General features: G+C 41.7%; 1 protein-coding gene across 1 annotated transcript; it reads right to left on the bottom strand.

Moving 5' to 3' along the window:
* Window positions 1-29,375: 29,375 nt before the first annotated feature.
* On the bottom strand, window positions 29,376-95,322 carry DCUN1D4 (defective in cullin neddylation 1 domain containing 4). The gene is made up of 12 exons (XM_032466343.1): window positions 95,073-95,322; window positions 94,426-94,884; window positions 75,668-75,738; window positions 75,451-75,490; window positions 67,711-67,825; window positions 64,834-64,925; window positions 57,484-57,554; window positions 53,099-53,190; window positions 46,774-46,882; window positions 35,033-35,137; window positions 32,830-32,932; window positions 29,376-32,724 (listed from the first exon to the last, which is right to left on the bottom strand). The coding sequence occupies exons 1-12, from the start codon at window positions 95,320-95,322 to the stop codon at window positions 32,669-32,671; spliced, it is 1,563 nt and encodes a 520-aa protein (XP_032322234.1). The 3' UTR covers window positions 29,376-32,668.
* Window positions 95,323-119,874: the final 24,552 nt, after the last annotated feature.

Raw genomic sequence — 119,874 nt, 5'->3', positions numbered from 1 at the left:
TGGTTACACTGAGACGTGCCCACAAGATGCCAAAAGCCACTGAGCCTGACTTTATACAAAAAAACTAACTCCTCCCTGAACTCACCAGCTATGTACTTGGTTTGCTGGCTTCAGAAAATCTGCTTTGTGATTTGCTCCAAGATCCAACAAAATAGTGGGAGGAAAATGAACTATTACTGTCCTTACTTTCAGAATTTGCAAGGTTAATTATGGATGCCATGGTTCTGCACACTCCCTTGAAAAGCAGGAGGGGAGAAATGTTTTTCCACTTACTCTTTCCAACTTCTCCTTTCTGCCCACATCCTTACCACAGTTTACCTGGCTCTTCCCTGATTTTCCAGTTGGCCAGCTGTTACCATCCCTCCTCCCTGACTCCCCCCAAACCCATACACCTGATCTAAGCCACTTTGTTTTCCCTAGCTAACTTGTTCCAGATATAGACAAATCTCCTCCCTCTTCAGTTCAGCGTGGCAGAGTTCAGAAAGTTTTAAAAAGACATTTATTAAGAACCTAACTGGGAAGCTAGTATTGAGCTGGCATTCACCAGTGTGACCCTACTGTTTGTAAAGATATTGAAATGTTGCAAATGACATGATCTTACATATAAAAAACCCTAAAGACTCTATACTGAAAGATTGTTATAAGTGGTAAGCAAATTCAGTAAAGTTGCAGGATACAAAATTAACATACAAAAATCATTAGCATTTCTATACACTAACAACAGAGTATCTGAGAAGGAAATTTTTTAAAAATCCAATTTACAATATCATCAAGACCAATAAAATATTTAGAAATAAATTTAACCAAAGAGTTTTAAAATATCTGTACACTAAAAAAACTATAAAACATTGATGAACGAAATTGAAGAAGACACAGGTAAATGGAAAGATATCCCATGTTCATGAATTGGAATAATTACTTAAATTATTAAAATGGCCATACTATCCAAAGCAATCTACATATTCAGTGCAATCCCTATCAAAATTCCAATAGCATTTTTCAGAGTAGAAAAAACAATCCTAAAATTTATATGGAACTATGAAAGACCCCGAATAGCCAAATCAATCTTGAACAAAAAGAACAAAACTGAAGGCATCACACTTCCTGATTACAAAATACATTGCAAAGCTCTCGTAATGAAAACAGTATGGTAGTGGTATAAAAATAGACTTATAGACCAATAGAACAGAATAGAGATTCTAGAAATAAATTCATGCATTTGCAATCAGTTGATCTCTGGCAAAGTTCCAAGATCACACAATGAGAAAAGAATAATCTCTCCAATAAACAGTGTTGGGGAAACTTGGTATCTACATGCAGGAGAATGAAACTAGACCCTTACCTCACACCATATAAAAAGTCAACTCAAAATGGATTAAAGACTTTAATATAAGACCTGAAACTGTGAAACTATTAGAAGAAAACATAAGGGAGATGCTTCTTGACATTGGTCTGGACAATTATTTTTTGAATATGACCCCAAAATCACAGGCAACAAACCCAAAAATAGACAAATGGGATTGCATCAAGCTAAAAAGCTTCTGCATAGCAAAGGAAACAATCAACAGAGTAAACAGACAATCCATGGAACAGAATAAAAGGTTTACAAACTAAACATCTGGTAAGGAGCTAATATTCAAATTATATAAGGAATTTAAACTCAATAACAAGAAAACAAATAACTCTATTAAAAAATAGGCAAAGGATCTAAATAGATATTTCACAAAAGAAGACCTATATGAAAAAAATAGAACATCACTAATCATTAGAAAAATACAAACCAAAACCACAATAAGATATCACCTTCACCTGTTAGAATGGTATTATCAAAAAGACAAAAGAGAAGTTTTGGACGTAGAGAAGAGGGAACACATATACACTGTTGGTGGGAATGTAAATTGGTACAGCCATCATGGACAACAGTATGGAGATTCCTCAAAAAATGAAAAATTGAACTACATTGTGATCCAGAAATCCCACTTCTGAGTATATATCCAAAGGAAATGGAACCAGGATCTTGAAGAGGTATCTACAGTCCCATGTTCACTGCTGTGCTATTCACAATAGCCAAGATAGGGAATCAACCTAAGTGTCCACGAATGGATGAATGAATAAAGAAAATGTGCTGTATATATACACAATGGAATATTATTCAGCTTTAAAAAAGAAGGAAATTTGTCATTTGTGACAACATGGATGAACCTAGAGGACATTCTGCTAGTGGAAATAAGCAAGGCACAGAAAGACAAATGCTGCATGATCTCACTTGTATGTGGAATCTAAAAAAGTCAAACTCAGAAGCAGAGAGTAGAATGGTGGTTGCCAGGGAGTTGAGGGAAGGGAAAATGAGGTGATGTTGGTCAAAGGGTACAAAGTTTCAGTTATGCAGTATACATAAATTGTGGGGCTCTAATGTATAGCATGGTGACTAAAGGTAGTAATACTGTGTTGTGTACTTGAAATTTGCTAAGGCAGTAAATCTTCACGTATTCTCATCTGACACACACCCAAAGGATAACTATGTGAGGTGATGGATATGTTGAATTAATTATGGTTATCACGTCACAATGTATCCATATATCAAAACATCACGTTGTACACTGTATATATTTATAATCTTTATTTGTCAATTATACCTTCATAAAGCTGGAGGTGTGGGTAGATACTGAAACATGAATTCAGCAGCCTCCCTGGCCTCCTGAAACCCACCAGCAAAGGCAGAGCACCTGGTAAAGCAGCAGGAGGGGCTCCAGATCTTTGCCCCAGCACTGAGCCAGCATCCATTCTATTGATTAATGCATGTCCTTAAAATAGTTGAATGTTACCCCTGTGCTAAAGGAAATAAATAAGATTATGCATTTCAGAGCTCAGATTCCTCATCTGAAATTAAGAGCGGCCAGAGACTGGCCGGCTTCCACTGCCTGGGGAACACAGCCAGACTCCTTCCACAGAGCCGCCCTGTCCCAGGTAAACTCTCTTGTTGGCTGAGGTCAAGGACACTTAACTTCTGTTTCTAGCCTAGAACCTGAGGTTAGTTCCAGAAACATGAGGCCTCCTTGTCTGTTGATTCCCCGACAGTCACAGGGGATCAGAGCCCATCTCTGATGAAGTTTTAGAAGCCTGTCGAGATGTGGAGGAAGCAAGAAATACACTCATGGAGGAAGGGTTCTGTTTTGTTTTGAAGAGAATGATGGCTTTATTTATTTTAATGCTTAATTGTGATGAAATTCATAAAACACAAAATTTTCCATCTTAACATTTTTAAGTGTACTGTTGAGTAGTGTTAAGTATATTCACATCATTGCGCCACAAATCTCCAGAAGTTTTCAGCATGCAAAACTGAAACTCTGTAACTATTAAACAGTAACTCCCATATCCCTCCTCCACAGCCCCTGGAAACCACCACTCCACTTTCTGTCTCTATGCGTTTGACTACTCTAGGTCCCTCATATAAGTGGCATCATACAGTATTTGTCCTTTTGTGACTGGCTTATTTCTCTTTGCATAAGGTCCTCAAGGTTCATTTATGTGGTAGCATGTGTCAGAATTTTATTCTTTTTTAATATGTACAGTATTTGATATGTACATACCACATTTTGTTCATCCATTCATCTGTCAGTGGACAATTTGGTTGCTTCTACTTTTGGCCATTGTGAATAGTGCTGCTGTGAATCTGGAATACAAATATCTGTTCAAGACCTTGCTTTCAATTCTTATGGGTATATATCTAGAAGTAGAATAGCTGGATCATGTGAAAATTTGAATTTTAATTTTTTAAAGAACCACTGTATTGTTTTCTACAGCAGCTGCATCATTTTACATTCCCACCAACAGAGCACAGAGGTTCCAATATCTCCATATTCTCACCAACATTTGTTATTTTCCCTTGAAGAACTGGTGTGATCCTGTAGGATGTGAAAATATAAATTTATTTCATCATCCTTTATTCTAGGATTATGTCTTTTCATACTTTTTTAAAGGTTAAAATCTCCTTCCTTTCATCAAATGGTGGCAATGATAGTAGTTTTTTTTTTTAATATCCTTAGATGGAAAAATTTAAAATTGTCACTGCTATGTCAATCTGTGCCCTTAGAAGAAAAATTTCAGGTCACAAAATCCAAGTCTAGAAACTATTGGACAGGAAAGAGCAATGAAGGCACTAACACTTGCTTGGGGTAAGAAGAGAATGTGTTTTAAAAACAAAAAGAGAGAAAAATAAATGGATTCTACCACAGATGCAATAGAGACAGAATAGTATCACTTAGCTGGAAGCCAACCCTACTCACTCTAATCTAGCGGAATTAGCAAATGGTATCAGAGGCTGTAGAATAGAGCCCTGTACCCGCCCCCTACTCTGACTTCTGGGGAATCCCTGAGTTGAGGATGGATGCAACAGAAACAGAATGACCTGTGCAACTGGTCATCGCTGATACTCTTCTTTACTGTTGTATTATTTTTTAATTATTTTTTTATTTTGGGGGCAGGAGGTAATTAGGTTTATTTATTTTTGGAGAAGGTGCTGGGGATCGAACCCAGGACCTTGTGCTTGCTAAGCATGTGCTCTACTACTTGAGCTATCCCCTCCCCCGCTGATACTCTTCTTTATTTCATTTTCCTCTTTAGTTTTTTCCCACTTAAATGCCTCACTTAAATGGCGTTCTTTATGCAGCTAGTAGCTGCATTGGAATTTGTTTCAGAGGAACTAAGGGGAAACTGCACATAACAGGTGCATTTAGAAATGCCATGCTATACAGAGCCACCTTGCACACAGCAAAAAGTCTAGAAAAAGTAATCTAATGCACACTACTCAGCTTTTCAAGATTTCAGATATCATCCCATTGTAGACCTAAAACCATTTAAATTTCTGTACCTTGTCATAATTCCAGCACCAAAGAGAGAGAGATGATTGAATTTATATGGCAGCATCAACCAGGGATAATATCACATCATTGCTCAGAATATCCAACCCGGCTAATATATAAATGAGATGAAGCCTGATATTAGGGGCTGGTTTTTTTAACCAATAAGAACATGAAGAGATGAATTGGTGTGTCCTTTTAAATGTTGTTATCTTGAAGGCTATCAGCGTATTTTAATGATTTTTGAAACACATTCTTTTGAATGATTCCTGGGGCAGTAAATTGCCATCCACTCAGAATGGATGTGATTTTGGGAAATAACTAAGTGATTCAGAGCCACATCTGGTGAAGATGATTGGAATCACGCAGGGAAATGCTAGTTTCATCAAAAAAAAAAAGGAGATATGGCTACAAAATAATTAGCTGGTTTGTAAACTTTTCTGAAGGCAATTCCAAAAGAAGAATTTCCAGAAATACATTGAGCAATGGAAATTTTGCCAGTAAAAATGTGTAGGGGTGCAATTTGACTACTCTGAAGGAAAACCCACAAGTTTAAACTCTGCTATGAATATTTGGGGGAGGAAAACATAAACAAAAACACTGCTTTCCAAGGATACCTTCTAACTTAACCCTCTTGGAACACCAAACACATGCTGGCAACCCACAGGCCATATCTTGGCCCATATTTTGGTATTCTTTGGCTTGCAGAATATTTTTTTTAACTCTGAATATTTAAATTGGGAGATTAAAATTTTTTTATTTAAGTATATTTTTATTTAAGTAGTTAGTTTCTGGCATACAGCATAGTGATTCAGTTTTATAAATACATATATTCTTTTTCATTATAGGCTATTAAAAGATACTGAATATAGTTCCCCATGCTATATACATTTTTTTTAATCTCAATTTCTGACTAATCATGGAAAATCGGCAGAATTGTGCCATCATGGCCGGACAGGTTCTGGAGCAGACTGCTTGAGTCCGAAGCCCAGCTCTGCACTTTTCTACTTGCTTGGCCTTCAGGTTACTTAAGCTTTCTGTGCCTCAGGATTCAAAGTAACTCAAGTTCATTGTCCTCCTCTGAAAAATAGGGATAGTAATGGTAGCTCCCACATAGGGTTATTGTGAGCTTAAAATGAGATCATCTCTTTGCCTCAGTAAACGTAAGCTATTTCCTGGGAACACTACACCCTCTTTTCTGCAGCAGTCAAGCGGTGGCTGTCCTGATCATACAGGGCAAACATACTCTGGATCGACACAGTTGCCAGCAAGTCCACTCCACCCATTTCGTTACCTGCCCAGCCCACGTGGGCATCTGCCGTCTGCAGCCCCTGACTTGGAACCATGTATCTGGCCAAATAGCCACATTTCAAGACAAAGAAAGAATTACCTCCCAATCACAAAGTTGGTTAACAGTAGTGCTCGCCCGGCTGGCTGCCCGCCCAGGGCCATATGTTGTTCCTGAGACCAATACTCTTGGCTCTCACCCAAAACTCCAGTAAATTATAGCAGGGCCACAAAACCGTTCAAAAGGCACGCAGACTTGCAGAGCAAATGCAATTTCTTTCTTTCATCTGTAACTGATACTCTTCCTGGGATAGCAGGAATAACAGACTTGCCAATAAAAAGTCTTTCTATCTCTTCCAATCTAAATGCCTTCTTTTTGTGTAAAATTTTAGTCTGTTGAGAAGTAATTGAACTCTCCATCAGAACTGGTTTCAGCAGCCTCGTCAGAATGACTTCTCCATTCTTCTCCGCTGGTTGGCGTCTGGGGTGTATGAGGGACATGCTCTGTCTCTGAGGCTTTGGGGACAAAGGAGTCTCAAATTAGGCTTTGCAGGAGGTGTCCCCGGACCGCCAAGTGGCTGTGCATCTTCCTGTCATTCTCCGGCTGTCACTTTCCTTGACTTCCTCAAGGCCTGTCCCTTAATGGCCCACCCCACCCAGGCTCTCACCAACACTGAGACTCCCCTGCACTGTTAGCTCTAAAGCCCTTCACCGAGGACCCCCTAACCCTATCTCTATGATCTTCTTTGGCACGAGGTCCCCAGGCAAAACCTTAACCAACCTCCATGTACCCTGCCTGAGTCTGATGTCACTAGAAAAGAATCTGCAGCAAAACTTAAAAGCCAGTGTATTATTGTCAGGGAGAGATGGGGATGGGGAACAGTCCTGGGGAAGCCAGAGTGAGAGGAAAAAGTCACTGAAGCAGAGGACAAGGGATGCAAGCACAAGACGATGCTCAGGGGAACGCAGCTGGTTGCCCAGGCACATGGATATCTCTGGAGTGGCTGCATGGATCGTGGAGTCTTGAGATAGTCAAAGAGTGTGGGGAGGGTGGAGGGAGGGGAGAGGGAGAGGGCGAAGAATGCATCCGCTGGCTCCTTCCCACTTCCTGTCTCTCCCAGTTCACACTTCACCCCACAAGTCAGAATTCTTCTGCGATTCTGGGTTGTGTTCCCTGCCGCTCCACACAGCACTCAGAGATGCCGCATCCCTGTCAAGTCAGGCTGCATCTGAACTTGAAAATGGTGGCGTCTGGTTTCAGCCACAATGGCTCCCATGGGGCCCACCTTTCAACAGTTAGGGGGTGAGGTCAATAGCAGGCCAGGGGCAGTGGCACACTCAGGCTGGGCATTACTGTACTTTGCTGCCTACAATGAGAAGAGAGCGGCAGAGGATGGGAAGGGTCCAGCCCGGCTGGCAGCAGCCCCAGAACTGGGCCCAGGAGCACAGGGCCAAAGGAATCCCCGGAGGCACCTAAGTTAGGTCCAGTGCACCCCCTTCTGGGTCATTTAGGGGTTGCCTGGGTCTGAGCCGCACCACAGTGGGACAGAGAGCAGCTCTGGAAAGCTAACTTCCAGCCCCCATCTCCTGGCCTCGCTGAGGCTGAGCAGCTTGGCTCTGGTGGCCCCAGGTCGGTGCAGGGGGATATCGTCTGAGGCGACCCCCTCCCAGAGTCCCGCCTGACGCCCTCAGCATTCTCCTGGTCTCCTCTCACCCAGGCCCTCCCTCCTCATCTCTCTCCCTCCTGCTTCCTCTCTCTTCACCTCCTACAATCCCTCAAGGCCAGAGGGGCAGGTCTGACCTTTTACTTCCACTGTCTCACATCCTCCTGTGCTCAGCGAGCAGCCCGTGGTCTAGACCTGGTGGGCAGGAAAGGGCTCTTCCTACTCGGTGGAAAGGCTCTGGGCCAGGTCCTCTGAGACTGGTTCTTGACCTTGCTGGGAGAGGTGATCTGCCATGTGGGTCCCTGCAAGTTCCTACTGGGTGTGCTGAGAATGCGAGCTCTCACCCTTCCTGGGCCACTTCTCAGGGTTGTGTGTGCAGGGGGCAGCCTGAGGGATGAGGTGGCATCTCCCCGAAGACAAAGAGCAGGCTTGCTACAAAGAGGTAACTCCCTAAACTCAGTGTTCCTTGGCCAGGACACAAACCATGCTCCCCACCCTGTCCCCAGGCTTTCTGTGAACCCCTGGTGAGCACCAGTGAAGAACCTGCAAGTTGGTGTAGATTCTGTCGCTCCGAGAGGTTTTCTATTCTTCTGCTGGTCACGTTCAGCAGTTAGCAATTTATTAAAAATCTTAGCTGGATTCTTCTTACTAACTTGTATGCATCTAGAAGCAGTGCCCATGGCTCATTCCTTCTCGGAGGTGCCTGTCTTTCCTTAGATTTCAAGTTAGTTGGTTGACCTGCAACCTCAGCTCTCCAATAGGTTCAAGAAAAGTTGTGGATTTGCAGATTTTCTGGCAGATCATCAGGTACTTGATTAAGGCCTAAAACATTAAAGAGAAAGAGATGAAAAGCCAACTGAATGACACGACTCAGTAGTAAACAGAGAAATTGGAGAACAAACCATCAAACAGCAAGAGAAAACTCTTGTACATTAAGTATATTAATTTGTTAAGAAAATTTTGCATTTCCAAAGTTTCACATTTTAGCTTGAACTGAGCTGGGAATGAATACGCGATGCAGGTGACTGTTGGTTTTCATTGACATCCTCTCTGAATTATATAATTCATAACCACACTCATTTGTTATTTTAACAAAAATATTATTATGAGCTTAGGGCAGGGACACAACATCTTACCACTGTCACGAGCAATAAGCAAAGCATCCCAGTTGTATGTTGTTGGTTGCTGCTGAGATTTGGAGACACATCATCAAAACAACAGAATCCATATCTGTCCCACGGAGAACACTGGTATCAGCGCCTATCCAAGAAACAGAAAGTAGAAGTCTGAGAAGGGCTGGCTCATTGTGATCTTGGCATTTCTTTTTCTTTTTCTTTTCCTTTTTCTTTGCCTTTGCCTTTGCCTTCCTTGCCTTCCCTTCCCTTCCTCTTTCTTTCTTTTCTTTCCTTCTTTCTTTCTTCCTTCCTTTCTTTCTCTTGGGGGGAGTTGTTTTTTAGGGGGGGAGGCGGTTCGGGGGAGGGTCGTATTCTCGTTCTCTTCATTCCGGAAGGGCTTGACTCTTCCTTCCTTCTTTCTTCTTTTCCCTTTCAGGAGTCTTTTCGTTTCTTTTCTTTTTCTTTCTTCTTTCTTTCTTATTTCTTTTATTTCTTTCTTTCTTTCTTCTTCTTTTCTTTCTTTCTTTCTTTCTTTCTTCCTTCCTTCCTTCCTTCCTTCCTTCGTCCTTCCTCCTTCCTTCCTTCCTCCTCCTTCTCTTGTCAGTCTATGCCTCTCATAACCTATTAGAATAACAAAAAACTTGAGTTGCTCTTGGCACCAAGTCCGCATCCAAGAGCATCTTAAAATTAGTATTCATATAATTAAGTTGGGTGAGATGAGCCATGCTAGTAGGTCTCACATGTTGAGGTTGCTGCCCGGACAAGTAGAAACGTGGCAGCAGTTACAATCCACACTGGCTTCAGTCAAGCTTCATTCCAGTAAGCACTTTGCCATCTCCTGACACCCAACAGTTACCTGGGTTGGAATCAGAGTTCCCAGACAGCCCAGCACCCCTACGCAATCTGAGCCATGTCAGGGTTTCCTTGTCTTCTCTTAAGTCACTTTCTTTAATCAAGCACTTCCAGAAATACATTTATAGAAAGAAAGGAGTCATAAGGATACCATGTGTAATATTTTAGCTGTGAGTGAATTCCTTAGACACTTAGTTGCTTAGAACTTCATTTGAAGAAATAACTAGCTTTTAGTTACTCTAAGATGAAGTCAGATCAAGCCAAAAGGTGAAACTCTGGAAATGCAAATGTTCTTACCAGCTTAAAGGAGGCAGGAAAGTGTCAAAATCTGGATTGCTGGTTCCCACACTGGCCCAGTTGCTTATCAGAGCAACAAAAACCAAATTCATAAAAATTTCATGTATCTTCAAATAAAGAGATAAATAAAAACCAGAAGCTCTGACCAAAACAAAAAAAAAACAAAGAAACAAAAAACTGAACGGTGACCCACTGAGGAAAGTCTGATGTTACAAAATGATACATAGTCTATAATCTCCCCTCTTCCTGAAGAATTAGGGGTTGAACCTGACAGGGTCCTGAACAGAACAGGGCTTTGCAAAGAAAGGGTTCCTACTGCTTCTGGAGATGGGGAGAGAGCACAGCCAAGTTCTCCTGAGGTCAGAAGTTTCTAGTTGGTCAGCAGCCTCCCCGAATTCCAAGCCTCCCCCTTTACTAGGCGGGAGGAAGAGTTTTCTCTTGCAAAGCTGCCAAAGCAAGGGTTTTCCATGCAGATGAGCTCCTAACCACAGCCAACGGAGAAAAAAATTTAGTATTTTCTTTGGGCAGGAAAAACATTCTTCCAGCACATAAAAAAATTGTGTTCCCTCCATCCCATTACTGAGGATGTGTGTGAGAGCAGCTTGTAAATCTGCTGATTAGCCTGGAGGAGCTGCGTGGATGGAAATTAGGAGGAAGGGCTCTTTGCAGGGAGGGTACAGCTCAGGGGTAGAGCACATGCTTAGCATGCATGAGGTCCTGGGTTCAATCCCCAGTACCTCCTGTAAAAGAAAGTAAGTAAACCTAATTACTTACCCCCCTACCAAAAAAAAATAATAATAATAACAGTAAAGTTTCTTAAGAAAAGAGGCCAGATCATCTGGGTTCAAATCCTGCCTCTTTACTCTTAAGTGGAAAATCGTTACCCAGTGTGCCTCTGATATGTTCACGTGTTTAATGAGAATAATAAAGTTACAGTGAGGACTAAGCAAATCACTGCCTGCAGAGTGGGGCCTGGGTCATAGAAAGCAGTCCCCAGACACTCCGAGCTATCACTTCAGCGGCAGACTTTCCACACCTGAATGGCTGGCTCGCGACTCCCAGTCAGCAGAGCTGGAGAGTCCCTGCAGGATGTTTGTTAGCTGAGCCTCTTCAAAGCCTCTGCCTCATAAAGGACTTTCCTCAATCGTATCATCTTCTGGTCTTTGAGGTTCCTGGCTGCTCTGTGGCCCCACTGTGAGGGCCTAGGGAATCTAATTGGATGCTTCACGTACCACATACACTGTGATTCATTTTCCCCCAACGTGAGTATCTAGGCAAATATAAAGGAGGCCCAGCACTGCGGGACATGATCTAAACCTGGGGCAGGAGCACCACCCCAGCTTCAAGGGACAAAGATTTTGATCATTAAGTGCTTTCTGCTGAAAGATTTACAATCAAAAGGGGAAATGATGGAAAAACCTGCACATATTGAGTTGTGGGGAAGTCACTCTGGCTCATACATGGTTTAACTTAAACTTTACTGACCAAAGTGGCCTGTTTTGTGGTCTTTTGGACATGCATTGTACATCTGCTTTGGCCTAGAGAAGGAGAATGCATTCAGAAGTCAAAATGGGGTAGCTGTGGTTCAGACATCCAAGGGAAAAGTAGGTGGCCATTTTGGACGTGATATCAAGCACATTCCTGTATTGCTGAGAACTCGAATTTCATGAGCCGTGTCATCCTCAGAACACCACCAGCCATTCTGAAAGCAGCGTCTGCTGGCTGATGGCAGCTGCAACCTTATGACCTCAAGGCCTCCTCTTGTAGCTATTAAATTTTTAAACAATAAAGTTGCTTTAGTTCCTATGTTAGCAGAAAAAGGAAACATGCAGTAGCCATCAGCTCCTGTTATGTATATGTTTAATACCACATCAAAAGTTAAAACCTACTTGGATAAAAGTGGACAACTGGCTACCTGGCTATAAGTCTCCCCCAGAGTGCCAGGTACAGACTGATTTTCAGGCTTACTCTCCTGAATTCCTCAGGGAATGAGATCTTAATCATATGAGACTCTGATCCAGGACTTGGACTATTTCTGACTCGGTGTCCATTCCCCAAGTTGAGGTAGGACTATGGCCTGTTTCAGTAGGAAGCAGCCAGAGTGGTTGTCACCCCGTTCCCTGAAAGATATTGGGAGGGGTGAAATAGGATTGGAGATTGAAACCAAGTTCCCCTGCCAAGTTTATGATTAACCTCTCTATCCAAAACATCATCCTCCTTCTTGTCCAACACCTGTTCTGCTCAAGATTGAGGAATAGCAAAGAAAAGTGGGGAATCGAAACCCAGCAGGACCTGGGACAAACTCCTCCCCCGTATCCTCTGCTGCAGCTCCTCTCTGAAGTACCCAGATAATAGTATCTCATGCATAGTTCCTGTGCTTTTCAGATACTAAAAACCACCACCAAATGGAAGAAATTAACCACTTGATGATCATGAGGATGTAGCCCCCAGACCTTCTGGTGCCTAAGGATTGATCACCATCAACCGCAATCCATCAACCAATCAGAGAATGATGCACGTCCCTCCCTCAGCTGACCTTTAAAGATGCTCAGCTGAAACCCTTCCGGGAGTCTGGGGTTTTTTGGGGGGCATGTGCCACACGTTCTCTTCGTTTGGCCCAGCAATAAAACTTTCTCTGCTCCAAACTCCGACGTTTCAGTTTGTCTGGCCTCACTCTGCGTTGGGCACACGAACTTGCGTTGATAACGTCTCCAAATGATGAATCTTTCCCTCTTCCTCACAGGTAACCACTGTCCTGACTTCTAACGCTACAAATTCTGGTTTTGGTTTTGAACCTCATGTAAGGGGAATTACAGACAGTGACTTACGTCTTGTTTCATTCATTTAGTGTTAGAATTGTAATGATCACCTATGCTGTTGCATGGAGGCATGTTTTACTCTGAATTTTTGTTTCAGCGTCATTTGGCACACATATGTGAGTGTTTCTGATGAGTATATAGCTGGGCGGAAATGATGAATCACAGGGAATGTGTACATTCAAACTTAGTAGATAAAAGTAAATGATTTTCCGTGGTATTTGTACCACAGTGTACTGACTCAGCCATGGATAAGAATTTCGGTTGTTCCGTATCCTCACTAAAACTGGGTATTGCCAGTTATTTTATTTTTCATTTCAGTCACTCTAGAGTTTGAGTAAAATTCTCTCACTGGGATTCTAATTTGTATTTCTCAGATGATTAATTGTATAAACCATCAGATGCTTAATTAATGAATCTCAGATGCTTGTGAGAAATCTTTTTAAAATTTATTTTCTATTGAAGTATAGTTGATTTACAATGATGTGTTAGTTTCAACAAAGTGATTCAGTTATACATTAGCTATTCTTTTTCAGATTCTTTTCCATTACAGGTTATTACAAGATACTGAATATAGTTCCCTGTGCTATACAGTAGGTCCTTGTGAAATCTTTTTTTAAACTATTAAGATGACTATGATTTTTCCTTTTATATTGTAAATACAATAGACTGGATTGATTTTTCAGAAGTTTAACTTTTCACTCCTGGAATAAACCCAATTTGATAATCTTATCAAATTCAAGTTAGTATTTTGTTTAAGATTTGGCACATGTGCCACAAAAATTGACCAACAGTATTCTTCCCAGTAGTGTTCTTAGGTTACACTTATACTGACGTTCTAAAACAAGATTCAAAAGGTTAATGTTATCTTTTCCTTAAATGTTTGGAAGAATTCACTGGTGGGGTCATCCAGGCTTGAAGTTTTCCTTCATTTTGTTTTGTAGGAAGATTTTTCTGTTATTCACTTATTAAGCAGAACACACAGGTACCTTATTAGACATCTGTTGAGATTTGCTTTTTGAACCAGTATATGGTTTGGGTATTGTTTTGTGTACACTTGAAAAAATTGCCTGTTCTGACGTTGTTGAAAGCAGTGTGCTATGTAAGTCAATTAAGTCAAGGTTGATTGTTGTGTTTTTCAAACACTGAATATCCTTAATATCTATTTTGTCTGCTTGTTCTGTCAGTGAGAGAGATGTGATAAAACCTTAGAACTGTCGTATTTTCTTGATGGACTGAACATTTTACCGTTTAGAAATGTCCCTCCTTATCTTTAATTACCTGGAAATCTACTTTGTTTCATGTTAGAATTGCTTTACCGGCCTTTTCTTTGTTAATGTTTACAGTGACCTATCTTTTTGGTTTTGTTTTTTGGTTGGTTTTTTTGGGGGGGAGGTGGTTAGGTTTGTTTATTTACTTATTTTAAGGAGGTACTGGGGATTGAACCCAGGATCTCGTGCATGCTAAGCACACGCTCTACCACTGAGCTAAACCCTCCCCCCTGCAGTGACCTGTGTTATCTACCCTATCATTTAAATATTTTGCTATTTTTAAAGATTTGTCTTTCACAGGCAGCCTATATTGTTGTTGTTGTCCTGAAGATCCTTGTCTTTTAAGTGGGGTAATTCAGCCATTTGCGATGACTCTAATTATTGATATATCTGGATTTACATGTACCATCTTACTATTTGTATTATACTTGCATTACATGTTTGGTGTTCATTTTATATCTCTTATTCTCATTTTAATTATTTTGGCTTACTCCATTGCCTCCCTTTTATTAACTTGTCCTATATTCTTAACTATTTGTAGCTAATAAGATTTCAATTCAGCCTGAAGAATTTCCTTGAACATTTCTTGTACTGCAAAACTGCTCGGAATATATTCTCTTGATTTTTCAGTTATCTAAAATTGTCTTTATTTTGTCTTTATTCTTGAAGGATATTTTCACTGGATGTAAAAATTCTGGGTTAACAAGCTCATTTTCAGTTTTAGCACATCAAAGGTTTGTGTTCAAGCGCGTGGTGTTTGAGAAGCGGTGGTTACTGAAGTGGCTGTTCCCATATAGATAACAGATTGTCTTTTACCCTGGGTGCTTTTGTAATTTTTTCTTTATCTTTGGTTTTCGGCAGTTTGGCTGTGATGTGCCTAGACGTGGTTTTATTCATATTTATCTTATTTTGGGTTTCCTGAGCTTCTCAAATCTATATAAGTATGTGTTTCACCAAATTTGGGGAAATTCTAGCCTTGAGTTCTATTATTTTCCCCTCGTTCTTCCTCTTCTTCACTTCTGAAACTCGTTATATGTAGGTGAAATCTTTGCCATTGTCCTGTAGATGCCTGAGCTTCTATTTGTTTTTCAATCTTTTCCCCCTTGTTCTTCATATTGGATTAATGTCCATTGATTTAGCATCATTTATATTGAATCTTTTTCCTGTGAACTTTTTATTTTGGTATTGTATTTGTTAGTCCTGGAATTCCCATTTGGTCATATTTATAAGATACTCCAATTTCTCAAAGACTTCTTATCCTTTCCCTTATTATGATCATATTTTGTTTTATGTTGAGTGAGTTATAGTATCCAATTTAAATTTCTGGCCTACTAATTCTAATCCGGATCATCTCAGGACCAGTCTCTGCTTATAGTCTTTTCTTTTGAGATTCAGTTATATTTTCCTGATTATTCATAAGTAATTTGGGGTTGTGTCCTGGATATTGTGACAGTTTTGTTGTGGAAACTCTGAGTTCTGTTAAGTGCCTCCAAAAATTGTTGATTAACTTGCTTCCATTCAAATGGCACTCTGTTGACTGTGTGGCAACTCAAAATTCATTTCAGCAGTTTTATCTTGCAGACTGCCCTGTGCACGCATGGTTCAGGGATTTGTTGAAGAGTTAGGGAGAGTTTAGACTTAGAATTAGAGCCTTCTCTCTGGCTCAGTTTCTGGGATTCCTCCCTCACTTTCCAGGGGTCGTCATTGCCCTGAAGTCTGTCCTCTGGTTATTTGGAAGACTCCTGCAGGGTTTCTATCAAAGTTTTACTCACCCCATGTGGTACAGACTGGGGCATACCCTAGGTTAAATGCTATAATAAATTGATAACTTTTTCTGTGCCACTATCTTAACCCAGGTGTCAGTTTCCCTTCAGGCTCCGCCTATTTCTGCTTACTCTCCAGTGCCTTTTGGTTGTCGTTTATTTTTAATTTCTCTGTAGTAATTTATAGCTGCTACCCGTAGGTGTGGTTGCTTTTTAAGATTTTCTGTCTTTGTTTTTTCAGAAGTTTTATTTGTATGTTTTACTCGTTTGGTTTCTTTCTATTTGTCCTGCTTGGGTGTTCGTGAACTCTTTAGTTGGGGCTTGTTGCCTTTCATTAGTTTTGGGAAGTTCTTGAACATTATTTCTTTAAATAATGTTCTTTAAACTTTCTCTCTCCTCTTTTTCCAGGACTTAAATTATGTGTATTTTAGACCTTCTTACTGTGCCATAAATCTCTTGACTTGTCTCTATATTTTCTGCATTTTTTCAAAGTTTCTCTGTGCTTTCAATTTTTTCTGCCGTATCTTCCAGTCACTAATTCTATGTAGTGATTAATCTTCTGTTAAATCCAATCCTCTGAGTTGTTAATTTCATCTAATTGAGTTTGCCAGTTCTAGAGTTTCCTTTTGATTCTTTTTTATAGTTTCCAGTTCTCTGTTGAAATTCTGTGTCATAAATATTCATTTATAGTTGTTTAGATTCCATGTCAGATAACCCTAATATCTGAATTTCCTGTGAGTTTTTTTTCTATTGATTTTCTTCCCCTTAAAAAAAACTTGTCATTTTGTAGGCCTGTTTTTTTTTTTTTTAATGATTGCTAACACTATGTACAAGAAATTTAGATATAGCATGAGGTTCTGTATACTATTTTTTAACTAATAAAAGAAAGTTTTATTTCAAGGCTTCAATAGTCTTATAGATATCCAAAAATGGACATCAAAAGGCAGAACAAAGAGCTGGGAAAATGGTTTGTGGACCTGGAACTGTGGGGACCAAAACTGCCCCATCCATCTCTCTGGGAACTACACATCTCATATCTGCTTCTTATTGCTACTCTCTGCTCATCAGCTTTTACTTCTGACTTGCTGACATGTAAACGATGTAAGATGTCAACTTACACCAAATCTGTGTGACATTATAGATCTCATACTCACCTATATTCACCTATTTCCTCCTATTTCCATATATCTTAGTTCAAATTCCTGAGGAAGAGACTATGAAAGACTCAGCCAAGTCTGTGGATAGGTACCTGTCAGGACAGGTGTGTACCCCAGGTCCACTCTGCCATGGCTGGAGATGTGTGATCTCACATGTTCAAAAAAGACAGCAAGATCATGCTTAGAAGTAAGACTCAGCAGAAACCAAAGATTCTCATACCTTGTAGGAAAACATTCATGTCAGCATCACTAGATTTTGTGTTATTTTCTTCGTCTGTTAGCTTAAGGTAAATCACATCTCTTTGCTTTAAATTTGAATTCTTTTTTTTTCATGAGTGAATAGAATTTGAATAGAATTTTACTTCATGAAGCATATCACTCACAGATGATATATATTTCCAGAGATAATTTAATTCTAGTTCCGTCAGGCAGTTAGACTCAGGCAATTACCCTAATCCCCTGAGGGACTGAACTGATTTGGAATTGAGCTTTAATCCTGTGAGTACTAGTCTACTTCAAGCTCATTCTTACTCACAGACCCCGTCACTTCTCAGGGTCCTGACCAGAAGTCTGGGGGTTTACCAGAGCCCATCCTCCTTGGCAGACTCTGAACTCTAATGTTGTCACCCCCATCCCAGTGAGACCTTGAAAAGGTCTTCTGAGTCCCTCAACCTCTGCTTTCACTTTCAGAATTGACAATGGCCAGAAGGGAAAAAGATGTGTCTCGAGTACGAGGCTTATCTCCCTGGATGAGCAGGAGGTTGTCCAGGACACCTTAGCCACTGTAGGAAGCCCAAGTTCACACGTTATCCACATACTTCCCAAGAATGTTCTCATTTTAGAATAAATTAGTCTTACTTCCCAGGACCTTTGGTCCCTCCATAGTATGAAAGATCTTACAGCTAACTTTTACATTAGCTGTTGCACCTGATGGTTTTTCTCAAGAGCTTTTCAAAAACATAAGCCAATAGGGTACACTCTATGCTCTTGCCCCATTGTCTCGAAAAGAGACCCCCAGTTGAGGCTGAGCAACTCATGAATAAGGAAAAGTGTTATCTAGCATGATATATACATCCTCCTCTACCCCAACCACCACTTTTGTTTTTGATGAGGGCTGTGATTTACTCCACTCTGCCTGGCATATGGGTAATGACAAAGCATTAAACTAATGGGAGAGTTGGGGTAAAGGGAGAAGTTTTGAGTCAGTCCTATCCACCATTATGACATGGGTCTTCACAGAAGAGAAGAGACTGTCACCCCTCCCCTTGTTTCCTAATATGTCCACAGTGCATGCTGGCTGGTCTCCCACAATCACAACGACCCAGTGGGTCCCAGACAATCTGGCTCTTATGCAATGTATCTTTTCAGCTTTCTCACCAAATAGGATACACATTTTGAAAGTGATGGGGGTTACCCAGCTATCATTTGACTTCTCATATTGAAAAAAACCCTCAGAAAAGGTTTTCCAACCCCTCCACTTTTCTAACACCTTGAGAGAGGTATAGTTTTCTGATGGACCTGATATTAGGATCACTTGGGTCCAAGCTTTGGAGACCAGCTGGATGAGCTGTTTGGATAGTGTAGGGTTGGATAATGATGAACAAGGTCAACCTCTGCTTCCTCTTTTCTCTATTAAATATGCTGACATGCCAATGATGGTGTCATAGTCCTGGGGTAAGGCCACCAGACCCATTCTTCAGTTTCCTCCCACTCACCATCAGTTCCCTTTTTAGATTGCTCCCCACTGGAGTGTCTCCTGCCTAGTTAGATTCTATTCTTGGTCTATACTTCCATCCTCCAGAACACCCTTCAAGATCTCCTATATGCCAGGCAGGCAATGACCCACTGGAACATCCCTGGGTGAATCCTCTTTACCTAAGTGATCATTAATTGTCCTTCTACCTTAATATCTCACTCTCTATCTTGGAAAAATTTGACCTCCTCTGATGTTTGTTCTAAATTAGTCAGGACTAATCTGGTATTCCTGGTGTCGTAATTCTGAGGCACAACACGCCTCTTTGCCACACCTTCCCTTTTTAATCCACCAGCTGATCCCCTCCAATGCCCCGAGATAATCACACAGATGGCACCCTCCATGGTGCCTGCAGCTCAAAAGCCACAGAAAGCCACTGGCTGGACGACCCCACTCCAGTAATTTAGGAAGTTTCTCATGCTTGCCTTGGTCTTTCCCTGCTACGTTCTTACACATGAGATCATTGTGCCCAAGTCTGTTGATCATTCGACAGGGACAGGGCTGACCACAGGGCTGGTCTGGGTGTGAAGACTGGAAGGAATGGCAGCTCAGCTCAGCTAGGGAAACTTCCACTTTGGTTCGCCACCCCTTCACCTAGAAAACAATGCAAAGTACATGCAAGCATTCAAAGATATGTGATAAGTCAAGCCAGGGGACATGGCTTTACTAGGTCTCCCTTAGTTCTCAAAAGGCACGTCTGGAGGTGGGTGGTCTCAGCAGTTGGCAGAGGGAGACGAGCCCAAAGCTCAAATCCTGCTTTTTATACCAATTTAGGCTGGGGCTGGAGCTGGCCAGCCACATCACCTGAATCTAATGTTGAGGTCCTGGATCCATCACTTCTGACTGTGCCACAGTTACGTAGCCAGGTCTTATTTTTATGTTTTATTTCTCTCAGGGCAATGAGATCTATTCCTTAATCATCTGTTCCCATTCTCCTCAGGGGCTGTTCCAAACTTTCACCTCTCCTTGAACCTCCCACCTTTTCTTTCCCTCTCTCTCAGCAGAAATCTTTGAATCAGTCTCAAGAAAATCAAGGTCATAAGGGGAGAACCCTTAACTACCTCCTACCCAGTTACAAATATCTTCTGGCTTCTGCTTCTCTCAGGGGAAAACTGGTCCCTCCCCTAGACCTCTTCCTGTGCCTTACAGTCCCTCCTGCTTCCTTCAGTCCTTCATTCCATCAGCATCTCCTTCCTCCCCTTGATCCTGAGAATACTCCAAATTCAAGAAAGGAGGGAGAAGTGGATATTCCCTGACCACAGGAACATGGAGCTGCTAGAACTTGTTTAACTTCTCTGTTGATCAGTGACAGCCTTGTGTCAGTACCTATGTGTGATACTGTGATTTATAATAAAGAGTATTTGTTTTTCGTCCCAGTTCCTGGCACCGAGCTACTAAAATCCTTGTAATTTCCCTAAGTGACTGGAAATTATGGTGTCTTTTGTTATGTTAATGAGATAGTTTTTAGAAAGCCCCTAGGTAACCTGAGGATGGGGCTGGTTGCTAGGGGAACCAGCTCTGTGATTAGAGGTTTGGAGCTTTCAGTCCTAGCCCAACCCCCCATCTCAAGAGAAGGGGCTGGAGATTGGTTAAATCATTGGCTATAGATGATTGAACTCAATCAGGCCTATGTTATGAAGCCTCCTTAAAAACCCAAAAGGGTAGGGTTCAGAGAGAGATTTCGGGTTGATGACAAAGAGAGCACCTTGTGCCTGGCAGAACCCTTGCGGTGTGGGAGACAGCCCCATGGTGGGCTCTGGGATGCTGGGAAGCAGTTCCTTCATCAGGGAACACACTTTATCATCTCCTGCTTTACTTGATGCCTCAGGACCTTCTATATCCTTTACCATTAAAGGATATTTCTTCTGTCAGTATCTTTCTTCTGTTGGTATCATTTCACCAATTATATTGTTATCTCTTGGTGACAACCACAAACTCTTCAGTCCTGAAGTCCAACCTCTCTGCTGCTTCTATTGCTATCTTTGTGTACCTCGCTGAAGCTCCCTAAGGAGAGTCCTAGGCTGAGCCCCCATCTGTCCCTATAATGCCCAGATCTCCAGAAGGAATCCTCAGCTTCAACTGAATCAGTCTTTCTGGTCTACCACTTATAAGTGGCTGAGGCCACTCACACCTGATCAGCACAAGACCTCCCATCCGGGGGTCCTTCCTAATTCTTCAGTCTGTTGATTTTCTATTTACCCCAGTCCCCTCTCTGCATGCTTATAAATGTTAGTGCTTATGTTCCCAATTTCACATAGGAAAACATACAATTAAAGTTAATATTAAGACAATGATTATACTGAGAATCCGAAAATCAAACTTAACGGAGAAGGAATAAGGTTTGGAAGGTTTTGTGAGCACTTTAACACATGCACAATAGGTTGCTAAAAGGCACCTATTTTATTCAGTGGTTTGGGGAGTATATGTGACAGGATTACAACCCTTGTCCAAGTCCTACTCTCAAGATGCAATATGTAGGAGCCATGACAGGGAATGAAGCCAAAATAAGCAAGTTAGAGACAAAATGCAGTGGCTTTCAATATTAAAAGTTGGCCCCAAACTCTTTGGCGAGTGAGGTCACTAGTAAGGAGGACAGCCACAGCCCCTTTTATCCTAACTCATCTAGAGAACCCCAGTTAGAATTCCAGCTATTCCAATTTAGGCAATTCTGAGGTCTCTGCTGGAAAGGGTCAGAGGGAAAAACCAAATCTCTTTAGCTTTCTCACAGCCAGGATTCTTCACAGTGATTGCAAAGGAATTTCTCTCAAAGGACTGAATGCATTTCTTTGGGAGAAGAGATTTACATTTTAAATGGTTTTTTTTTTTAATTTCCATTTAATTACTATAGTCAATTTTTGCTTTTCAGTTCCCAGTTATCATTCTCAGCACAGCTACTCACTCACCATCATTTCTAAGCAAGTACTTTTATACATGGGATGATTTTAGTTTTTTGTTATGGCAATCAAAGAGAAATGTTCGGAACAAATTCAGGGGGGTAAAAACAAACTATTTTCTGCTGCATGTGCCAAAAGTGGCGAGCATGCCTTACTTTGGATTATCTTCTGCCCTACAAGTAAACAGGGCCAGAAAGCCTGATGTATTATTTCCTCATGTGATGGTTTTTCTTTTTTTCTTTCTAGCTATGACAAAGTTCCAAAGGCAGTTCTTTTCTAAAAGAATCATAAAAGCTTAATCTTCTGCCTAAAAGTTCAGGTTCAAATCACATCAGGATTTGGGGGTAACATTCAAATGAGTCATTTCAACATGATGTAGTGCGTGTCAGGGCACCTTGGGGAACAGGTTTTGCCTTCCTATAGGTTTGAACAAATTGAAAAAAATTTCCATCCAAAAGTAGCTCTTTTCCTCATTTCTGTAGCCCTGGGGCTTGACCCAGTGATCATCCTCTCTTTATGGGTAATATGGTTCATTTTCTGGTTCACTTTCCTCTTCGCCCCATTATTTCAAAAAGCTATCTTTAAAAATGCCTTTTCCTTTAAAGTGATCTTCCTGTAACTTCCCTTCACAGGTCTGTCTGCAGTGCACTTCAGCTGGGTTGTTTTTGTTACTTGTTTTTGTCTTGAGCAGGCATTAGTGACTCAATCTCTCTCCAGTCTACCTTGTTTCAGTTGCATTGCAGGATAACTTTGTTTCAATTTTCTATTAGTGGATAATGTGCTCCCCGACCTTCTGCCATTTGCCGTAGGCCAGGCTAAGAAGTCCCTGTCCTAAGATTGGTCACCTCCCACTCCTCGCCATCCGTTTAGGGTAAGCATTTCCTTTATCGCCATCCGCCGTCCACCCTCAGCCTTTGTGGATGTCTGGAAGAACAGGGATTTTCCTGGTCTGATCCTTAGCTTTGGCCCAAATTATAGTTGAAAGAACCACTTACATCACCAATTGAAACTGTGCGTACCTGGATCCTGTTTTCCAGGAATCCTGTTTGTCCACCTCCTCTCTCGCTTTTTAAGCTTCTAAAAGTCTTAAAGTCTGTATCAGTCCTTCTTGGATTATCTGATCTTTACACGAGGTTTCAGGACCTGACGATTCTTGGCCAACTGGGAACTCTTCCTTCCATGTCTACTTCCCCGGCATCTACTCTGGGCCTGAGGTTCTGGCACCAAGGAGCTAAGATTCTAGTGTAAGACAATTTTAGAAACTGATAACCAGGACTGATACACACTCAGGGACTCAGTGGGTTGTAGCCTTGGAGGCAGCAGAAATGGTCACTTCTCCCTGGCTCCTGGCACACAGTAAGCACTCAATTATTAGCTCAGTGTTTAGAAATACACAACATAACGGTAGCAAATTTTAAACTGGTTTTTTTTTTTCTTTTTTGGCTGAGGAGTGTTTGTACTATCTTTAATGAAAACATTAAAATACTGTATCTGGAACTATTCTAGATTAAAAGAAACTAAAGAGGCATGATGGCTAAATACATTGTTTATCCTTGGATTAAAAATAAAGTAGTTACCAAGGCCATTATTGGTACAAAGCGGGAGATTTTAGTCTGGATTGTGTATTAGGTGATCATACTGTATCAATGTTTATTTCCTGAGTATGATCACAGTACTCTGGTAAGAATGTCCTTGTTTCAAAATATGAAGTGTCAATAATGTAATTTAGGATGGTTCAGAGAAAACATTATCATGTATTGTTAAGGAGAAGTACACACACTCAGAACATCACCCACTGGAAGACCTAGGGAACAGGTGTAGGGGTGTTTATTATGTCATTCTTGCATCTTCCTTCTATAGCTTTGAAATTTTTCCATATAAAAAGTTGGGGAAAAATAAAGAAGAATAAAAAATAAAATACTTTAAAACCACCTCCAAGGAGGCCAAGATGGCGGAGTAGTAGGACGCACGTAGCTCACCCTCTCCCACAGATACACCAAGACTCACATCTACAGACCCATTCAGCCAACTAGAGTACCTGCGGAACTCCAACAGAACACTGTCCTCTTCAAAAGGCAAAGATGCTAAAAATCTGTTTTATTCCTACATAGGCATTAGATAGATAAATAAATAAACTCCTTTAAGGACCACAATAGATAACTGATACTCCATAAGCCACAGTACCAGAGACATATGAGCAAGATGAAGAAACAGAGGAACCATTCCCAATTAAAAGAACAAGAGAAATCCCCTGAAAGAATGATCAATGAAATAGACATCGATAGCCTACTAGATCAAGACTTCAAAAAAGGAGTGATCAAAGTATTGAAGGAACTAAAAGAGATAGTGTTTAGAGATATAAAATATGTCAAAAATGAAATTGAAGCTATAAAGAAGAACCAAACAGAATTGGTAAACTCATTGGCTGGGATGAGAACAGATCTAAAGGCTATGCAAAGCAGACTAGATAATGCAGAGGAACAAATTAGTGACCTAGAAGACAGGACAACAGAAAGCACCCAATCAGAACAACTGCAAGATAAACAAATAAAAACAAATGAAAGCAACATAAGGGACCTATAGGATAACATAAAGCATTCCAATCTTCACATAATAGGGGTCCCAGAAAGGGAAGAAAGATCAAAGGGGATTGTAAAGGTTTTTGAAGAAATCATGACTGAAAACTTCCCAAACTTAAAGAAGGAATCAGATATCCAAATACAGGAAGCTCAAAGGGTCCCAAACAGGAAGAACCCAAACAGACCCACACCAACACATACCATAATCAAGATGGCTAGAGTCAAGGATAAAGAAATGATCCTAAGGGCAGCAAGAGAAAAGCAAAGAGTGAGTTACAAGGAAACCCTCATAAGGCTCTCAGCTGATTTCTCTACACAAACACTACAGGCCAGAAGGGAGTGGCAAGATATATTCAAAGTCCTGAATGAAAAAAAGATGCAGCCTAGGATACTTTATCCAGCAAGGCTATCCGTTAGGATAGAAGGAGAGATAAAGAATTTCACAGACAAGTAAAAACTAAAAGAGTTTAGCAACACTAAACCCATGCTAAAAAATAAATTGAAAGGTCTACTATAAATAGAAAAGAAGCAGGATGCTACAGAAATGAGAAACTCATAACTGGAAAGGTGATAACTCATGAATTACAAATAAAATAAACACGAAATTGTAAAAGAAGACATTTAAATCATTAAGAGTGGGAGAGGGAAGCAAGAAAATACAGAGTATTTTTTTTCTTTCTTTTTTAAATTTTTTGTTTTCGGTAGGATGGGTTCGAGATACAGTAATGGGCTAATAGACTTAGAGAAAAGGGTAACCACAAGCCAAAAACTTCCAAGGGAGTCACAAAAACTAAATAAAATCCATGATAATACAAAGGAAGATTACCAAACCACAAAAGGAAGAAGAAAGGAACAAAGAGGAAATACCAAATCAACTGCAAAGATTAGTTCAAAATGGCAATAAACACACATCTATCATTAATTACTGTAAATGTTAATGTACTAAATGCTTCAGTCAAAAGACACAGAGTGGCAGACTGGATAATAAAGCAAGAACTTTCAATCTGCTGCATACAAGAGACCCACTTTAGGGAGAAGGACACATATAGATTGAGAGTGAAAGGATGGAAAAGGATATTCCATGCAAACGGACAAGCCAAAAAAGCAGGTGTTGCAGTACTGATTTCAGACAAAATAGACTTTAAAACAAAGGCCATAAAGAAAAATAAAGAAGGACGTTTTATAATGATTAAAGGAGTGATACAAGATGAGGATATTACACTCGTTAATATATATGCACCCAATATAGGAGCACCTAAGTACATAAAACAATTACTAACAGAGATAAAGGGGGATATTGATAGGAATACAATCATAATTGGAGATTTTAACACCACATTAACATCACTAGACAGATCTTCCAGACAGAAAATAAATAAGGTAACAGAGAAATTAAATAATACATTACAAAAATTAGATTTGGTGGATATTGCAGAGCATTACACCCCCCCAAAATAGGATATACATTCTTTTCAAGTGCACATGGAACATTTTCCAGGATTGATCATGTACTTGGGCACAAAAGAAACCTCAGCAATTTTAAGAAGATAGAAATTATCTCAAGCATCTTTACTGACGACAATGCCATGAAACTAGAAATCAACAACAGAGAAACAAAGGAGAACAAAAGGAAAGCATGGAGATTAAACAATATGTTATTAAAAAACCAATGGGTCAATGAGGAAATCAAAGCTGAAATTAAAAAATACCTTGAGACAAATGAAAGTGAAAGCACAACCACACATAATTTATGGGACATGCAAAGGCAGCACTAAGAGGGAAGTTTATAGCGATACAGGCCTTCCTCAAAATAGAACAATCTCAAATAAACAATTTAACCCACCAGCTGAATGAACTAGAAAAAGAAGAACAAAAAACCCCAAAAGGCCGCAGAAGGAAGGAAATTATAAAGATAAGGGAGGAAATAAATAAAACACAGATAAAAAAGACCATAGAAAAAAATCAATCAAATCAAAAGCTGGTTTTTTGAAAAAGTAAATAAAATCGATAAACCTCTGTGGCCAAACTCACAAAGAAGAAAAAAGAGAGAGCACAAATTAGCAAAATAAGAAAGGAAAATGGAGAAATTACAACAAGTAAAACAGAAATACAGAATATCATATGAAAATATTATGAAAAACTATATGGAACCAAACTGGATAACCTAGAAGAGATGGACAAGTTTCTGGAAACATACTGTCCACCAAGACTGAATCAAGAAGAAACTGACCACTTGAACAAACTGATCACTAGAAATGAAATCAAAATAGCAATAAAAAACCTCCCTACAAATAAAAGTCCAGGACCGGACAGCTTCACCAGGGAATTCTACCAAACATACAAAGAAGAAGTCATACCACTCCTTCTGAAACTCTTCCAGAAGACTGAAAAGCAGGGAATACTCCCAAACTCATTCTATGAAGCCACCATCACCCTGATACCAAAACCAGGCAAAGACACTACAAAGAGAGAGAATTATAGGCCAATATCACTGATGAACATAGACGCCAAAATCCTCACCAAAATATTAGCAAATAGAATCCAACAACACATAAAAAAGATTATACATCATGACTAAGTGGGGTTCATCCCAGGGACACAGGGTGGTTCAACATACGCAAATCAATCAATATAACACATCACATCAACAAGAGAAAGGACAAAAACCACATGATCATCTCAATCAATGCAGAAAAAGCATCTGATAAAATTCAACATCCATTTATGATAAAAACTCTCACCAAAGTGGGTATAGAGGGGACATATCTCAACATCATAAAAGCTATATATGACAAACCTACAGGCAGCATAGTACTCAACGGTGAAAAATTCAAAAGCTTCCCACTAAAATCTGGGACAAGGATGCCCACTATCACCACTCCTGTTCAACATAGTCCTGGAAGTCCTAGCCACAGCAGTCAGGCAAGAGAAAGAAATAAAAGGGATCCAAATTGGAAAAGAAGAGGTAAAAGTGTCATTATATGCTGATGACATGTTACTATATATAGAAAACCCTAAAAGGTCCACACAAAAGCTACTAGAGCTGACTGAAGAATTCAGCAAGGTAGCAGGTTACAAAATTAACGTTCAAAAATCAGTTGCATTTCTTTACACTAACGATAAATCAACAGAAGAAGAAAGTAAAGAAACAATCCCCTTTAAAATAGCACCCAAAGTAATAAAATATCTGGGAATAAATCTAACCAAGGAGGTGAAAGAATTATACACAGAAAACTATAAACATTGATGAAGGAAATTAAAGAAGACTTTAAAAAATGGAAAGATATTCCATGCTCTTGGATTGGAAGAATCAATATTGTTAAAATGGTCACACTGCCCAAGGCAATCTACAGATTTAATGCAATCCCTATCCAATTACCTAGGACATACTTCACAGAACTAGAAAAAATCATAATAAAATTCATGTGGAACCATCAAAGACCTAGAATTGCCAAAGCATTACTGAAGAGAAAGAAAGAGGCTGGAGGAATAACTCTCCCAGACTTCAGACAATACTATAGAGCTACAGTCATCAAGACAGCATGGTATTGGTACCAAAACAGACATATAGACCAATGGAACAGAAAAGAGAGCCCAGAAATGAACCCACAAACTTTTGGTCAACTCATCTTTGACAAAGGAGGCAAGAATATACAATGGAATAAAGACAGTCTCTTCAGCAAATGGTGCTGGGAAAACTGGACAGCAGCATGTAAAACAATGAAGCTAGAACACTCCCTTACACCATATACAAAAATCAACTCAAAATGGATCAAAGACTTAAACATAAGACAAGATACAATAAAACTCCTAGAGGAAAATATAGGCAAAACATTATCTGACATACATCTCAAAAATTTTCTCCTAGAAGAAATAAAAGCAAGAATAAACAAATGGGACCTAATGAAACTTACAAGCTTCTGCACAGCAAAGGAAACCAGAAATAAAACAAGAAGAAAACCTACAGAATGGGAGAAAATTTTTGCAAGTGAAACCGACAAAGGCTTGATCTCCAGAATATATAAGCAGCTCATACGACTCAATAAGAAACAACCGAACAACCCAATCCAAAAATGGGCAGAAGACCTAAACAAGCAATTCTCCAAGGAAGACATACAAATGATCAAAAAGCACATGAAAAAATGCTCAATATCACTAATTATCAGAGAAATGCAAATCAAAACTACAATGAGGTATCACCTCACACCAGTCAGAATGGCCGTCATTCAAAAATCCACAAATGACAAACGCTGGAGAGGCTGTGGAGAAAGGGGAACCCTCCTACACTGCTGATGGGAATGCAGTTTGGTGCAGCCACTATGGAAAACAGTGTGGAGATTCCTCAAAAGACTAGGAATAGACTTACCATATGACCCAGGAATCCCACTCCTGGGCTTGTATCCAGAAGGAAATCTACTTCAGGATGACACCTGCACCCCAATGTTCATAGCAGCACTAGTTACAATAGCCAAAACATGGAAACAGCCTAAATGTCCATCAACAGGTGACTGGATAAAGAAGAGGTGGTATATTTATACAATGGAATACTACTCAGCCATAAAAACCGACAACATAATGCCATTTGCAGCAACATGGATGCTCCTGGAGAATGTCATTCTAAGTGAAGTAAGCCAGAAAGAGAAAGAAAAATACCATATGTGGAATCTAAAAAACAAAAACAAAAACACAAAGCATAAATACAAAACAGAAACAGACTCATAGACATAGAATACAAACTTGTGGTTGCCAAGGGGGCGGGGGGTGGGAAGGGACAGACTGGGATTTCAAAATTGTAGAATAGATAAAGAAGATTATACTGTATAGCACAGGGAAATATACACAAGATCTTATGGTAGCTCACAGAGAAAAAAATGTGACAATGAATACATATATGTTCATGTATAACTGAAAAATTGTGCTCTACACTGGAATTTGACCCAACATTGTAAAATGATTATAAATCAATAAAAAATGTTAAAAAAAAAATAAAAATTAGAAAAAAAATAAAACTACCTCAAGAGGTTTTGAAGCAAAAGCCAAAGAAGAGAAGAAAGAATTCACAAATCAGTTCTGAAACCAAACACAAATACTTTTTATTTATGAGATATCATTTTACATCAATTCCATTAAAACCTAAAACCAGTTTGCTGTACTCAAGTTAGGTGGCATAACAGTATTTCAGTTAAGCTGGGAGTCACAGGACCTGCACACGTTCATGAAGGTAATGCAAATACTGACGACACGAAGCATTCACAGTCACAGGTTAGCTGCTGTTCACTTAACAGTAACCCCGAGAGAAATGGTTTTATGAAAAAAGCAACCCACATTTTGGTCTCATTTACAGACACCCAACATTTTAGTTGGTCAATGAATTCTATACATTTATTATACAACATATGAAAGAATAAAAGATAAGGCTTACAGAGGTATTTTAGCAGTTGTAAGAATAAAAACCAAGGGCACAAACTAACTTTTAAAGCTTTCTGTATAAACTTCAAAAGCACTGTTAAGATGGAGGCTGAGAGGATACAGACATCTGTTGTTAAACCAGAATCTAGAGGTTGGTCTAGTCAGATTTATAAAAACTTAATTCGGAGGTCATGCTTCAAATAAGCTGCACGTAACATTACAGAGGGCGTTTATGGCAAATCAAATAATGAAATTTCTGACCTACCGCAGCAGCAAACATCTAAAAGTTGTATTCCGTTATGACGGAGTAACTGCAGCGTGGAGTTCAAAGCACGATGGAAGAGAAAGGGCGGAGGCGTAGGTGACAAAAGAAACCCAGAAGGCACCCTCATTCACTCAGCGTTATTAGCTCACGAGGACGTGCTCGGTGACTGCTCAGTGTTACGTAACTTAGGGACGTCTTTAAGAAAAAGTATCTTATTACTCTGGCCCCTCTTCCTCCCCTTAAAAATTAACTGCATAAACTCAAGAAAACCAAGGGCAAGCACTCTGTGGCCACAGAGATTTATTTTTCAAGGGAGTTCAGAGATTATCTGGACTTTCCTAAATATGCAAGGTTATCCTTTTGGAATACTGACCTTCATATTATACATCATGAAATAGTTTTTACTTGGCTTCTCCAAAACCCCTATCATCAAAATGTTCGCTGTGGTTGAAATGTAACGTCGTCCCCGTAACAGTCTTTTTATTTTAGGATTAACTGTGCTTAGTGTTTTAAAAATTCTCCAGTCTCTAACAATACCTTTTAAAATAATTTCTATGATTTATACTTGATTTAAACAAAATAAATGTTTGATCAAATTTCAGAACTGCTGCTTTTAAGGTGTGATTTTTTTTTTTTTTTTAACTTTACGGGATACTTCTGAAAAAGGAACCAAGTTCTCCACAGATTCGAACCGGCCTACGGCCAGTCGCCACTGGAACCCCAGGCACCTGTCGGAATGGAAACCCTTCCAGCACCTCCGTCTCAGGAACTGTGCTTGCCGTCCACACCTTCTTTTCTTTTCAGAGATTAATTTGTGCAAACTGGTGTGAATGCATAAGGTAGAAGGGAGTCTACAACTTCTAAACAAGGAATGATGAAGTATGCTTAATCACTACAGAGTTTTCCAAACTTCTGTTTATTTCACAGCAAACCAAACCTTTCTATTTGGTAGAAAAAGGAAGTAATTTCATTCTACCGTATCATGATTTTGTATATGCACACACACTGTATATACATACAAAATTTCTGTCTTTGGTGGTTCAGTTAGGGAAAAAATAATATGAAAATCTGAACACTGTTTACAAAGAAACCGTGAAATCGTGGTCAAGAGTAGCATTGTCTGTGTGCTTTACTCACGTGATGCCATTAAAGGTTCACATTTGACCCAAAAGATTTGGGGGCCAGATTCTGGAATAATCCAAACCTCCTCTGACCGTTGCATGTTCCATCATGGAGTCTGCTCACAACTACAGCATTCACTTGTTCAAATGCACCATTAGTTTTTTTATTCACTTGGTTTAAGTCATTAGACTTTTGTGTTTTCACAAAACTTTAGGGACTAAATTAGTCATTCAATAGCACCAGATAGTTGAGGGAGAAACACACTATAGTTATCTATACATTTCCTCGAGAAGCGTAAGACAAGCTAAAGAAGGAAAAGACGTGAAATACAAACCTAAAAATACCGTCCTGTTTACTCTTGCTTCCTCATCGACACACATAATGGCTATCACCCCTCTGTCCACATTACTCAGGCAATGACGAGCGGCCCCTCCGGGAAAGGTCCCACCGTGTAACAGAGTTACTAGCTCAGTGCTGGTGGTGTCGTGTCCACTGCCTGCAATGGACAGTCTGCCAGGAAAAGCCTAGCGTGAAAGAAACGAAAAAGGAAAACAAAACAAAACAGAACACCTCTCACTTATAGTATAGTTCTTTTCCCTGCAAAACTTAGAAAATTAGACACCATGAAAGCATAACTAAATAGTTAAGCCACAACTAAAAGTGCTCCGTAGTTCTAAGTTGCCAGCAAAATCACTAGGTTTTCATGGAGGCGGCAGAATAAGTTTTACTTAGAATGGCATGGGAAGCATCAGCAGACCAAACACTGACTAGAGGAATGCAAAAGAAAAAACATATATATTAAGAAAATTTACAAGAGTTTAAAACCCATGGGAAAAAAAAGGTGCAATTGTAGTTTGTTCATCTGTACCTATACTCAAAATATAACAGCTTTCAGCTTTAACATTAGAAAATCAAAACCTACACCCTGCGTGGTAGAAAAGACTTGTGGCATGGTACCTGTCTCTACGTTCAATTATTATAACTCTCATCATTTAAAAATGCTATTATTTCAGTAAACCACACTGTATTTGGCATATGCCTCTGAGAAGTTATGACTCCCCTCTCCTAAAAGTTGGCCTCTTAAACAGGAAGGTTAATTATTCTGGCTTCATTTGCATATGGTTAACGGTTGTTCTGTCTTGTTTTCTGAAATGCTACATTTGAGACCAAATAAAAGTATAATCCGTTCATTTGAAAAAAAGGGACTAGAAATATGCCACAAAAGTTATTTTACAATACATTTTTGCAGAAATAATCTCTAGGTGAAGCTTTTTCTTTTTATACACATATACAAAATTTAAACAGCAATATACACATAATCACAGTGAGGACGTTGGCAAATTCACCAATCTGTAGTGTAAATACAAACTGCAAAGCAGCCTTCCAAGAGAACAATGCTACACAGCAAGCAGAGCTGGCCCATTCAACAGCAAACACCAACATGGCCCTGCCAAAGGGAGACAGTGCAAGAAAAGCGGCATGCGCTTGGGTACAAACAGCAATTTATGGCTAATGGTTGACATAACTGTGGTAACAGTGACTCTCTCGCTGCAATGCGTGAAGTCCTAGGACATCTGTTTGTCTTTATACCACTCCACAAACTCGTCCAACAAAACTGGCCCTGGAGAGAGACAGAGAGAAAACAGCACAGCCATGAGCTCTTCAGGACGAGGTAGAGCAGCGGGTGGGCGGCGACGGGTGAAGGGCCGCGCGGCCCGGTACTCACATGCTCCATCTTCATCGTAGTTGCTGAGGTCCAGGTTAATTGTTCTGCTAAACTCTAGCACATTGCACCACTGGTCTTTGTTAATAACTTTATATTTTGATTGCTGATGGAGGGAAAAGTAAGATGAATTACTGACACATAATTAACAAATGGGATGGTTTCAATTGCTGTACGAATCAACTTAGGAAAGTTCATGAAGGTTAACTCTTTCCATGTGAGGTGTGTTAAGCACCGATCTAGAAGGGTGAGAGACAGAGCAGAAGAACTCCAGATGACAATCTTCTTCACAAAAATATCGGGGGGCTCAACACAAAAGGGCAAGCACAGCAAAGAGACACCATTTTTTATATTCCAGAAGTGCAATTTCTAGACGGCAAAGGCCCTTTCACATAAAAGACCAATAATACCTACTTTACAGAGATGCAGCAAGGATTAAAGAGCTCACTTGTGCAGGGCACTTCACTTCGGGCTTGGCACAGAGTAAGTGCTAAATAAAGCGCTGCTCCCATTAGGAGCCGCCACGTGGACAGCGCGCTCACTGTCTCCTCAGCCTGCAGCGCACAGCGCCGGGGACTCAAGGAGGACTTGCCGCGTGCTGTAAGCGGCCTCAGGACTAGGTGCTTTGGCCCCTGAAGGGTTACTCTTCTAGTAACTCTGACTTTGAATCTGATCATAAAAGAAATTAGCATAGCCATGAAATAGTTCTTCTCTTCCTCCCAGACAAGAAATACGCTGTGTGTGTATTTTAAAATGCAGTTTCCTGTATAAAGATTTAAAAATAGAACCCAGTCCAACAACTTTTAAACCCTCACCACTAAAATCGGGAATATTGGAAAACAATACATGTACATAAAAAGCAGAGAGTTGAGTGAATGGTTTTGAGGATGCAAACACGAGAAAAAAAGCTCGAATGAAAGGACTACCGTCTCCCTTTAACAGAAAAACGTAAACTAATATAAGACAGAGAACAAAGCACAGACCACAAGTGTAACTTTCTAAGCAACCAAAAGCAAAGCCCAGTCACTGAAACAGCTGATGGCGCTCCTGGAATTGTGCGAAGTCCAACCTGCTGGCGGCAAGGTCTGTTAGCTCCAGAGCCCTTCACGCCCAGGCTCCAGTTCTGCTCAACTCTCTGAGAACAAGAGCCTGTTTCTACTTATTTTCCAAATAAAGCCAACATTTCTCGGGGCAGTCAGAGAAACTGGAACAGATCACTGGTAAATATGGATTGTTATGTGAACACATATTTCTTACATTAAAAACTAGTTTTTATACCTTTCTTCAGGAGCCCCAGTTAGTAATGTTGAAGGCAATTTTTAGTAATAGTCCTCAAAGAATCCTATCACATTTGGAAGTTTTTCTGACCATGACACAAAAGAAGTTATAAGGAAGGTGGTTTCAAGAGTGAAGCTGAAGTCAGGGTAAGGCCCAGGATTTTCTCAAAGACCAGCACCCTCATCCTTTTCAGCAAAAAAGCATTTTTTAAAGGGGTTTAGGTCTGGAAGGCAAGAAGGATGCCATATGTGACAACCCAAGTAACTCAAACTCACATCTCAGATTCTCCTGGATCCTACATTATTATTACAGGGCATCAAAGCCAGTTCCTAATAACCAGCAGCTCAAAATTTCAATCATTAATACCTAATGCAAAGGAAATAATGGAGGGAAGTGCTGGATTACTTCGAATACAAATGTGGAGAAACCTTAAACCGAGAGATGTCGTCTGAAGGAGTCTGCCAAACACTTAGATTGATCCAGGTCCTCAAGTTACTTGGAGATAAGAGTAGATAAATATAACACAAACTTAATTTAGTAATAAGGCAGATGGCTGTTCTTTAACCTTTGCTTCATAAAAGTAGAACTTCATCTAAAGCCACAAAAGAAAGTAAATCTTGTTTTCCTCTAGTTATAGAGAGCAGGAAATCTAAACAAAAATAAAGCTTTAAAATGGGGACGAGAGAGGACAGGACAGAGCTGTGGCTGTCTGATGCACCTGCACCTGCACCAGGGACAATGCGGCACGCGAAATGCACGCACACGTACACTCAGAGCACAGGGACGTGCTCACTGACAGCCACTGTGTCGCCATAGTTCCTACAGGCAGAAAGGCACAACAAACAAAGTTACATAAAATGGTTAAATAAAATATACTTGGTAGTTCTAAGCAAGCAAACATACATTCCATAAAATAACAATTTAGTACCTCTAAGAATTGGTGAAAAACTGGAAAAAGGGGCCAGATTTTTCCTAATAACAGTCCCAACATGCACTTGGCAGTGTTTATGTCTAGGCTGCGCTGGTCCTTTTCCTGTTTAACAAACAAAAACAAGGATGAGCCAGATGCCCCCAAAGAATAAATTCCAATAATCCAAACTTCCATTTTACTTCAACGAGAAATCAGTAAACAGCTCATTTATCACATACCGTAAAAACCCTGAATCAAGACTGTGGTGGGGGGAGGGGAAGCAGTCAGACACAATGGAAGACTTAAACGTTTTCATACTACATAATTTTACTGTGAGAGTTCCAGGTCAACTGAATGATCACCCTAATGCAAAATCCATTAGTTATGTGGTTACAATATCTATGATTATTTCAGGGGATAAATTAAAAAATCTATAACGCAATCACTTGCTATTTGACATTTATGATTGTTATCAAATTCACAATTACAGACCCCAAAGCCCATAAACTTAACTAAATGGAGTTTAAAGGTTTCTATTTCCATGCTTAGGAATCAGGCTTCCTTGATAAAAGTCATTTTTCCAACAATTTTATTTCACTGGTAAACGTTTTCTTGTACCTAAAAATGTTGGAATTAAACTGAGCTCATCATGAATGCCAGGGCTCTGGAGAGTCTCTCCAAGGAAGAGGACGTATTCATCCACCCACTCTGGGGAAGAGGAGGGTGTCTACCTGTTACAGATCTCCTTACCTTGAACTTGCTGGATGTGAAATCTCCTAGCAGAACACGCCTAACCGAGAGCCAGGTGAAAGACAACATTTTATAAGGAAACCAGAAAAGACACTTACATAAACCTGCACATGGGCAGACTAAGCTTATTCCACTTTGAGCTGCAAGTAAGAATCTAATTTCTCACTCTAATCTTTCTTACAAAGTTTCCATTCAGGAACTACAAGTGGGCAGTTTCTATGTAAAAGGGCAGAGGATCTGGGACCCTAGGCAGCAATCTTATATACTCAAAGCTAACCTCCTCAAGGTATCTTAACTTCAAAGAAAGTTTGCAAAAGTACTTTTCTACAAGGGGGAAAAGTGCCGGGCTAGCCCACGTGGGGTGGAATCTAAATGTTCACCAAACTAAGGGATGATGCCGTGACCACCACTGTCAGCCACATGTGCAGCCACACCGGTAAGATTAACTGTGACCTCAAGGAGTCTACCAGTGAAGTGCTCTTTAGTACACAGAGAATTTCTGGCCACGACATGAGACTTTAAAGTGAAGGACTTAATACAGCAAATGTAAGGAAGGGCCTCACTCAACAACCACCACCAAGGGAGATGAAGATATGGGGAGATGAGTGACAGGTCTGGCTTTCGGTACCAGCTGTAAAGCATGACAACGGCTCACGAACAGACCAGGTCAGGTGGCTCCGAGTCACCCTTCTCTGCTCTGGTGGGGGACCCCAATTCCACAGTTAACGCCAACAGGCGGGCCTCCCCTCCACTACCTGCTCTGGCTGTATCATCCTGCTCAGGCAGCAGGACTCGCTCCGTGTGGAGGATGCAGTGGGCCAGGTGCCCTCCCTCGAGACAGTCCACCTTTCACTACCAGCCTCACGGGTTTGTTGCACTACATGGGCTCAAACTTTGGCAGTGCCCTGTGCCAGGAAACGGAAACCTCTCACCCTGTCATGCGCGTGAGGCAGATGGCAATGGCACACCCTGTCCACACCCCGTGGTGCAGCAGCCACAAGAAAAACTGCTGACATTGCCCACGGCACCACAGGGCTGGGCCCAACCTCACGTGGAGAATGACAGCTCGGGCAGCCCTGGGCTGCAGGCACGGGCGCGCATTGGGGAGTCTCCCTTTGAGGAGTCCGCGGTCGTTCACTGAACCCAAAATCACTAGTCTTGCCCTGATACACACTGTGCCTTCTTCCAACACCATCAATGTCCCCATCACAATGGACATACACTAAAGTGACAAAAAAAAAAAGATACAAAGGACCTGGACAGACTCTTTGAAACAGTGTAATCATCTGACAAACTGATGATCATGAAGGATTTCAATGCATGTGTTTGGCAGTGATGCCAAAACATGGGGAAAAGGCATCAGACTCACAGGACCGGAAAGCTGAACAGCACTCACTCACTCCTGCTCTGCAAGGGTGCCAGCTGGGGGCTCGCAATCACTAACACCATCTTCTGCCTAGCAAATGAGAGAGAGACATTATGGATGCACTCGCCATCGCAACAGCTCGCTGGTAACCAACACTGCCTGTGGGTGGACGTAGGCTAAGTACAAACGACCCTAACTGGAAACACGCAGAACTCCTAGGACAGCACAGTTGAGAGATCCCAGAGCAAACATCTACTAAAAGCAAAATGGAGACGCGCCCAGGGCATTCACTGACGGTGATTCTGATGGCATTCTCTGCAAGGAGGTTCCCAATTAAAAGTGAAATGGATCTCCCAAGATGCTATGAAACAGCCATCAACATTATGTTTTTTTTTTTTTAATCACCTTAACAAATTCACAGAATAGATCAAAGACATCCAGAAACCCCTCGCAGGAAATTCGAATAGTACACTGTTAATACTTGTAAATACCGAGGAGCAAGGGGCAGATTTGTGCATCTCAAGGTCAGAATCTAGGCAGAAAGTACCTTGAGACAGACTGTCCAGAGTAAATCAGCCCATCAAGGTTAAGGGAGAACAAATCAAACTTCTCTCCCTGCCCACCTCTTGACCCAAGATTTCCAGGTATATATTTCACAGAGTTTTCTTTTCTAAGATAACAAACTAAGTAACAATTTTATTTTTCAAATAATAATAGGAACTGACCAGGTTCTATACACCAAAGCTGTACTAACCCCCTACAATACACAACTGGATCCTGCCTTGTTGTCATCCTTAAACAGAGTTTAAAAGAGCAGTTACAGGTGAGATCAGACTGCTTATTTGCAGCTGCAAAACCAAGGGATCCTACTCTGAGTACTCTAAGAAGTTATGTTTTGTATATGGAATAAATGCACCCCTCAAGCTAAAGATTACTAACAGCCAATGTTAGAGAAAAGTGAACTTTTATTAAGTTCTGTTTTGAAGTTCAAATACAAAAACAAATAATGCCTTTGTTCATATAAACTATTCCAATACAGGTCGTCCTGTAAGATGTAAAATTAGGCATTTTCTTCTTCTTAAATGGCACAAATGACCAAACTGAAATGAAGTAGGTAACTGTAAATATATAGATTATAAACATGATACGACAAAAATGAATGAATCTTCAAACATCTAGGTATCCAGATATGCTGTATCAGAGGCCTCTAACTTTTTCAATGATCTATTTCCAATTTTCACAATGTTATTATAGCTTAAAGATTTGTACTTGAAAAGGGGAATGTTGAATTACTAAAATTATAAAGAAAAAAACCTTCAATATTAAAAAAGAATTCCCTAAGATTTTCAAGAGGTACTAAGTGAACTCAAGAAACAACATACAAGTGACCACGATCACAAACATAAATGGCCAGAACCAAGTCAGAAATTGGTATGTGAAATCAAAAGGCCTTAACTGAAAACCTATAATACACGTCATGGAATTCTCACTTAAGACCGTGGGGATTACACAAAATAAAGAGAAAATGTAGTCCTCCTTAACACAGTTCAACAAATATAAGGCAAAACAAACAAACAAACAAACAAACAAACTCTAAAGAATTTGAATCTTAATGTGGTTGTTTATAAAGCTGAAAATATAGCAAACCAGTTTTTTGAAAGAGAGTTAAAAAAAAAAATTAAAAACAAGCAAAAAGGTCATAAAACCCATGAGTGCCCTTCCCACTGGGAAAAATGAAACTAAAAAAGTATGCTCTTAGAATTTACCCAGCATAGCTTTCAAATAAACAATGTTTGTAAGGCAATTACTTGATTAAGCTCAATTATTGACACTTCCTTTAAAAGAAAAGAAAAAAAGATCTGACATTTCCTTTAAAACAAAATTAAAAAGTCATTCCACAGTCGTTTTATTTGGCATAGATTACTGCTGTAAGCACTACTCTTGGAAGGAAAGCCATTATTTGAAACTTGGGTTTTACAAACACCTAAATAACGTCAGTGAAGAATAACTCAACAACTACTTCTTATCCTATGGATAAGTTTTTCTGAGAACTTAAACTAAGACAGAGATTGTTTTAAGTGCTTAAAACTCATTTAGTACAATAACCGTATTAGGAGACGCATGATCATAATCCCCAATTTATAAATAAGGAAACTGAGGCACAGGAGATAGATGACAGTCAGTAAGTGGGTGAGCTGGGACCTGAACCAGGAAGTCTGATTCCAAGCCTGAGCATCTCAATGTGTACCAATCTGCCTCCCCAAACAGGAAGGAGAGGAAAGGGCGTTCCATGTTAAGAGAGACACCGTCCAATTAGCTTTACAGGTAACTGCTGAGCAAATCTGGGCAACTCTGCAACAACCAAAGGGTAATCCTGAAGGTCAACTGACAGAGTTCAGGGCAACGGGTCTGGGATCAGATGACCACCGGGTCTTCCCAACCTCTGAGTCCTCACCCAGGCCCACCCTCGGTTTTCCACATAATTTACAATGAAAGCATAAGAAAGAGAGGAGACCGTGTGTGTGGTGTGTTGGGGAGCTGTGTGGAGGGGAAATTAGACAGTAAAGAAGTAGGAAACTGACTCAAGTTAGAAGAGGAAATGAATCAAATGGTCACAACAGACTTAGGTGAGAGCCAGGCAGAGTTCGCAGACAGAAGAGGGTGTTGAACCCGAGACCCAGCAAAAGCGACCTCCAGAATCATTCCATTAAATGGAAGAGACTTAGACGTTAGCTTTAATCCGTGTGGCCTCTTACCCTTCCTGAAACACCTCCTTGGAAACTAAAAAACAGCCCCGGTACCTACAGCTGGAAACGTGGCCACGCCGAGGTGGGGGCTGTAAGGACTGACCTGCAACAGACTAACCGTCACAGGATCACCTCTCGGGAAGGGGGTCTCACTGGGGGCTTCTGCATCCACAGACCCCTCTGCTACATCCTCTTAAGGCTTTCCTTCAGGGAACAAAAGAGAAAGGGCTTCCCCGGCCCGGAGCAATCTCCTCTCTTCTCTTGCTCACTCCCTTCCTTCTCCCTCACCTTGAAGGCCTCCCTTCTCTGCATCCAGCAGCTTCTCCTAACTTCAGTTCCTTCCTGATTCCACTCTAGGAGGGCTCCCCTCAGCTCCCCTCAGCCCGCCAAGCCCACAAACTTCTCAGTCCTCAGATCATTCTCTCCGTTCTGCACCAGGGCTGCAGGATGCGGTGCTGCACTGCTAGGAAAAATCCAAGAGCGGCATCGCTGTCAGTTCAGGTGTCTGCTCTGATCCAGGCTAAGATGCTGCAGCTAGCAGCACCTCACCCAGCCCAGCGTCCATCCTTCTCTGCAACTCAAGTGGCAACTCTCTCTGTGACTTCCGGCAGAGTACCTTGTCTCTGCCCCAGAGAATGTAGAAAAGTTAAATTTAACCTGTATTTAATAATTATTCCCAATCAACAAAAAATTACTATATTTAAATCTTTTATCTCATTCTCTTTGTCCAATCTTACTCTCCTTTTAGGAATCAAGACAAAAATGGCTGTTTTACTTAAAGGAATCCATACAACAGTATCTGTTTATATAGTAAATAAAATTTACACCGGGGGAAAAACACTAAGCATAAAAATACTCTGACAAAATTCCACTCGTATGAAGGAACTGGTCATTTTGTTCCCCCAGTTTATATCCCACCATCTTCCTCTACCAGGGCACCACAGGGTGGTCACAGTCTGAGTCAGGAAGGCAGTGTGGCTCTGTGGAGAGGACACTGGTTTGCACCTCAGGGACAGAGCTCAGCCCTAATGCTGTCCCCTTCTCTCTAGCCCCCAGTCTCATCATCTGCTTAATGACAAGACTGGACCAAGGGTCCTCTTGAGGTTTCTTTTAACTCTAAAGTTTCATGACTCTCTGGCATCCATCATACTATAAATAAATCCAAGTCAAAGTAAAAGTAGGAGAAAAATAATATAATTTTACAGCCAAGTATTACTTTTAATTGGCTACAAGGTTCAAAGATGAGGGAAAAAACAATCACACGCTTAGGACTATAAGTCTGGCGGAGAGATATTAAAGGGACATTTTATCATTTTCTGGTATTGGACTACAGTTTCTTTCCTGGTACATTAAAGTATAATGCAGAGTATTTAACACATGCCATTGTTATTTGCAATAGAGAATATTTAGGATATTAAAACTATAACAAAGTTTGGTTTGTATTAGAAGTTTAAGTTTAAAAGGTCTGATGTGCACTTATGCATTATTACCTCTAGGAGCCATTTCTCTAGTAGGGGAAAAAAAATGGAGGGGGAAAAATGGGGGTTTGAGTTCTGCTTCCAACCAAGATGGAGTCACAAAACCAGATTTCCCTTCCCTCCTTCACTTCGAACAACCAGAAAACTGAACACAATATATGAAACAATGGCTCTCAGGCACTGGTCAACATGCAGTACAGGACTGTGACCCTTGAGGGAAAAGATAAGCCGTCCAGTGACACTAGCATACTTTGTGGAGGTGGATCTCAGGCCACAGCACAGGACAGGGAACCCAAACCCAGCCTAGTGGAAAGCCAGCTTGCTGAGCTGGAAAAGACAGAGTCTGTGGAGTCCAAGGAGGCATATAATTTGTGGGGCAAAAAATCAGCAAGGTGGGAGCTGCAGAGAGAGAGATGTGGAGAGCCACAGGGTGTCCTCAGTCAGTGGCTGAGGACTCACCTGTGCATGTTTGAGAGGAAAGCCCCCCGAGCCGGCAGTAGAGTATGCGGAAGTTGCCGGAGCTCACAGCGGCTGGGAATTGTCTGTACTCCCACCAGCCACAGGGGATAATGTAACACACAGGGCCCTGGGCAGAGTCCTCAAAAGGGTACTGTCTTACTAGTAGGGCTAAATCATCCCTAGACGGAGGCGGCTCTGGACCAGTCCTTTCAAAGGATCAGTCTGATTCCAAGTAACTTAACTATACACCAGAAAAAAATTTAAATCCAACATTATTTAAAGAATACAAAAAACCCCAGCAACCAACAGTATACAACTCACACTATCCAACATCCAATAAAAAAAGAAAAAATGCTACTAGGAATGCAAAAAGCTGTAAAATACAACCCATAACCAACATAAAAAATGTAACCAAGAGCAAGAGAAACAGAAATGACAGAGATGAAGAGACCAGAAGAAAACGGTGCTCACACACCTGTGATAGACAAGTTCTGGATGATCAAGATGGTAAAAGAAAATATTACCATGATGAAAGAAATGGATATAAAATGACAAAAATGGAATTTCTAGACATGAAAAATACAGTATCTGAAATGAAAAATATTAACAGGATTAACAGCAGATTAGCCACTACAGAAGAAAATAATAGTATTAGAAGATACAGTAAAAAAAAAAAAATCCAAAGGGAAACAAAAAGGGAAAGCAACAATAAACAATTGAACACAGCATCGGTGGCTTGTGGGACAATATCAAGCATCTAACGTAGGTATCACTAATGGCAGAAGACAGAGGGAGAGCAGAAAAAATAGTTGAAGAAATAACAGCTGAGAAATTTCCCAATTTAATACAAACTATAAATCCACAGATCTAAAAAAAACTCAACAAGTCCTAACCAGAATAAACACAACAAAAATTATGCCAAGGCACGTCACAGTCAACTTGCTGAAAAGAGAATAAAAGTAGTCAGAAAACAAAACAAAACACTATGTTCAAAGGAATAATGAATGACACCAGACTTACCAACAGAAACTCACGAGACAGAAGACAATGGTGAGACATCATTAAAGTAGTAAAAGAATAAATGGTCAAACTAGAATCTTTTATCCAGAGAAGTACATTCTAAACTGAAGGCAAGATAAAAGCTTGGAGATTCATCACCAGAAAATCTGTACTATGAAAAATGCTGAAGGAAATTTTTTAGGCAAAAGATAAATGATACCAGACAGAAGTCTGGATGTACACAAAAGGAAGAAAGAGTACAAAAGTGGTATATATTCGGGTAAATATAAAAGGTTATTTTTGCCCTTTTAAGCCAAAAACGATAACAGTATATGCTATGATCTGAATGTCATTGTCCCTCCTCCCAAACCTGTATGTTGAAATCCTAAACCCCAAGGTGATGGTGATCGGGGGTGGAGCCCTCATGACCGTGGAGTAGTGCCCCTAAAAAAAAGGCTGCAGAGAGGCCCCTCCTCCCTTCTCTCATGTGAGCTTATGGCAAAAAGACAGCTATCTGGGAGGTAAGTCCTGGTTAGACACTTAAACTGCTGGCACTGCTATCTTAGACTTCCCAGTCTCCAGAACTGTGAGAAATAAATTTCTGTTGTTTATAAGCTACTTAGTCTCTGGTATTTTGTTACAGCAGCCTGAACAGACTAAATGTATTATGAGATGTACAGTGAGTGAATAAGTAAAATGCATGACAACAGCAGCAGAAAGGATGGAAGGGCAAAACGAAAGTGCACTGTTGTAAAAGGTTCTTGCATTATGCATAAAGAGGTGCAATGCTGGAAGATGGACTGTGAAAATTTAAAGATGTAAACTGTAAAGCCTAGAGCAGTCACACACACAACATAAAACAGATACACAGCTAATGACAGTGGAATGGAGTGATTAAAATAAATCTGAAAAAAGAAAACCCCAATCCAAAACAAGTCATGGAAAGAGCAAAAGAGGAACAAAAACAGGTAGGACAAAAAAGGAAATAAACAGCAATATAGGAGATGTAAACTCAACCACACCAACAAATACATTAAATGTGAATGGTTTAAATACCTCAATTAAGACACACACTGCCAGACCTAACTACGCATATGCGACCTACAAGAAACCCACTATATAAAGACACAAATAGGTTTAAAGTAAGAGGATTAAAAAAGACATATCACATGGACTTTAATTTAAAAAAAAGCAGAAATGGCTACATTTGAATCAGATAAAGTAGACTGCAGAACAAGGAATACTATCAGATAAAGGCAGACATGTCACACTGCTAAAGGGTCAATTCTTCAAGGACGTAGTAATACTAAGTATATCTAAACCTAATGTCTGAACTTCAAAATACATGACACAAAAAATGATATAAGCAACAGGAGGAGTAATTATAGTTGAAGAGTTCAATGTTCCTCTCTCAGGAGATGATGGAACAGTAGGCAGAAATCAATAAGGATACAGAAGACCTAAACAACAACCATCAACCAACTTGATCTAATTGACATTTATACAACAGTCCACTGAACAGCAGCAGAATATTCATTCTTTTCAGGTACACTTAAAACATTCATCACAGCAGACCATATTCTGGACCGTAAATCAAGACTCCATACATTTAAGTGGACTGACATTGTATAGAGTGTGTTCTCTGCCCACAGCAGAAACGACAGAAAGATTACTTGGAAAATTCTCAACAGTTGGAAAGTAACACAAACAACACACTTCTAAATAACCAGTGGGTCCAAAGCAATCACAGGGGAAACTGGAAAATATTTGAACTGAATGCAAATGAATACACATCTCAAAACTTGTGGGATACAGCTGAACAAAACAAAAAAAGGACTCAAACAAATTCATCTTACAGCCTATTTTAGCTGAACTGAATCTTTTTGGTAATGATTAAATATGGGTGGTTGTTATCTATCTTACAGAAAGGGCTTAATTCACTGACATTTACTGATACTCTCCTTAAAAGCAAAGATCTTGGCAGGCTGCTACAAGGGATATGAAGAAAGAAAACACGTAGCCCCTTAATCTGTCATAAAAAAACTAAGGCCTGTCCCCAAACTCCACAGGCAAGACAGAGAGGACAGAAAGGCTGTGTAAGTGGAGGCACACATGGCCGGGGCGGGATGATCGGGGGAGGCTGCGTGAAAGTGGCAGCATGCGGCTTGGGCCCAGAAGCCCGATGCTGGAGGGAGCTGTCGGAGCACAGACAGGGCTCCAAGGAGAGCCAAGGGCAAAGATGCAGGCAGCAGGGTCAGCCAACAGCTAGTTGGATGTCACCACCACACAGGTGTCTTGCGGGAGAGGAAGCTCGGGACTTGAACGTGAGGGCCTGGAGTGACCCGCGGGTGGGACCTGGGGCCACAACCTGAGTTTGCGTCCTGGATCTGCTGCTGGTCGACCATGTGCCCCAGGCCCAATCTCTCCACTTTCCTCTGCTGTGAAGGATGGTGAAACGATCCCTGTCTGTCTCTCAGGGTTGTTGTGGGAGAAGCTGTGCCATCTACACGGGGAAGCACTGCATTCACAGGGAGGTGATGGGTGCTGCTGGCTTTGTGAGCTGATGGGTGGCACCAGGTGAAAAGGGAAAGCGCGTGGAGACAAGACCGCCCCAGGAGTATAGGTGCGGAGGAGCCCGGCCTCAACCCCAAGGCTGTAGAGGAAGCACCAAGAAAGAGGCAGCTGAACAGAGGAGCCTCAGGGATTGACTGAGAAGGGGACATAAAGCCAGGGAGGAACAAGATGGAACCTGGTTCTAAAGCAGTGGACACGTGGGAAAATCTGACCCCCAAACAAGGATGGTAGAAAATATGGCTTATTTTGGTGAGAAGGCATAATGCTTCTAAACAAATTTGCAGCCATACAATAAGCAGCAGTTGACCTCAGGGAGGGAAAAAAATCCCATGAAAAAAAATTTAATCCTAGAAACTATGCATCCATTCTAAAAGCATCTGGCAAACAACTTTTATCTACAATTACACAAATACCATCCACTAAAACACTGCATCTGAATTTCACCATATCACTTCTAACACCTATACATTTCCACGCATGTCCTGATTTTATTTGAAGGTTGCAAACATAATGCAAAAATTCACAAATGAAGACACTACAGGGAACAACTAATGTTATTACAGATGCACCAGAATTCACCATCAAGTAAACCTTCGGTGCTGAAGCTAACAGAACCAAAGCAAGGAAAAAGTGAAAAAGATCAACATGGTGATAAGAAAAAAAAAAAGTCACTGAATTCTCTGCTTAAAAAAAATCATCACTCTAGAAAGCTAGTGCCCTAAACCCACCATACATACAAACATAACAGAAACCACCATTCCGGAATACAGCTTAATCGTACATATTGGCCATGGGCTGTGAATGAACACAATGCCAACCAGTGCCTCAGAATTCACTACCTATGGAGACCAGGCTGAAAAACAGAGCTTTATTTCACCCCAGTAGAACTGTGACAAACAAGACTGATCACTTCTCAAAAGGATGACTGGAAACTATGTTTGAATAATGTCCACTGAAGTTAGCTCACATTTGAAATTCAGATGATTTCCAGATACAATATAGCACCCAAAGGGAAACTGGCTTCTATCTGAGAGCTGATTCCAGCAAACTCAGTGGTGAAGGTTTGCTGTTCCGTGGGAAGTAAAGCTTTCCCAAACTTACCTAAGAGACTTACAGAATAGTGTCTATTACATGCTCATTTATAAGCTCCTTCTAAGCTAATCTCAAGAGCTATTAAAGGTCCGTCACTAGAGCTTTTGCTGACATACTGGATTTTTGCTCAAATCAGAGTCAGTGTAGAAAGTACACATGTAGAGAGAAATTCTAACTAGCATCCTGGGAGTAGCTTATTCAGCTTCCTTGCTGAAGCATGTTAAACAACCTCAAAAGGCAATAAAAAGGGGAGGGAGGAGAGGGAAACATCTGGATAGGCTCCAGAGAACTCACCCGTGCAAAGTCAAACGCATATCTGTAAATAAGCTTAAAGTTTGTAGAATCATTTAATAATGATCTTAAGTAATCCAAAGTATTTCTGAGTTTTTCTGTTGTATCACATCTAGAAAAACAGAATAAAGGCAAATTATAACCCGAGTTTTTTCTTAAGTGGGGTAATAATATAAAACACAATACTGAAAGAATAAAAACCCTGGGGTTGGAAAATGTCCACAATGAGCTATATTTTTCTATAAAGTTTTTATTTTAAAAAATTTCAAATGTACAGAAAAGTTGAAGAAATAGTAACTAAGCACCCACATGCCCACCTCGGTTCACCGTGAACATGGTCATGCTTGTGCGCCCCTCATACGTGCACTTTTTTCTGTACCACTCGCAAAGTACATTGCCAACATAATGCCGCTTTACTCCTGAATGCTTAAATACCATCATCATTCTTAATATTCTAGAAACGTTAACTTTCTTAGCTAATGCATGGCCAATGTGCAATTTCCCAACTGTCTTTACAGCTGCTGCTTTCTTCCCATCTGGGACCCACTCAAAGCTCACGCATCACTATCAGCTATCTCCTTAGTCTCTGCAAGGGTGTCCTGCCCTTTTTCTGTATGTCTTGACAATGTCATTTTTGAAGATACTAGACTTCTTGTTTTGCAGAATCTGTTTGTCAGGTAATTTCCCTGTGATTCCCTGAGGTTGAATGACACTCCACGTGATGTCCTTCTCAGTACACCCCCACGAGGAGGCTCATATGTCAGTGTGCCCTGCCACTGGTGATGCCGCCAGAATACCACTTGGAGAAGGTAATGTCCGCCAGTCTCCACTTAATGGTACCCTTCCCCACTCTGAAACAGGATGTAATCTGGGGATGATTCCTTGAGACTGTGACTCCTGTTCCTCAGAAACCTCTCACCGGATGGTTTTAACATCTGCTGAGGATCCCTGCCTGAATCCATCTTACATTTGAAGATGCAGAATGGTGCTTTTTCTAACTCTATCATGTTTTTACACTTTCTGGCTGGAATTGTTCTAGAAAGAAGAGTTTTACACACCACCTTTCTTATTTTCTGGACTTAAAGATTTTTGCTGTTTATTCAGTGTTGTCATCTGTTACTGTCTTCATTATTTTTGATGCACAATTTGTCCTCACTTGGGCAGTGGCCCCTTCGAGCTGGCTCCAGGGTCCTTCTGACGTGTCCCCAACAGTCTCTGAGCATGTCCTTGCTTTCCGGCACAAAATATTCCAGCTCACCTTGTACTCTCTCTAGACTAGACTTGAATCAGCCATTTCTCCAGGGAGCCCTGGTGATGATAACCTATTTTCACAAGTAAGTGACATACTGTTTATTTTCCTTAAGGAAGTAGACTAACTGGTTATTTTACAAACTAATTTTCTGTTCATAATATCTAGCCCTTAACAATGAGAACCAAGAGTCACTGTTTTCACTGGTGATGTGAAAGCTTTTCAATGCTAAATGTGTTTCCTTGTGTTTCTCTGTAAAGCTTCTACATACTAAGTATGGATAATACATATTACAGATATTATCAACATAAGTATTTAAATACTTTATAAATTAAAATATGGTTCATAACAGAGAACACTGATGTATTTTTAGCAATAAGTTTGTGAAAGCTTTTTTGTAGCTATCTACAAAAAATCTTCCTGATCCACTGAGATGATAAAATATCTAAAAGCCAAAAGTTAAAGTAAATGTATCATTTCTGTGAGTCTACAACAATTTAGAATGTCCTTTATTTCTTCATGTTTGAAAATTTAAAAAGATTAAAATTAGACAATTTTAGAAGTCAGAAAAGGTTCTTTTAAGGGACTGACATGTAAGCTGAGAGCTGAAAGATAAGCAGAAACTAGATGTTTTTGGAGGAGAGGGCTTTCCAGATTACAGGACAGTATGTGCAAAGGCCCAGTGGCAGAAGGGAGCATACCAAGTCCAAAGACTAAAAGAAAACCATTTTGACTAGACTGGGTAGAGTAGTACAAGATGAAGCTGAAATGGAGCCAGACCACAAAGGGTTTCGGTGGTCCACAGTGGGTTTTTTGGATTTGGGTTGTTTTTTTTTTAAATCCTGGAAACAATGGAAGCCACCCCCTACCATGGGAGAGACCATAACCAGGCTTCCATTCTGAAAAGCCCATACTGGATCTGTGTGTAGAAGGGTTAGGAAAGGAAAAAAAGAGACTGATGGATAACCTAGTTAGAGATCTAATGCCAGAACCGAAATGAGGGTGATGAAGGCTAAACGGATACACAAGAACGCAGTGAGTGGGGGTCTCAGAGGCAGGAGTGGGAGCAGGGCTTACGTCGCATTGGGCACTCTACCGTATGGTTTGATTTTCCCAGCATGTATATAAATAACATATTTTATTAGTAGTAACATCGGGGAGGGTCAAAGAGGAGGGAAATCAGCTAACCCCAAAACATCTAAGGCCAAGGTTCCCCGGCTCCCAGGAAGAAGAGCAGTTGTTTGTTTCAACTGATTCTAGAGCAGGAACCACTCATTTATACAACCGCTGCACGGCTAACAGAAAGCAAAGTCGTTTCAAGACAAAACGTGAAGTTCTGCAGCATGTCGGGAGTGAGTCCAGCCGTGCTGGCAAAAGACATCAAGAAAGACGCTCACAGATCTTGTCTGGTGTGTCAAGCATAAACTGCCCAAAGTAGGTTTTTCACATCATGTATCACTAAGGATGGTTACATGGGTTAGAGATGATACTGTCAATAAAGAGTTCAACCTGCTTTAAAAGGGGCTTTGTCTCATGGAGCTATGGACTAACCCCCACCAGGGAGACAGCTGCTAAGTCCCCAGGTCCGAACCGCAGGCTGCCACCTAGTGGCCACTCGACAAGGCCACCTGCAGAGGGACTTGTTAGAACAAAGGGGCTGTGAAGAACCGGGCCTGGCCTGAGACTTTTCGAAAGTAGCCACATCATTTAACCCACTTCCCCTGGCTTTTCTGTGTACCACAAATAAGAAAACTTGTGGGAGTCGTAGAGTGACAGTGTCACACCGCTAAGGAGCATCATTTCTCACAACAAAATATGCATGTATCATAGAATCGTGGCTTTTTTGAGCTTTGCTGCTGTAACACATTCAGAAGCAATAGGAATCCAGTCAATAATCCTCAAAGGTTATAAAATCAAAGGCAGTTCTACCCCACGACCCTGGGACAGGCTTTGCCCCTTCACTGAGTCAGCCCAAAGGTATTTTCCCAGTCCATCATTGCTTCTATGCAAAGTTAGCTGCAACTCTAACACACTTTATTTTTTTCGGTTTGGTTTTATTTACCTTAAACATCCCTGTAAGCTTAATTCATCAGGGGTAACCTTAAACTCACATGTTGGAATGAGGCAATAAATGAAATAGTCGATTAAAACAAGAGCTGTGGCCTTCTCTGACTGAGGGGGACCCTGGAAGCCTGGGGATGGACGTTCCCTACCAGCTGCCGTCACTTCTTCCAAGACTCTCACAAGACGTGGCCCTGGAGAGGCCAAGCACACCACTGCTCTAGACAGTGTCAAGGAGACTGACTTCAGGTGCCCAGGGGAAGCCACATTTCATCACTTCACCACCCTGGTCTCAGGGACGCTTCCAGGGACACCAGGGAGTGGCACAACTGATTCAAAACTGTCTGGTGCTAAAACTCATGGGCTTCTGATTTCTAGCATGCTCCTATTGTATGGTAATAATTTTTTTAGAAAGGTTTTGTTAAATACACTTTAATTACAGATTGAGCCCCAAAAAGTTCACTGGACAGGTTTAATAAAGCCAAAAATGAGCAAAAAAGGAAAAACAGAAGACAAAACAGATCATTCAAAGATGAACTACTTACCATCTTTAGAGCATAGAAATGATTAGCCTCTGAGTTTTCTTATTTACTGGGTGTACATACCTTGTACATTCAGTACTTAGTTAGTTAATTCAAGCAGCATAAAGAGAAATGACCTATTACTACTTTTGGATGTTTTGCCTGAACACTGCTTCCAAGCTCCTGCCCCAAATGGACTTTGTCTTGTTCCTGGCTTTTGTTTCCCAGGACCTAGAATACTGTGCTTGGCACATCACTGCCATTTAAATATTTGCAGAACAAATGACGAATCTAGGAAGGCAGGAAGGAGAGGAGGGGCAGAAGTTCTTAAAACTTGAAATTGCACTATTTTTGAACTACAAAGAACCTTAAAGGTTATTCTGAGTAATCATCTTCACTTCGTTGATAAGGAATCTAATCTTAGACTTTCACATGAAGAAAGAAAGCAGCTTCCTCAGTTCCTTTACAGTGGCTCGGGCTTGTCACCGCATCATGAAGTGCAAGGACCCCGTGGCAGCATTCTACAGGAACCCACCTGCCACCTCCTGTGTCACAGAGAGTGGCGAGCAGAGTTACCGACAAAGAGTTTGCAGAACGCCCCCAACCCTGGGCCCCTCCCTGTGAACGTACAAATAGACTTCTTCCAGGAAACCACATATTTCAATTCCCAGGTGATGTGATCCTTAAAACGTGGGGAAGGCCTGGCAATGTGTAATATTCTTCGTAAAGGCAAATGTAAAAAAGAATCTAGAACAATACAAAAACGGATATTATACTCTCTTAAGACAAATAGAAATGTGCCTGAAAAAATGTTGATGGCACCTCCTCAAAAGCCTTGAATGAAATCTTAGTTTGGCTGTGCATTCATCATAACAAGGATCCTTAAAAAAAAAAAAAGAGCAGCCATCGTGCGCTCTATTTGGAAAGCAACAAAGAGAGGCAGCGTGGAGAGCAATGCAAGGGTTAGAAGGCTTAAAATCGCAAGGAGATGTTCCCCAACACAACAAACACAATTTTGAGAGATTTCAGAGACTAACCCCAAAATTCTAGAGCAGGCTGAGAGGAAAGTGCATTTGTAAAAGGGTGATTTGGCTTTTATTTAAAATTCATTTGTCATCAGGCAACAGTTGTTAGAGGAAGAATGTGACTTAAGAATCAGAAGTCTTAGGTTTTCTTCCCATTCCTACCACTTACTTTCAGAAATCACGAATCCCCTCTAAGCCTCAGTTTCCTCATCTGTAAAATGTGCAGAAAAAAGCCTGAGCTGTCGCGGGAGCCGTGAGGCTCAAATGAGAGAAATGTGAAAAGTCCTCACAAACTAAGGCACAGTGCAAATAAAGCATTATTACCAGGAGTAAATGGTCAATGATACTAAAAGTTGATCAGTTCCAAAATTATTTAAATAAAGCCATAAAACCATTTCAATTCCAATTTCAATCCAGGAAAACTAAAGTCTATTATTCCTGGTTCAAGTGAAAAGAAGAAGAGAAGTCCTTTCAGGCACTTCAGTTCCTACAGAAAGAATGAGCACTCCTCCCCCAGCATCATCTGACACGTTTCACCATCCACCTCAAGTGTGTCTTTCCCCGGATGACAGAGAAGAACAATTTGTGTTTTCTTAAGTGAAACTCTTGGCAAGCACATAGGTAAACAACACACAGATACATATGCATGCAAGCACAAAGTGAACACATAAAACCACTGACTTTCCTCATTCTGGGCCAGGTAAGAAAAACAGAATCCTTACCGTTACTATTTTTTTAATCACTAGGGTAAGGAAGTTCTAACTGTGCCCAGAGCTAATATCAGAATATATAAAATAAAAGATAACAAATATCTTCACTTAAAAGTTATACTTTACTCAGTTGTTTCTCACTAACTGTACAGTAGATGCTAATACTCTGATTTTTAAGCTCTAAACCTGTGCAGTCCGATACAGAAGACACTAGACACATGTGGGTACGGAGCACCTGAAACATAGCTAATGAAAACTGACATGCTCTGCAAATGTAAAATATACACACCGGATTTTGAAGTTTTAATATGAAAAAAGAAGGTAAAATAACTCACTGATTTTTAAAATATTGATTATATGTTGGAATGATAATATTTTAGATGTTGTGGGTTAAATAAAATATACTAAAATGAATTTTACCTGTTTCTTTTTAATGTGGCTATTAGAAAATTTTAAATTATCTTTGTGGCTCACATATATGAGAAAAGGATGGCCTATTTTTATCGAGCTGCTCTAGAACACTAAAATAAACAATATACATTATATAAAGACCTTAATTGCTAAAATTCATCCATAATAGCCCTCCTCATCGTATAAAAATGGGGCTTAGTCTTTACACCTATGGCCACAGATGAAGCCTGTCCGCGGCACCTGGCTTTCCTCCAGTCACCCAACCAGGGCTCGCCGAGATCCCAGCGGGGAGGCAGCCAGCAGGGAGAGGAGACCCCCGCCCGCCTGCCCCAGTGCAGCCTCAGGACTTACTGTAGAGAAGTCATTCCTTTTAACCATTCCTGTAGAGTAAAATAACCCATGTTTTGTGCATCCAATTTCCAAGCTAGGACAAGCATAACTACCTGTTTAAAAACAAAACAAAACAGAAAGACCAATCAAATCAGGAGGACAGAGCTCAGCAAGTAAACACATGAATACCACGCCAAACGCTCCTGTTCATGGTAGTTTAGTCCCTGAAACATGAACAGGGTAACTTCACAAATGAGTTCCAGTTTTGGGAGGAGGATACAGCTCAGTGGTACAGTACATGCACAAGGTCCTCAGTTCAATCCCCAGTGCCTCCATTAAAAAATAAATAAACAAACAAACAAATAAATAAATAAAAATGAGGTCCCACCCAAAAAATGAGTTCCAGTTTGGCAAACATCCAAGAGTTTGATAATTCAGTCCACTGACAAGGGCTTGGAGAAACATGAACTCTTATGATGCATAACGGTGGAAGTGTAAGGGGCAATTCTCCCGAGGGCAATTCTGCAGTATCTACCCAAATGGAAGCCAATTACTGACTCTGCAGTTTCACCAATGGAAACTTACAGACACACCAGCACAGGTACACAAACATGTCTACTCAACCATATTCACTATAGTACTATTAGTAGTAGTAAAAGATTAAAAACAACCAAACGTCTATTAATAAAGGACTACTTAAATACTTCTTTGCTAAACACATTCCATACAAAATAGTACTATGCCACCAGCAAGACAAATGAGTGGAGCCATCCACACAAATATGGAACAGTTTCCAAGATCTGTTAAGTGAAAATGAAGAAAGCAAGGTGCAGAACCAAAAAGGCAGGCGGTAGGGAGCTGTATCACAAACACATCAATGTTTGCGAAGTCAACTACCTATACAGGGGTGGGGGGTGACGGGGGAGGTCTGATTTTAAAGCAGCTTAACACTCCACTTCAACAGCACCAGTCCTGGAACAGGCACAGGGTGAGTGACAGCCCAGACAATTCTCAGTGGGGCATCGCCCTCACTTTCAGTGGCTCTTCTGAAACTCTGCAGATATCAGGAACGGTGACAACTCTGGTTTTTGGCACTGCTCATCACTTTTTCACTTGGCTGCTTTGGAAAAGGTGGCACCAAGATAGTGATGATGAGTTTAATAAACACCTGAGGTATAAAAGACAAAATGACATTTCAAAGGCGCCTCCAGCTGCAAGCTCTCCAGGGCTCTGCACAGGGACAGGGCTGAGGCCGTCCCACATTCGGGGAAAGAGGAAGCCCTCTCACCTTATCTACCTCAAAGACTCAGGGTAAGATGAAGAGTAACTGAAAAAGGAAGTGAGCCCCTCCTAGAGAGGTGAAGAAGACAGGGCCTTCCCAGTCCTGCCACTCTGCAGGGCTGATCACCTCTGGACAGTTGTTCATACATAAGGGAACCCAAATGCGAAGTTGGACATCACGTCAACACTGCTGAATGGCTGTATCTCCATTCGTTGTTATTAAAAAAAAAAAAAAAAAGGCAGTGGGAAGAAAATAAATATTTCTGGAATACAGCTGGCCAGGGCCTAGCATACTTGGCATTTAGCAGTTAACCTGATTTCTTTATACTGGACCTAATGGTTTCATTTCAACTACTAGAAGAACTGCCCCAAACCATTAAACCACAACCCATGTGCCCAACTGGGTCAGCTGATGGTGCTAGTGAAAGGAATCCGGCTGATATAACATGAAAAAATGAGGCGAGCAGCCACTCAGAAATCACTTTAGATGATTTAATTAGCCTCAAGAGCCAACAGGCACGTTACGAACTCCAGAACAGCAGCATTCAGGAGGTCCAGAAGGTCTGTCCTTTTAACTGCCAACAAGCTGGTCTGTAGACTAAATCTCAAGCTTTGTCTAATTTATAACTGGAAGATTAATAAAAAGCTTTCTCTTGATGCTAACTTTATGATTTTCTACGCTGGAAATTAACACCAGTGAGAACCCACCAATCTCTAGGACCGTTCATCAAATATCAGTTAAATCAGTACATATCTTTTTTTAAAGTCACTAGGTTTTCTAGACTTTAAAAATCTAGATTATTGGGTAATTACTAGGACTGATAAGTGAACCAACTTTCCTACATATTGTGCACATCACAAAATATGATTGTTAAATAGGTTAAAAATGGTGACTTAAAGAGACCAATGGCCTAAGAAGAATTTCCCAAAAAGAAGAGGTTACAAGTTCTTCAAACTTCTCACACATAGAGGATTTTTCTCCCCGTCCCTCGGCTTTTCTTGGAACTCTGACTTCTGTATATCAACTTACCTAGTGAACTAACCTACATTTCCTAATTCAAACTTGGTATTTTCTCAAACAATATCTACACTCAGTCCTCTATTAGAAAGTTTAAAAATTCCATATTAAACACTTCTTAAGTTAAAAACAAACGGTTATAGTAAAGGAACACACATACACACAAGTATGTATGAAATGCAGCCAAACAGCCAAAGCAGAGACTTGTAGCGGGTATTTCTTTACACAAAAGAGATCTTATATCAGGACAGCTAATAAGAAAGCTAACTACTTAAAGGATTTTGCTGCTACCTTAGTAAATGAAAGCTGACCTGAATTTTACAAGCCTGCTTATATTTCATAAGCTATAAATATCAGGCCAGGTGAGGGTTTTAAATACTTTAAAGTGCTTACTCATCAATGCAGACAAGCCTTTAAAAATCTACTTCAGCGCTCGTTTTTCAAACAACTTCTGAAATTGGGATGCATCCACAATTGATGGCTTATCAGAATTTATTCAGCAACATTTTTCCTTTTTAGTGATGATATAAAATAATAAAACTTCTATTAGCGGCATCTTCTAATTGAAGTGCAGTAATAAGTGCTTTGGAATAATAGTCTAAATTCAGTCTTTCAGCCTTCAGCATGATTCAACATTTCAAGACTATTTCTATTCCTACAGAAATACAGCACTAAAGGACTCACCACTGCCAAAAAGGGATAATAACGGCAGCTTTTTTTTTTTTTTTTTTTTTTTTTTGAGTACTGGTGTCTGGGGGTAAGGAACTTTCAAGGCCAGGCCTCCCTTTTTCCCCCCGGTTAGAATCTGCCCCTGAGAGTAAGTGCCCCCTGCATCCCTCTCCCAGTCTCCTCCCATCGGCCCCGCTGCCCACCCCTCTGATCATCGCCGATCACTGTCCCCTGGTGGACCCTCTGGACCTCCTCTCAGGCCCGGCTCACCCTCACCTCTCTTGCACTCCTGTCCGGAAGACACTGCCGACTTTGGCCAGGCCTCCGTCTGAACACTTCCTTCTGAAAGTCAGCGACATGTTCTTGTCTGTCGAGGACTAGTCTATGGACCAGATCAACCAAAACACTACTGACCCAGTTGTCCCTAAACCTTTGCAAACCAAACTGAATAATTTATCAAGATACCTGAACTAGATCACATTAAAATTAAAAATACAAGACAAAAATCCATGTAGTAAATTAAAGACGGTCCAAAGGCTCTTTAGAAAGTTTAAAGTGTTACTGGGGGCAAGCGGGGGAGGACGGAAGCATAGAAATGGTAACAAGAAATTTTTTAAGAAAAAAGTGTGAGGTCTCAAAGAAGAGCGTGACGTATATGCATAGGCCCCAGATACCCTGCCAACAGTGTGAACAAAGGGATGATCCCTTGAGATCTCTTCCGGATCACAAATTCATTTAGGATCTAAGACACATTTGTTAAATTGGAGGCTGATGTAAAATAAACTGCATAGTTACGAGTCAGGGCATTTGTCTAATTTTTCATTTTAGAGTAAGAGAGAAGATGTGGGAATAGGAAAAAAATTCAACAACAACATGATGATAAGAATTAGGCAAAAATAATGAAGCATATAAAAAACTTCTAATTAAATTTTTTAAAGGAAATACTTAGGGCTTTTAAAAAAGCAATCACTTTCTGAGCTAAATTCAATTGGAAGTAAAAGAGCTGTGAGAAATTCTTGATAATTACAACCTACTCAAAACCCTTATGAATGAATAATTTATTCAAAGTCCTGTACAAACTCTACATGAGGCTGGAACAACTACAGAGGGGGACAAAGATATACAACACCGTTGGTACCCCCGCTGATCTGTCACTGTAGGTACACATGCCCATACTGCGTTTTAAACATCTAGTTTAATTACTTTATTACTAAACCTTTTAGAGACAAGAAATTAAATGAGAGGGAAAAATGACCGACTGTAGTTACACCATATCAACTGCAACAAAAAATTCTGCTTGCAAATCAAGTTAGAATTGGAACTTACTTCTTAGATTGCCTCATAAAAACTAACACATCGTTACTTCTTTATTGTTGCTTTATTTGCTGAGGGACAAAATCAGATCAACTGATTGCCCAACTTGGTAAGTTAGACTTACATTTTCTGGTTCGACACCAATGTCTTCACAAAATTTCTCCATGCCTTCAGGACCTACAACATCATCAGTACCTGTGATGAAATGCAATCTCATATAAATTAAATCTAACCACGTACACTATTACTATTGTAGTAGTAGTATACTGTCCAAATATTTACTATTAAAGTCAAGTCAGATCAAATAATGCTTAAAGACCATAAATCTTCTCTGAAGAAAGAAATCACCAATTTGAAAAATATTCTGGAATTTCAGCTCTATCTTTAAAGGACTCTGCTCTGCACAATCATTCAAGTCAATTCAATTCGCCCAGTCCCTCAACCTATGGATATATGTACATATAATTTATATCTAAAGATACAGTTACATGAATTCAGTTCCTGTTCTTTAATGTAGGTTAAATCTCTATTCTTATTTCAATACATACAATAATTTTTGGAAACACAGCAAAGAACCACCTAATATTCTTTATAAAATTAATTGGGAAATAGCAGTTGTTTCTTTTACACAGGAAAAAAAAAAAAGCCAGCAGTCTTTCTGTTCTGGAGAAGAAAATAAACCCTTTCTCCCCACTCTGTTAGCTCTGCTTCTTCCTGAAAGAACTGCCCACACGTCCCATCTCTACCGTAGCTCTGTTCACTCTCCAACCCTGCGGTCTGGGTTTGCTCCTATCTCTCTATGAATCTCTTCCTGCCTAGGTCACTGGTAAGCTCCTAATCGCCAAATCTAGTGGACAGTCAATCTTCGTTTTATTTGACTTCTCTGTGATATCCGAAAATTGTGAAGCAGTTCTTTCTTCACACAACTGTCCCCTCCCACGACTCTGGAAGGGCCCTGTCTCTCTCCTCTTCTGGCTTCTCTTTGCTTCTTCAACATATTGAACCTGACGTGCAGAGTTCCGTGCGGAAAACTCTTCTGGCCCACTCTAGTAGGAAACCCCCCCTGCACCCGAGGTTTCAGATCTCTCCCCCTCTTACTTCTGGACTGTCTACTACATCGCCGTCTGGCTTCCCACCTCCTGTTTAACTGTCACAACTAAACGCACCTTCTGCCCCAAATCTGCTTCTCCTGCATTTCACATTTGCAACCACCACCGCACTGAGCTGATCATCTCTCCTCGCGAAACCTGCGAGATTATCCTCCTGTCTTGTCTCAGCTGGGGGCACCACCAGAAATAGAGACCCGGGAGTCATCCTGGAGTCCTCCTTTCTCCTACATTCTGCAGAGTCAATCAATTATCCAGTGTGCCACCAATTTTACTTCCCAAATATTTCTTAACTGCACCTGTCGGGCCCTGACCTGTCCAGACATCATTCTCTCCCTCAGATGACCCCAGCAGTCTCCTCAGGATGACCCTAATTCCAGAGCTCCACCCCCCTCTGACCCATCCTGCACACACTCACCTAGAAAGGCAATCTCAAACACAAACCCCATCCTGGCTTAAAATCCTTCGATGCTCCCTACCACCTATGGATAAAGTCCAAAGTCTCCGGCATATCAAATAAGGTTCTCGATGATGTACTGCCTCCATTCCTCATCAGCCTGAGGGCTTTCCCCTTTAAACTAGTTTCTGGGAAATAAATGAATCAAATAAATATTGCTAAATGAAAAATGAAGATCCAGAAACACCTACCCATGGTTTGCTTGCACACACATCCTGACACACACCCAACACCAGACTACTCTCTGTGGCCTCAGCCACGTGACCCCCACCTTCCTATGCAAGCTCCTTCCACCTTTAAGACTGGAACCAGACAGGCAGTCCTCGCTATTTCCCACCCCCTCCAGCAGAGGCTGGGCCAGGCAGTTCTCCTGACCCCCTGGAACACTAGGAGTGCTTTTCTTGCATTTGCTTTAAGTCCCAGCTCACCTGTCTTTCCTTCTAAGTTCTTCAAGATTAAGGGCTATTTGTTCTATAGCTTATAGTGTAAGCATACCACCTGGCACAAAGTAGTTGCTCAATAAAGTTCACTGAATGAATGAATGAATACCAGAATCACTCTACAGTCCTCCACAGCATCTAGATCTAGTCAGTCGCCAAGTCCAGCAGGACCCACTATCTTAAAACGTCTTAGTTTCATTCAGATAATATGTGCTGGGCACACGCTGGAACTACGCCCTGTCAAAGTGGCGAAAGAGGAATGATACACGATCCCTGACTTCCAGGAAAGCTTAAGAGTAATTTCTATACAAAGTAATAACTCAATCAAAATAGAAGTATAAACGGTTGTTCTCAAGGAAGGATGAATATTAAAATCACCTTGGGTGCAGGTTAAGACTTGTGTCACGCCTCTGCTTCCAATTTTAGCTCCCCCTAAAGTCAAAACTCAGCTCTTCCTCTTAATCTGGCCAGAGCAAATACTTTTTCTGCATGTGCTATTTTCCTTTAATCACAAATGGGCTACTTTGTTAAAAAAAATTTTGTTTGACATATCCAAATCTGTTACTTTTTTCCAGTACTTTCTTTTTCCTCCTTTTATTTGACATGTTTTTCTACATATTCTTAATTTCCTTTCCTTGATTATTACGGGAAAATCAAATAAAAAAGCACATTTAATTTTTAACTTGGCTTTTTGGGGCAACATTAATCCATGAACATCACACAAAATTTCACTTAAAAGTAAAATTAAAAATCAAAATGTTTAAAAAAGCAAAGGTTTCCCCTCTAACCTCTCCCTACTCCCCAGAGACAACTATTTATGAAAGAGTTTCCTGAAGAACCCTTCCCCAAATAAGGCGTTTTACAGAATTCTACATGCATGAAATAGATACTAGTTTCTACGTTTTTCACGCAATTTTCTTTGACCTTCCAGGTACAATAATTCAATCATCTCATCTTCAACAATGATCATTTTTGCCACCTCCTTTCCTATATTTATGCCCCTTCTTTCTTTCTCTCATCTAGCAGCACTAGTTAATAACTTCCAAAACAATGGCAAATAAGAAAGTGAGAGTGGCATCCTTATCTCATTCTTGACTCAAATGGGAATAGTTAGCACTTCACTGTTTGGGGCTGAGAGTATGCACGCCCACAAGTGCACACTCGTGTAAATTACACAAACCATACATGCATACATTCACATGGTGAAATGTTCAAACAGAGAAGTCCAAGTAAAGTGGAGTAAACAGAGAGACTGACTTCTCCCCTTCCTCACCGTTTAGGCATGTAGCCCCCCAGACCTTTCTGCTATGTATTTATGTATGTGCAAATACACAATGAAATGCAGTTCTGGATTTGTCTATCTGCATACGTGGGTTCGTGCTGTACCTATCAAATCTTCACCCTGCTCTGTCCACTACATGCCTGATAACCCTCTTGTGAGAACACCTGGCTGACACACTTTGCATCACTGCACTGTAGGTGACCATGTGTATCCACGTTTCATAGTTCTTCTCCTCAATCCACTCCTATAAAGTACTCAGTGAGATTAAAGAATCATTATCCTCAGATGAGAGTATTCATCTATTCCTATTTTGCTAGGAAGTTCTGTTTTTAGGAACAGGTGCCTCTCTGGTATCTACTGATGGGACTTCTTGGGACGTGGTTGCATAGAGCGGAGGAAAAAAAAGGTACTTCATAATCCTGTCTTTGGTTTCTATTCTTCATCTTCACTGCAAACTATTCTTGAGTCTAGCAAGCCACCTGCCCTACCTGCTGGCTGTGCACAAGGCCTGAGGGTCTCTGAGCAACCCGGCCTCCTCTCCGGGTGAATGCTCATTGCAAGGACGACGTTCCTCCATTGGTCGGTCTGTCTGTCTGCCTGGCTGCCTGCCACACTAGAAAATGAGCTCCAAGCACGGCGCTTCCGTCATCCACACCCCACAGTCTGGCACGTAGCGAGCCCGCAAAGGTCTGCTGAGGTGTGCTGGGCAGTAGTGATGTCAAGTTACCCCTTTTGTTCTTCTTCCCACCTTTTATGCAATGCCATTGTCATACTACTTATATACACTTGCATCTGTGTGTTTTAAAAGAACAAGGCTTTAACAGGGTGATCTGCAATGGCATGACTCATGCTACTTTAACATTTTACCCTAAATATGTTAATACAGCTCATCAGTCAACATCACTTAAAGGCTGCCCGTAACCCTGCCATCTACCACACCGTTCCCTTTGTTCTCACTATCTTTCCTGCGCACGCATTTAGATCTAGTCGTAATCACGCTGTTCACTGAGATTATGGATGTGTTTACACTAGATTTATCAATTCACCTGCAGAATTGAGCAATCTTAATCTAATAAATATGCCACTGGCTAACACAAAGTGGATTAAAAGTGAGGTTTGAGGGAGATGGTTTAAAAAAGTTATATCTGAAATAATAAGCTATAGAATGCCCTGGTGACAAGATACTGGAGGTACATTTGGAAAGTGGATGCACCAAAAATAATCTCAAAAAAAAGTGATCCTCCCACTCCCACTGACATTTCAAGCAGGGGCCCCTCACTAAATATATTTAAGCTTTTTGTGATGGCCCAAGACTCTCATGGTAGTTTCCATAATTACACCATGGTGCACCACTGAAGCAAACAGGCCATGCCGTCTCCTTCACTGACAGACCACTTTGCCACTGAGCACCTGCTCCTGGTCCCTAATCTCATTTCAGTGAACACTTCTGCTGTAGAACCTATCCAAAGTAGAGAGGAAAAGCCCACAGTCAGGACTCGCAGAACTTTTACAACCAACATGTGTGAACTTTAGTGTGGCTCTGAAATCAATGTTGGCACTTGTATATTTGGCCTAACCTCTTATTCCTAGATATATTTTGGAAAGAATTTGTTAGATCATTTACGTAAAACTTTTTATACAATGGAAAGAAACTGGATTCCACTTTCAGATGAAGGTCTAAACACACTCCCCCTGCCAATCCTTTCTAAAGTCACAGAGAACCAAAGTACAAAAGAGAGTAAACCTACAACCACAGAGAACAGGACCAGAGCCCCAGTGGAGCATGTATTAAATTTCTGATAATTAGAAATTGAGTTGAGAGGGATTTAAAAAGGTGAGAGGCTGCGTCATAGAATGCATGGGGCTAACTGGCCAGGCAGGAGCTGGGAGGAGCTGGGCTCAGGCTGCAGGAGCCGCAGAGGGCAGAGGGTGAGGTGAGGGGTGGAACTGAGAACTCTGGGAAGAACTAAGGTCCGCCCATGTAGAACAACGACACCACCGAGGCCCCTCCCACCCTCCACTCCACTCCAGGTGCACTGCAGGGAGTCAGCCAAAGCCAGGTGGCTCTCTCCGAGGGAGCGTGCAAACAGCACAGTGGGACAGGCCCCTCGCCCGAGCATCGGGGGCCGTGGCCTCATCGCCTGCTACCACACGCTCGCCCAGAGCACAACCTGTCTGCCTTCCTGGAACATCTCACCATTCGTTTTTCTTGAATAATACTGATCTACAGTGTTTATTCATGTGGTTGGGATATTAAAAATGAAAGCAGGTGCTAGTTGGGGCTTTTAATTCCCAATTTCAAGCCATTTTCCCTACCAGTAAGATATAAAGAAAAGAAGCAAAAAAAGGGTGGGTGGTTAATAAAAATATGGATAGTCACACCCACAGAAACTTCTTGCAGTGATGAAACCACAAGGAACCACCTCGCAGGGACCTCAAGGAGCCTAAAGAATGTGGCTTAATCTTTGTCCTAAATGTCACCTTTCTGAGCTAGAGAAAAGCAAACAAGAAGGAAAACTGTAGCCTGCTTCCTTTTCAAAGGAAACAGAAGTGTGGCTTTTACTATGGAAAATTTTATATTTGCTTATAAAGGAAGACACACATAAAAGTCAAAATAGCTGTGCTATGGTAGTGGGATTAAGTACACTTTTTCTCTGTTTAAACTTTCCTTTTTATAATACATTACATAACAATAAATGTGGACCAATGTAAGAAAGCAAGAGATCTTCATAGTCAAAGTGACACGAATACAAGGAAACTCTCCATTCATTAAGCCCCCAAGCACTGAGAACCTGGCAACATGCCGACCACATTCACTGGGAATACCAAAGCCTTCAAGAGATTCATGTTCTCAGGACCTAAACATGAAAACAATAAATTCTAATACTATATAAGCGTTTGTACTATGTTGTCATGACCTGCCAACAAAATCCAGCTCAAACTAGTTCAAGTAATGAAAGAGAATTCACTAGAAAGACACTGGGATGGCTCACAAAAATCCAAAGAACTACAGGACTCAGGATCACATCCTTTCAAGCCTACCACCAGAGGAGAAAGATGCTCCTCTCCCAGCTTCAACCTGAAAACCACAGACAATTGTATCTGATTGTCCCTACCTGGATTACCCACCAGCCCCTGGAACAGCTCTGTGACCAAAGGGGCAAGACTTTTATCAAAAAAAGGGTAGGGTAGGGATAGAGGAAAACACTGGCCCTAGGAGTAATCCTCGTTTTGATACCCAGCAAAACCAGGTATGAATAATATCTTTCCTGTATAAGTAAAAGGAAGGCTATTAAGCTAATTAAGGTAAAAGATGTATAGCAATTTGTCAGATGGAAAAGTGGAGACAAACACTCGAGGCAAAGGGACAGCAGTATGTTAGCTGTCTTTCATCCTACAGGTAGCAGGAATTTTTAAGTGGGGGGCAAGGGTGCAGTGGACTGTTAGAGAATGACATGCATGATCTGTTCAGTTTATTATTTTTTAAACAAGACAATAGGAAGCAAATAGATCCTGGCTGGGAGTAGAGATGGAACAGTCAAGATGACAGGTTATGACAGAGCCGGAAACACGGTGGGGAGGAGGAAAGGTAAAAGAGCCCTCAGCTCAAACTTGTCTGAAAATTTTTCTTTCCCCCTTTTTACACCATACACAGCCACAAAAACAAATCCTTTATTTCAGTATTACATTATCCAACCAATTATAGTAAGTTGCAAAAATGGGATCAGATTTAAGACATTTTAAATGACAAAACAAACACTGTCTGCCAAATGATCTTTCAAAACAGAGACACTTAATATAAGAAATTCCACTGTGCTGCACAAAGGTTCAAAGCAGCAAAGCTCATTTTAACTTTGATGTGTAAACCAAATAATCACCCTTTACCAGCATGCTCAATAGGTTTCCTAGCAATCCAAAGTATTTCTCCCAAGTACATTTCGTCTTTTCAGTTCCCTTCTAGTGTTCTGAATTCTTTGGCTTAGCTACTGGCTATAAATAGGATATTTGGTGATTTGTTTCAACTGTGTTCTCTCCCAAAAACAGGCACAGGCAGAAACACACACACACACACACACACACACACACACAAACACACACACACACTGAATTCGAAAAGTACTCATTTTTTATTCTTTAATCTCCTTCTTTTTATGAAGCTCAATCTTAGAGGATGTAAATGATTACCTACCTGCATATTCATAGAACCATTCTAAGCACCTCTTACTTGAAAAGGCTTCTTCTTCAGTCTTTATTCTAGTTGAATCATATTTTCTATACATGCTAGAAATTGAGAAAGGAGTTTTAAGTTATTTAAAGTAAAGATACCGAGTTTTTTTAAATAGCAAATAGTTTTTATTCTTTTACCTAAACAGACATCTATTCAATCGGTATTTCATGTATATTTACAATATTTCACTTCTTTCATTTGGAAGCTTCAGCTTTTATAACTGTAGCTTTAAACACAGTCATACCCAATATAGAATTAAATGGTAAGCACTTAATACAGGTTTTTCTTTGACGAACAAATAATTAGTAAGAACTGAACAGAACAAGTATCTGATATACTCCCTTCTACCTCTCTAGCCAGAACTAGCTAGAGAACAATTGTGAGATACAGCAAGAAATGTCTATGGTGCTTTCTTCCACTGATGACCCTAGACCTCACTCATGCCTCTGCATTAAGTTCTCCAGACTCCTGTGTCATACGGGTCAGCCTGGGCACAGAGCACAGTTTAAGGATGAACCTGGCAATATTAGACATCTCCAGGGAACGTTATAGCAAATTAAAAAAAACATCAAATTATGTCCAAGCCTTCAGGAACAAAACCTCAGGGAAAAGAAATACAGAGAAACCCTGGCTTCTGCCCTCTTCTCATTACACCCTAGGACTGTGGAAATGCTGCATAGTGTGGAGAAATGAAGCAGCAAGCACAGCGGCCTCCTCCTGCAACGCAAGGACCCTCCGCAGGGACTCCTTACCTCATGATGACATGGGGCTGAGAACCAAGACACTCCCTACTTGAGGAGGGGAGAAGAGGCAGTATCTTTAAAACCATGATTTTGATAGAGTAAATTATGTGTATATACTTCTTTTATCCTTTATTTATATACAAATGGTCTAAATAGTTATATATATAAACATTTATAAATGTGGTTTTTATTTACATAGCATAGAAAATAATACAGAATTATTCTTAAATGAGCACTTATTCATGACCTAGACATTCACCAGAATATCTATATATAGCTGATTAGAGATTTGGAGCTTTAAAAAAATGGTTATAGGGTATTAAGATACTGAAACTGCAAACCATCAGTTTTGTATTTCTTTTATAAAAAAGTAGCCATACCACCTGGAAACAAAGGTGGATACTGGCCAGGGCTCATACAGATATGTTCAAATCCTGGGCTTGGACATTCCAATCTCAGCTCAAAGTCTACTACTGGTCAATAACCTGGAGACCTATATATGACACTGTAATGTTTGAATTACTTAAAAATTCTCTACATAAAAAAGGATAAGGAAATAATATTCAGCAAATAAAAGAAACAAAACACTAACACATACTTTTACATACATGGATGAACCTCAATAAAAGGATGCTAAGTGAAATAAAAGAGGCACAAAAAGACCATTTATGTGAAATGCCCAGAAAAGAGAAATCCACAGACAGAAAGTAAATTCATAGTTGCCTGGGGCTGGGAGTAAGAACAGGGAGTAAATGTATATGGTCATCAGGGTTTCACACTGGGCTGATTTGCAGTGACGGCTGCACAACTCTAACAACTTAGTAAAAAATCACTGAATTGTACACTTAAGGTTGTGCACACTGTGGTATGTAAATAAAGTTGTTTTTTTAAAAAGACCGAGAATAAAACTCAGATAATGCTAAGCTCCCCATCCCTTGGATGACCACTAAAATGCTCTCAGTAGGAGTACCTCATGCCCTTCTGCAGTTCAGCTACCAGGTTTCAGACTGGCTTTTATCATGCTAAATGATGCTAGGCTGTGGTGAAAAAACAGTAAGTGCTCTATACAGTCATGCTATGTGACTGTTAGAATTTAACAATTCCCTGATAATCACATCTACAAACCAAAGTGTCAAGGAACTTGGCTTCATAAAGCTGAATCACTAGTCTAAACATTGTTGGTGATTATCTTTTAATCACTGCTATCTTCTTTCAGGTACTATTTCCCGCTCAATGGAAATATGAACAGTGACATGACTTTCACATTTCAGAGTCCCCCTCTCTATCCCTGCGAGAGCTGTAGCATATGAAGTATCACAACAGGAAAGAAGCAGAAAAATCTCATCCAACCCCCTCGATTTATCAGTGTGGTAATTCAGGCCTCCTAGTGAAGTGAAGTGACCTACTGAGCTGAGAGGAGGAAGATGGGAAAAAGCTGGAAAGATGAAAACGATGCTGTCTGGTCATTGTTTGAAGGAAAAGAAAGAAAAGAAAAGAGAGAACCAAAAAATGGCTATTAAAATCAGGGGGAATCAGTAAAGATGCCTAAAATAAGAAAGTTTAACAGGCCCAGGGAGTTACCAAAACTAACAGTTGTCTGAAAGAAGTGATCTCAACAGTTTTGTTTTTCACGGTTTCAAGCAAATTCTCGCTCTTCTGAGAATAAACCTCAGCTCGACTAATAATCCAGGCAGGCTTAGAGCATTCAGTACAGGCAGCTCTCCCCAGCCGCTCGGACCCGGTCCTTGCCAAGGCAGCTACGGGACTCCCGTGCGACCCTTGTCAAGAACAGATACATGCAATCCTGAGGTCCTCAGCAGGCACAGACCGCAGGCCCTTAAAAGGAAAGAAACTCTACACCAGTTTTAGTGGATCAATGGACTACGATAAAACTTGAATTTATCAGAACTCAGATGACCTAATTTGTTTTTGTTTCATAAACCCACACATTAAATAAGTACCACGAAAGAATTACACTTTGAAAGTCTGCCTGGCAGGACCACAGCAATATTCTAGCTGGCACTTGGGCCTGGCCAGAAGGGTGCCTCTCAGGCATGCACGCCACCATTCCAGATGCAGGGTCTCTGCCACGTACCTATCGTGTCTGCTTTTCTTGGCAGATAAGTCATCTCCAGAGGCAGGTCTTCTCTTTTTCCTCGGCGGCATCACTTTACTAAAGCAGTCCGAAGAACTGCAAGACCGCAGACTTCCTACAAAACAGGGTCGAAGAGCACAAAAGTCAGGAGTGCCACGTCGAAACCCTTCCACGGGACATCACTGCTAAAGGAAAAGCGGCCGTGGCTTGTACTGCAAAGAGTTTAGATGTTATCTACAAATGCTATAAGGTGAAAAAGTGGCTTTTAGTTCCTCTTAGAGAAAATGTTACGGTCAAGAAATAAACCTAGCAATGACACAAATAATCTATTATTCCCCCCCAAAAAAAACCCACACCAGAAATGACAGTTATCATGACTTCAGTTTACTCTCCAAAAATGCTAATATAAATCATCTACACTTCCAGCTTCTTTTACATGTCGATGCTCCTTCAAAAGGAATTGTGCTGCTATCGTGTTTCCGTAACTCATTAAGCAAGGCCAGCTTGACTGGTGACCTTGGACCTAAAATACATACAAACACATCAGTCCCAACATTCTTAAGCTTCAAGGCATATCTGACTTTTAAAAAACAGGATTTCGATTTTTAGGGCAAAAATCTGACACGATCTTGAGCAAAACGACCATAATCATTTTTAGTTTTGTTTCTGCCACTTGAAGGAAATTCTGCCACTTCTGGTCAGGGTTTTCAGAAGCATAACTTTCATCTGGTAGAAGATATTAAAATGTAATAACAACAGACAATAACAACATGGAACACTTACTGAGACCTTACCATGAGCCATGCCCTGTTCTTAACACACTTACATGTATGAACTCACTTAACCTCATAACAAGCTTATGAAAGAAGAATAATCACTACTGGCTGTGCAGATAAGAAAACGGAGGCAGAGAAAGGTCAGTAAAGTGGAAAAACTGGAGTTCAAACCCAGACAGTCTCACTGTCCTAAATTGTTATAAATTACAAAACAATTATAAGATAATTAAAACATCCCATCTTGGCACAAGTGCTATCAGAGATAGTATGTCAGTTGCTTCCCACAACCACCCTGAATGACAGGCAGGGCAGAGATAATTATCTCTACTGACAGACGGGAAAACTAAGGCTGAGGCTCTCCAAGGTCTCAGAAGTGTTAAGTGGTGAATTCTGGACCGCATGTCTCTCCTACTTCCACTGGTCCCTGGTGCAAGACGCTGGGCCCTCAGTGAGCCACGGGATGAGAGAGCACTGGGTGCTGGGGTGGGTGATCTGCCCCCAGTGAACGAGTTCCAGCTCTTCACCTTACTACAGGCCTCCATCAGGCACTGACTTATTCTGGGTCTCCAGTTCATCATTTGAAGAATCTACCTCTACATCATCTGGGATATCTACCTCTCAGGAGTTTTGTGAAGAAGAGACATCCGCTTGATGAGCGCTCAGGTGCACGTAGGTAGGTGCTGGGCTCTGACGCCACGCTGGGGGTGTGAGCTCGGGCTGAACCTCAGTGCTCACTGGATCCTCACACCCACCCTATGGTGGAGGTGTTGCCTACGTCCCCGATTTTACACATGAGCAAACTCAAGCAGAGGGATGGAGGAGCAGCTGGAAAGCAGGAGGTGAAGTTAAGGAAGGAACCTGAGCAGCCTGGCAGCAAGGCCCAAACCCCCGGCCACCTCCACGTGGCCCTGACAGCAGAGACTGAGAAGCAGGGACCCGAGGCCACAGCCCCGGGGAGTGGAGTGTGGACATTGGGGCTGGGAAGGAAGGGGAAGCCCGAGGTGGGGAGAAAACCTGAGCCAGTGTAACCAAGGGAAGTCAAGGAGGAGAGAGCACCAGGGGCGGGGGGGCGGGCCCGGATGGTCAGCCACACAGGACACGGCTGCCACCCCTGTGCACCCCGCTCCTCTCCCCCGTGGGCGACAACCCCGCGTACACTGAGGCACACAGAAAGGTCTGGACAGCCACCCACAGACAAGACAAGATTCCTTCCTGTCCCTAATGCCTTGGGGTGGGGCCTGCGGAATGAGAAAGTACGCCTCGCCTTACCGGAGGCAGGAACCCCTCCCGTCCATCAGTGTTTGCAGAACGCAGAGGAAATGCACTTTTCCCCTCGGCCCGTGGGAAGACGGACAGTATTTAAAACAATGTCTTCACCAACATTCACCAATAAAGATCAATCCACCAGCTCCTCTACTATCTGTCTCTCCGCAGAAACACCGGTACTACGCCTGGCTCTCACTGACTCCTACCCCACAAGAGAGAGTATGCCTCCGGTAAACATGCAAACATCCTAAGTTAACTTTTTCAGGTTTTTTTTCCTTACTGATGAACGCTTTCTGTTAAAGTTTCCCGAATCACTTTTCCTGATGTCTGTGTAAAACTTACTCGTATTTTAGCCCCAAATTATCCCACATTTGGCATTTTATTTTCATTTATTCCCGTGGCATTTGTTCAGATCCCTCCACTCTAACCTGCCATAATAAGCAAGTGACTGCTAGGGGCATCTTTCACAATGAAACGGTGTCTTCTCATCCCAGTGACCATTACAGCTCAGGTACCACTGGCTCACTGACCTCTCACCCCTCTCCCAGGAAGGATGAGTCAAAGTCACACCCCTGTGAAGGTCCAAAGGACGACAGAGCACAGCTCCACAGGGAGAACCCTAGGGCCCAGTATGACAGTGAAAAGTTTCAGGCTACCTCAAAATCAATTTTTTAATGCTGAGGAAAACAAGTTTACTTCAAATAATTTGACAACATGAACCAAGTCAACAAAAACACACAGAGGGCACACAACTCAAGGCCTGGTGGCCCGAAATCTGCTCCCCCACCCCCAGCATGGCTCTAGGGAGCCTACCTGAGCAAGAGCAACAACTCGGGTCTTTAAGTTCATGCACGAAAGTACACCTGTTTGTAGGCCCCGCCTGGCTCACCTATGCAGATGGAGCAGCTAATGCAGCATCTTACCACGGTAATAATAAGACACACACATCACTAACAGTCCTACGGTCAACCTTCCAAAAAAAGTTTTTGAATAAATGTGTTCCTAAAACATTTATTCAAAATTTGTGTCAATCAAATTCTGCTCAAATCAGTACATTTCCATTGATTTGAAACCTCTATGAATAGGTAACACATCACCATTTCAGATTTTCCCCCCATTCATCAGTTAAGGCAAGCACTCGACTTAAAGTTTCCTGGCAGGTAGGATTTTTTTTTTTATATACAAATATTCAAGAATGTTTGCTTCTTAAAATAACTCTGTGATGTCTTTATAATATAAACACTTAAAGCTAAATGAATGTTTTACAAATTTGTACTTATTTATATCATTAAATTTAGACTTTACTGACTCAAAACTTGCATTACTTTATCTACCCTTTATTTTTAAACTAAAAAAAATTAAGTAAGCAAGTAATATAAACAAGACTGTTATGGAATGTCTACCTGCTTCAAAGAATAAGCTATTCTAACTCACTAAAAATATCTACTTAGGCACAAACAAGCTGACATTACAGATAGAGACAAAATATTAAGGTTGACATTTTAAAATAATAACTACAAAGCACTTTCAAAGTCATCTTCACAAACCAAAGAGGTGTTATTACCACCCCAATTCTACGAATAAGAAAACTAGCCGATAAAGTTGAGCAACTAAAGCTCCTATTCAAATAAATACTTAACAAATAAAAGCGACTTCCTAATGAACTTCAAGAAACGCGAAATTAATTTAAAATAATAGGGCTGCAAGTTTTCAATCTTTGCCAATCACCCAAGAAAAAACAGTGGTGAAATAGACTTCAGGGATCCAACTACATTACATCAGAAACGTCTTATGAAAGAGGGAAAGGCTTTTCCTATATAACAGAGAAGTGGGAAGAGGAAGACACAAATCATCCCAGCTAGTAAACCCGACTAAGACCCAGGCTCCTCCGTGTTACTGTGCCAGGTCTTTGGTGCTCAGTCTGCAACATCCATACATTAGCTGGACAGGGACTCTGAAATCAACCTTCCCAACTCCCCCATCATTAGAAACTCTTTCTTGATGCAGAGGTGTCTGTATGATCCTCAGGAAGACAACACAGATTGTTTATATTTTTTACCCAAAGGTTAGGACTTGCGTTCAGGTTCATTTCTTTTTGGTTCAATGTTCAAAGAGAACAAATAAAGTATTTTAGTAACTGACAGTATTTTCAAGTAAACCAGGTAGTCAATGAATATAACTATTCTCCCCACATTAAACAATTAGAAATACTGCCAACATTTTTATCATATCTATTCTAATATTTGGTCCCAGAAAAATCAATTTTAAAGAGCAATTTGAGTTCACCTGGATCAGACTGAAGACCTTTTAATACCTATGCAGCTGGCTGTTTTGTTAATTTAACTAAGCATGTTATTCTTAATAAACAGTATATCTAAGTAGGTGTGCCACTACTTTCTTTTTTAAAAAATCTTTTTGCTTGTGAGCCTCAAGTGAAAAAAAAAGTCCTGTGCAGGATTCATTTCCTTTAAGACATATTAAATTGTGTGCCAAGTTTCTAATCATCCCCAAATAAGAGATCTATACAATTAGAAAATTTTTCTGACTTTCCTGAACTTAGTATAAATGCATATTCCAATATAAAAATCTCACTAATTTTCATTTTAATGAGTCTGTTGTATCATATAGCCTTGATTCACTTAATAACATTTTATATGGTACACTTTACCACTTCAATACTTTTCATACAGCTATTTCACCTTCTTTTTCACTGAACCAATGTCACAAAGACATAGTAATTTAAGTTGATAAATAGGCTGAATTTTAAGACATCTTATCAGTACCTAATATTTTATTTCAATTTCCTGAACAGATCACTGAACTACTTGCTTGCTTGAGTAAAACTATTAGTGTCTAAATATGCAATTTTTATCCTACTGTTTAAGACCAAAATACTTCCTTTCCTTTCTCTCTAAATAACACTGACTTTCAACAACTATCATCCTCCTTCATCATGTTTTTTTGGTCCTCTTTAGCTTTTTAAGTTCACTCCCAGTATTTTGGGCTACTTCTCCAATATTAACCTACACGCTCTCTCTCCTTTTTTCCCCCTCCTTTTTTTTTTGGTGGGAGGAAGACGGAAAGCACCAAAGTAAAGTGTTAGAGGAGACAGAGCAGGAAGACACTGGCCTCTTTTGCACTTGGTTTGGCTCTTCCATATACAGTTGTTATAGAAACTCTCAGACTACTGTTGAGCCAAGAGATTTGAAGAGGCACTACAGTGATGAACTTTCTCACATTTCCAAACATTAGAGATCTTATGTTGTTTAACTTTTAAAGTATACTCTGTCAGGTACGGTGATCACACGTGATGCTGTAACCAGATGGGGGAACATTAATGAACTGGACTACTCTACGAAATTACTAATGCTAACTGACACTGACTGGCACGTCCGAGGTACCAGGCGCAGCGCCAGCATGTCGTGCACCAAACACCAGACATGTCCACTGTCCCCAAGGGCGGAAAAGGAGGCACGAGGCCAAACACACTCTCCACTTTCGTCTTCCTTAATTATAGCTTACAATTATTAAACTGCCACATTCAGTTTAAATATTTAGATATGAAATTACTATCGTAACAACACTCATTTAAATCCAAAGCTCAACGTTCACTACGTAACGTATAAGACTCAGAACCCTGATGTTTTATTACCTTAGCCAAGGGAAAGACAACCCAAAGCCTTTACAAATACAAAATTTGGTTTTAAAAAAAGTCAAAACTACACTAACTCTGAAGTTTAAAAAAATCTCCAATGCCTACCAATATACTGTTTCAGAATATGAGAGAACTGCGCTTTTTCTGGACTATTAAAACTGGCCCTGAAAATTATATTCAGCATTATTGGTAGTAGCTAAAAGTTACACACACTTAAATATGGAATAGAAAATCAAGCAGTCATTAAAAAATAAAGCTTTATAAATGTGCTGCTATGAAAAGATCTCCAAGATATACTGACAGAAACAAGAGGACAACAGAAATGTACACTTGTACTTGGGGAAAATATATCAGTGTCATCATCATTCAGGAAGCAAATACAAGAGCCTAGGAGTTGTGTCTGGAGAGTCAAGGGTGGAGCGCCAGTGGGGACGGGAGCTAGGGCTCATACAACGGGACAGAAGCCTCCGCTGTCTGTTTACACCTCTCACACTTCTTTTAAAACCATGTGAATAAATCACTTTCAAAGTTATTAAGGAAGCTGTTTTTGACCACCTTTGAGCTGACCTATATTTACTGAAACAGAAAGATCAGGTGAAGGGACCCTCTGCGGCCTGGCCTTCTAGAACACACTCATCATGGTCTCTGCCCCCTCCGCTCACCCCCTCCCCTGGAAGGAGTGGAGAGTCCGATGTAGCTGGTAGTCCAGTGAGGAGGAACTGAGCAGAAGGGCCCAGCCCCAGCTGAACTCCCTTTCGGATCAGCTGGCCAGCAGAAGCTGACACCCTTCCTCTGTCATTAGTGGGGAGTTTGAGGCGGGCCAGCAAGAGGGTGGTGCCTAACTACTTGTGGCAGCATCTAAGGCTATTTAATTCAGGTGAAATACTGAAAAGCCTCTGCATTTTTTGCTGCTCATCCAGGCTGTTTTCCAACAAAACTGTTACTTTAATCTCCATCTTGTGCCTGAACCCATCTGGAGGGGAGGGACAGGTCTAGATCCCAACAACCTCCAAGACATACCATTAAATAAAAAATTAAATGAAAGAACAGTGTTACATCGAATGTACAGTATGAGCTCATTGATGCTAAATTTAAAAAACCCACTACCATAAAAATACATGCAGGTACAAAAATGTCTGAAGGAACAAACATTAAACTGGCGTACCGGGGGAAGGCTGGACTGGGAGCCGTTTAGGAGGACTGGCACTTTTTATTCCATTTGCTTTTGTGCTATTCACAACTCTCTAACAAGCACGTATTCATATATACCTGTGGTATTTTTCAACAAATTTAAAATACATTTTAACAATTCTTCCTAGAAATTTTCATAACTACAGATCAAGTGCAAGTTTCTGAACTTCATGACCATCAACGGTTTAGAGAAGGGGTTCTCACATTGTGGCCCCCAGACCAGCTGCATCAGCATGGCCCGGGAGCTGGTGAGGAATGCAGGCTTTGGGACCCCAGCCCAGACCTCCAGAGTCAGGAACGGGGAGGGGGGGGCAGAGCCTAGCAACCTGTTCTAACAAGCCCTCCCCAGGCAACCATGATGCCAGCTGGAGCCTGAGAACCAAGGGGCTAAAGAACTGTTTACAATAATCAACTTGCAATTTTCCCATTCAGAAATCCTCACAACCTACACAACACACACAAACACCCCTCCCTACCCGTCAATTCATTTTACATCTCAATTCAACAAACATCTATGGAATACTTTTCAACTGCATTACAGTAGCAACTTTTTGGTATTAACTAAAATACTTCGGTAGAGAAACGGTATCTTGAAACCACTGAAGAGAATCCCTAGAGGTTTCCCTTTAAAGGCACTGAAGTTCTCTGTCCTAAACCAGAACTGCTTTCCTGGTGGGAAGGAGCTGTAACATGGCTGCCTTCATACACCCTGAAAAACATCCTCAACCAAGTAACAACTTGTTAATGGAATGTGCTGTAATAACACAGAGCATTCTCAGCTGGCGTTTCTTCTTCATAACTTTGTATTAGGAAGTTTATTTAAAATTAAGTAGTGTTAGCATTTACAGATACCTGTTTGGTGATCGTCTTGGCCAACGTCTTCTGTTAGATTCTGCAAGAAATATGTTCATTATTACCAAGAAATCACATATGCCATGCAGCAAATTTTAAAATTCAGTATTTTCATAAACAGCCAATATCATAATATCCATAATTTAAATTTTTATCAAATACACTTAAAACAACTACTTTAAATAGCTGGTAGTTTGTCTTTAAAAGATTGACTTACTAGCTTATTAAGGGTGTGGTAGATCTTATGAATATTTGCCAGTGTTGAGAGATGAGAGTTCAACTGAAAGTCTTTAAAAGAAAAAAGGGAAAATTCAGTGTCATTTATTTCCCATACTGCAAAAAGACTATTAAAAAAGAGTTCAGAAGTAAAGATAAACACGTTTTGATACAACTGAATACTATCTCCATTGATACTTAATAAATAAGATACAACATGCAACTACCAACCTCTTAGAAATAGTCTGACAATAAAGTTAAGTTCCCAACCAAATGTTCAAGTTCATCAAATGTTCATGTGAATTATAAGGTAAAACAAAAATACTTCAGTAGTTATAATATCCTATGAGCAACGAAGTTGAGCCTGATAGAAAAGTATCAATGTCAGCAAATTAAACAAGTCACACAAATGGAAGACAGATCTCAAATGAAACATGTTCACTTTCTCTTTCCCTTTCTCTTCTCCAGAACCAAACACAACATCAAGCTCCTGGAAAGAAATAACAGGAAAGCATCTCAACCATTCAGCATTTCTTACAATATACTCATTTTGTTGGCTCTTATACAGCTAAGCAGAAAGGGAATCTAGGCCCCTCCCCCTGCTATCTAACAAGATGGACAGATCAAAGGACTCAGCTGCAAGCACCCAGCGCCCTGTGAGGGAGTTTATAGTTATCTGCACTGCGATAGTAAAACGTGCCATAGAACCAGAAGCACAAGGGCAGAGCTCACACTCACAGAGAAACAAATCAGACTGTCTCCACGTAGCATCTCTAACAACTTCAGAACTGCACACCAAGTCATACACACAAGACGAATTAAGTTGCTCTGTCTTACAATCCTGCACAACATTAAACTTTTAAGTTAAAACGTTAGACTTTTGAATCTCCAATTTCAAATGTTTTTTTATAAAGTTAAGTATGCTTGCATACATACTAGGCTATGTGAATATGAGTTAAAAGTCTATGAATAATTTCATATTTGAATAAGCATCAACAGAGATATTTTCATAAAATCAGGATTTACATTAGTTCCTTTTCTTTACTATCATACAGATTAGAAAGGGTTAGTCTGAAAGTAACCTTGAAAAGATACTCTAACTCTCAAAGTTATGCCATTCTGATAAAAAAGAAAAGCATTGCCCCTCACTGGAATATTTTATTCGGGACACACATCAGATGCAAAGAGCAGACACTACAATTTTCAAGTTGCCTCTGCTGGGGCTGGACTCTTGGGGCTGCTGCTCCAAATCTGGAAAGCAAGCTGACTTGCCTGCCAGTATTTAGAAAGCATCACTTTCTTTTCTAAATCGAGCCAGGAATCCAGGTCTGCGCTGGCCTGGAGGGCAGACGGGCCAGCAGGCAGCAAAGCCCCTGACACCCACAGGCCACTGTCAGGAGCAGCAGTCGTCCAGGTACACGTACACGTGCGTGTATCCGGCCGGCCCAGAGGGAGCCTGTGGCCTGACACCACAGGCACAGCCATCGAGAAAGGTCCAAAGCAGCAAAGTGTTTGGCTGAGAGATAACCAGGGCAGGGCCTCAAATACAGAAAAGTGTCAGTTATTTGGCATCTGAATAGTCTAGCCATATTGAAGGTAAATGATAACATAATGTGCACAGAACCCTGAGTTTCCATGTTAATTAGTGCACTTGCACAGAAAAAGATTAAAAAGCATGTGGGGTGTTTGGGTGCACATACGTGTGTGTATTTATTTACTTATGCTTGTATTTCATAAACCTGGAAGCTGGGTAGGGGGCTCTTAAGCTAGAAGCAACAGCCCCCTCCTGACCTGCAAAGGCTTTGGGGAGCTTAATCTTACACCACCCCAGCCCCTGGCATCTACCACCAAGCCATAACCCCCCTTTTGTACTATCCCAATTTAAAAACTGGAAGACAAATGATATTCTACATTCACATCTTGAAATATAAACTCCTGGGCCCCCCAAAAAACAAAAACAGAAAACTTAAGGGTCTAGATCTCTTTTCACTGAGGCCACGTAGAAGGGAAAAGAGAACGGGCTTGCCAAATATCATTGTAGCAGTGAGGTCTCCAGAACCCCCTAATGTTAATTCAACTGTCAAAATTCATACAGGAGAATCTAAACGAATTAAAATTGCTAAATTCTTCTACACACATACAGGATCTCTGCCACAATATCACTGTGTTTTACAACCTGACTCTGATGTCTAACAGTTTGAACTGTTACTCAGGTCTACCAGTTACTTAACCTAAATCTCAATGTCCTCATCCCTAAAATGAGATTACAATACCTACATGGGGCAAACAGTGAATGTAATGCCTGGACCACAGTATGTGCCCAATAAAAGATATCAATTATCACTCTATTCAGTTATACTATTTTCCACACCACAGAGCTATCTACAATGGTCTCTACTTTCTGTAGGTCCAAGTCAAGCCTCACATCAAAGTTGGAGCTTCCTCTGTGACTGAGGCCCATGGGCTGATCATCTCTACAGCCTATGATGACATTTCTGCAGTCACACATCACCCACTGATGTTCATAATGACAGTGGGAGATAATCTCAACAGTGGAGAAAATAAACAAAAGCATTTAAGATCAGGTTCTGTCCGTGAAGTTTCACTTTACAGGCAACAAGAGTAACCAGGTTCATGTCACAAGCCACAGAATGTATGTCAGCAATTCTCTATTTACATATCCGGGGTCTAATACCATAACCACCTTATCACTTCACCAAAAAAATAAGAGAGAGAAGGAACTAGCAACATGAATATTTTTTCTTTAGTTTCACCACGGTTAAGACACGAAGAAGGAGACAGATTCAGGGGGGAGAAAAGAGACCAAAATGGCATTAAAACATAAATCCACAAAGGTTAACATATATTGAATTTATGGTTCATCTGCTCAGTGCTCAGGGCAAGTAACAGACCTTGAAATCTAAAATAGATTCCACATCCTTAAGGAATAGATGTTAAGGGTAAAGATCAAATGCTTTACAGAGAACGTATTTAGGAAAGTACTAACTGATTTATAAAAATCTCCTGCTCACATCTCAACTCCAGAGGATAAAAGCTCGGTTAATTCAGTCCATGATCAAACGGCCCTCCACAGTAAAGCAGTGACTGGGCTGGACTCTCCTGTGTGACATGCAAACCTTACATTCTGCACTAAGAGCAACAAATGGCTCTGCAAAAAAGGCACAGCCTGCTTGATTAACAGCTTGCCTAAATGATCTTCTGGGTGTTCTTAAAACGATCAACAAGTGCTGACTGGGCATAAAGTCTTCTCGGTTTTGGGGGGGTTTGTTTTTTATTACCATTTGCTGTACCTAACAGTATAATAGAAAAAAGTGAATGCCACTGAAGAGGGTCAAAGTCCATTTCCCCCAAGCTACCCTCGGTACAAAATCCCACAGTACAGACAGAGACATATAAGGAATAAAACAATTATTGGTAAGTTCACACAATGACCATGAACCAAAAGAAGCAAATTTAAAAATTAACAGTCCTAATAGGAGTTTACTTCTGTAAGAGAGTCAGAAACAATTTAAATACATAAAAATCCGAACCTTTCCTTCATGCCATAAATAGTCACTTGTAAAATACAGCTGGGAGGTGATTTCAGTTATGACAACAACAAAAGGCAATAATACATGTAGGAATAATGCAACATCCAAAAGAAGAAACAGTACAAGTTAACCGAAGGACATAAATGCCGAGATATTATATCCCTGGAATGGAAAGATTCAGTATTATAAAGTGATCACTTCACCCTTTACTAAACTGCAAGTTAAATGCAACCAAATGCCTATTCTCCCGGCCTCCTTGTTCCCTAGCCCAAAAGAAGTGGAGGAAAAGGAAGGGAGTCAGGCAAGCTTGGCAGATTGATTCTCAAGTTCACCTGAAAGAACAAATATGCTTGACTTGCCAAAAAATTGTTGAAAAAGAAGAATGAGGAAGAACTTGCCCCATCAAATATCAATATGTAACATAAAGCAGAGGTTGGTAAATTCTTATGGCCAGATCTTAAATATTCTAGGCTTTGTTGGCCATAGTATCTCTGTTGCAACTTCTTTGCCATTGAAGCTCAAAAGCAGCCATAAACAATACATAATAAACAAAGGGATGTGGCTGTGTTCCCATAAAACTTTATTTATGAAAAACAGGTGGTGGGCTCAGTTTGGCCCACGGGCTGTAACTTGCCAATGCCTGGTATAAAGATCCAGTAATTTTAACAGTACGGTACGTGTGCAAGAAGACAAGTCAGTGGAAGAGAGCTAATAAATATACGTCTGCATGCATGCCTGTATGTTTGTATGTATGTATAAACACACATGTAATTAGTACATGATTAAATGGCATTTCCAATCAGTGGGGAGAGAGATACTTATTCAGTAAACAGAGGAGAAACTAGCTACCATGGGGAACAAATTAAAATTAATTCCAACCTCACCCAAAAGTTACAGATGAAAGGCGAAGGTATTCGAGGCAAAAGAAAAGTCCTTATCATGGACTCAGGGCCTTGCACACTCCACCTCTACGCATCTATCCAATTTCATCTCTTACCCGTTTTCCCCTTGCTCACTCTTCTCAATCACAGTAAGCTTCTTACTGTTCTGTGGACACTCCAAGGATGCTCAGGCCTCAGGGCCTTTGCACATGCTGTTGTTCTCTTTGTGTTGAGCTCTTTTTCAACTAATAATAACATGACTTGCTCTCGCACTTTACCAGGTTGCAATTTAAATATTACCTTCTTACGGAACTTTGCCAGATCCAACAAACAGGACCCCTTCTTCACTATCTATCAATCACTTCACCATGCTTTACTTCTCTTTCTGGCACTAGTATCACCTGATTTTATGTCATCTTTGTTTCTCAGCTTCCTCTTGTGTAGAATGTAAGCTTTATGAAGGCCAGAACTTGGTCCTGTACACTGTTGTATCCCAAGTACCTAGAGCAATAACTGGGACACATCGGGTGCTCAGTAAATACTCAAGGAATAAACGAATGCAGGTACAAAGGCATCAAGACTTAAATCCAAAATGCTCAGGGCATCTCAGTGCATTAACACCATTAGATCTTCATTTGTGAGAAGAGTATGGTAACAGAGGAGACTCAAAAGGCAGGCCAGGTCAGGAAAAGGCAGCTCTGAATCTTGCGTAAGAGTTTAATCTCCTAAAGACTTGTATTTCCAACTGGGCCACCAAAGGGTATGCAAATGTAACAGATAAACATGGCACATTCAAGCAGCATCAATTCTCTCAATGGTAATTCATCTATAGCTGTTTTACATGAAAACAAAAACATTACCAAACCAAGTTACGCTCCCAGAATCCAGAATAATTCTGCCAGAGCAGAACAAGCGTGAAGTTTAAGAAGCACTGCTGTGAGTCTAGATGCCACAGAAGTGTTTTCATCAGTTTTTAGAAAGATAACCCTACAGCAAGTGTGTGGCCTGGATTTAGAGTGGCCTTTGAAGAAGACTGGAAGTGCCTGAGGTGCCAAATGATCAGGGCCTTGAGGTAGACAGTGGAAGTGAAAGAGGAGAGGAGACACCGTGAGTACAGTGGGAGTGCAGGATATCCACACTTAACTCACACAAATTCAACGTAATTGCTTGGCAAGGAGAGAGAAAGAGAGAAGAAGAGTCAGTTGTCCCAGTAAGTGCCCTGGAGGCCTCTACTTAATAAGCAAGAGACAGACAACAAGAATCTCACAGTCCTGGGCTGGCCCGGTTTCCACATGCCAATCACATGTCAAGCATCTCACAGCACTGTAGGAGCTGCATATTTAAAGAGAGATATTTTTCATAAAACGGTCCCTGAACGTAAGCCAGCTGCTTCCACTGGCACTCAGCTGAAGAGCCGGCCACATGTTCTAAATGCTGCTCTAAGTGCAGCGCTGGAGATGATCTCCAATCAGGGGGTACCTTCTGCAAGTGTTTCCAGTGATAGTTTTAATACTGGTGATTTTCGCCTGACATATGGACTTCAGAACTAACCTCTATTAAAAATGTGATTGTACTGGGAGGAAAACCACTAAGACTGCTTTCAGGAGCTGAGAAGGAAGCTCAACATTTCATGTCTTTTTGTCCAATTCCTCAGAAATTCTCCTTTATCTGGAAAACTAGCCTAAACAAGGTCAGACAACTTGTTGTGGCCACGCTGGGGATAATTCACACATTTTAATTCCCAATCCTCAGCCCCTTCGTCCATTCTAGTGTATTTATGATAGGAGTAAAAGTGTCCATGTGTCTTCAACCCCATCAAGGGAATGATGTTGCAGCAGCATCTCCCACCCAAGGTTGTTAACAAGCATGCACACAGTGAGAGAGCTTTAATATTAAATAAAAAGACAGTAAAACTGCTGAAATCTAAAACCATCTACCAACTTTTTTTTAAGAGAAAAGATTATGCAGAAAAGATACAAAACACCAATGTTTTTTTCAAGTACACCTCTTTCCTCTTGTCACTAAAGATTCATGAAAGTATTTTATTATTAACTAAACTCCAGTTGGCCAGTAATCAATGCTCTCAGGTATAAAAGTTTTTAACACAGCACTATGCACAGATACGTACTTACAAAGGCATTTTGATGACAATGAAAATGATGAACTAAATTAGTATGGCTTTTGGGGTGGGGATGGGAGATAGAACATGGGGCCATTACCATGTCACTGCCAAAAAAGAGAAACAAAATTGGACAAAATGAAAGGTTATCAAAATCAGCATTCATCCTAAACGTTCCTGGGACAGGACAAGAGCATGACCGAGCGGCGCAGGGTGGGGCCTCTAACTGGGATTCCACCTGGAAGGCTCAGGGGTCTTCCAAACCGTGGGTTACCTGGCCCATCCTCCTGAAACCTCAATTCTACTCAATAATATGGAAAAAGAAAAAAATGTTGTTGTTAAAGCCAATGGTGTACTGTAGTTGAGAGTCACTGTTTAGGTTTGCCCTGTCTCCTTCCTTCTAAAAACAGGAGCCCTCTTTCCTGTGGGTTTCAGATACACTGCAGATGAAAAGGTCAGTAAGAGGGAGAGAGACCACTGCCAACCTGCAAAGGACAGGCAACAACCTTAGATATCAATCTGGAGACTTTGGATCTGTGACTGCAGCATAAAAGAAAAAACTCTAAGTCTTCAACAAGTCCTTGCAAGCCCCTACATGATCTGACCCTAAGTCATCCCATGTCATTATCCTCCTCACTCCTCTCCAGCCACACTCTTCTTGAACACTCAGGTGAACTCCTAGCTCAGGGCCTTTTTCATTTAATATGCCTTCTGGTTCATGAGGCCTCATGGTTGACATCACTGAAACACCTACTCAAGTGTCACCTCCTCCAAGAGGCCTCCTCTGACTTCCCTACTCAAAGCAGCCATGCCACTCCCGCCACCAGAGTCAGATTTTTGCATAGCACTCATCACTTTTAACAGTTTTACTGAACTACAATTCACATATCGTGTAATTCACCCATTTAAAGTGCACAAGTCAATGTTTTTTGTTATATTCACAGAGCTATGTAACCATCACCACAATGTAACCTTAAAACATGTTTTTACCCCATCAGCTATCACTCCCCATTTCTCCCCTCACCCCTATAGCACCAAGCAACCCCTAACCCACTCTGTCTATAGATTTGCCTATTCTAGACATTTTCTATCAATAAAGTCAAACAACATGAGGTCTTCTGTGACCCTGACATTATATTTCATATATATTTATATCTTTATCCTTTGTCACTCTCCCTGGAGTCCAAGCTCCACATTGACAGGGACTTTCTTTTGTCTTGTTCACCACTATATTCCAATACCTAGAACATCACAAACCTAGCACATGATGGATACCAATACACAGGGGAATAAATGCTTTAAAAGTAGCCACTGGATTTAGCAACGTGGAGGTTCCTCCGTGACCGTGACGAAGACTGTGATGACAGAACTGAGGGCAGAATGAAATGGGCCAAGGATAAAGCAGGAGGTGAGGGATCAGATCATGTCAGGCATAAACAACTTGTTCCAGAAGTTCACTGTGAAGGGGAGACTGGAAATGCACGCGGGGTTGAAGGAGTGTTGAGTGTGAGCTCTATGATGGGGAGACTTGAGCACGTTTAAAATACTGAAATTCAACTTGCTTAGTACCCTGGAGGGTTACAGAAGCCAGAGTGTAAAGAGCGGGCCAGATTACAAGTCGGGCAGACCTATGTATGAGCTCAAACGTACAGAGTATATGTGATTCTAAAAGTATAGAATGCACTTCACCTCGAAATGTCTTGAAATTCAAAATCTATCATAAAATGAAGTCTACTTTTGACACTATAAAAAGCAATGTTTTAACCAGTATTGTGTTTATACTTCTGTATACCAACTGACAGTCATTTAGCTGTAAGAGAGGGCACAAGAATATGTCTCATTTGTAAAAACAAATATATTCACATTTGAGGCCAAATTATTAAAACATAAACATCTGAAACGAGTTTTCTATACCAGAAAACTAGGAAAAGCCAAAAGCCAGGTCTGTAGGTCAGCATCATACCCCACGCCCTTCATTGTTAGAAGGAGGAATTTCTTATCCATAAAACGGATAGTTAACAGTGCCAGCCTCATAAGGACACTGCAAGGATCAGATGAACGAGTGCTGCAAGGTGCCTGGCACAGAGCCGGGCGCAGGGCAGGCAGCCCGGGGCAGGGGCAGGGGCAGGGGCAGGGCCAGGCAGGGCAGCCACAGCTCTGGAGCCCTCTTCCCCGCGCCCCCGCTCACACAGTAAGCTGCTGAAATTGACACAGCGGTTGCGCGTCAGAATCACCTGGGGAGTCTGAGTAACTGCCAGTGCCTGGGGCTCCATCCAGATCAATTTAAATAAAAACAGGAGTGTGGTCAGCAAACATTTTTTCAAGAAGCCCAGGTAGCTCTACTGTGCAACCAGAGAGGAGCGATTTATCCCCACCCTCGACTCAATCCCCAAGCTCTGGCCACCAATCCATGCTCACAATCTCAGCACAGGCCAGAGGGGAGTCCAACTCACTCACAGGTAGCCCCTCTGCACATGGAAAAAAAAAAGACCAAGATCCAAGCCCTTCAAGGTCCAAAAGAAACAAAGTAGCAGCGAGGAAGGGGTTAACATCATTCTCCTTATCAATAAATATTTGCTATTTACAAGGCGCAAAGCCAGAAAGGTGAGCGTGGAAAGGGGAAAAATGACAAGGGGGTGGAGAGCAAGTCACCACAGGTGACTCAGCGTTTTCACTGAATACAAGATCCAAAGGTAGAGCCATCAGAGCACATCAATGCTGGCTTCTTCCTCCTAAGTCTCACAGGACTCGTGGAAGAGGCTGGGAGCAACCACCTGCCCAAGAGAGGCGGCATGTCACCCAGCCTGAGCCTGCTGCTGCCATCTCAAAGGAGCCGACCACTCCCAGAGAGCCAGTCTGGCTGTCCTCCCAATGGGACAAGGTACAAAGGGCCCTAGATTCATTCTCTTCACCCCACCCTAACCACTGAAGAACACAGATTCACTCCATTGCTCAGAGGGAAAAAAATCATCCTTTAATCTTACTAATGCTAGAAGAGCCTAGATGTAGGTTAAAGAGTGTAGCTCTGGCATCGGAAAGCCCCAGGTTCGAGTCCCAGCTCTGTGGCGTCCTAGCCAAGTGACCCTGCCCCTAGCCCGGCCCCCGCATCCTCATCTGCAAAGCCAGAAGAGCAGGCTGCTGTGAGGAGTCAGTGACACGGTGCCGGCCAAGGACAGCACAGTGCTGACCCATACCAAGCACTAATAAAGGTTCATTATTTTAACCCCTATAATTATTAGAACATAGAAGAGACTAAGACAGACTGAACCTAGAAGAACAAAAAGTAAAGGCCGGGCAGAAAGGTCTTTAAAACTCTCACTTCAGTAGCCAGTTGTCTGGACTTGAATGTACAACTATCCTTCTCAGCTTCCTGTTTAATTAAGAACAAGTAATCTGTGGTCTCATTTTGGGAATGGCATTTGTAGAAAGAGATCTTAAAGGGGAAAAAGACTTAAACTCACCCTCAACTACAGAAAAAAAGAAGAGAATCATTTCAAAGAGGTTACACCAAAATGACACTAGTTGCTCTACTAAAAGGCAGGTTTTACGTTTTCTGGCTTTTCTGCAATGTTGTTAGATGTCACTCATCTTTAAAAATAATATAAAGTGTGTGTCCAAAAAGTATTTAGTATGAATGTCTGTTTAAAATAAAATCTGAGAGGACTAAAAATGACTTTTTCACTAGTGAGTTAAGAAAAATACTTTTCTTTGCCACAATCAGTCGCCCAGCTAGAATCTGTCTTTAAATATCCACTGTCGTTGTACGATGGTAGAAATGAGGGGAAGAGGAGGAGTGGGAAAGAAGGAATTCATCCTAGATCCTGATTCTGTTGGGACCCATTCCAAAAAGAAAAGAACCACAAACAAAATGCAGATAATCTTATCAACTGGCTCTGCCCTCGCCACTGGTAGGCCAGTGACAAAATATGGAATTCCAATCTGCCTGCCAGGTTACCACAAGGATTAAATGAAAAGCACAAATGAAATTGTAATATTTCATAGGCAGTGGTGGGGCACCAAGACCCTGGAGTCAGAGTGCCTGAGTTAGAATCTCAGCTCACCACTTACCAGCTGTGTGACCTTGAGAAGGTTTGTTAATCTCTCTGTACCTCAGCTTACTCATCTGTAAAATGGGGATGAAAAACAGCACATACAGAACCTACTTCAGAGGCTGTGGTGATGATTAAATGAGTTAACGCAAGCAAGGCAGCTGGCCCAGGAATAATCACTGTATATTTGATGTGTGTCAACATCCCCATCCCATGCCTCCTCTCTCCGTGTGCCCCACATCCTCTGACTTCTCTCTCCCCTCACCTCCCTCCTACTCATCAACCCTCCCTGGTGCCTCTTTTCAGCCCTCCCCACATGGCTCCTGCCCACCCTCCACCTCACTCCCCTTCACTCTGGCCCAACCCCCATGCTACTGCTCTGGCCAGGCTGTCCCTCTGCTTGGGAGCACCCTCCCACCTCTTCCCCTACCCCCTACACACCCACCTTTTCTTCCTGTAATAAAACTTCAAAAGCTAAAGCCACATGACAACCGCTAAACCTTCCCTGAAGTCAAATCTAATGACCGCCTACTTTCAAAGCTCCCTGGGCATCCCTCTGACCTGGCCCCAGCCCGTACTTCAACTGCCCAGTACTTCTCTGCCTCAGCATTAAACCCGCTGGAAGGACGTCCTTCCACACAAGGACCCCGGCTCAGTCGTGTCTGCTACAGCAGCACCTGAAAGCAATGGCTGCTGAGTGACTGAGTGAGGGAACGCCTCAGTTGGTTCTTTTCTTAGAACCTCTCTTCCTCTCAAAGGTCTCCTTTTAAAGCCTAATGAAGAAACTGACATTACACAGTAATCATTTGCAATAAAGACAGCAAAGTGCCAAGCATTTCTCTAAAGGCTTTATGCGCTTTATCTCATTCAATCGTCGGGATCACTTCTGATCTTGCCTCCTGCTTCTCTCTCTCCCCCCAACCTCCAACTCCACTTTAAGCACACCAGCCTCTTTGCTGTCCGTCAAACACGCGCCTGCTCCCCTTCAGAGCCTCTGCATTTGTGTCCCCTCTCCCTGGAATGCCCCTTCACCTCCACTGGGTCATGTCTTAAAAGCTTCTTAGGGAGGCCCTCCCTGACCTAGCTATGTAAAATGACAACAGCCCGGCTGGGGCTCTCCGCCCCTGTACACAGAGGGGCACCTGTGCTCTCCCCTTCCCTGCTCGCTTTTCTCTAACAAACTTATCACCACCTGACATACTGCATGATCTGCCTGCTTATCATCTGCCTCTTCCCCAACACTGAAATGGGACTTCATGACAGATGAAGAACAGAGCCTGGTACACAGTAAGTGCACAACAAACACTGCTGACTCAACAACCCCATACCCTGCAGCAGATATTTTTAACGCCTGAAGAATCTGAGGCTTACAAAGAGTAGCTGAGTAACTTACCCACGGTCACACAGCTAATAGAGGCAAACAGAATTTGAACCCAGGCATTTTGACTCTAGAGTTTACACTTAACTGCTATGCTTTCCTGCCTCCCAACCGGACCCAGATGACAAAAGACATCATTATCTCCAAGGAGCAAATTCTAGCATTGTGTATCTTTGGCCTACAGAGAAGCAAAAGCCATCCACCAGAAAATCTTTGAAGAGATCAAGTCATCTAATTCAAGGAGTTCTATGTAGTAAAGTATTAATTATCAGATTTCTAATTTATACAGCACTGATAGTTCAGTAAAAAAGACAGAGTGATTATTACACCTTTTTATCCTATAATACCTCCACGAACAGCAAAATGACAAATCAGCTAACACAGAGGAGGCCTAAGGTGATATATATTAAAAGCCAAAAACTGTGGTGGGAAGTAGAGAAGTACAGACAGTGAGGGGACACAAGGGAACTTTGGGGTAATGAAAATATTCTATATCTGAATTTTGCTAGTGGTTACAACACACACACATTTATAAAATGGGTACAATCTTATAGAATGTAAATTTATACTCAATAAAGTTGAGTCATAGAGCAATTGGACTATCAGATGATTTTTAGCTAAACAAAATAAATATTCTACCAATATAATTTCCATCCCTAACACTTCCAAGAATTTGTGGGAGTGGGTGGGGGGACAAAGATGTGGTTAGGTCGCATCAGTGGCGTGACTGATGTGTGCCTCAGAGTCCCGCCTGACCACTGGCAAAGGCAGCTCCCACCACTGACCCTGTCCCCAGAGTCCAACCAGAGTGGAAAGGCAGATCACTGAATCTCAAAAATAAGCTATGAAAAGCTGTTAACACCAAATCAAGTTGATCACCTATAAAAAGAGATCAGCATTAATGTCAGATTCTCAGAAAATTCACCTCCAACTAACGAAGTTTACCTTCTAACTAAAGGAAGACTTTTAGTTATCTCAGTGCATTGCTAACATTAAGAAAGAAACCCTTAGGGCCAGAATCTGGTCATGAAACAAAAAGAGGGGAAAAGCAGAAACATTAAGCCCCTTACCATCCAACTTGCCAAGCCTTACTTCAGCCGTCCCCACCTAGGCCTGCTACATAGGTCAGAAATGGACACGGGTCCTGTCCACAGACTCTGGTGCCTCAGCACATCACCAGCACTCTACTCTGTCCTTGAGAAGTCTCTCCACGCCACAGACATTCTTCAAAACTGGTATCTGCGTGTATTTAAAAGGAAGTATTATTTAAATTGGTTTGCATAAGACACCTTTATCAAAAAACGGCAGAGAATGATGAATAAGTGAAAGTCTGTACTCCAGGAAAAAAAATCCAAAGACAACAACAGACGACTCAGAAGCATGCTGGAGAGCAGGAGGAAGAATGAATACATTCCAGATAATCCACTAACTAGTCAAGAGTTGACTGTTAAAGTCCAATTCATTATGTATTTGAGGACCTAAGAGAGGCATCATGCTGCACCATAAAGGGGACACCAAGGAAGACAGAGTCCCAGACCCCACAGGGGTTATAATCTATTTGGGGAGGGGACAAATAAGTAAACAAGCAGTTATTGTTAAATGAGAGAAAGCTGAGAAGAGAAATAAACAGCCCTTTGGAGGCTCAATGAGAAAGTTTGCTGGAGAGGGAACAAGGAACGCCATGAAGGGAACTTCCACAGACGTAGCATAGAGGGCAGTGGGCGATGGGGGAGCAATCTGGGAGGAAGAGATCAAGCTTAAACTAGAGAACAAGTCCAACCCCAGCTTCTGAGGAGACTGTATTTCGGTAAACAAACGGGAGTCTTTGAGGTTTCTGAGTAGGGGAGTCATAAAGACAAAGATAATTAACTGGTGATGGAGAAGATAAAGTTAGGAGGCTGAGCCTGGTAAAAGGATTACTGGTTATTACAATACAAGAAAGGATGGATCAGACCTAGGGTGATGGCACTAGGTATAGAAAAGAGGGGACAGGCATGGGAAGAGATGTGGCCTCTGACTTGCTGCAACCAGGGAAAGGCAGGATGAGAAATGTCTAAGCTTCCAGCCTGCATTATTAAATGAAGTGCAGTTTCATTAACCAAATGAATAAAATTAACTGGTCTTGTTTTCCTCTTTATTTTGGCAACTAGGAAGCTCAGAGCCAAATATATGGCCCATTTCTAACATATGGCAAGCATTTATGTGCAGCCTGAAAATGTATAATTTCTTTCTCTTAACAGGATTTTATCTATATTTAGTAAGTCACCTCTAATTATTTTAGAATGAGGCAGAAAACAAGTCAACAGATAAAAAAGATTGAGACCAAGCCAGAGACAGTTAAAAAAAGTAGCTGAATCAGGGATATAATTGTAGACTGTCAACCCAGAGCATTCCCTTCTTCCACCTTAGCAAAGTCCACACCACACAACAGAAGCTCAAAATGCCAGACTCACTTTCTCCACCTCCCTCACAACCAGCAGTGGCATGAGGTCAACTCTACTCAAAGAGACTGAAGGGGAAATCTCCAAGGTGACCTTCTGGAAAAGACTCCTCTCTGTTAAGTGGGAATTGTAAGGAAATACACTCCTTCCCTTCCTTTCTTACATAGGCATGATGTCTGGTGCTGCAGCAACCATACAGGAAACAGGAGGCAATGAGCCTAGAGATCTTGACAAAATACTAAGAATAGAGGGGAAAAGGATACATTCTCAAAAGACATCACTATGACTCTGCACTAGCTTTAAATCCATCTATCTCTAAACTTCTTGCTACTGGACAGTTATAAACTCCACTACTTAAGTCATTTTGGATTGAGTAGTTTTACCTGTCAGAAGCATCACACCTAATACAACAGAGGTCATCGCGAGGTCAGTTTCTGATACACTGATATTTACACTGCTGAGTAAGCAAGATTATTATTACTGAGATGAGAGCAATGCAAACATACAGTCAGGAAGAAAGCAATAAGCTAGTAAGAGCTTCTGGGAGAAGCTAAAGGTAAAAAGAGAAAAGGATATAACAATTAATAACATTTGAAAAAATGTGGTCACGTATTAGTCGGGCTACTTCTTGGAAGCAAGAACAGAGTAAGAAAAGAGTAAAAAGCACAGAAGTCCTCTAAAGCGGAGAAAATGAGGGGGGCTTTCTTTCTTGGCAACATTATGGACGAAATAACGTGAAAATCCTCCCCAATACAGAGCTTCCTCTTGAGTAAACCCACTGTAAACTGAAAATATCCTAAGTCGAAAATGCATTTAATACAACTAACCTACAGACAACAGCTTAGCCTAGCCTACCTTTAACATGCTCAGAACTCTTATATTAGAATAGAGTTGTGCAAAATCACCTCACACAAAACCTATTTTATAATAAAATACTGAGTATCTCAGGTAATTTACTGAAAACTGCACTAAAAGTGAAAAACAGAAAGGCTGTCTGGTACAAAAGGGCTGTAAGTGTACGGCTATTTGCCCTCATGATCATATGGCCGCCTGAAAGCTGCGGTGGCTGCCCAGCCTAGCATCGCAAGTAACCTACCATACATCACTAGCTTCGGAAAAATCAAAATCCAACATTTGAAGTACCGTTTTTATCAAATGTATTTTGCTTTAGCACCATCATAAAGTCGAACTATCATTAAGTTGGGACCATCTGTTGAAAACAGTCAAAAAATTCCGGGTGGAGTTTTAGAAACATCTGTCTAAAGGCAAAGTTAAGTTCATAAGAAAATAAAGGACCTCTCCAAAGGCCAAAAATCAAAGAGGAACTTCTTTCTAACACCAGAGTAGAAAGTGTAAGGTGATAATGCATAGGAACCTAGGGTTTGGGAGCTGAGGAAAGGGGTAGTCGTGTGTGTATGGGGCACCTGCCCGTTGGGATGAAATTGAAAAAAAGAAAAGGTAAAGAAATGACTAACCTAATGTTTTCTTTAAAAACACCGTCTTGAAGATAATTACAGCTCTTGTTCTCAACCTCATAGACCTCACCCTTTACAATACCAAATTCCAGTGAAAAATGCACATTAAAAAAAAAAAAGTCCATGTTACACATTTACATATCACAAAAGGTTTCCTGGATATTTATTTCATCATAAGCTTAAATAAAACATAAGATAAGACATAAATCTTTTCCGGATAAAACCACACATTGCCCTATTTTTCAGCCATTATGAAAAGAACCATCATTCAATCAAGTACTCAAATTCAGTATGTTTGTAACCATACTAGACAGTTTTCAAATCTTTGGACTTCTTGGTAAAATTTTATCATTAAGGTCATTATAATACTCTTCTAGTGACCATGCTACCAATAGCTGCATAACACCTTATACATCACATAAAAATATTCTGTCATCTCTAAGCTAATGTGACGGTGCTCTACATTACAGTTTTTGGAGTCATCGCATATAAACGGTAAAGGGAACTGGCAAAGGATGTGATGTTTGGGGAGTCTACAAGCTAAAAGCATGGTTTCTAATATTAAGAAGACAGAAGAAATTACAGCCACAGCTGAAAACAGAACAGAAACACATATAAACCTCTTAAGGTCCTCCACTAAGTTTACCTTCCTCTAGTCTCACTGGCTTCCCATGCTTCTTTGAAAACCAAAGACTTAATATATTCCCTTCCCTCATGGTCACATCCTCACACTGGCTTAAACGAGTGAGACCATTTCTACTCTCAATTCCATTAAGCCGCCTCCAACACTCAATTCAAGACCACCTTTTTTCCAAAAGTGCCCCCCTTTGGCAATACAAATGGCCCAAGAACTACAAACACGTATTTTAGACTATCTTCATAAGGATTACATGTTATCTCCACCACAGTCACAGATTTATATAAGACAGAACTTTTTAACCAAGTGTTTATATACACTGGATGCCACAAAAATACACCATCCTAAATATTGCTTTAGAATGTTGCATCTTGAATGCTTTTTCCATAACCTCTGTACTAAATGGGTCAAGACTAAACAAATATTTACTCTACAAGTAAGGCTACCAAATGCAGGTGAAAATAATCAACTCGGGGATCGAGAACCCAAGTGTGAAAGGGCTGCCTGTGGCTTGGTCCTCCCCCAGCCGGTGGTGCAGGCAGAAGGTCCCAGGGGACAGGAGCGCCTCCCCAGTGCGGGCCCAGATCCTCCGGGAATAAAGCACGAGTTAGCAGAGCAGGGAGGCTCCAAGGGGCGCGCTGCATTCTGGGACTCGTTTCCACAGTTACCCACGTGCACCCAACCCAACCGCGGCCCGGACTACACGTCCCAGAATTCCGCGGGACCGCCTTTCCCCTTAACACCCGGCGGCTGGAGCCGGACCCTAAAGGAAACCCCTAAAGCTCCCTCCCTGCAAGACTGGGAGAGGTCGCGCCCCGCGGGCGCTGCGCCGGGCCTGTGGTCTGGCCCTCCCCCCAAGGGAAGCGGGTCTCAAGGCACCAGCCTCCACACCTGACGACCAGAAATTAGACAACTGCGTCACAGACTGCCAAACCCATGGACCGCCGGAGACCCCAACACTTCCCCTGCGCAACCCCCACCCAGCCCGGCCTCCAGGGCCCGACCCCTCCCGCTGCCGCCAAGGAAAACCTGCAGCCTGCGCCCCTGCCCCGCCTCCCAGTCCCGCAGCCGGAGCCCGCGCCAGCGCTGACCTCGCTTCCCGCCGCTCGGGGGGAACCGCGGCCAGAGCCAACCTCAGGGCACCTCCCCCGCCCCCTCCTCCTCAGTCCCGCCCCCTCCACATCAGCCCCGCCCCCTCCTCTCCTCGCACCCCCAAGCTCAGGGCTCCCCCTCGAGAGACCCTGGCTTGATCTGGGGTAGGATACACCTCCCCTAAACACGTAGTCTGACACCTCCCCCCCAAGCCCCGCGCGGACCGAATCTGGACTAGACAGTCTTCCCCTTGCCCCGGCCCCTCCCAACCTCCCTTTCCTCCCAACTAGCTCTTCACCCCCACCGCACCTCCTCTACCCCTGCCCCCATCCTGTCACCCCAAACCCTCCCCACCTTCTCTTCTTACTCCCAATTATCCTATATTCCCAACACCTGCTCCATCCTATTACCCAACGTTTGCCCCTTCTCACCACTCCCAGGTACCCCACCACGCTTCCTATGGCCCTCCCGCCCGCCGGACTCCCCAACTATCCCATCACACCCCAATCCCTCCCACCGTCTCTCTCTCCCATTACATCAGCCCTCATCTCCGTGCCCTCCCTCTGCCCCGCTCGGCCGCTGCCCCCATTCCCCCACCCCATTGTTCCCCCCACCCCCGCCATACAGCCCTTCTTCCCATTGTCCCCGCCCCCGCGCTCCCCTAGCACTCACCCGCCTTTCTCACGGAGCTGCCCGCACCGCTCAGCCCCTAGGAAATCCTCACCCCTGCGCCCCGCTCGCTCGCTCGCCCCCTCTCCCCGCCAGCCGGTGCCACCCCCGGCCCTGCACGCTAGCGCCTGCCGCTGCCTCCACCTCCATTCACCCCGGACACTCTGGTCCCGGCCCTTCATCGCACGTCCCGCCCCCCCTTCCCCCAACACTGAAATGGAGCCAGTCCCCACCCCCCTCACCTCCGCCCTCCCCTGGCAGGCCGGCCCCTTCCCCCTACGCCCGCCCCCGCCCCGCGCCGCCCGCAGCGTCACCGCCCGCCCCGGCCCCGGGAGGGGAAGGGGTGGCTCCCGGGCCGGGTCTCCCGGCGCGTTTCGGGACAGGAGGCGAGGGGCGGGGACTGCGGGAGCCGAGCGAGGAGTGTTGGCAGACGCCTGGTCCCGGCCCGCTCGCTCTCTGTTACTCACTGACAGCGGCGGCATCCGAGTGCATTTTCGGGCAGCTCACACCCAGCTCGCCGCCCAGGCTCCCGCGCTCGCCTCGCGGTACCCCCACCGGCTCGCCGCACCTCGGCTGGGAGCAGAGGACTCGCCGCCAGGCACTCCCGGCCCGCCCACCTCGCCTCCTCCATTGGCTGAACCTTGGCTCAGGGACCGCCCCTACGCGTCTTTCATTTGACAAAAAGAGTGCGGAGAGCGCCGGCCTGGAGCTGGCAAAGAGGCCCCGCCCCCTGAGGTCCAATGCGATTGGTCCTGGCTCCTCGTCTCCGTAACGCCCCTGGCGGAGGCCACGCTCTGAGATAGTCTGTTGGGCCCGGGCGCTGTCACTCAGCCCTGGGGGTCCGAGAGCGCGTGTAGGGGCGAGGCTGGGGAATTGGTCCACCTTGACCCTGAAGCCCCGCCCTGTGGCGGGCGGGATTGGTGGATCTGGAGACCAACCGAGAAAGATGGGTCGGTGTCTGAAACAAAGCACGCGAAGTGTTTCCACAAGAACCGAGAAGAGGAAGAGCAGTTGGGGCAGCTAGTATCCCGCTGCACGGAGTAGGGGAATCAGCTCTTCCCTCGCGCCTGGCGCGACGCATCGGGGTCCCCTGCTTGTCTCGCACGGCTCCGACCGTCTCTCTGCAGGAGCCCAGTCTGCGCCGAACCTGGACTGGGACTTCTCTTGCTGTTTCCTACAGCTAGAAACTGGGTACAGAATCGCCGTGTCTTCATTTCCAGCAAACCCTCCGGTGAGGAACAAATTCTTCCTTGTACAACAATCCATCCTCTCCCCGTTGAAGAAATGCGTTTCTTTTCCAGAGTCAACACACTTCTTCCTCCTTCGTCACAAATGGTCTGTTCTAAAAGCTTCGAATGCTGCATTGTCGGTGATATACATATGTGCTCCCCTAGACCGCATGCAGGAAACCCAGGGCCACGCTCTGAGCTTCGGGCTCAGTCTAGCACGTCAGCAAGTCCAGGGGCTAGGTCACCAGCCCTCAAAGGACACTTAGCGTAAGCTAAATGAACCTAAGTCACTGAACGCTAAGAAGCGGTCCAGAAAACAAAACTGGCTATTATTTGGCAGAAGAAGGCTTTAATTTAGGTGAAGTCTTCTAACCATTGAGTTTCCCAAGTCAAGAATTCGTACCATTTTCTTGAGTTCTGACCAGTTCTTTTTTGAAGTCTTTCAAACCAAGTCATCACACTCACCATATTTTTGTAGTAGAATAATATTTTGAGATATTAATGGAGGACTGCCCTCTCCTATTCCTATCTCAACTACAACACACATACACCACTTCTCTGTATCCCCAAGCCCTGCCCCATCCCGCAGCCAGGGCATTCCACCGTCCTGCCTTAGCGAATGGATGACACCACAAACAACTGGTAACAACACAGTCGTTTTGGTTTTAGACTTATACAGCGAAAGGCTTTTGAGTTTCAGGGTTCTGAAATTTAGGTTTCAAATCAAGGCATAAATGTTACAGCCAAAAACAAGAAGTTTGAAAGAACAAGATGAAACCAGTTCCTCTGTCCCTCACCCCTCCCCTTGTAATATACTCCATCCCTCTTAATCCCTAATGTCTCATTGATAAGTTACATCCTTCTAATTTTATATCTATCATATTTCCATCATTCAAACACTATGAATCACTTCATCTAATCATAGAATCTCAGACTTGAACCTGAATGTATCTACTTCAGGTTCAATTCAGACAAGAATCTCATCATTGGTGACCTTTAACCTGACAGCATCAGCTGGGCCCTACAGGGAAGGGTAGGTACCTTTAGACTGAAATAGGCAATTCCTCTTTGGGCAGATTTAATTGGAAGAATGTCTGTCCTTAGTCTGAGCAGAAAAGCTGCTCCTGCATTCTTTATTCCATTTATGTTTTCAACCCATTCTTACCTCTAGGGAATAATTATATATAGTTTATCTAAGTTCATAATATTTTGTATATGTAATTTTTGTGTGGCTTGTTACTGCTTATCATGGTACTTCAAGGGCTGAGACACATGTTATTTTGCACAGGAATGGACTTGCTTCTTGACACCTCTAAATTAAAATAAAGTCACAGTTAATTTGCTTTTGGTAGTCATTTGCTATATATATATTTATTTATTTGCAGCAGACTGTATAATAATGTATATAATGGTAATCTGCATGAGGGACCTGCCAGCTCCTTTGCCCCAGCACCCAACACTCCACTGGCCCATGGTGTCCATAAAAGTTTATAGAGTATACAACCTTTGTTATTTTCCAGCATCACTTTCAGTTGGGTCGGTATGATTATTTTCAAATAAAAAACAGATTTCAAGAGTAATTTGCACAGATCTTTGTAGTGAGTCACCTATAGCCTGAGGATTGAGAGGCAAAGGTCATAAGTCTGTTAAGCCTCCCTGCTTTATGGAAAATAAAGCAGGTATAATTAAGTGACTACATAGTATTCTGCACATATTACCCTGTTATTTTAATAATCCACAAGATTATAAACCTTTGAGGGTAGGAATCCTGTTATATTTATGTTTATGTCCCTAGTACCTAGTACAGTGCTTTCAAATAGTAGGCACTAGTTAACTCTTCCTTAAAGTGAACTGAATGTTGACTGTAAGGTGTCATTTTAGATCTGGAAGGAACCTTGGAGATTATCAAATCCAGCCTCCTCATTTTAAGAATATGATACATGAGGTCCAAAAGGGTTAAATGTGAAGTCCAAGTCGCCCAGCTAGTTAATAACAAAGCATTATTTAAACGCAAATTTCCCAATTCCTATACCCTGCACCACACTGTCCAATAGCAAAGCTTCAAATTCCAAAGATGGGTAAACTACTACTGTCCCTTTCCAGTTGCAAGTTACGTCAATCTCCACATTCTAACTTCAGAGCTGGAATATTGCCTTCTTTTTTATGAAGTTCAATAAGGAATTGTTTTCAATTTATAGTAAATTTCCATTTTTTCTCACTGGTAGCATTCCCAAATAATTTGATTCCTGTAGGGATGTTTACTGAGATAATAATGTTACACTTCAGTGCATTTATATTCAGATCCTTGGAGAAAACAGTTAATAATTGTCTTGGGGCTGTGGTGGGTAGAGCTATTTGGGAATGCAGTCTCTCTGCCATACTGCTTCACCCAGTTACTGCTTTAAGGTAATATTAAAGCAAGGTACTTTGTGTCAACTGAAACCTAATTTAATTGGAATTTTTCTGTTTTATTTGTTGTACAATACTGATTTTAATCATATATTTTAAACACCTTAGGCCTAGATTAAAATTTGTTATGGAAAAGTCTAGTGAGAGAAAGAACAACAGTGCTCCTTAATAAAATTTCCCCCAATTTCCACACATCCCACTTTTCCTGCATGTGTTGGGGTTGCAGAATGGAGAATGGTGTAGTCCTCAAGCCTGAAATAAGGTTGGGCCTGCTCAGACAGATAGGTAAATGTGCCCATATGAGATTTGAAAAGAATGAGAAAACACACTGCAGGGAGGAATTAATTCACCCTCAGATTACAGAGAGAAGGCGTAGAACTCCCCAAGTTACAAAAGTGCAGCTAAGTGGGTTTCCAGAACATGGGGGAAAATAAATATATCCATAGAGATACAGGATGGTTTATTTCTCCAAACTCATAACCAACTGACAGTTTGTTGACCCAAATGATGAAAACTTTTTTGAGTGTTTCCAGTGTGATATGCTCCACTCTTACAGTGCTTTGCTTGTTAATTATTCCACCTAACTTCACAACACCCCGATGGGGTACTAATATTATCCCCAATTTACAGATAAGTTAACTGAGGCTGGGAGACCTTAAGGAACTTGCCACTCCACTAATAAGTAATAGTGCCCCTAAGTTGCCAGACTCCCTGTGATATAATGTTCCCAGGCTGGACTTCAGTTCTCTCTCTTCTTAATCAAGTTAATATATGCCCTACATACCTGAGAGTTCTACTTATAAGGATATAATAATATGGATATAAATGTACTTTTAAAAGAGTATGTGAAATCTGGCCTCTTTGTAAAGTTGAATATCTAGCCACTCAAACTGCCTTTGTAGGTGTATATTATGAAAGATATGAGTCAGAAAGATTATTTCCAGGTTACTACATTTTATCTATTTTATCCTTTTATCTTATTTCAAAAGCAGCTATCTATTTCATGGTATATTATCAATAAGATTATTTATCCCAAGGATCTAATGAGGTTCTGCTGAATGTAATAAAATCTCTACCCTGTTGTATCAGTGGGAGGGGGCAGCCTCTTCAGCTTACTGGAATTAACCTTTTAACCACTGAGGCCTGTGTTATTGGGAACCAGTTTCAGCTTTTAATTTTAATTACATGTCACTGTAATGTGTTCCTTCTCACATATATACATAGAACAATTTTGTAAATAACCACTTGCTGGATGCTGCTAAGGTAATACAACTGTTGGTTTCATTTTTCAATACCTCCATGTAGTCAGGTCCCAATTATCAGGTTAAAGGAAAAAGCATAGAAGTAGTCAGTTTCCTCATGGTCACCAAAAAGGACAGTCCCTCCTTAAGACTGGTAGTAATTGACAAGCCAAAAATACGTCATCATTTGCCTTCTGTCTTGCTTTACTGCTTTTTCGTTCATCAGCTTCCTTTTCCCCTGCCTTTCTTACACCTGAGGTCAGGACACTGTTAAACACAAGCAAGCAGCCCCTTTACAATCACTGCATGTTACTTCATAGAACCGATGTACTCCTGTCATGTGGGCTTAAAATGCACATTCAAGAGACTTCCATTTCTTAATCAGCCTCTACTGGGGCTGGAACGTGCCTCCCAATATTTAAAAAAAAAAAAAAAAAAAAAAAACCTTAACAGATGGAACTTTATGGAACCACCTCTACATTGGACATTATTTTAGCCTTGGGAGCCCTTTTGCCATTTTTTCCTGAACAGAATGTAGGCTTTCTGGAGTCAGATGGCCTGGATTAAAATCCTGTGGTCCCACCACTTTAAAAGACATTTCTTCACACCTCTCTGTCTTGGTTTCCTCATTTGCAAAATAGTGAAAATAGTAGGACCTACCTCATAGGAATGTGATGAGAAGTAAATGAATGAATAAACACAAGTAAAGCGCTTAAAAGTACCTGGCATGTAGTAATGCTGAATAAATGTTATCTGCTTTGGTCAGTGTGACACTCTAAGGACTCCCCACGTTCTAGAATAAACTCTTCCCTCTCACATCCAGCTTGTCATTCCAAGTCTGTCTTTCCCTGTAAGCTAGTCCCTGACTCCACAGTCGCTGTGTTCTATTAACTGGGCTTCCTTCCTCCCTTCTAGAGTTTACGGTGAACACCGAATTAGCATACAAAAGTGTCCTTTACCAGTGTGAAATTACCCTAGTTTGGAACTGGCATGTGAGACTTTACACAGTAAAGAAAAAAAAAATCAATGCCCGTCATTCAAACTCTCTGGAAACTTGCTTAATGAAAACTGATTGATACTGGAAGTTCAAGTGGATATAGGAAATGCCTGTGACTATAGAAAGACAGCACCCTAAACAAGTAATCAGTTACGGGGGATTCTGCATGAAGAGAGACACATTTTGGGTTCCCATAATGAATAATTTCTCTTCCTTAACTTTGATGTAATACTGCCTCTCCCCGAGAGCTACAGTTACTGATAGAAACAATTTAAAATCTGCTATACTAGAGACACAGGCAAAATATCTTTAAGTATTACCCTTGGGCCAGCCTGAATTAAAACTCAAATCCTACCTACTACTTAAATGCTTGAAGAGGCATTAAACTTGTCTGAGCCTCAGTTCCATCATCTATAAAAATGGGAGTAATATCTTCAAGGGATAAATAAGAGCTAAATAAGATAAAATATGTAAAAGCATTTATAAAAGTAGGAGGGAAGCAGGAATCAATGTGTGAGCATCAACTCTGTGATGTGGCCATGTATTTCTGTGTGAATCTAATGTAATCTTGGGAGGTGCAGTTGGCTAATTTTTATGTTTGGGACTATTTGAAGTAACAATGAGCCTGTATTTTTAAATTTCTAGAAGATCCTTGTTCCTTTCTTTATAAAGCAGCCGTCTTAGACATCTCTCAGAAAAGCTAAGAATTATTCAGTTACACTGAAATTTGACATCAGTGTTTCAATTTTGACTTCATTTAGTAACAATTTTTTTTGCCTGTCCTAGATATAGAGGAAATTTCATTTATTTTTTGAATTATTTCTAACCTCCAAGATTTCTTGACATATGACTATTACTGTAGCATTAATAAGCCTTTTTTTTTTTCCTGCTAATCTTTTTCTGCAGCACAACCATAACATGCTTATACTGACACTTTTCTTTTTTATCCAGGGCCTTTTATTTCACAGAAATCACACCTGCCTAGGGATTTAACAGAATATTTGAATAAAAATGTATTCATTCATTACCACATGTTCTTCTCTGAATTGGGTGTTTTCACTTTAATCGCATTGAGCTAATCAAGCCCTAATGATGTCGCATTAAATTCAATCTCAGAAGGTGTAATTTTCCAATAGAATCTAAACAATTCATGACCTTTATAGTGACTTTCATAAATATGGCTTTGTTGCAGTTACTCCAGCTCGCAGGGGATGGACAGAAAGAATAACCATTTTACGTGGACAATGGCTTCTGTGTGTTGTCAGGCTCTCCATTTCTCCTCGCCTTTCCTAGCCTGCTTCCATGAATACAGTGTCTTTTTAACATCCCTCTCAGGGCAGTACAGGAGGCCCCATCCATCTCCAGACGTCGTGGCTGCAGAGGAGCCGAGCATCTCATTATGGCAAAGTGAAGCATGCTGGGAGAGTGGATGGAGACGCAGACAGCAATAGGGGATGCGGGAGGGAAGAGGGGGCGGGTGCTGTGGAAAATATATGCTCACTTCCCTGGTGATGATAACACGTTATGGAAGTAAGAACTTCCTGTTTTAGAGAGGGAGAGGACGTAAGATGTCAAAAACCCGTGACTAAGCAGATTCCAGCTCCTACAACCTGGTTACACCTGCCTCAGCTACCTCACAGCTCCTGACGGTCACACCTGAACGCCCAGTTGAGGCTACCACAGGAGCCATGTTGGTGGGAAAGAAAGCAATGAATCCAAACATTTAAAGAAAAAAAAAACAATCTGTGGTTCCAAAATAGAAACAGAAAAGAATTTGGAGACATGCACACATGCAAACCTCTAACTTAAGAAGTTGAAAACTATTTTCTTCCAACTAAACTGAAGGCTTCCGTTTTCCTTTATTCCACTGCCTTAGCCAAAATAGGTTAAAGCAAATATCCTGAACATTTTGGGAATCACAGACTCCCTTTAAGAATCATTGAAAATGAGGATTCTCTGTCAAAGGCCTGAAATCTACCTGCACTCACACCGTCACCCCCTAAATTAAGAATTCCTAGTTAGAGATTCATTTGAGTTTACAAGTATTTCCTTTTAAAAACCCAAGCACCTTAGGGACTAGTCCGTGGCTGTCAGTGATTTCATTAGTGAGAGATGAGTTCCACGCTGTTAGGTCTCCTCGAGGCAGGCTGACTTCTGAGTCTTGGCTCAGATAACGGGAAGCTTGTGCAGGGAGGGGTGGGTGAGGTAAGCGGTTCCACGCTGTGGAGCAGTGGGGAGGACAAGGCATGGCTCTAGAGGAACAGCATTTTCAAGACAGTGTGAAAGTATCAGACATAGAGCAAGAGAGGGGTGGTGCTCTCTGGAGAGGAGATGCCAGAAATAAACTGCATCTCTTCCCAGGTTTTGCTCACCTCCAGTTCCAAACTGGGTTGCAGTCAAAAATGCTCTTTCGGCAGCAACCCACGCCCGGACTCTGGGCCGGGCCCAGAGTCCCCCTGTGCCTTCTCTCTCGTTTGAGTGTTTCCCGCCTCGTCCGGACCCCGGGCACTGATCCCTTCTGGCTGAGCTCTAGGCTTCCCAGCCTCCTGCCCCCATCCCTCGGTCTGGTCGGTTTATCCCGAAAGCCCAACCTTGAGCCCCTACAACTGCTTCCGTTTTATTCTTCATCTTTCCATCTCACAGTCACTTTTTCTGGCTTTGAAGCTCTATCACCACAACCTTAGTCTGCTCTAAGTCACCATTCAAATTTTATAACTTCAGCTTTGGGAAGCATTTCAAATTCACAGACAATAGATTGGGGAAGATAAATATTGGCAAATACTTAAGTACCACTCACTTGGCACTGGGAGCTCGTATTAACTCATTTAACCCTCCCAACAGTCCCAGGAGGTAGAAACTTTCGTTAAATTCATTTTACAGGTGAGGAGACTGAGGCACAGTAGGTCAAGCAACTGGCCCAAGGTTACACAGCTTGAGTGGCGGAACCAGGAGAACTAAACCCACGCTGGCTGGCTTGGAATCTGTGTATTTAAACACTATGCTATACTGCATCTTTGTATAACATTTTACAGGGGGCCTGTTTATCCACCCCATCCCTCCTCATCCAACACACACTCTAGGGCCTTCCATGTAGAAGCTGCACCTGTTTTTCTAGCACCAGTAGGCAGTCACACCCCACATAGTTCTAGGAGTCCAGGCAAGTCCTGTATGCTCTCTGTCCATCATTAGTGGTAATATGAAACGTGGTTTCCCCAATTCTAGGGTATGGAATTTTCTTCTCCTCCTTGTTAATCAGATTAAAGGGTCCAGCAACAGGACTACACTTTGGGGTGTGTGAGAGCAAGGCTCAAAATAGTGTTATAGGCAACGTGCCTTTCAAGGATGGCCACTGACCCGGGCTCCACACTGTGCCACCTGTCCTCCTCCTGCCACTTCCCCTTGGAAGCCTTCTCTCCCTCATCAAGGCACCCCCACCCCAGGTGCCCAGAGCTCTCATCGTGGTGCCTGCTGGATGATCCTCCTGGGCGGACTGCTCCCACTTTCTAGATGAAGCTCATCCTTAGGGACTGAAGGCAAACCTCGCTGTTCCACAATAGGAACAAGATTGACAAAGACTGAACTGAGCTTAAACCACATCCTTAAGGAAAACTACAGAGGGCCTACTTGAAAAATCAGAAGGGGAACAGACAGGTGCCAAGAAGTTATTGTACTTAATGATCATGGGAAGGGTTTAGGACCAGTTGTGTTTGGAAGAGCCTCGTGCCAGTTTTGCATCATGAAGGGGAGATATATCTTTCTTCCCTGCCTCCCACTATTGGAGCAAAAGTTTCCCCACCCCTCACCAGCACACATGCAAAGTACGGTTGTACCTTGAAATACACAGGGGTTGGGGATGCCAGTGCCTCTGCAGTCGACAATTTGCATATAACTTTTGACCCCCTCAAAACTTAACTAATAATCTACTGTTGACGAGAAGCCTTACTGATTATATAAACAGTTGATTAACATATTTTGCATATTGTATGTATTGTATACTGTATTCTAATAATAAAGTAAGCTAGAGAAAAGAAAATATTATTAAGAAAATCATAAGAGAAAATACATTTACAGTACTGTATTGATGCTGTAAGTTTATGCCATTTGTTAGTACCTATATCAGTACTGTCTTATATAACACAAAACACTGTGGACACTATATATATTACTAACACTTGTCATCAAAAGTGAAAAGATAATGTGAAAAAGAAATTCATATTTATTTACAGGTATAACGACTCATGCATTGATAACAGAGAAGCAGCAATACAATTGCTTTATGGTTGCCTAATATAATTGGTATAATTGCTTCCTAGTAGCCTAGCCTATACACTAATGAATGAATCATTATAAAAATTTTATGGCATGTAGGATCATAGTCATATTCATAATACAGTGTTGAACAAAAGACCCAGAATTGCCAAAGCAATACTGAAGAAAAAGAATGAAACTGGAGGAATAATCTTCCCAGACTTCAGACAATACTACAGAGCTACAGTAATCAAAACAGTGTGGTATTGGCACAAAAACAGATATATAGAACAGAACAGAGAACCCAGAAATAAACCCCTCACACCTACAGTCAATTAATCTTTGACAAAGGAGGCAAGAATATACAATGAAGAAAAGACAGTCTCTTCAGCAAGTGTTGTTGGGAAAGCTGGACAGCCACATGTAAATCAATGAAGTTAGAACACTCCCTCACACCATACACAAAAATAAACTCAAAATGGATCAAAGACTTAAACACTATAAACCTCCTAGAAGAAAAGAGGCAAAACATTCTCTGACATAAATCTTAGCAATGTTCTCCTAGGGCAGTCTACCCAGGCAATAGCAATAAAAGCAAAATAAGCAAATGGGACAGAATCAAACTTACAAGCTTTTGCACAGCAAAGGAAACCATAAGCAAAACAAAAAGACAACCTACAGACTGGGAGAAAATATTTGCAAATGGTGCAACTGACAAAGATTTAATTTCCAGAATATATAAACAGCTCATACAACTTAATAACAAAAAAACAAACAACCCAATCCAAAAATGAACAGAAGACCTAAACAAGCATTTCTCCAATGAAGACATATAAATGGCCAATAGGCACATGAAAAAATGCTCAATATCACTAATTATCAGAAAAATGAAAATCAAAACTATGAGGTATCACCTCACACTGGTCAGAATGGCCATCATTAAAAAGGTCCACAAATGAGAGGGTGTGGAGAAAAGGGAACCTTCCTACACTGTTGGTAGGAATGTAGTTTGGTGCAGCCATAATGGAAAACAGTATGGAGGTCCCTTAAAAAACTAAAAATAGATTTATCATATGATCCGGCAATCCCATTCCTGGGCATATATCCAGAGGAAACTAATTTGAAAAGATACATGCTCCCCAGTGTTCATAGAAGCACTGTTTACAATAGCCAAGACATGGAAACAACCTAAATGTCCATCAACAGATGACTGGATAAAAAAGCTGTGGTATATTTATACAATGGAATACTACTCAGCCATAAAAAAATAATAAAATAATGCCATTTGCAGCAACGTGGATGGACCTGGAGATTATCATACTAAGTGAATTAAGCCAGACAGAGAAAGAAAATACCATGTGATATCACTTATATGTGGAATCTTTTAAAAAAAGACAAATTAACTTATTTACAAAACAGAAACAGACTCATAGAAAACAAACTATGGTTACCAGCAGGGTGAGAGGGAGGGAAGGGATAAATTGGGAGGTCAAGATTTGCAGATACTAACTACTATATATAAAATAGATAAACAAAAAAAATTTTTTTTCATTTTCAGAAATAGATAAATAACAAGTTTACACTGTATAGCACAGGGAACCATTCAATATCTTGTAGTAACCTATAACGAAAAAGAATATGAACAGGAATATAGGTATGAACATATATGATTGAAACATTATGCTGTACACCATAAACTGACACAACATTGTAAACTGACTATACTTCAATTAAAAAAGAATAATAATACAATGTTGGAAACCTTGTTTTTTTTTTAAAAAAACCACTCAGCTAGTGTGCAGAGCATGCAGTGACAGGTGCAGGGTGGGAGGGGATGGCAGCATGGCTGGCAGTGGCATTAAAAAAAACCCTGCTTACCTGTGTGATCATAGGCTGATACACAGTTTCACCAATTATGAGAGAGAGAAGCATATTGCATGGTAATGTCATTCTTTGAAAGCAAAGTTATAAAACAGTAAGCAAACTAGCACATTATTAATTTTATATTAAATATCACTCACCTTATGCCTATGTAAGGATAGGCTATCCACTTCAACACAAATCTTGCACACGATGTTCTTCATGTGTATTTTTGTATATTTATTGAAAAAATCTGCATATAAGTGGACCAACATGGTTCAAACCATGTTCAAGGGTCAACTGTATATATAGACCCCACAGTGATCAGCCTAATTCATACAACCAAGAGATGCTTGTACTCAAGACCTATTTTGATTATTAAAACTTACCTGTCCAATGTCTCATTCCCTCAGATCCTTGTGGAGGACCAGCTTGCTGTTCTTGAATAAGCTAATTCAAGAGAAAATATAGGTGAGTTAACTTGGTACCCCTTGCAAAGATATTTATACAAAAAAAAAAAAAAAACTTCTAGCAAACAAATGGCTCAACATTAAGACCCATCATACTTTCCCCAGCCAGCCCCTCACCCTGAAAAGCCTCCCCTCCTCTCTCTCTGCTGTACAACTCCTCCTCGGCCCTTCCTGCTCAGCGTAACGCTCACCTCCATTAAGCCGTCCTTGACTGAGGCTGCCCACAGTCATGTCTCGTTCCGCTTAACACCTGCGGCACTAGAACAGAATTTGGCAGGAGGAAACAGAACCAGAACCAGAACCAGAATAAGAGGGAATAGAACATTGGGCTGGATGATCTCACAGGTGAGCTCAGCTCCTTCCCTCATTTCACAAGTGAGGAAACAAAGACAGAAGTGACCAGCCCACGGCAAGTCAGTGGCAGCATTGGGGCCACTGGGAGTCATTTCTGCCCAGCCTTCCCCTCTTTTGCCCAAAGAGCCTCCTCTTCTTTGGGGAACTGCTCACGCCTCCATTCATCAAACAGAGCTTTGATAGGACTTGCCAATTGGGGTGCTTCCCACTCCCAGTGAGCATGTGATCTCAAATGGGCCAATGAGCATCCTTCCCTGGAATTTTTAAACTTGGAATTAAGGAGAAGCAGCCTTCTCTGTCTATGGGCTTATAAGCTGCCAGCAACCATGGCTCCCCCCTCATTTAAAAACAAAAAGCCAGTTTAAGAGAAATAAAGAAACACTCATCAGTTTGCAGGTTCGTTTAGTCATGAAACAACCTTTATTTATTGAGGGCTTTCCACACGTCAGACACTGCTGAGCTCTAGGAATAATACGTTTGTTGAGCACAAACAGGCCCAGTTGATGTCCTCATGGGGCTTTCAAGCTTGCAGGGGAGATATTCCTTAAATAATCAAGCAAGTAAAATAATACTGCTACTCTGACAAGTGATAAGGAAAACAGGTACAGTAGAATACAGGTTTGGTTTTTTTTTTTCCTTTGGTTTTCCATCTTTGCTCTCGGACAATGTAAATTCAGTCTCTCACCTGCCTGGCCACAATGTGGTCCCTCACTGGAGATGGGGCGTGGGCTGAGGAGAGGCTCAGCAGAAGGATGGGGGTCTCCCAGAGCCCACCAAGCTAGCTGAGGACCACGGGGTCCGAAGCCGGATGGGCCAGTTTGTATACTGCACAGAGGAGCACAGCCAAGGGGGCAAGTGGGCTGAAATCCCACTTAAGAGTCTCCTCACCACTCCACGAGGCCTGGCATGAAGCTGTACGTGCCCAGAGAAAGGGGTACCCTATTCACACACTGCCACTGGCCACTCAAAAGGGTCACTTTTTTCTAATTTGCCCCAAAGGCTTAAATAGACCAGCCTGGGTGTGATTCAGTCAGGGAGATGAGCTGGGGGTGGGGAGGCTTTCCTGAGGAGGTGACTGGACACACGAATAATGAGTAGCAGACGAACTAAGTGGGAAGGAAGAGCTTTCCAGACGCAGCCCATGCGGTGGCCTTGTCTTGATGGCTATCTAGGCCCTGGTTCCAATTGCTTCTGAAGCCTGCAGATCCCTGAACCTTCCAGGGAATGGTTTCATGACAACACGTTCCCTCTTTGGTAACTCAAATTAGGTTTCTGTCACTTGCAACCAGGAGAGTGCTGGCTCGCAGAGCAAAGCTGGTCCAGCCCTCCTTCCTCCCCACTCTGCCAGGCCCCATCATTCCACGTGAGAAACCTACTCTGTATGGCTGCCTCACCTTCAGAACAGGAGCTCTGCTTCTGACTGTCTCCAGCACGTAACAGAAACTCAGTAGACATGTCATCCACTAAGAACTGAGTAACTCTCTGCTGGTGATCAGTTTGTCCACCGGGACTGGAAAAGTGGTGAAGGATTAGAGGACAGAGTGGCTTTTCTATACTTTTTCATCACCCACCAAGTTCACCCACGGTTTCTACTGACCCTGACTTAACATGTGCAAACTTCAGTTTATTCTTATGTTAACAGATGGCTCTGGTGTATCTAGAGTTTGACTGTGGATAGCCAGTGGGATTGAGTTCATGAGGAAGAGTCAGTGGCTTTTATGCTGTGTCTACTTGCTGAGTGCCAGTGGGTCACCTTTAAGATGAAGCACTTTCCAGATCTGAAAGTCTACAGCTGAACGTTAAAGAAGCTTTTTACTCTGTGCTCCATATCTGCTAGGACCCTGTCTAGAGGTGTTGGGAAATTTGAAAGCCTCTGTGGTTTTGTCAGCCAGGAACAGAATGCTTTCCCATCGGTCTTCGTCTTATTCCCATGTTAAGGGCAGTCACTCTTCTGGGCTTATCCTTCCCTTCCAACTCCAGGGCCTGAAAGGTTTCAGCTTCATGCTGCATCTCATGCTGCTGCTGCTGCTATTAGTTTTGTTTTAAAAAGCTGGTGTTTGAGGCTTTGTGAGACTCTTGTCCCCTTTTAATAAGCCAAACTCTAATGGCTTGAGATGCGCTCTGGCCTATGGAGGCTGCTGAACAAGGCAGCCTTGGGAACAAGAGTCACAGAACGAGGTTGCTTTTCTTCACTCTGCCTCAAGATCCAAGGGCTGAGGAACAGCAAGGTCAATGTGGTGAGGAGACTTCCTACATGTCACGTTAGCTGGTCTCCCTCCCGCTGTTGCTTCACACCTCTGTACCAGCTTTTGGTAATGCAGGAAACAGGAAAACATCATCCTATTCTTGAATCTGGACTTTAGGTCTAGAAAAGCAATTTTCAGTCTTTTTTCTGCCATAATACACCTGAGAAATGGGGTTTCATGAGCATCTTGTTTCCACAAACTTACAAAGGTTAGGAGTGAGGCAATATATAACAAACATTTGTATGTATGTACATGGCCCTAACCCAAGATAGAGTATCAGAACGCAAGGGAGTGAAACTTATGTTAGTATAAAGATAACTCTGAATCAATTTGATTAATTTTTTAAAAAAAATACAGCTTACAGAATGGGGGATATATTTTTGAATCACATACCTGATAAGGGCTTGGTATCCAGGATATGGTTTTTAAAAACTCTTACAACTCAACAGCAAAAAGACAAACAACCAAATTTTAAAATGGGCCAAGAATTTGAATAGACATTTCTCCAAGCAAGATATACAAATAACCAGCAAGCAAATGAAAAAATGCTCAACATCATTAGTCATCAGGGAAATGCACATCAAAGCCACAATGAGCTATCATTTTACATCCACTAGGATGGCTATAATAAAAAAAAAAAAAATGAAAAGTGTGAGTGAGCATCTGGGGGAAGTTGGAACCCTCATCTGTTCCTGGTGGGGATGTAAAATGGTTCAGCCAATACCAGTACTAATGTTATGGTATTTGGAGGTGGGGCCATTAAAGGTAATTAGATTTCGATGAAGTCATGAGAGGGAAGGATGGGGCTGGTGTTATAGCTGTACGAGGATATAGCGAGAAGTTAGCTGTCTGTAAGCCAGGCGGAGGGCCCCCTTAGGAACTGACTCTTCCAGTACCTTGATCTAGGATTTCCCAGCTTCCAGAGCTGTGAGAAATAAATGTCTGTTGCTTAAGCCTCCCAGTCTGTGGTATTTTGTCATGGCAGCCTGAGCAGACTAAGATAGGAAGTAAAGACCTCACTGCATCCTCTCCTGAATCCTCCTCGATACATCATTGCAGGCCACAGTCATTTTTACGCACACTCGGACCCAGACCCTCCTTCAACATCACACTCTCAGGCAGCTCTCAAGGCCAGTGCCTAGATTTCTCAGCACCGCAAGCCTCCAGCTCCTTCTACGTGCTTCTTTCCTCTGGCTGCTTTAGCTTTCTCCTCCACATTCCAGCCACAGAAAGGAGGAGAGGCAGGCCCTCCCTGTAAGGACACTGCCTGGACGTCTGACACGCTACTTCCTCTACATCCTATTGTCACGAACTTAGGCCCATGATCATTCCTAGCTGCAAGAGAGGTTGGGAAATGTAGCCGTTTTATCTGGGTGTCCACTGGCTAAAATTTGGAGGTCACTACAGAGGACAGAGGAAAAGAAACATCAAGGAACCACTAGTAACAACTCGCAGTATCTGCCACAGTGGTGTGTCTCCTCTGTGATTTGTGTCACCAGGAAATCTATTACCAACAAAGTACTCAAGATGACTAATGAATTAGTTCTAAAACATGAGTGGATTTAAGGTCATCTCTGTGTCATCACTTACCCTCTCTCCTTCAAATCTTGGTAGGTTTTCTTGAGAGGTGGTGTTAAATTCAATAGTAGGGAACTGAGTACAGACGCCGTGGTCTGCCGTAAACTACTGACTGCTGCTGGTAGTTCTGGGATGCTTTCGTCCTTCCCATCCTTTGTAGTTTTGCCAAATGTGAATATACTAATGAGACAGTGTCATGCATTTATCTTAATGGCAATCGTCTTGGCTCTCGTGAAGGAAAAAGGGTAAGAAATCTTACACCAAATGATCTCCAAAGTGCTAATCAGTTCTAAAACATCTGCGACTCAGGGCATGTAAATTCTCTTGTGCATGAACCACTTGCAATGAAATCACCTGGGAAGCTTGTTAACAATACAGATTCCTAGGCCCATCTCATAACGATAGAATAAAAATCTCTGGGGGGGTGAGGCCTAGCAGTGTGCCATCTACACAAGCTCTCCAGGTGATTCTTAAGAACACTGAAGTTTAGGCGCAGGTCCCAGATCTCTTCAACAAAAACTTTGGCTAATAGTTCTCCTCATCGCCCAGGAGCTAACTCAGTTGGGTCCAGCTGCCAGGCTGAAGCATGCGCAGCTTGAGTCAGGGGCCACTTGCTCTAGAGGATTGTCAGTAATGGGTTTTGCTGGCTGTTCCTCACGACAGCATGGTGTTGAACTGCTGCAGTCTGCAGCATCACCGACACTGCTCTTTGCAGCTTGGAATTTCAATGGAAAATAACATGCAACTCTTGGAAAGGGTAAATGTGTTGAATGAACTCATCTGCTGCCCTCTCCATCTGTCTTTATCAGCAAGGTGTCACAAAGTGTAATATATAAGGTTATAGGACCATAAGAGTTTTTTGGGTTTTTTTTTTAGCTTCCATACATGTACTGACGTGCTTGGGGACTAAGAGAAGAGCTTACACTGCTGATGCTGCGGGTCCACAGCTATAAGGGAAAAGAGGAACCAAGTGTCTCTTTTGTGCTCAAGGTTCTCTACTTGCTGCCCCTATACACGAGCTCACTCAACGCTCTTTAATAGTCCTGTGAGATTACTATCTCACTTTATTCATTTTCCAGCCTGATTAAGTAACTTGTTTAAGCTCACCCAGGAAGTAAAAGAAGCTAAATGACCCTCCCTAACCAGAGTTAATTAGCAAAGTTGGAGAAAAAAAAAGAGGAGGAGAATACATGATTCTTGAGTCAGCCAGTTTCCATCACAGCATCATCTTCCAACATTTTTGTCTGAGCATCTCAGCAGTAAAAAACGTCTGCGTGCATGTCCCACCTGTGTGTATTCATTTGCAAATATATTCATTAGAAACCAGTTTGCTCTTCAAACTCTTCGGGTATCAGAATCACCTCAAGAGCTTATTCAAGCCCAGCGCATCAGGCCCCATCCCCAGAGCAGTGGCGCTTCGGTAGGTTTGAGATGTGATCCGAGGATTTGCAGTTTTAACAGATTCCCAGGTGATACCAATGCCGCCTGTGGTAGACCTCAGTTCAATAGCCTTGCTAAAAACATAACCCCCAAATTGAAATGTAAAATACAGAAATACTACAGAATAAAATAATAACTCCAATATTTTTCCTGCAGCCAGGAGTGAAAGATCCCATTTTGGAAACCATGGCTCTCAATTGAGCCAGCATGGCTTTCCTGGCCAGAGAGGCAGGCTTGGTGATACTTCATCAATTACAGAAATTTCCTAAGCCTCAGACATTGCAAATAAAGGAGATAATAAGGGGAAACATCAGATGGGCTCAACTAACACTCCCCGGCAGTGCTCAGGCACTCTGCCTTTCATTCTCAGCTAACTCTCCTTCTATCATCTTTCGTCTGCTTTAATTTCTTTTTTCCCTTTGTGATAACAGCACCATTGCTTTTAGGTAATGCAATCTCGCACTCCTGTTGTTCCTTTTATAGAAATTCTAGCCACTGCAACAAGTACATGTGGTACTTGATATCCACAAAGCAAAAATTTTCTGAGTGAACGATGCTTTGATTGAACTTTAATTTTGCTGTTACTTTGAAGTCCTGGCTTTGCGTCTGTGATGTGCTGTTCAGCACAGTTACATTCAGAAGCACTCAGAAGGGAATTTTTCCCCCTTGCATCTGATGTAGATTTCTTCAGTGCTTTGGCTATTTGGTAAAAAAATAGGGCAGGTTTCTGCGAGGCAATTAAAACAAATTCCAGGCCTTTGGAAGAGGAGAGATGAGGTATTTGCAAAGACTCGGTAAATAAATTTAAATCTAAGATAATACAGCAATTGGCTATAGCAGCCATAGCAATAAGCTATTATAGCAGTATTATTATACTATAAATAAAATATTACATAATTAATAATATAAAATGATATTAGATAACATAGCAATAGGCACCACTGTAATAAGAAAAAGGAATAGCCATTGCATCACTGGAAGAGAAAAGAAGCATCTTTTGAAATTTTGAAATAAAGGAAATTGAAAGGATAGCTTATTAGTAAAGACAAAGTAACTGCCTTCTACCAGAGAGAACCCCAGGATTTCCTGTGACCAAATCTGAGCAATAGAGCAAATGGCATGTACTGGGCAGTGCTTTTCAAAAAAGCCATTTGTACTGTGCAGGAATACTGCTGTGAAGCACACTCTGGCTCTTGTTGAGTAATGTCTTGACTTAAAGCCGGATTCCAAAGGACTGATTCTTATTAGTCAACGAATTGACTCAGACTTATTTCCTCGCCCCATGGCTGTTTATACTCTGACTAGTTTTCCACCCGCATTAATCTCAAATAAACGGTGCTTAGTCCACGGGTGAAGCCTCTTGCTTGCTCGGAACTCAAGGCGACGTAACCAGCAGCCTAGGCTGAGGGCAGCATCCGGTGCTACTGCAATTATCGGACACCCACCTCCTACAGAAAGTCCTCCACCTTTTCCCTCAGGGCCCTCACCTCAGTCCTGCCTCAGGAAGGACACAGGTCAAATGGGAAAAGAGAGGCTCTGGGCACATGTCCCATCAGAATCACAGACACTCAATGGCTCGTCTGGGCCCTCAAATGCCCTGAATTCCCTCAATCGCTTTTAAAAGCCAAGAAGCAAAACAAAAAACAAAACGAAAAAAAGTAGCGGTGTTACATACTTGGTTCTTCAGAAAATATTTGAGGTCAGTGAGGTCCCCCGCAAAACAGGTATACTGGCTTTGGAATCAGCAGTCCTGGGCGGTGTCCCACCTTCCTCACTAACTAGATAGATGTCCCCTGTGGGCAAGTCAACTCGGTTAGCCTCAATATTAGTTTCCTCATCTAGAAAATGCAAAAACACCTTCTGAAATCTAGCTGTGGCAGATTAAAGGAAGCCACGTACTTTTTGATACATTTCTTTATTGAGAGGTGCGGTCCTTGTCCCCTGTCCTTGAATTTAGCAACTACTTTGGTGAATAGGATATGACAAAAGTGACATTGTTCCACTTTCTGAGCCCAGGTCTTACTCTTCAGGAAGCTTCCATTTTCTGTCTCCAAGAAAACTTCGCTTTGGGAGCCCTGAGGCACCATAAATGAAGTCCATCACCCAACAACGTAGAGAAGACAGCTAAGGGACTCAGATGAGTCCTCCCAGCCACCCTCATCAAGGCACAGCCACGTGAGTAAAGCCAGGTAGGCCCCTCCAGTCCGGCCCAGCCACCATCCACACGCCTGCAAGTGACCTGGGCAGTGCCGCATGGAACAGAAGGGTTGCCCAGCTGAGTTCTGCCCCAAATTCTAACCCACTGTAAAAAATACTAAAACGAAAACCTCAATTAAATAAAGTCAGGAGACCAAAGTGGGGTGCTCCTCTTCTTTCCTGGCAAGGACTCAGCCAATGAAAAGCCTTGGGTTCTTCGTTTACTACAGCCCTCCCAACGTCCTTTTCTCCTCCATAAAAGTGTTCTCCTTCCCTTCTGGCTTGGGGACTTGCACGTACCTTTGTCATAGTTGCCAACCCCAAGCTGCAATTCTCTGCTATGGGTCTCCCGAATAGACCCATCTTACTGGAGAAGTATCTGGTAGCCTATTTGTTTTAGGTCAACACCACAAAATCATGAGACATGGCTTGTTATACACTGATAGATAATTAGAACTTTAGCTAAAAAGATGACTATGATGATCAAAAAGAAATCTTTGAAGCAAAAGGGCTTGTAGACTACAAAGCAACATGTTTTGTCAATAGTATATAAAAGAACAAAGATTCTCGGAACACAGGTGTTTAGAATTGTTACTTTTGTGACATTTGCCATTACTGTTTAGGGATGCAACGTCAACTGCTATCAGGTCACGGTGGTAGGAATGAAGAGAAATACATTTGGCTTCTAGTTGTTTACTTTGACGGGGGCCAGGCTTTGGGAGTATGGGGTTTTAACGTTATCTCCAGCTGGGAAAAGAAAATATCATCAGGCTTTAAATTATTTTTTCATTAAGGAACTTGGGGCAATGGTTTCTTTCCCTATGACTATACTCACCATAGAGTATTTTGAAGCAATCATCTCAACCAGAATATTCAAAGAACATGATACTGTAATTATCTGACAATTTCATCAGTGCTTCTTGTTGATCTTTCCAAAATGCTTTGATAACTTTGTCTGAGCATGTTGTTCAGGAAGTCCAAACTCTTAAAAAAAAATGTGAGAAGTCACTTTATTAAAAAGTTCGTTTATAAGTTGAGTGTTTGAAACTTAAAATGCATTTTCCCATTGAAATAATGCTATAATGATAATAAGATTCCAAGACTCAGAACCAGCAGAATTCCAAATGGGCTACAATACTGTGTAATTACACATTATAAGGTTTAAAAAATTTCCTGCAAACAATTTCATGCTGTGACCTTTTTTTTTTGTAAGAGCCTAACATGCTCAAGCGGATCAAAGCCTTTTCAGTCAGATCTAGGGCGCCCCCAGGAGGTCAGGGCCCAGTAGGACGGCAGTTTTACGAGGGCAGAGGCTGCTGTCCCTGTTCCCTGTGTGTGTCCGGGGCTCAGCACAGTGCTTAGCCCTCAGCAAGTGCTCGCTGTCATCCCCGAAGCAGCACAGCACAGTGGCTAAGCTGTGCTTCGAGTCAGAGACCTGGCTTTGATTCTGCCCTGCCTCTTGCTAGTGGCAACAGTGGGCAAAGCTAGGCACCTCTAAGCCTCGGTTCTTTGACAATAAAATGAGAATCAATAGTGCCTACCACGTGGAGCTCCTGCAAAAATTCAATAGAACATTTTATGTAAAGGCTTGTATGGTGCCTGGCACACAGTCAGCACGCAAAAGCGGCGGCAATTATTATTACTAGTACTGAAACCACTTACCCCTTGTGTGGCTCCCAGAGCTTCCACCGCCCAGTTCAGCAGTTCTGGGGCCGAGTGGGGAAGGAGGATGTACAAAGAGAATTTGTGACAACTTCTATTTATATTTCTTTTTTGTTTTTACAACTTCATTTTTTTTTTAATGGAAGTACTGAGGATTGAACCCAGGACCTCATGCATGTGAAGCAAGCACTCGATCACTGAGCTATTTCCCTCTCCCACATTTGTATTTCTTTTTACCCCAAAATAGTGGAGATAAATTAAGCTTTACTTATATTTAACATATGGAGTAATAGTAGTACCTATATGTAAATTATAAGTAAATATATTGAGAAAGCATGCTTTTTTTTTTTTTTTTTTTTTTTTTTACTGATTGGGCTGCATCCATCAAAATGTTTGGAAAGCATTGGCCTAATTCTCCAAATAAGTCAGTGGGTCTGAAGCAAGGCAGACACTCACCTCAAGGAAGGAGCCCAGCTGCCAGCTGTGAGTAGAGGCCACCAGAGGGATTTGGGGTCTGTCTCCTCCAGCTTCCAGCAAAGATGAGGTCCAGCCTCCTTATGGAGGGAATGACCTTGGAGGAGTAAAAGAGGGAGGGGATGAACTCCAACAGCCAACCAGCCAGCCAGGCAAAGCATCAGTAACAAACTTAGCTAGCGAGTGTGCTGGGCTCCCTTTGGTCAGAGCATCTCATAAGATGGGGGAGGCAGAGTCTCTACAGAGCTGCTGACAGCAGGATGAACAGAGCAAAGGGAAGAAATGAGGTCCAAAAGGTGGTTGGGAAGGGAATCTTCTCCACCGGAGACACGGGCACTGCACTCGCACCTGGGGGGAGGGGGAGAGGTAAGAGAAGCAGAGGTGCAGGTGAAAGTGGGCGTCTGTCCCTGTAGGGAGGTCAATCCAGGGCTGGGGGACCGTCTGTGATTAGAGCCGTGTGTGAGACAGACAGACAGACAGAGGAACTCAATTTGGAGCATCAGTTCTTGTGGTGTAGAAGCATGGACTGTCTATCAGATCCTCATGATATACCCTGCAAATGTTTCCCCCCAAATCTTACAAGAAGCCATAGAACATAGAATCCTGGACCAGGGAGTCAAGAAACCTGTGTTCTTGTTCCAGCTTTTCTGTTACTTAGGTATGTCCTTACATAGATACCTAGCTTCTGAATTCATTTTGTTGTCTGCAAAATGAGAGCTAATTTACGGGATCTCCAGGTGCCCTTCCAGCCCTGTTGTTATGCATTTCAGGATTCTGAAAGGGGCATATTCTCTTAGGAATTGCCTCTTATGCCTGCAAATTGGGTGCAGAGAAAAATTATAGTTTATTAAGGGTGTCTGGTTATTTGCGTTATCAGTCAACGTTTCACTGCTTGGTACCTGTTCTAGAGTCTTCTTTAATGTCTTTACTCTGACATTACTTGACTATGTTACTGGTCCTATTAGCTGCTCACATAATGAAGGCAGCTCAAAGCATTAACTCTTTAAGAGCTCCTGGATATAGATTAAAGTAATCTACCTAGGAAAGAGAGAGAGAGATTACATTATTAGCTCATTAAGAAGCTATGGCTAAAATAATCGGATGCTTCCAGAATACATTGAAATCAAAATAACTACTGACCCAAATGTATAAAATAAGATAAATTCACCACTCCACAATACAGCAGATCAGCACTTTTCCTTTTTTCTTGTCTCTTCCATTGTTCCCCAAATCCATCTGATTGTTTAAAAAGTGTAGTAGAATTCAAAAACCAAATGAGAAATGGGAAGCAAAAGAAACATCTCCTGAATTGCCAGATTCCACTAAATAGAAAACTGGCTGGAGAGCAAGCAGGACAGAAAGGAGAGCCTGGTCTCCAGAATGGAGGTGACATCGGCTGTAAGAATATGTCCACTGCAGAGGGGTGGGGGAGTTTAGATGGTTCCATTTTCCCCCACGGGCTCTGCCTTCCCCAGTCTACAGGCCACCCCCACCCCAGGCTGAGAGTCACTGGGTTATCAGACCTGTTCCCTTAGTTCAGGATGCTGTAACGCACTACCATAGACTGGGTGACTTAAACAAATGTTGTTGTGGTACAGAATTACATTAATTTGTTTTCAAGTGTTAAGCTTACCTTGAATTCCTGGAGTAAATCTAACTTATCATAATGTATTATCTTTTTATACAATGCTGGATTTGATTTAGCAATATTTTGCTTAGGAATTTTATATCAATGTACATGATAGAGATTGGCCTATAATTTTTCTTCCATTTAGCATTCTTTTCAGTTTTGCTATCGAATCAATCTGGTCTCTACAGAGAAGCAGAACCAACAGGAGATGGATATATATGTGTGGATATATAGACATATATAGATAAATATGTACACATATATCTATCTCCTGTTGGTTCTGTATATAGTTGATAGGCATGGAGCTGTACATATATCCATATATTTGTGTGTGTGTGTGTGTGTGTATATACAGAGATACATGCTTTCTATTGGTTCTCTTTCTCTTGTTCAAAATATTTTCTAATTTTTATTGTGGTCTCTTCTTTGACTCATGGGTTACTTAGAAGTTTATTACTCAGTTTCCAGTATTTAGGGATTTCTCATCTTTTTGTTACTTACTTTAAGCTAGTTTCATTGTCATTAGAGAATATATTCTGTATTAATTCAATATTTTGACATTTTAAAATCTTACTTTTTGGCTCAGGATATGATCTATTTGGGTAAATGTCCCATGTACATCTGCATGAGTAATTTGAAGATACTTGGGGCACTCATTCTTTCATATTTATCAGTTAGGTTAAGTTCAGCGGTGCTGTTTAAACTTTCTGCTTGCCCTCTCATTTGCTGAGAGAGATGTATTGAACCCTCCACCTCGAATAAGCCATTTAAAATGGAAGTTAAGGCCCTGAGCACTTAATAAATAAGTAAGAGACTGAGAGAAAGAGAGAGAATCTGCTTTGTATTAGAAATGCACAGAAATCTGAAGGAGGTGTGGAAAGCCACAGAAGATAAGAGAGATTCCTAAACTACATGGTGTGGAGGAGACAGAAGATTTGTAAAACAAGTGAGTATCTAATTCTGCCTGAAGATGTTTTGAGTTTCTGTAATATAAACCCTTCTCTGTCTTTCCACATCTTCAGTAAAAACTGCACCCACTAAAACATATGGTGAGAATGTTTTGTTTTACCTTGTTTTGAGGAACTCGAGGAAGGAACGGAGTTCTCTGTCTGCTCGACACAGTTACAGAGGCAGTGCTTGTTGTCCTGGGTACATCTGCCTCCCCAGAACTTTGGGGAATTCTTAGCTCTTGCTGAGTGCCAGGCACCAGCTCAGTGCATTAAATGCTTTTATGTTGCATTGTAGCATAATCCAAGTGTCAGAAATGCAAGCACAAGACCATCCATAAACCCAGCTATGACAGTGGAAGGAGATCTGTGCGAGAGGTGACCATAAAAATGTGAACCCTGCCCCTTAACCTCACACAGTTGACAGAAATTTGGGAGAGGACACTGTCCTCAGGAGGGAGTGGAATGGGAGTTCTGGCCATCTAATCCCAGATCTGAAAGACCCCGGTTGTCATCTGTCTTACATCACCTCGCAGTATTGTTGTTAGGAGATAGTGTTGGTAAAGCACTTGGCTCAATAGAGGTCAATAGTCAGTAGTTACCATTCAAGATGCCTTTGCATCTTTCTGTCTCCCTAACTTGGTGATTAGGATCCAGAGAAAAGGGCAATGTCTTTTTCACTTAAGTGACACCTCCTGTTACCGCCACATGTCCAGCACTGTACCACAGATAGAATAGATGCTAAGTAAATATGTTTGCTGTTGCCAGGTTCTCAGAGTTCCCCAAATGTGGAGAGTTTCAAGGGCTGTGTTACTTATCTACTGACGCATAGCAAATTACCCAAACAAGATGCTGCCTGACTTAGGATGGCTCCACTTAGATTTTTCAGCTTTACAATGATGCGAAAGCAATATGCATTCAGTAGAAACCACACT

The sequence above is a fragment of the Camelus ferus genome, chromosome 2 (genome assembly GCF_009834535.1).
Source record: "Camelus ferus isolate YT-003-E chromosome 2, BCGSAC_Cfer_1.0, whole genome shotgun sequence".
NCBI classification, from domain to species: domain Eukaryota; kingdom Metazoa; phylum Chordata; class Mammalia; order Artiodactyla; family Camelidae; genus Camelus; species Camelus ferus.
The sequence above is the reverse complement of the archived record's forward strand: the minus strand, read 5'-3'. Positions and strand labels throughout refer to the sequence as shown.

What these genes read in the sequence shown, in the direction of transcription:
- DCUN1D4 (XM_032466343.1), bottom strand. Translation starts at nt 95,322, where the DNA reads ATGCAGCATTCGAAGCTTTTAGAACAGACCATTTGTGACGAAGGAGGA. An exon ending in CCAAGACGATCACCAAACAG is followed by an intron (nt 67,826 to 75,450) that starts GTATCTGTAAAT and finishes CCTGTTTTGTAG; the next exon opens with GAAGTCTGCGGTCTTGCAGT. An exon ending in TTTTTCACCAATTCTTAGAG is followed by an intron (nt 32,933 to 35,032) that starts GTACTAAATTGT and finishes TCCCTCCATCAG; the next exon opens with CAATCAAAATATAAAGTTAT.